The 106,425-nt window shown below is 39.7% G+C and overlaps 3 protein-coding genes across 13 annotated transcripts; all 3 read right to left on the bottom strand.

Annotated features, from left to right (window-relative positions):
• Positions 1–7,035: 7,035 nt before the first annotated feature.
• Positions 7,036–29,780, bottom strand: DYNC1LI2 (dynein cytoplasmic 1 light intermediate chain 2). The gene is made up of 13 exons (XM_023637134.2): positions 29,607–29,780; positions 29,392–29,465; positions 27,242–27,358; positions 23,365–23,595; positions 18,874–19,043; positions 17,906–17,999; positions 16,531–16,666; positions 14,310–14,421; positions 13,703–13,762; positions 12,889–12,930; positions 12,372–12,489; positions 11,403–11,519; positions 7,036–10,004 (listed from the first exon to the last, which is right to left on the bottom strand). The coding sequence occupies exons 1-13, from the start codon at positions 29,711–29,713 to the stop codon at positions 9,904–9,906; spliced, it is 1,479 nt and encodes a 492-aa protein (XP_023492902.1). The 5' UTR covers positions 29,714–29,780; the 3' UTR covers positions 7,036–9,903.
• Positions 29,781–32,502: 2,722 nt separating this feature from the next.
• On the bottom strand, positions 32,503–77,890 carry TERB1 (telomere repeat binding bouquet formation protein 1). 10 transcript variants are annotated; one of them, XM_070261915.1, is made up of 20 exons: positions 77,760–77,890; positions 77,220–77,285; positions 74,659–74,721; positions 64,565–64,675; positions 64,241–64,369; positions 62,271–62,402; positions 61,341–61,401; positions 61,130–61,245; positions 60,905–61,027; positions 55,943–56,095; positions 54,539–54,670; positions 53,454–53,579; positions 52,166–52,326; positions 44,570–44,916; positions 43,208–43,272; positions 42,806–42,901; positions 37,668–37,817; positions 37,295–37,360; positions 34,553–34,590; positions 33,543–34,102 (listed from the first exon to the last, which is right to left on the bottom strand). In XM_070261915.1, exons 3-19 carry the CDS (start codon positions 74,687–74,689, stop codon positions 34,553–34,555), a joined length of 2,037 nt encoding a protein of 678 aa, XP_070118016.1. In that variant the 5' UTR covers positions 74,690–74,721; positions 77,220–77,285; positions 77,760–77,890; the 3' UTR covers positions 33,543–34,102. The 10 variants fall into 10 exon arrangements, with proteins under 10 accessions (XP_023492903.2, XP_014593789.3, XP_023492904.2 ...); XM_023637139.2 differs by having other exon boundaries at positions 33,549–34,215; XM_023637135.2 differs by lacking the exon at positions 34,553–34,590 and having other exon boundaries at positions 32,503–34,215.
• Positions 77,891–78,427: 537 nt separating this feature from the next.
• NAE1 (NEDD8 activating enzyme E1 subunit 1) lies at positions 78,428–99,749 on the bottom strand. 2 transcript variants are annotated; one of them, XM_005608315.4, is made up of 21 exons: positions 99,564–99,708; positions 98,557–98,621; positions 96,847–96,950; positions 96,692–96,752; positions 94,783–94,813; positions 93,990–94,061; positions 93,682–93,761; positions 92,989–93,098; positions 91,259–91,368; positions 89,604–89,666; positions 89,124–89,187; positions 88,726–88,817; positions 86,563–86,622; positions 86,340–86,473; positions 84,475–84,550; positions 84,154–84,193; positions 82,766–82,852; positions 82,211–82,303; positions 79,923–80,037; positions 79,789–79,838; positions 78,428–78,749 (listed from the first exon to the last, which is right to left on the bottom strand). In XM_005608315.4, the coding sequence occupies exons 6-21, from the start codon at positions 94,041–94,043 to the stop codon at positions 78,640–78,642; spliced, it is 1,338 nt and encodes a 445-aa protein (XP_005608372.1). In that variant the 5' UTR covers positions 94,044–94,061; positions 94,783–94,813; positions 96,692–96,752; positions 96,847–96,950; positions 98,557–98,621; positions 99,564–99,708; the 3' UTR covers positions 78,428–78,639. The 2 variants fall into 2 exon arrangements, with proteins under 2 accessions (XP_005608372.1, XP_023492912.1); XM_023637144.2 differs by lacking the exon at positions 98,557–98,621 and having other exon boundaries at positions 99,564–99,749.
• Positions 99,750–106,425: the final 6,676 nt, after the last annotated feature.

The following is a 106,425-nucleotide window of genomic DNA, read 5'->3' on the forward strand; positions in this document are numbered from 1 at the left end:
ACACTTTTGAAGATTACAGCCAATTATATTACAGAATGTCCCTCAATTTGGCTTTGTCTGATGTTTCCTCATGATTAGATTCAGCTTATACATTTTTGGCAGAAATACCCTAGAAATGATGTTGTGTTCTTCTTGGTACAGCCTATCAGGAAGCAGAAGATCTCTATCTGTCCTATTACTAATGATTCATTTGATCAGTTGATTAGGCTTGTGTCTACCAGGCTTCTCCACTGTTATTCTTTTTTCCTCTTGTAATAAACCTGGGACAATTTGAGCATCCAAATACATACTGATCATAATGGATTACAACCCAGCAAATAAATCATATAAACTGAAATTTTGATGAGGAATGGAATGCTGTTTCTCATTAAACTGTCAATTAATCAATTTTTATCAATATAGATTCACGACTTCCTATTTTCTTCAGTGGGTTATAATCCATGACAACTGTTACTTTTTTGATGCTCAACTTGTCTCTGATTTGGCCAGTGGGCTCCTGTGTTTTTTTGATGTTTCCATTGTTCTTTGAGTCCTCTCTTACTTTCTGGCACAGATGTCCCAAGCTCACTTATACTTTCCCTGTTCCAGCCCTGGAATCAGCCATTTCTCCAAGGGGTCCTGATTTATTTTATTGGAGAAGGGTATTTGGAAACTGAGATCTAGGCATGAGCTGTGCTCACTGGGCTGTTGCCACTCCCAAGCCCTCTCAAGGCAAACAGCTAGGCAATATATGAATGTATATAAACACACACATACAGATGCACATATTTACATGTATATTTTTATATCTATGTGTATATGTAATGAAAACCATGAGTTTCCACTGATACCTCCAACTTCAATCCAACATTCTAGTCTTCTCTTTCCATTATGTCTAACTCCCTTCTCTTACAGTAAGAAACCTGGCTATTACTTCTCATACGTTAACTTACTTGATCAATGCCCCTTACACTGAGGCTCTCTCCCATCCCCACCTTCACCCCCATCCTTGCACAGATCCCCTCCTACTACATGACCCCTCGTTGGGCCACCCCTCTCACATGGAGGTTCACTTCACCCAACTCAGGTTCTGACAACCCATGCGGATGCCCTGTTCACCCCACACTGATACCGAGTCAAGCCAGCTCCCCATGGGACGCCACTTGGGCTCTGACACGGTCCCTCCCCACTGCGCCCCCACCCTGCCAGCAGGAAGATGCACCCTTCACCCCGCTCTGGCTAACACTCCATGCCAGGCCATCCTCACCCAGAGGGACACTCTCTTCACCCTGCTCAGATTCCAAAAACAGGATCTGGGTCACCACAGCTCCCCACCCCTGCCCCAGGCACAGACACCTACTGTTCTACCCACTTAAAGGTTTTAGAGCCAAATCCGTGGGGAAGAGGAAGAGCACCACAAAGATTTCGGTTTTTATTGTCAGCAGAGAAGCTGACTGTGATATTAGAGACATTAGTTGGCTTGTCTGTTGCTCCCGGAGACCGTTAGCCCTGTAGGGGCAGGGCCCACCTTGTTTACCTATCACCAGCATCTCAAGTGTCACCCACTCATGCCCACGGTTCCTCAGAAGATGGCAATGGAAGCTGAGGAAAGGCAGGGAGGAGGCCCAGGAAGCCATATACCTCAACCACGTATTGGGATGCCCACACATGCAGATGGCAAAGAGCTGCCTTGCCCAAGAAATCAGGCAGTTGCCCAGGTGATAGAATTTATGGTTTGCTGAAGGCTTGTCTGCCTTAAAATAGCTCTCTTGCTCACAGTCTAAACTAGCAATTTATCTCTTTGGATTTAAGACCTGGTGTTCAGCACTGCCTGCGTGGGGACTATGCAGATTGGGTAGAGGAAGGCATGAGGCAGCAGCAATGACACTGGATTCTCAGTCCCAATTCTGCTCCCTTCTGTGTGACTTTGACAAGTAATTTCCCTCCCTGGCCTTATTTCCCCATCTTGAATGTGGTCATTTCTAAGGCCCTTTCAAGAACTAAGGTCTATCTCCCACACAATTAGTTCAGGCTGGTTCTGTTGCAGGACCGTTTGCATGCTTGGCACTGTACTAGGCACTCATCTTAATGCATCCAGCCTCCTAGGAGGTAGGTGAGATTCCCCCCACCACTTTCTAGATAAGGAAGCTGACATTTAAAGAGGTTAAGTGACTGACTTATCTATAAACTGTTAAGTTGTGGAGCCAATACTCAAACTCAAGTCCACCTGACTTGGGGTTCCCACCTGAGACAGCCCAGGTGTCAGGGCTGGAGCTGTGGGAAAGTCTTCTTTTTATGTCAGAGCAATTCCAGTTCAGCTCACTGCCAGAAAAACTTATGTTTCTGAGCATGGCTGAGAACCATCTGGCAGAGTGGCTGGTTTGAGGACTTGAGTCCCTTGAGGACTGGAGCCAGCAGCAGGGAGGTGTTTGCTGGACTCCTCCTGGTGCCTAGGACCATGCTGCCCATGGGAGTCACAGGAGAAACCTGCTACCAGGGGGCAAACCTCCGAGGGGTCCTTGTTATGGCAAACCCATCAATTTACAGATGCTGATTTCCCCTGGGGCAGGCAAATGAGAGGGAAGAGAAGGTGGGAGGAAACTGAGAGGCCACATGGAAAGATCGCCAGAGTCCAAATTCCAAGAATCATGGACTTTGACCAATCCTTGAAAACCCTGAGTGTGAATGTTCTCAAAGGGCACTCTGTGGAACCCAGAGGATGTCCACTCACAGTGGGCTGGGAAAGCACACACTTGAGCCCTTCTGAAGAGTTCCACCTACCTAGTCATCCATATCACAAATCAAAACAAAAATCTGCTTAATTTAGTTTAAGCTTGAGTCTTCCATTCCTACTTGACCACCTATAACGTGGTATGCCCAGAACACAGTCTGGGAAACCTAGGTTTAGGCTTTCACAAATGGGAAGAGGATCGTCAGGAGCGAGACTGCCAGCGAGAGGCAGATCAAAGGGGAGACCGCCAGTGAGAGGCAGAGCCCGCACCAGAACCTGGGGCGTTCCTGTGCAGTTGTTGCAGCGCAAGGCAAATCCTTGCTGTTTGCGCGCCTCCTGTGGGCCTGCTGAGAGAGAACATATCCTCTCAGATGGGTTTTCAGGGTGCAAACTCACCTACCATTAACTGGAACCTCTGAAACACCTTCTCAACATGCACATCTTATCTGTATAACAAAGCTTAAACAATTACAATGTTTATTTTCCTATATACTCCAAAGTTTAATTCCAGGCTAGCATTTGTTAGATGATTCTGAGTAGGTCAAAAATGGATTCACAGTAAAATGGTGCCAAATATTTTAAATATCAAGGACAGATGTAACATGCCACAGGCTGCTGACAGATGTACCAAGGCACCCCCACTCTTTAAAATAAATTACTGCCTTAAAAAGGGACATAGTTTTCAATTGTTGAATTCTTCCCCAAACAAAAATTAAGATGCTTATAATCTGAAGTTAACATCTTGTTTGCCCTTACTAAAACTTTAAACAGATAGTTCTTTAGAGAAGCTGATTGGGTGAGGTAAGTTTGAGGGGAGGCAGGGTGCGGAAGATGGAGGAGTCTGCTGATCATTTAGGAATGTTAATTCAGTTCTACACAAGAAATAAGTTCCATTAAATGTTCTAGAAAAACATCATACATGAAAATATCTCAACGTTCTTGTAGATTTATCTTGAGTTGCTTGATGAAAACAATCAAGACAGAACACAAAGTTGAAATGTTAACAGTACTGGAAAAAATTTTAACTTTACCCACATAGGAATTTCTTAACAAGATTAGAAGTACTTGAAAGCTTAGGCTCCTCCTGTTTGAAATTGCTGCCCAAGGATGAGGAAAGGCTTTCATGACCTTTCAACCCTCCCACACAGAACCCTGGTCCCCACTGATCTGGTACCCCACCCTCTCAAACCCCTGCTATCTCAGCACAGTGTCTCCTCTCCCTTCAAGCTGTAAGATTCCCTCAGAATCAGAGCCTGGTGAGAGACTCCCAGGGTATGTCTCACCTGTGGCCGGGCTCACTGCACCAGCAGGGTGTACTGTTCATCCACAGTGGGAGTTGTGCCTTCTTCCTTCTTCTTGTTCCCAATAACACTGCTACAGGCCTGTCATCTCTGTCTCCTCCTAGTGAGAACACACCATCTGTGCCTCATCAAGCAAGCGAGAGAGAACATCAAGACAGGACTTTGCATCCTTGCGGCTATCCGCAGGCCTTGCAGGGTAAGGAATACAGTACTTAATAGCGCTGTCCTTGCCTCCAGAACCCCAGACTCAGGTCTGGCATGGGAACTGCAGTGAGTTAATAATTTCCACAACTGCTGATAGGTGTGCAAAATATTATAACCATTATGGAAGGAATTTTGTTAATACCTAGCATTTACCTTTTGACTAGGTAGTGCCACGGCTAGGAATTTACCCTGAAGATACATCTCCACAAATAAAAACATACACCCAAGGTTATCCATTGCAGTATTATACATAAAAACAAAATGTCCATCTGTAGGACACCGATTGAGTAAGTTATACTACATCCACATAACTAAGTACTATGAGGCCATAAACAAGAATAAAGACAACTGATATAAACCAATTTTTAGGTAACGTTAAGTGAAAAAAGTACATATGGCATGTCCATTGAAAGGGCCTAGATGTAATAGGCAATAGTAACATTCAGCATGCCTACAGTCCAGAGCTTGTTTTCTAAATACCAATCCCCAGTAAAAGGAAACAGGACTCCTTGGAAAAATGACTGATTCCAGGTCAGAGGCAGGGAAAATGCAAGGTGAGCCTGGAACATCTCTTTGTGCCAGAAAGTAAGGAAATGCTCCAAGACCAATGGGAGCACATCAAAAGGACACAGCTATATCTGATAAGAGTCTAGTATCCAGAATATATAAAGAACTCTTACAACTTGACAATGAAAAAACCAAATAATTTAAAAATGGGCAAAGGATTTGAATAAACAATTCTCCAAACAAGATATACAAATGGCTAATAAGCACATGAAAAGATGCCCAAAATCATTAGTCATTAAGATTCCACTTTATACTCACTGGCTATAATTAAAACAAACAAAAAAAACCACCACAAAATAACAAATGTTGACCAAGATGTGGAGAAATTAGAACCCTAACACATTGCTAGTAGGAATGTAAAATGGTTCAGCTGCCGCGAGAAACAGTTTGGCAATTCTTCAAACTGTTAAAACAGAGTCATCATACAACCCAGCACTTCCACTCCTAGGTAAATGCCCTAAAGAACGTATGTTTACACAAAAACTTGCATATAAGTGTTCACAGCAATATTATTCATAATTACCAACAAGTGGAAACAACCCAAGTGTGCATCAACTGATGAATGGATAAACAAAATGTGGTTTATCCACACAATGGGACATTATCCAGCCATAAAAAGGAATGAAGTTCTGTTACATGCTACAACATGGATGAACCTGGAAAACATTATGCTAAATGAAAGAAGCCAGACACAAAAAGGCCACATATTGTATGATTCTACTTATGTAAAATATCCAGAATAGGCAAATCCACAAAGATGGAAAGATTTCTAGTTGCCAGGGAATGGGGGGAGGGAGAATTGGGACTAACTGCTAATAGGTATGGGTTGCTTTTTGGGGTGATGGAAATATTCTAGAATTTGACTGTGGCAATGGTTGCAAAATATAGTGAATATACTAAAAATCTCTGAATTAAACATTTTAAAACGATGAATTTTATGTTGTCAATTGTATCTCAATAAAAAGGAAAAAGGACACAGCTGGTTGAAGGAGCTCCCACTCATCATATTTGGGGCAATTTGAACATCAAAAAGAATGAGCTATTAGATTATAACACTTAGAGTTAAAAAAAAACAAAACTTTAAATTCATAGTAAAAACATCCACCCAAAAAAGGACAAAGGGAAGAAAACTCTTCTTTATGGATGAATGCCAGCTAATACATTTAAAAGGAATGACAGGATAAGAAAATTACCATTTAAGAACCCCTAATGTGATATCAGATTTAAGCCAGGATCATCAGTAGATGCTATAAGCAATATGTAAAAGGTGGCTGAAGACCAAGATATTCAGTGGTATCACCCCCCCCCCGACAAGTTTACTTGAGAGATCTGAGGGAAACCACCTTAACCAAGGAATCAAACCCAGCATCACCAGTACAGGGACAACTTGATGTGACATACTGGAAAATATACAACCTCACTTAGGTAGCATTCTTGCAAAAACTGTGAATCTGAATTGAATCATGAGGAAACAGTATGACAAGTCCAGAATGCGGGACTTCCTACGAAACACCTGGCCTGGACCCACCTAATATATTCAGGGGTGAAATGCTCTGATGTTTACAACTTATTTTAAATGACTCAGGGGAAAAACCGTGTGTCTCTGTGTGTGTATTGAGAGAGATATGGAGGGAGGTGGGAGAGAAAGAGAAAGCAAATGTAGCAAAAAGTTAGTAACTGGTGAATCCATGTAAACAAACGGGTATTCAACATACCCCTCTTTCAACTTTTCTGTAGGTTTATAACTTTTCAAAATAAAAGCAGGAGAGAAAATTTCTATGATAAATCAGCTTTAAAGAACAAAAAACTCAACATGCTTAAAGTAAGCGCAATAATGAGAAATGTAATGCATCTCTAATATAAAGAATCTGATCTTCTTGAATATAATTTACCGTGCCCCATTTAACTAGATGAAAAGCATTATGGTACAGTTGCTCTCATATTCCTCTATGAATCCTCAAGACTTCTAAATTAGTTAAGTGAAAATCAGTGAGCCCAATTCAGACAATCAAAAATGTATCTAAGAGGCAAGAAAACATATTGAACTCACAAACCCACTGCACTTTACCCACAGCTTGGACACCACAAACCTCAAAATGTGGCTTTAAAATGTTTTTCTCTAACAGAATTTTTGATAATTTCAAGTGAGAGAGGTATATATTTTTAGCTACATAGTCAGATACCTCATATAATTAGCAGACAATTCAATGTATCCCCAGTGGGATGATTTATCAGAAAGAAAGTCACCAAAACTTGTAAGCAGTCTGGATTCGTGTTTATTGAAGCCAGTAATTAGAGACATCTTCTTTTCCAGCACTAGAAAGCAAGGTCCACATGACTGCATACTGCATCCAGATAGAGCCACACCCCTGGACTAAGGCTGGTGGGGGAATAATCTGCAGTCCTAATTTTAAGTTAAAAACACCGATAAACTTAGTATAGAGACGACAGTGAACTTTCACTTACAGCATCAACATTGTTAAGGTCATGATGTACAGAGCAGTCACTTTCAACTTTGTTAAACTAATAAAACAGGACAACGTCTTCAGTGTAAATACTGATTTTAAAATGCCAATCAAAAAAAAGTGCAAACAAAATTAAATAATTCTAGCAGCATACCCGTTGCATTTTTAAGAAAGACCAATTCACGGCCTTTGTCGTGGCCACTTCTTCAAGGTTGGGCTTATTTCTTTGATTTTTCCATTTTAAAGACAAACAGTAGATGTAATCACTATAGTGTATATAAATAGTTATAAAATTGTCTTTAACAGTCTACCATACAAGTGTATTCTGCAAATAAAATGAATTTTACTTTAAAAAGTAAAGGCTGTTTATTGTTTGGCCTTTGGTTCCAATGCTTGAAAACCCCAAAATAACAAAAAATATCTTCCCTCCTCCCACCCCCTAAAAAGAACCCTGCAGCTCCCCAAAGTTGGTAGACTTTGGCAATCACTGAGCACATGACAGTATGCATCAGTTTCTTCTGATACTAGGAGCATCCAATTGTCATGAAAAACTAAAAGTGATCTCCAAGAAACCTTCCTTCACAAGACAGGTGTCTTAGCATTTGATCGTTTTTAGTACATTTTATATTGACACAAAAAGTGCTTATCAGTTTAAATGACAAAAAAACAAAAAGTAAAATTTTGCATTAAAATTTAAAATCACACTGTATCCCTCTTAGGCATGTGCCTTTGCAAGAATTCTTTCTTGTTTCTGAAGTCATTCATTTTGCCCCCCCGCCCCCAGCTGCTATAGTGGGACTAAGTGACCCCACCATTAGTGTGGCCACAAGCGGTTTGGCATCTATTGGTCACTACACCACAACTATCATTCCACAGTCAGTTTACTGTCATTACCTGGACAATCTGGTAATTGGAAGCCACAATACATTTTTTTAAAAAATAACAATTAAAAAAGGGGAAAAAAATGTATTTTCAACAACAAACTGGCACAAGAAACATCTTTTTATGTTTGTCAGAAAGGCAAGTAAATACTCAGCTTTCTCCTTAACAGTGTTTAGACCTTTACAAAAAAGCAATTCAAGACAGCCTAAGAGTCTTGTTATATAACATAAGATATTAAGTTATGCCCAGTACTATGTTAGTGGTCAGTCAAATCTGGTATGTAAAAGTAATGACATTAGGGAAGTTATGCTAGACACAGTACAACAAACATTCATATAAAAAAAGTAAACTCCACATAAATGAACCGTGGTTTTTTTCCCTTGGTTTGACAACAAATGTTTTATACATTAAATTAACGGTAGTGTTTGCATTTAAATGTTCTGTGTCTTGTATAAAATTAAAAGTGCCATTTCAAATCCACAAAAGTCATTTCCAGAATGGTGGTGTGACATGACAATGTGCATGAATTTGCCCTAAATGGAGACACCTGAAGCTCTATTTCCATAAGAAAAAAATGCTATGTTTTATGAAAAACACAAAATGAGAAATGTATCATCACCATTTTCAATATAAAACATTCACACTTTTTGTCCATCTGATAGCACTGATCAGACCAGGAAGCTAGGACAAGACCCTTCTGCATCAATGGAACTCTGTGAAGGTTTCCACAGACTAAGGCAGGGATTGGTGCAAGCCAATTAATCAGAGTGCAATTACATTAAAAACCTCCCTCAAACTGTCTGAAGCACAATGCATTATAGTAAAATGAGAGGTTGGTCACCCATTCTCTATTAGTAGGCCAGCCTGTGATAGTAAAAAAAAAAAAAAAAAAAAAAAAAAATTTTAATTTAAAAAACAAAGCGGGAGCTATTTAGAAAAATACAATTCAAAGTAAACTAATTTTGTAACTGCTGACTTTATAAACACCCCAGTGACTGCCCCACAATGCACAAGTGTGCAGCCCAGCACCTCCCACATGGCATGGCCTGGGCCAAGCACGGGAGTCCTGGGCAGCTGCCATCTTCCCCACCCCTGTGTCAGCTCCACCTGACTCAGGCACCCCCACACTTAGCACATCTTTCATAAGTTAATGATGTATTCAGAACAAGTCTAATTCCCATTTTGCTTAGTGTTTAGTTTGGAAATGCTTCTAAGTCTTAAAAATGATTATTTGACTTCTACTGAACACACAGTATTTACTAACACTGCTCATCTCCTCCTCCTTCCACCTCCTTCAACATTCAGCTTCCCCACCATCACTTTTCACATTCCTCCTTTCAGTCGTTCTTTTTCCTGGACTTTCTGTTACTTAATCTGCTTCCCAAGAACAAGTGAATTTGCTAACATGCAACTGGTCAGACTAACCACCATCTGATCAACGATTTCCTGGTCTCACTTGCTCCACCCTGAAAGAAAGTGGGCCCTCTTTCTCTTGATCTACCTTCCCCTCCACAAGAAGCCCAGCTGCACTTGCTTCCCACGAGAGCACCACATGCCTGAGAGTCCAAGGGTGATCCTTAACAAAAGGGTCTGACACATAACCTTCTACATGTGCATTTCACACTCGGACAAGCCAATCAAAGTATTTTTTTTTAAGTTCATCTCCCCTGCCCCAAAAAACTGATAGCATGTGCCATATCAGAAAAATCCTGGTCTTAGCAGATCAATATACATAGTTATTTGGTCATTTTACATATGCACTTTTTAAGGAGGATCAGGCTTCATTTTCTGTTGAAGAGTTTGTTACCATGGAGTCTGGCTTTCGAGTCATTCTATCCAGTTCTTCCTGAACATTTGTCAACACAGTCTTTTGTCCTTAAAAAAAAAAACAACAAAAAGTAGTGATGGGAAACCAGAAAAGAATTCTTAAAAAGGAACATTTAAAATTAAAATTACACAGACTTCTGTAATCATTTGTGGCGGTGATAACCTCAATGAGAATGAGGAAAGCCTTTTTTCACTGCAATGATTATGAGGAGACAGATCCCAATTCAGCATTTCTTAATGGCAAATGTCACAGGTCTCTGCTCCCCCGACTATGTGACTGCCCCCTGCCTGAGGATGCCTTTGAGCCAAACTCAAGGGCCTTTCTGAAAACCCTCTCACCACCCAACCCCAACCCCTATGCACTCTCATTGCCATCTTCCTAAAGGTGGTATCTGAGTTTCTGGCATGCAGCCTCAGGCGGAACAGGTGTTTAGGTTTTGTTTCTAATTACAACACTCTAGACTGACTCATACGGATAACCTGGAAACACCCTATTTCAATAAGAATATAAGACTAAGGCTAGACGTTTCAATCTTGCACAAGTTGGTGCTCATATTTTTTTGTTGTCAAATACTAACTGAGGCCTGGAAATTACCCCTATTTCCTGCCAGGGAATACCAGCTCACAGCCTGGGCCACTACACCAGACTCTGAGTCTCCAAGAACTCAGGAGCCCCTGAAAGTCCAGGTTAACCTGAGGATGGAGTGATTTCCAGAGGGTCCCCTTTGATCTGAAAACACCAATTAGGAAAAATGTTATATTAACATACCTTGTAGCCAATGGAAAATTAAAAGCAAAGATCCTTTAAAATGTCCTCAAGTTTCCTGGGAAAATGTGTAATTCCCAAGGAATGTGATGATTTTTGTTTCAGAGTTCTCCAAGACACAGACTTGCCCTACTGGCCCACATGCAAGGACAGATGGGTGGGCTGCCAGAGAGGTGTTATGTGTGACAGGTGGGGGGAGCATCACGGAGGATGAAATGATGACCTGCCAGTGAGACAGTGAGGGTTCACAGGCTTTGGCTCATGGCAAGACTAGGGGCAGTGGAGTAAACAAAAATCTTTATAAAGCACCACAGAAAATTAAATAGAATAAACAAAATGTCGATGGTACACCCTAGACAGTGACCTCCAATGGCCAGAGCTTTACACCAGGGCCATGTGTATGGTCTAGGATCTACCTCAACTCACCCAATAGTCAGTTCCTGAGAACCTGAATGTACTAAGACACACCTTAAATGTGCCAACGAAACCTGTATGGCAGTTAAGGTAATCCTACTATAAAGTATACTGCTCAGCATAAGGTGAAGATGTGGTTCCTTGCTTGGCTGTTGAGAACACCAAGGGTCCGCAGGTCAAGTGAAAGCAAACAATCCTGTCCGCCTCCCCACCTTCCAGCATCCCACAACCACAAGGGTCCTCAGACTCCAAGGGCCCTTTGGTACCTGACTTCTTGGCTGTGCTCTGCACCCCACCAGCACCAGGACTTCCAGGAGAACCTGTTTTTTTACTCAACAGACTGTTGAAGAAGCTGGCCAACACCCCTTCACTTGCTGCATTATCTAAGGAAACATTAAGAAAAAAAGGCATCACACAAACTGGATGACTCAATTAAACAAACAAAAACACTAGTTTTCAGCTTAGAATTACCAATTTGTGGCTATCATCTTCTTACAATACTGAGCTCATTTGGTTACTCTGATACCTTATATATTGCCACTGCTGAGGCTAATTACATGTTAGCATGATTAATAACAAGAAATCTGTTTAGATTTCCCACCTGTTTCGGGGCCCAAAAGATAACCTGACCTGTGCTCCACATCATCTCCCTGTCCATCAGGCAATGTTTTTTAATTTTCTAAGCCCATAACACTCCAAAGCTGCTGTGAAAAGCTCTCAATCGGAATAGAAGACAGTCAGCGAACACAGAAGAATTAAATAAAATTTTGTTTTGACCATTTTATTGCAGCCAACCCCTTCAGGTATTACTAAGTCACTGTGATGAGGGGTACTAAAACTACTAAGTAATTGAGCTTGACAAGAGAAGTGAAGGGGAAAGCAATCCCACAATTTATAAATGGCAATAATACAAACATAATGAGAAACAAAACAAAGGACTCAAAATGCATATTTTAAAGTGTCTTCTTATGTTCTATTCCTCTCTGAAGGAATCCGCACAGCCTAACCGAGGTCTACACAAAACCAGGTGTAAGGGCCACTGATTCCAACAAAGGAACAGGCTTTGGTCTCTAGTGACCACGAGCCCCCTCCCTGAGAGGGGAAGTAGAAAGCAGCCCTTTTTGGGGAAGAAAGCGGCCCAGCTGCCATGAGTCTCCACCTTTCAAACCCGGACATGCAGCCCCTGCAGGGCTCAGGCCTAGGACTAAACCCCTTTCCAGAGACGGGATACATACTTTTGATGTTTGGGTCCGGCTTCTTTACTGACGTGCCTGGGGAGGCGCTAGGCACGCTGGCTGGCCCTCCCCGGCCCTGGGTTCTTGGAGAGCCAGAGGGTCCTCTCGCAGGAGATTCCTAAGTGCAAAACCAACTCAAATCACACACAGGCATAAAAATAACAAAAAATACATCTTCTAAAAATGAAGACATGCTTCTGCAGGGTATTTTTCAGTCTAGGGAGAAGGGTGGCAGGACTGGGAGTTTGCTCCCAGCTCTGTCCCTTTCTTGACCTCAGTTTCTCCTGAGAGGAGAGATATCAAGATAACAAAGCCTCTTCACTCTAATTCCCAGGGCTGTACTCCTTCATCAGACATTTTCTGATTTCCTACTATGTTTCTGGCCCTGGGCCTTTAGGGGAACCAAATTCCCTCTGAAAATACAAAAGCCCACACAAGCTCTCACAAACAATGGTATAAAGTTTGAAGATACCCATGACACTGGACCTTGACCCTCTGTTTAGTTTAAGGTACTCACGGAGGCTCTTGTGGGCGTGGCTGGCTGCTTGGCAAGGAGTGACTGCAAAGAGAGGGACACACTGGCCATTAATCAAGGCCTGCAGAGTGCACTGTAGGTCTGGAAAACACTTCCAAGTATTCCACTAGAGGGCACCATTAACAACAACCAAGTCACAGGTTTTATACTAAAATCAAAAGATTTAAATTGAGCAGTTTGGTATATGGTGTAAACAATACTATAAGTAACCAGTTTTGAAGCTAAGGAAGCAGGGAGAGCAGAGAAGGGAGAATAGTTAGCAAAAAGAACCATCAACATCCCCCCCGCTGACCTGCCTATACCATCAGGAAGATCCATGACACTCTAACAACAGTCTGAGTGAAACAGAAAAGTGAGACTGGATTTGCATTCTGCACTTTCAGCCTGGGGAAGTTACTCTCCTTGCCTACAAAATGGGTGTTATCAGCTCACCCGCCTTCATGCACAGGGCTGTGTGGGGCTCTGTGAAATAATGGAAGTGAGGTCAGGGCACTTGGTAAATTGTTGATACAGAAAGTATTATGCCAGAAAACCAACATTTCCAGAGAGAAAGGGTACTTAACAAGACACTAAGCCTATCACTGTAGGAGAATCTGCAAAGCTGGAAGACGATCCCCTCAGGCAGGTGGTTTAACCCCTACCCTGTATCAATCCTAGAAATGGGAGGGAACAAGGAGGAGACCTGGTCACAAACCCTGTAAGGCTGGCAGCTCTCTGTGATACCCCAACCTTGCCCCAGGAGACTGGCCTTTCACTCATGAGAAAGCCTCTGCTCTGGCCTCACTGGTCTTCTCACCTGCTGCTTCATTAGGAACACCTGCTCATCCTCCGCTGCCAACTCTTTGTCGTGAACCAGCTGTGAAGTGAAACGACACACTTGTTTGTGGTCACAGACCAAGAACACTCGAACTACTGTCAAAATTCACGCTGAACGGAGAAGCCTGTGCTCAAGTCCCAACATGGGTCTGGAGAGAGTTTCTGCTGAGACAGCAGAGTATATTTTTCTAGCCTGGCACAGACCCTGTTCCAAGACCAGCCTTGGCATGTGGCCAAGTGAAATTTTAAAATCTGGCAGGTTCTAAATAACACCTTCCAGATTGGGTCTGAGGAGACTATAGAAGCAAGAGGATCTACTAACAGTAATCCAGAGGTGGTGGTGGCAGTGTCAGGACTTAATGGGAAACTTCGATCCAAATCCATGTGGGTACTCCAACACTCATGCCCCACCCCCCGGAGCCATTTACATAACACCAGACTTCATCTAAAGACTTTTTTAAAAGACCCTTGGATTACCCTTTTTTTTTCTTTTTCCCCAAACAGTTCATTATGTAAGACCTGTTTCTTTACAGGTTTTTTCCCCCATAAAAAACACTTACGACTCTTAAAATGATTGATTTGGGTACCTTTCTCACAGGAGGTTTCACAATAAAGTCTTCATACACATCTTCTGGCTTCACAGTTGTGAAATTTTCATGTAAAATAGCTATTTTCTTTTCATTGTCCCAACCTGCAGGTCTAAAGGCAAAGAGGGATTGACTCGCTTTTCCTGGACTGCCCTACAGCATACTCAGAGCACGTTTCTGGTTAGAGGACTCCTGGGTGAGATCCTTTCCCACAAGATCTGGTCTGTAGTTGCCGGGGCTGGCTTATAGCTTTCAGCAGACAAGCCAAAATTTACTGCAGATACAACCCATCAGATCAACATCACAGCTCCTGCTCCATACTGAGCTCATGGGATCCAACGCCTAAGGAGCCAGAATGAGATCTTACTGACTACACATGCTCACCCACAGGAAGTGCTCATTGCTTCCCACAACTCCACCCAGAAGAGCAAGGACACAATGGGGCCCTGTTCCAACAGAGTGGAGAATGCAGAAAGCAGCTCAGAAAAAAAAGCTCAGGACGGGACTGTTCTCTTGGGCTTTGGCATGGAGGCACCCCTCCCATGAGCTGTTTCTCTGAGAACTCTTCTTTCTGACAACAGTTTTCTTGTGGATTGGTCCATTAATTTTGCTAGTGTGAGAAGATGTACCCTAGAGCCAAGGGGGGTACTAGAACCTGCACTATCCTGCGCCCCAAACCAGAGGGACACAAGGAGTCCTTGAGACTCCTACATGGGTGCTGCCCAGTTCGACATCACCAGGCAGGATGGCACCCACATTCCATTAAGTTAAACTGCAGCCTACAGTTCCCACTAAACTCTCCGAAAGGAGTAATTGTAAAATGCCCTACATGACATACTTTTGAACTCTAGAACATCTAAAAGATGGTGACTGACTATTCTCACGGGCCTCCCATTCTCTATCCAACTCCTGCTCCAAAGATCTATAACCCAGAGGGTGCTTAGCCAGGGCACTCCACCCAAATGGCTTTGCTGACCTCACTAGCTCCCAAAGAGGCAACTACCAAGAGCACCAAAGGTGCAAAGGGACAGGGCGTGGTCAAGACATCACCAAGACCATGCAGCTCTGAGAAGCTGCAAAATGCTTCTCCACTCCAGGCCAGCCCCAAACCCAACCAGTCTCCCTGCTCCTCCTGCTCTTCAGGATCACATATGATTTGGGCACCGGGTGACTCCAAAAACATATCACTCGCGGAGCTTGTGTCTTTGGTGCCTGCCTGACTTCTCTGGACGATTGTCTAAAATGAGTCCAAGTAGCAGATCTGCGAGCAGCCTGAGTGAGGCTCTCCCTGAAGGTCTGGGAGACAACCTATTCAGTCCCCTGAGAGCTCTTGGCTTTCACACCTTCAGTCTTCTCACAGACTGTCCCCCTGCCCTTCCATTCCTTCTGGCCTGCCTGGCATACACCACTCATTCTTCCAGCATCACTCTCTCTTCCTTCCCTGCCACACTGCCTCGACTCCCCCATTACTGTCCTACCCCTCCTCAGCTGTATGTGTGTGTGTCCCCTACAGTGCTGTGTGCAGGGACCACATCTCAATCATTTCTGTGTCCTCAGCATAGAACCTAGGAGGTGCCCAGTATTTGCTTAGGTAAAGGGATACCTAAGCCTAAAAACATCGACCTACTAGGACAAGTCTTCTCAGAGACCATAGCTTACACATGTATTTATGCATCCACAAGAGCTATCATTCTCCAGTGAGCTCCCAAAATGTGAAATGTCAGAAACACAATAAGGATGCAGTATAGCCAAGGCCCATGTTGATGGGGACGCCAGCCAGGGCGCTCGCAATCACCCCAGCCAATGGGCAGAGAAACCAGATGCTTCAACAGAAACCATTCAGGATCCCCAAAGCGCCAATCCCCTACACTTCAACTCCCTCCCCCAGCCAGTATTTTACCAGAGTTGAGAATAAGTGGCAAAAATGGCTGGCTTAAATTTTGGTAACTTGCTTTTAATGAATAAAGGCAACACCCCTGACTTCACTCCACCCACTTCCCTCAGACTGGAGGCAGAATGGCAAGTAATCTGGAAAGGAGCAGAGAGAAAGCTGGGTTTATCTATCACCTCTGAGGTCCAGCCCCAGCACTTTGGCCCAAGGCAGCAGAAAGCTGGCTGCATAAGACAGAGACAGAAGGCACCTTACTTGGAGGGGTAAAATATAAAAAGCGAATGTATTATAAAGAGAAGAGTTTAAAAGCATCACTTATAAAGAACTCACATAAAAACTGCATCCTTTTCCACAACTAAGGCAGGTGTGGTAAAGTGGAAACCGTACGTTTTATGAACGATGTACTTATACAACAAGTCGAGGTTTTTCTCTTCCTTCACTGATGTGTAAATCAAGGCAGCTCCATCTGATCAACCTGCTTAAGGAAAACCAATTCACTGCAGGAGGAGACAAAGCAAACACACACAAGCACAATCCTCACAGTACTACTCACAGGTTGATCAGTTTTGGATCAACAGAAAGTGCTAAAATTTTAAAAACTAAAAAGGTAATAGTAGCAGATAAATGAGGTCAAAAGCATACAGCATGTTCATGCTAACGGGTTATGCAGTTCATTTTTTAACATCAAAACTGTTGTCTTTTGGCCCATCAGGCTGCTTCCCAAGAAGTCAAGTTAACAGCTCGGGGGCTAGCCCAGGAAAACACCCTCAGCATATCCAAGATACAGAGATTCTTTCCCAGGCAGATGCTCACATGCAATCAATTTATCATTAAGCACACCTTTTATGAGAGATGGGTACCTACTCATATTGGCACCCTCCACTGAGCTGGACAAGGAAAAGAGTCCAAAGGAAGTGGTAGGAACACATCCCTTGCTCTCACTCCAAGATGTGGGACTATGGTACTAACCACTATTGGATTTTTACAGAAACAAAATCCAAAAGACTGCTGACACAGCATCCCTTTCATGGACAGCACAAAACACAAACATATGGGAAACAGTTGTAGCATCTAAAACAATATTGTGTTGAGTAACCTTTTCTGCATAAAGCAAAGTTTAAAAAGATTTCCAAGATATGATAAAAGTAACCTGGTAATAAAATTATCACATATCAGCCTTCTTCTTAATATGAAAGCCTATCAAATATACCGCATTAAAAATATAAAGTGGGCCGACCCTGTGGCCAAGGGGTTAAGTTTGCACATTCTGCTTCAATGGCCCAGGGTTTCACTGGTTTGGATCCTGGGCATGGACATGGCACCACTCATCAGGCCATGCTGAGGTGGCATCCCACGTGGCACAACCAGAAGCACCTACAACTAGAACATACAACTATCTACTGGAGGGCTTTGGGGAGAAGGAAAAAAAAAAAAAACACTGGCAACAGATGTTAGCTCAGGTGCCAATCTTTAAAAAAAAGTTTTTTAATTTAAAAAAATAAAATAAAAAGTGATCAAAGATAGGCACAAATTAGTAAGTCTCAAATTTCAACACAGTAAAATACAAAACTAGCAAAAAGACGTATATAATTTCTCCCTGGCAAAAGACTATTTTGGATTCAGGGAGAATTTTCTCTCTTTGAAGATGCCCCATTTGGAGGGAAGCCTGAATTAGCATGGGCCCAGCACCACGCCCCAAGGATACACTGGAGGCAAAACCTCCGTAGGTGTGACTGGATGAAGTCAAAGTGCTCGTCCCTGTAATCATGCTCCTTCTCCAGGACACTCACCGCATCACACTGCAGGGAAGACAGAAAGAGAAAGGAGTCATCTTTTCGCCTCTCTGCCTGCTGAGGATGGGAACAGCATCTTCAGAAATAAATTATCATAGTTCCAAAGAAGACAGCCATAGCCAAAGGCCCAAGCATTAAGAGACAAGAGTGGAAAAGCAAATGGAGATTTTTCTCCTTCGTTCTGGGCCTCAGTTTCCATAGCTGTAAAATGGGGATATAATAGCCTCCATCACCTCACAGTTGTTCTAAGAATCAAACAAGGTGACATCAGGAAACAGGCCCACTGGACATGGCTGTGCACTGCACACTCCTTTGGGCTCCATTCTCACAGAATACGATGCGAATGGTATACCCGTAGCTGGGCAACACAGTGGCTCTGACTAGGAATAAAGTAGTTTTGAAACTCAAAATGTTTTCAAAGCTACTTCTTTTTCTTTTTAAGAGACAACTTTATTTCTCTATGAGTGAACTTAATTTCTATTCCCACCTCATCCTTCTAAAAGAATTCCCACCTCATCATTTTATAACTTTCTTCTACAAGAAAAAACTCAGACCTTGAGTGCCCTTCCTTCTTTTGCTAGAGTTATTATGTTCCTTTCCGAAAATCACCTCAAGTACAACAGACTTTAGAGACCAAAGCCCAAAAGAATTCTGCTGTTCCATATTATGTTTCCACCATTAGTTTGGGCTAGATAAACTGGTGTAAACAGCCTTAAGAAAACTGCTTTTAGCTCTGACATATTCAATGTAACTTAATAAATCCTGAATTAGCCCAACTCTCCCTTGGGAAGACACCTAATTAAAGCTTCTCAAAGTTTCTTTCAGATGGTGACTGTCCACTGGCCAAACTCAGCCAAGTTTACAATTCCCTGGTACACACCTTTGTGCACACTACCAACACTGGGATTCCCAGATTATGAGTCAGTACGTTGTCACCAAGAGGCAGGGCAACATTTTCTTCATCAGGACCCGAGGTCAGAGGCCCTCTTCTCTGTGGGGAACCTTGACAACCTTCTTCAGGCTCGATATAGTCTTGAAAATCTTTCACAACTACAGGTGAAAAAGGAAAAGAAAATTACACACACACACTCAAATAAAAATACACATGTCTGCTTTAGAAAACTTAAAAAGGTAGTAACAAGCACAAAACATAAAGAATTGTGACAAACTTCCTAACTGCATCCTACTGCACTATTAGGGATTTGGGGATGGTGATGCAAAATGCCAATTCTGACAAATTCAGTCTGAGCATTATAACTTCAGAGCAGCAAAGACAGTCCCCAGGACATCTTCAATTGTATCCAACTCTTAAATAGGTTTTATATTCTAAACTTCAATAGTTTTTACTATGAAAAAAGCCCACTTTTCTTATATATCTTACATTTTCAAAACATCAGAATAGTTGAACTGTGTTACTTCAACAGAGGCGACCACTAGAAGGAGCTTATAACTTCTAAAACTCAAGTCCTCATTAGAAATAGTAAAAAAATCTAAATTCCACAAGAACATGCTGCTCCTATACAGATGAGGCATGTCCACACTAAACAGCAAGGCTGGACTTGGCCAGCACCATCTGCATCTCTTCATCATCCTCACTCTTGGAGACTCAGTCTCACCTTTAGGCGATCCTGAGACATGTGCAGGGTTCATGGACCTGTTCTTGCCTAACATAAGAACAAGTCAGTGGTACAACATCCAGTTCTTGGCACATATAGTCAATACTTTGGCCAAGGGTGCAACCCCACAGGAGGGCCTTTAAGCTAGTCCATGGCTGTGGTTAAGCCAAGTAAACACAAAGCCCACAGACTAGCACCTTTTTATGGGCGCTTCAAGGCTCCCATGTGAGGCCAGAGAACAAGGACATGACGATCAAAGCTACTTCGAGCCAGAGGAGCAAAGAGACAGCTCTACCCTTCTACACCCAACAGGACTGAAGGACCAAAAGGCCATTTACTCTCATCCACAACAAGCTCATTAAGAAAATGCAAATACCTGGATTAAAAAGAACCTAGAGAAAGGTGCATGCACTCCTATTCACCCACAGAACAGGCTTGAAACACTTTAAAACAATGGGTTTAAATTTACAAAGATTTTAGGTTACCATTATATAACCTTCTGGAATTATCTGGGAACATAGTCTTCCATATAATACTGGGCAAACTGAAAACAAGTGACTACACCCTAAAGTGCAGATATGGTAACATTTCATCTTTAAAACTTCTCTTTAATTAAGCTCATTCATATAATGTCATTGCCACTGTAAACAATCTACTTAAGAGAACTTTACTGCATTTTGGACAAAAACAGAGAAGGGTTTTCTGATGAACTGAATCAAGGGTTCTGACATTTTCTCTTTAAAAGCCTTTTAATAAATCTTCAAATCAATGAAAAATACAATGGCTTAACTGTCTAGGTAATATCTATAACTGCCCAAGATCATATGAGGCACTCAACCAAGGCTTCCAAGACAGTGAGCACGGCAGAGCCTGGACCGGGTCACAGGCGAGCTAAGTTACTGTGGGAACTGAGGCAGGGGCAGGGCAGCTCCAGCAGTCTGCCCCATGACCCTCCATTAACTACTGTGTTGCACAAACTCTGCGGTATTCTACATGTGCCATGATGTAAAAATGGTTGGGAAGCTCTGGGTTAGACAATTCACTCTCTAAAGGCATGACTTAATTATGGCTGTCCAACAAGAGTAGGAAATGCACATGAGTTTTTAATAACTCAGAATTTTAGAAAATAAGTTGGAAGGCAGAGCAAATGTTGTAACAGAGGTTGGTGAAAAGGGAGGATAAAAACACTAAGCACTGTCCTGGGAGGCTACCCTTTACCATCAGATGGGAGTGGGTATGGGAAGGCGATCACAGAGTGCTCTACCATAGCTGCTGCCACCTCTTTCTCATCTTTTCCCTCCTATCTCATTGGTCACTCATTGGTTTCACAGTCCTGAGAAGACCCCACAGATAGCACCCAATCTTTTTCCTCTACTTGATAAGCAAGGGGAGCCCCAGATATAAAGCAGGAAAGACAAGACTAATCTATACACAAGCACCACCTTCTGGTGGCTCTGGGGTTGCTCTGCCCTCCCCCTCACCCAGAGCCTGCAGCCAAACAGCTGGCACAGATTCAGGACCACTGGGGAATCGAATCCTGAAAGAGTGGCCTGCCATGCAGCAGCTTTCCAAACTCTGCAGACTGTAGACTGGTGATGGATTGGAAACTACACTGAGTGACAGCCCTTCACTCATTCAATATAATACCTAGAGTCCAATTAATCTGGAAAGCGGGACTCCTCTGAGCAAGAGGATGGCTAAATGCTTTATTAAAATGCAACCTGAAACCAGCACTAAGAAAGGCACTCCTTTAACATGCGACATGAAGGCGTGACTACCATTCCAAACATCTCAGAGGAGGGGCAGTGAAAACAATGGAGGCCCTCAGAAGGTTAACCAGTCATGAGGCATGGAGGCGGTTCCAGCAATTGCTAGTTGCCCTCCAGCGTCCTCTCCTCTTCCTCCTCATAACCAAACCACCCTGATACTTGGAACACACAGGCCACACAGACTACATTTCCCAGCCTCCTTAGAAAGACAGCAGGCACACGCCCCTCAGCCCTTCTTTCCTCTTCCTCCATCCTGCTGCCTGGAACACGGATGTGAAGGCTAGAGTTCTAGTTATCAAGAGGAAGAGAACCACACCCTAGAGATGACAAAGTAGTCAGCAGGAAGGAGCCAGGGTCCTTGACCTGTCTTCTCATAGCTGCTCCAGGCCTGAATTGCCTACCTCTGGACTTCATTTACAGGAAAGAGAACTAAACCTCAGTCTTGTTTAAGCCACTGTTATTTTGGGTTTTGTGTCACATGAGGCTGAACTAATCCTAAGTGACACAGATATCAATGACTAAGACCACAAAATAAATTCAGTGTGTCATGGGAACACAAGCTTCCCAGGAGCAGGCATCTAGTCTGCTGTATGAGTCCCCATTGCCTAGAAGAGAACTGGTGCGAGGCAGATACTTTCCCTATCTGGGGAAGAGCAACAGCCTTGGCTCAATCTCCTTTTTCTCTGTTTTAACAAATCTTTACAAGGCTCTAACTCTAAGAAAACAGGTTCAGAAAAATCTCCAGTGCATTAACCCACTAATCTGGGTACGATGCTAAATGTGCAAAGGAAAACAGCTCTTCAGCCTCAGAGCTATCCTGAGAAGTTGTCTTTAAGGTCTCTATTTCAGGAGAAAAAGAGGCATTATCTAGAAAGGTCAGTGGTTGAAGACAGACGAGCTGAGCTGCATAACAATCACTGCAGCACACATGTGGGTGACCGGGGAAACAGACACGCACACAGCAAACCAAAGAATTAGACGTTAAACTCCCTGTTTCAGCTAATGTGGAACAGGAGTAAGACGAAGTTATGACAGGAAGACACACAGCAGAAATCTGATTTGAAAAGCACATCAAAATTCTGACCCCTTCTGCCAATAAGTGTGAAGATCCCGTGTGCCATGCCCCAGCAGCCCTCATTAATTCACTAAAGGGAATGATGTCATCCTGTGGAAGTGAGCCAGACTGAGCCAAGCCTGCCCTGGCCAAGACTGCTGCTGCCGCCACTGCCACAGCTCCAGCCCCTGCCCCTCCCATTTCCCTGGCAAGTGGACAGAAACTGATGTAACTGCACAGAAGCAAGGGAAAGGGAAAACAAGCTTCTGAACCACATTAAGAACAAAAAACAAAACAAACTTCCTTTAATTTGAAAGTTCTTTGTTCTCAAAAGGACTTGGACGTCCTTAGTCTTAAAATAAGCTTTCATTTTAATGACAAAAGAATGACCTTGCTATTTCTAGCTAAAACCATATTTGCTGGATCCCAAAACGAACTAAGGTAACGAGCTGAAAGAGTTGTCTTTTGTAGGGCTTCCTTTAAACCTGCCAACAAGAGGGTCCACAGGGCCTCAATGGAGTGCCAGGGCAACGGACTTAGGCTGCAGAGACCACAGTAAGTGTCCACACCCACTGACGCTGCCTCAGCAGACAGACAGTAACAGAAAAGCCAGAAGACCCACAAAACTGATCACATTTTGGGGGGGGGGGGGGAGGGTGAGAGAAGAACTCTTATTTTAAAAGAGAACCAATGAAGATAATAAGGAATATTGGTTCATTTATGTTCTTCCACTGTGACACGAGATAAAGACTGCTTTGAAAACTTTTTGACTACTGAATTTACAAGAGCAACTCTGCAATAAATGGTACAAACAAAACACAGACACTCTGTAAGGGAAGCTTTGCAGCCTCTTGACACTGAAAAAGAAGGTGATCAGAACCATCCAAAGAGACTAATGAATTTTTCCATTAAGAAAATACTATTTTACTTACACTTCCTTTCCAGCTCCCTCATTTCTTCTGGTGGAATTTTCATTTTATCAATGTGCTCACGTAAAACACTAGCCCATTTCTGTAGAGATTCCATCACAGTCCAAGGCCTAGACATGTCTGCAACAAAAATGACCAGGGTCTCTGGCAAGGATTCAGCAGAAACTGCAAACTTCAGCAGGCCTTTGTGGTACAGGTCTCCATCCAGAATCCACACATTGCAGCGCGTGTGATCTAAGGAAAGAAGGGAAGCTAAGTTACTACCTGACAATGACCATGAGCACAGCTGAAAGAAGAGCCACATCAGGAAGAACTTGAAGGCGACAGCCACAGAAGTCCCTACAGAATACAAATGGAAATCCGAACCAGAAAAGGACTCAAGTGCTCAGTGGACTGCAATCCTTGGTCAAGGTGGCTGATGAATTTGTCTAAATGAATTGTCTAAACTGTAAAATTTTTTAACTACCATAATATATTTTGCCCACATCTAAAAAAATTCCAGCAATGTCTGAGGAGTAAAGCATGAAGGACATTTTAGCTTTCAATAAGAATCAAAAGATACTAATAAAAGCTACAAATGTTCACTGATCAACTGTGCCATAGTCTAAATAACCCATTCTCCTAAGGCACCAGCAATCTGTGAGGCAGCAAGCTGAGCTGAAGAGCCGGCGGTTAAACAAGCTCCTCTCGTGCCAGTCACTCAGCAGTGCATTCACATACTACGAAGGGCGCCAAAGAGACTGGACCTTTGTATTTAAATCCCAAGATAAAAACATTACTTATATAAATTGATATATGAACTACTGGGTGCCCGATGATACTAAGGAATTATAGTTATTTTTCGTATGACAATAATATGGTTATGTTTTTAAAAATCCTTATCTTTTAGACACACATACGGAAGTACTCACAGATGAAATGATATAACATCTGAAATGTGCTTCAAAATAATCCAGTGTGAAGTGAAAAGAGAAGAGGGTGAAAGTACAGTTGAAATAAAATTGATCAAGAACTGGTAACTGTTGAAGGCAGGTGACAGATACACTGGGGTTCATGAGACTAGTCTACGTTGCATGTATTTTTTGTTTTCCATAATAAAGTTAAAAACACATACACACATATACGCAAGTGCTGACATTTAATGAAGCATGTGGTTCCAAAATCACACCCGGATGATCAAAGAATAGAAGATAATTCTCCAAAATGATAATAAAAATTTTGAGATATGATTTTTGAGAAATATTTTTTTACAAAAGTGCCTTCAAGGAGAACTCCTATCATCAAAAACACTATTTCATTAACTTCTTTCCCAATAAATTCCAACATACACTTTAAAAACCTGTCTTCCATTAGCTACCTTTATTGCAAAATCAATTCATTAAGATGCTGTAAAAAAATTTATATTCATGACTTTATTCCAACAGAATAATAAGTTACCTACATCTAGCTGCACTTTCAAAACTCTAATACATTTTAGATAGTGGTTTTGGTTGGGTTCAATGAATGCCTTCAAAAATATTGCTCTGTATCTGAAGCCCAGAGATTTTAATGCCTGCCCCTCACCAGGCCTGGTTCCTTTTTTTCAGTCTCTCTTCTCACTGCCCACTACACAGAACCCACCCACGTGCACGCAGATCACACACACCACATGTGGCATTAAATGGATGCCCCCAACCCTGGAGGCAGTGGTCCTTTGACCTGTCATGCCCCACCACAAACCAAAGACAAGCCAGAGACCATTTTCTCTAGCTGGGTGATCGCCAGCAAAATGTATATTTATAACACCATCACGCCACATGATAAAAAAGACTACAGCTGAAAGATATATAATTAACCACAGCTAAGGGCAACTCTTCCATCAAAGAGGAACTTGCAAGTAGGTGGCCTAAAAAAATCCCATAAATGCAGAGACCAAGAAGTTCTTAAGGCAACCTTAAGGAATCTGAAATAAAAGTTAACATGTACTTCATCTCAAAGGCAAGTGGATATGGTTAATATGATGCTTTGGCATGAAATATGTAACAAGCAGCTAGAGATTCACAAAATACCTATACTATGTTTTATACTTTGAAAAGGGTACTAGAACTACCACTTTGTCTCAAGCATTTGACTACACCTGTCACACGCCAACTCTCATTCTGTCAACCTACAAAATAGGTACCGTTACCCAATTCTAGAAATGAGGAAACAGAGGTGCAGAGTGGTTCAGTCAGTCACAACTAGTGATTACAGGAGTGGGATTCTAAACCAGTTCTACCTGGCTCCAAAGCCCAAGTTCTTTCCACCATAAGAATGCTGCCAACAAAGACAGGAAGCAAAAGACTCAAATGAGGCCCTCTAGGCCTGGCTCAGTGGCCCCTAAGTCCCAGCCCTACTCACACAGATTCCAGTAGGCCTAGATGGCACCTGAATGCCTTTGTCCTCCTTACACAAGGTCAGCCCTCAGCACTGGGTCTATCTCCTACCTTTCTTTCACATCTTTCACGGAATGTTCAGCATGGCAAAGGAAGCTGAGGGAGGAGGAGCAGGAATAAAGTCCCCGGGGTTCAAAGAGGACCACTAAGTTAACGTTAATACAACTCAGGTCTCCAAGCTTTCACAAGAGATCCTTACCTATGCCCTCTATCACATGACTCTTAGAGATTGAAGAATCTCAGTGCTGGAAAGGACCTGGGTCCAGCTTCTTCATTTTAGCAATAAGGACATGAAGGACCAGAGGTGGTGGGATTTGCCTACTTATATAATCACTCTTACATCATGATCCTTACTGTTTAAATGGGTAAAGACAAATACAAAGAAAGTAATGAAGATATTTCATCCTTAGGCTGCAGATATCTTTCCTACAAATAAAAAGATCTAGGCATCAATAACTGTTTATTTTACAGCCATTCAAGACCTAACATAAAGCCTAAAGTTTTTTTGTTTTATGGGTTTTTGTTTTTGAGGAAGATTAGCCCTTAGCTAATATCTGCCGCCAATCCTCCTCTTTTTTTGGCTGAGGAAGACTGGTCCTGAGCTAACATCCAAGCCCATTTTCCTCTACTTTATATGTGGGATGCCTGCCACAGCATGGCTTGCCAAGTAGTGTGTAGGTCTGCACCTGGGATCTGAACCAGCGAACTCCGGGCCACCCAAGTGGAACGTGCGAACTTAACTGCTGTGCCATCGGGCCGGCCCCAAACCTAAAGTTTTTAAAGGAAGCATTACTGACTAGTGGTAACCAAAAATCATTATTCCAATCCAACTCATACTTATAAGAAAGAATTTTAAAATGATATCTAATCCTTTTAAGAGTGCTTACCATGTACTTTTAATCCTAACTACCCTGTAGGTAGAAACAATTACCATCCAGATCCTGGAGATGAGGAATGAAAACAGAACACTATCACTTCTGAGCCTCTATTCCCTCCACTGAAAGGGACACAAGAAATTACCATTTCTAAACTGTCACAAAGAGACTCAGAAAACTCTCCTGTGATGCTGTGAACCACACCAATTTCAGATTCTCCCCTAGAACCATGCAGAGTAACAGTGGTGCCCAGATCAGTCTGCCAAGCGCTGTTTTCATAGAAAAGTCCAAAGCTTTTAAAAACATCTTTCTTACTACAGTTGGGTGCACCTGAAATTTTACCTTCAGTATCTCCTTTCAAGTGGGGGCTACCCAGAGCAGCAGCTAACAGCCCCATTCCCTATTTTTGCTAACATACTCTACAAAGGAAAGTGAGTAAAGTCTTGCAAAGACATACACTTCATCTATCCCCCCGTTTCTAATTCTCTTAGAACTAAGAAAATTGAGACTGCCTGGCCATGTTGCAGGAGCCAGAACCAAGTAGTCAGAGACCTGCACACACCCCTTATCATGGATCAATGCGTCACTCACCATCTCGGTCCTCGTCATGGACACTGAGGTAGAGATACTCCAGGCCTCTCCCTTTTTTGCCATGCTCGGCTCCTTGTAGTTTAGTCATGAGGGTTGTTTTACCAGAACCATCTTCACCTACAAATGACGGATGTAAGAAAGACAAATGTACTGTTCATTCTAAGCTAGGATGGGGAGTCTTGACATTCACTCAACAAAGAACAACTAGGAATTTCATGCAGAGCCTGCTCTTGTCTCATCTGCATTCATAAACACAGCGGGCTTTGCTGTAAGAGTGGCTGAGGCGGGGAGGAGTGACAAAGGCGGTAAGTTCTAAGATCTAAAATGATATTCTACTGCAGTTAACCTTCCTTCATGAGGGATGGAATAAGGCAGGTCCACAGGCCCTACCTACAGTTTACAAGTCATGCATCTGGAGAAGTGAAAGTAAACAGTGGGGCTAGTTTCTCATAAAATAAACTTCTACCACAAGAAAAGCAAGAAATCTTCAAAATATAATTAACCTTAAAGCCCAGAAACTCTGAACTAAAAAAGTCTGATCCTGCCTCACAATCATGAGGAATGGAAGCTATGATTTACTTTTGATTTTAGTACATCTCTTTCATAAGCATCCTGAAGGGTAGGAAACTGATGAAAATAATTACAGACTTAAGCAAAACTCTTAAGCATAATCTCAATAATTATCAAGCGCCTCCTCATCCCCCTCCACCCAACTAACAACCCCGCCCCCCCCACAAAGAAACCTTAAACATCAAGAACTACCACCAAGAAACACCACTAGGCACCCCTGGGACTTCATAATATGGAATTACAGCACATGAGAACTGCAAGGCATTCCACAGATCAAAAGCCTCCCCGCCATCCCAACACCACTCCCTTATTCCGGGCCTCCACATCCCATCTGGACCAGGGGAGCACCTGTCAGCCGGACTTCAGCACCTGCTCATTTTGAGCCACCTGCCAGAGTTCTCTGCCTAAAACATGGATCTGGTGACCTTGATTCCCCACTTCTAGTAGATCTCTAGGGATCTTCTATTACTTACTGCTGTGGCTATCACCTCAAGACCACATGCTTCCCTGAAAAACAGTGGGAAAACGGCCCTCGAAGTGATTCCCATGAGGATTAGGGGATGGAAGTGAAATAAAAGGTCCTGGAGAATCAGGGGCCTTCAGGAAAAAGCATCAACTCTCCAGGCTTCCACAATGTGCCCCCAACTTACCTCATCAGTCACCTTCCACAAGGAGCTTCTGGCAACTTCCAACCCCCACCTTCTTGTCACCTCTCTGTTCCTGCAAACACTTACCCTCTGTGGCCCTGCATGTTGACACACCCTTCAAAACACCTGACCTCCAAATTACCCTCTTCCAAACAGCACCAAGCAACGTGATGATCCCACAGTAATCTACCCATTCCTAGCACGGTGTAGCACAATCACCAACACATCTCTCTCTCACTAGACTGAGATTCTTGTGTGGTGTCTGAGGGATGTCTGTGCTGTCCCAGTGCCCAGTCTACAGGACCCACCCAACAAATGGATTTGCTGTATGAATGAACCCAGTCAAACTCCTTCATTTGTATGAAGAAATTGAGACCAGAGATGTTAAGGGACCTGACCCAGGTAACCCGGCAGTGAGGACCGCAACAACGCGAAGTCGTCCCTGGTGAGGATTCCAAGCCCTGCTGTCCTTTGCAGAGCCCCTCTGACTGTGCACTGCTCATGATGATTGAAGAATGGCTCTTGCAGCATCTCTCCCGAGCCTAGATCCCAAGTCACTTGTTCTCCGGCCTCCTCCACCTAACCTTGTCATCTATTCACTCCCCTCTCCAGGTCCACCATTCAGTGAACTTCGAGACTATGAGCGGACGGAGTCAGGGACATTTAAAGCAAGGCTGATGTTGCGGCCAAACGCCTAAGGAATGTGCCGACAATCCCATGCCAGCACCACGGGCTCTCCAAAAGGGACAGCATCCCAACCCCAGACGCGGTGGACTTGGCCACTCTCCGGCTGTCCAGCCGGGGTCTCCAGGCCCTCCCGGACGAGGAGGGCTGCGGGCAGGCGGCAAGGGAGAGGAAGGCTGGGACCTGTGAGAGGGGCGCCCGCCTCGCCCACCCCAGCTCCCCGGGCAACGCCCTGCCGCCGGTGCTCACCAAAGACCAGGATGTTCTTGCCGGAAGGCAGTTTAGACCTGGCGCGAGTGGACACCTCGCTCAGGATCGAGGACCTGTAGGGACAACGGCAGAACGGTCAGCGCCGGGGCCAGCACGGACCTCAACCGCCCGCGACCGGCTGTCAGTCTGTCCGACGGCCCGGCGCCCCGCCCGGCTCCCCGCCCGGCCCCCCGCCCGGCCCCTCGCGATCTCACCATAGGCTCTGGCCCTCCTCCTCCTCGCTAGTCAGGTCGCCGGCGGCCGCCACCGCGGGCCCGTTGGGGCCCAGCAGCAGCTTCTTCTCCACCCCCACCGGCGCCATCTTGCCAACTGCAGCCACAAAGAGGGCCCTCCCCCGGGCCCGCCGAGGACCCGCGAGGACCCCAGCTGGGGCGCCCGCCGCCCGCCACCCCCGCGCCGCCCGCCCCGCAGGGCCAGCGCCGCCCACCGCGCTCTGCCGGGCCCGTGATGTCCTCCGGCTCCCGCAAGTCCGTGAGGCCGCCGAGGTGGCGGGAGGTGGGTGGCGGTCAGGCGGCCGCCGGGGCAGCTATGCGCAGGGAGGCGGTGGCGGGAGCGGGAGCCGCCCGGACGGAGGGCACGCTGGCGGCCTCTGCCGGCCGAGGGGCGCTGCGGCACTCCGCCCCGGGTCCTCGCCCGCTCGCCGGTCCCGCGGCGCCGTCGGGGCCGAGGCAACCAGGTTGCCTGACGGCAAAAGCTCAGGCTTTGGAATGAGAATAATAGACGATAGCGCCGTTGGCCTAGCGCTGACCGTGTGCCGGAGTCACACATTATCTCACTGAATTCTGTCTAACCCTTTTACAGATGAGAAACCTGAAGCTCAGACAGCCTAAGAAACCTGTCCAAGGACCCAATGCTAGAAGAGAGCACCCCAGTACTTCCAATCTCATTCACCGATCTTAACCTATTATGTCATGAATTTTGCCTAATCCTAATGATGCCCCGCATTGAAACACTGGCCTTATGCCAGTCCCCCAGATCCTCATCAAGATCTTGCTTTTCACCTCCTCCTTCCTTGACTCTATTTAAGATGGTGAGGTAGTGATCTTTACCGCAGTGAACAAATACGCTTGAGTTTAATAAGTTTTTTTAATGATATTTTCAGGGAACCACTATTTGACACCAGAAATAGGAGGCTTTAATTTCCTTTCCTCAGGGGAAAAAAAAAGGAAAGGAAAAGGAAGAGATGTGAAAAGGGAAGGGACAGGGAAAAGAAAAGGGAAGGAAGAGGGTAATGGCAGAAAAGGAAAGAAAAAACTCATTTCACCTATCAAGCTTAACTTCAGGTGTGGCCTCTACCTGACGGCTCTTGCTATCCTCTGTGGAAACAGGCTCACCTTACAAGGCATTTCTAAATATCACAAGAAAGTGGGATATGGCAGAAAATCAATCACCTCTGTGGGTTTCAGATTAGGATTCTCATCCTGGCTCTGCCAAAATGTTCACAGCATGAATTACAGGCTCCAATGAATGGGCATATCACCTGCCAACCTGAATGTAAGATTCAAACAAGACAATGGGAGTGAAAACCCATTAAGAGTTACACTCCTGGAAGTCTGGGAAGAGCAGGCAAAGTGTTGTAAATCATAAAAGGGCAAGCAGTGTCTGAATTTTCATAAGACAGAAGATGAAGTTAAAAAATACAGGTCAGTGAACTTCATCACCTAGGTGAAATTCTCTAATGTAACCAGTTAAAAAAGGAAAAGATAGCACCAGATTTATAGTTTCTTTCTTTTTTGCAGGAATACCAGGTAGGAGGATGCCGCAAGACAGAGCAAATGCAGATTTCAACAGGGCATTTGACAATTCACATCATAGACAAGCAAGTGAAATGTAGGCTGGACGATAGCATTGAGGCTTGTTAAAGACCAGGCCCAGAGGGGGCTGACGAGCAGGGACCACAAGAGGAGGCTGCGAGGGGCCTGCTCTAATCTCCCACCCTGGCCCAGCCAATTCAGGGTGCCAGTAGTGACTTGGTGAGAATGCAACAGCACACTCATAGAAGTGTGGATGACCTGAAGCAGAAAGAGATGCCCAATATTCTGGATGACAAACTGAGTACAGACTAAATCTAACAAGATGAAATTTAACAGGGACTACTAAAGTCCTATATAGTGGGGTTTAAAATAAATGCACAAGAACAAGATAGGAATGAATAAAAATTATAATCTGTAAGTCTTAACTATATTAACTATAATCAGTTGGTCATGTAGAATGCCAAGAAGCATCTTAGGCAAGGTCCATAAAACCTTACTGGACCTAGCAAAGAAGCTGATCCCCTACTCTGCCAGTCAGGCTACATTTCCTTCTGGGCAGTTTATAAACAAAGAGTTGTCCAGTGGTCAGGGACTAAGCTCATAGGGGACATGACACTATCTGCTGAAGTGTGAAGTAGCTGGCGCTCATCAGCATGAAGGATAAAGGATATAGAGGAAAAAGACAGGGAAGTGATAGACACCTATCTTTAACTCTCTCAAGGGCTGGCATGTGGAAAAGGGATTCAACTTTTGTGGTCCTGCAAAAGGTGCTACAGGAAGCTGCATTTCATTTTAGCATAAGGAAGACCTGACCACCAGTTATCACCCTGTGAAGTAGTAAATTTCATGTTTCTGCAGATTTTTGCAAAATTAAAGACAGCCAGTAATGTCCAGATTGTTGTACAGTAGTTCATGCCTCTGTCAGGGAACTATAACTGAAGCCAGTTCCAACTCCAAGGGTCTGTCATTAAAATCATTTTTTATTCCCTGTTGATTTGGTGAGGTCTGAATTCCTAAAGCCATATAGTCCTCTAATATGTCATCATTCTTTGGCTTTCTTTTTGATATGTCTTCATTTACTTTATTACCAAATATCTCCATTTGAGGGGAGAAAAGGAGCTCATCTTAACCAAAAGTTAGCCAAGGGTTAGGATAAAAGTTCAAGGTTTCAGAAGGCAGTATAGGTTATTTTAAATATAGTGACTCACACAAAACAGTGTCTAAGCTACAGTATGTCATACTCTTGGGGATGCTTCTGTAAGCAGTGTTTGATTTTTCTATTACATAACATAACTTCCAATCAATAAAAGAACTGTTACCTAAGACCCACTTAAAGTGGAAAAATGTGTTTAATTCATATCAGAACAATGATAAAGGGCCAGCCCCATGGCCAAATGTTTAAGTTTGTGTGCTCCACGTCAGCAGCCCAGGGTTTTGCCAGTTCGGATCCTGGGTGCGGATCTCGCACAGCTCATCAAGCCATGCTAAGGCGGTGTCCCACATAGCAGAGCCAGAAGGACCTACAGCTAGAATATACAACTCTGTACTGGGGGACTTTGGGGAGAAGAAAAAAAAAAGATTGGCAACAGATGTTAGCCTTGGTGCCACTCTTTTAAAAAAAAAAGTGATGAGACAACTTCTGATTAACAAGCTAATAAGGCTGAGGATTATCTAACTTATAAGACAAAATGTTTTCCCCTTTGACCTAAAATAACTTTCATAAATTCTGAGAAATAAAAATCAACATAACCCAGCAGACTATTTAAATCATCCCCACAGTGCTTAGGAAATACTGACAGATAATGAACTAGATTCATTCACACTTTAAATGCTTCAAGGAATTTTCCAAATTGTAAATCATTCTTTTGCCTAAAGGAAACCTTGGATTTAAACAGAAAATTTTCTGCTTATTGACCCTCTGGAATTTCATTGTGGATCAGAAAATAAGAAATTTAATAAAAATTCTGCTTTATCTAAGAAATAGTCATGATCTGAAAAGGTCAAAAAATACATGCTTATAGGGAAATATCCTTTGGGACTGAAGAATCTACTAGAATGACATGAAGCAGTGAGCCAATGGGTACAGAAGCACAGCCAAGCTTTCAGACCCTGATACTTGATCATTTTGCCACAGCAACAGCATTTTAAGTACAATGGAGGCTGCAACAGCATCTTTTGGGGATGGTGATGGAATATAAAAAGAGTAAGAAAAATAGAAAACTGGGACCTAATGGTTTTCCACCAGAATAAAACTAACTTGAAAACAAACAATAAAAAAATTGTTTTAAACTTTTAAAAAGCAAACACAAATAAACATACACCAAAAAGAAGTGAACCTGACCATAGTACTTGGGAATATTCAAAGCAACTGCACAATTAGCCTTTATAAGAGGAAACATTTTAATTAACAAAATTTCAAACATTGATTTAGTATGTGCAAACCTCCCTTGAACAGCTTGGGAAACTATTCTGTCTTTCCAGTGAAGGACTTTCACTGGGTAAGATACTAAAATCCAAATGTCTCACATAGTATTCATTGCAATATAATGTCAAATAATGTTTAAAGGCTGACAATTTTTTTTCTCTTACCTATATTCTTTGAGCTTAAAGAAAAGTATGTTCCTAAACAAATGTTTTACTTTATAAAGGAATTTTGTCTTACTAATCTACACATTGAAAATTTGTCTTATAAATTATTTTAATAATTTGATGAGCTACAGCATCACAAAAGTAGTTAATTAAAACAGTATCTCTGCTTCCACATTCCCTATCTCATGAGAGTTTAGAAGAATATTTTAAATTTTGTATATTCAAGGCATTGTATCTTAAGAGTTCAAACTAAAAACCAACAAGTCTTCCAATCAAGAAGCTGCACACTTGGGGCCTTTGGTCAGTTTATGGTACTTGTGAGCAAGGTCCACAGCCTTCCGTCCTTGCTGAAAGGGGAAAGACCACAAAATTAAATTCCAGTGATTTCCCATTTTCTTAACTCCACTGAAAAGGTAATTTACTTCTTCTTTGGTAAAGTTTTTACGAATTCTTCTTTTTTCTGTAATTAAGGAGAATTGTAGAATATATTAGTACTTACTGAAAAAATGGATCTTCTTGAGACCCAAATAAGTGCTTAACTTATTCTAAGGATATGAACTATACAGTGAGAAAATGTCATTCCTGGGTTACTCATCATATAGAAATCCACTTCAATTTTTAAAAGTTGAGGGCCTACTATTAAGCTAGATGCTATCACCGTGACTTCTTCAATAATTGTAATTTAATCCTATTGCAATAATATTTGTAACACTTTCCAATCAAGAAACACAAGTTTATAAACATGTTATTTTTAATTCTCTCAACATTCCTGTGAGGACAGTTAACAAACAGCTTACCTATCTTATAGATACAGTCTTCCCAAAGGGCTCCATAACTTCATAGAATAGAAAAGAATATCAATACTTGTTACTTTAATTATCAGGCTTGATTAATAATTTTAAAGAATAAGGGTCTTTTGAAATTCATTTTAAAAAACATGTTCACTACCTATATAGGTGCTCACCTTGATTAAAACAAACAAACAAAAAATAGGCTGCACAAGAAAGAAGGAAGTTTTTAACTATTTGTTTGTTAGGGATACTTTCTACAACAGAAAGAATGCAGTTATTATCTGTAAACATAAATATCTTCTGGTGATGATTACTAGGAAATAGTTTTCTTTTAAGCTTTTTCATTCACTGTTAATTCACCTTATCATTGTAGGTGGATGCTGATGAGGAGGAGTTTTTTTTATTTCCACTTAAGGCTGCTATTTACTTTAGCAGGACCTGGAATAGTTGTGCTGGGACACCCTTAGAAAATCTTGCCCTTGCAGGTCAAGACTGTTAGCCATTTTTCCACCTCTCCTAGGACAACAGCCACAGTTCAGATCTTTTAAAACAGAAGATAAAATCTTGCCAGCAGAAGGCTGAGAAATCAATGAAAATAATGTCTGATTATTACTTAATGGTATTACTTAAAATGCAAGCTCCAGGAAGACAGGAATTTTTATCTGTTTTGCCTACCACTGTATCCCCAATTGCCTAAGACAGTATCTGACACCTAGTAGGTGATCAACAAATATTTGTTGGAAAAGGAAAGTTAGTATTGGTAAAAAACTGTTTCAAAACTTATCAGTGAAGTTACTCCTTACTTTTGGGTCTACTGGAAAACTGTAGTTATCCAAGAAACAGACTATTTCAATTTCACTTGCTAATTGATTTGAACTCATTACAATCAGGATTGGATGCGTTACTATAACATTCAGGATACTGGGGTCCTGGAGGTGTTCGTGTAAAGCCAATCCAAACTTTTCCGTTGCAGCTGCCATCTCATTAACATCTGTGCCCAGTTCCTCAAAGGTTACTGCAGCAGAGTAGTGGGCAGCCTAGGAGGAGGAGGCAACTCTCTACACCCAAAACTCCCTATGGCTTCTTTAGTGCCCCTCTTAACATTGATTGGGCATTAGGAAAGAGGAGGGAAAAATAGGCAAGAAGGCTCAGTTCTAGAGACTCTTATTTTTCAAACCCTCTCAAGATACCAATCCATCTTAAAAGAGACCCTTGTCCCCAAGGCTCTTTAAATGCTTAGATGCTGCAACGGTCGCTTCTCAAAAGAATAGTCTCAAATTTGAATGTAACCTATAAATGAATGGTGATGAATGTCTCTAATACAAAAGGGAAATTTATCAAGAAGGGGAAAAATGGCAATATATCAAATATTCCTGGCCTGCTTGTGAAAGAGATATAAGACCAACCTAATCACTACCTCCTCAAGACGCCTTTCTAAAGTCTAAAAAAGCAAGCCAAATTATTAACTATTTGGTTTTAGCTAAAGCAATTCTAACCTACAAAAAACAATGTATTTATAAGCTGCATGTCACTTAACAGTATTTAGGATCCCTCTGTATAATCAATAGATAACCATAATTATGTACATTTCATAAGGCTCTGCAAGTGATTTTACCATGTAAAATGATTATAAAATATTTTTAGTTGTTACAAATTTTCCTTTAAGACATGTTACTGAAAAAAAATCTTCTATTAATTTGATGCCAACTCCTTGCCAAAAACAAGATTTCCAAATGCAACATGTTTCTATGGAAAAACATCCATTTTCTAACAGTTTCTACAAAAAATATTATTTTAAAAGTGGGCTACCCTATAGTGGTACTGAATTTAATTTGCATGCAGAACTTTTAACCTAGAAAAAGATCCAGATATAAAAAGTAAATTTGAAGTTTCTTTAAAGGTTTAAGAAGCGAACATGGCCAAATAAAACTATGTGGCAAAATGTTTCCTGGATGTACCAAGTCCACAGGTCTTTGCAATAAATAACAGAATGGCTCTACAGATGACACTAATTTCCAGGTTATTTTGACAAGTAATGTACTCAACTGCTTATTCTTACTCGCAGGTACTAATTCCATATGAATAGAAGAAAACGGTAATGTTCTTTAAGTCTCTGTGATAAATTTGGAATGGTGATAAACCTGAAATGTTAACCCCGTAGTTAAATAAAAATTCCCATAAATTAACTCATCATTTAAGAAGTATTTTGATTTTCAAGCATGGCTTTAAGGTTTATACTGTTTGTCTCTTCAATTTTGATTGTTTGAAGTGCTATAGTTACAAACCAAAACCTTCTGCAAAATCTCTCGGAAGCACTTATGCAAAGGAGAATAATTTTGTTCTTAAAATAGAAAAGTGATCCAGAGGATAGAACAGGAGCTTCTGGTGAAAGACAGGTTTGCATATGAATTTAAGTTCCGCCATTTGCCTGAAACTGGGAATAAAATAATACTTACTTTACAATGTCATTATGAGAACTAGAGGATATAATATCTGTAAAACATCTAACACATAGTAGGTGTTTAATAAATATTAGTTTCCTCCTGTTCCTCCCCAGCTGGCAAGTAATGGATGGGGAAGCCACATGAGGAAGGGAAGAAGGAAGCCTCTTTACTTAGGGAGTATGACCCTCATCAGAGCCAAGGGTTATTTAAGAGCCCTTAATGATGACATTGAGAACAATCATTCAGCTGTTCTTTCTCAGGAATATATGAAATTTAGGTTTATTTAAAAATTAAATATATTCACTTATTCCTCCAAGGGTAGTAGATTCGTTACTGAGTTGTCGTCTTCTACGTGGGGTCAGCAGAATTTCTGAAAAACATGGAAAACATTTAGCATGCTTAGAATATCAATCTGAGTAATAGCACATCAATTCCATTGGCATGCTATTTCCTTTTTCCCCCCTTCTAACAGGAATCCTTAGGTGGATTAGGAAGAATTTTTTAACCACCAGAAACTAAATCTACTCCCTGGGTACATCTTAAATCACTGGTTGCTCAGAGACAGATTTTCTTTTCAACATTATTTTACCCTCTAGTTTTTAAGATACTTCATGTTCTAGATTATAGTTCAGAAGGTATAGTCATAATTACAGTTTTAAAGCTGCTGAATTAATTACTTTTGTTACAGATAAGTGATTTCCTTAGTTCACTTTTATATCTGTCTTCAGCTTCCACAATGACTTTGTGACGATCACATTGGTATGGGCAAGAGTGCAAGAGCTTGCTAAAATTTCGGCTATTCAGAGATTTTCCTACTGCTATGCAACCTAAAAGAAAACAAATCAAAGTGATGTATAGATGTTACAAAATATCTAGTAACAAATCTATGAAAGCAAATATCTTTATGATGGCAACTGAAGTGAAATCAAGAACTTAATTACAAATACATCAAGAAGCTCAAAGTCATGTGAGAGAGTAAAGACAACAAATACAATACAGTGAAATAAATGTTGCAATAAAGGCATGAACAGAGTTATGCTGATATAGAAAAGGAGCATCTACTCTGGTCTGGTCCTGAGCAGAAGCCACTGTTAGGAAAGATATACAAAAGAAGTGACCCTTATGCCCAGTCACCTTCCCCACCCCTCCCCCCTGCAATGTTTTATTATAGAAAACTTATGAAACACAAGAGTAAAGGGAAAAGTATGATGAGCCTCCATGTATCCATTATCCAAATTCAATAATTATTAACTCATGGCCAGTCATATTTTATCTACACCTCACATACTCTGCTTTGCCCTCCATCTATGCACTGGATTATGAAGCCTAGAATTTGCATTAAAGTATCATTTCATCTGTAAATACTTTGTATGTATCCCTAAGAGATAAGGACTTTAAAAAAAAAAACACAAAACCATTATCACACCTAAGAAAATTATGCTTAATATAATCTAATATCCATTCAGTGTTCAAATTTCCCCATAATGGGAGCCGGCCTGGTGGTGTAGTGGTTAAGTTCACACGCTCTGCTTCAGAAGCCTGGGGTTTGCCAGTTCAGGTTCTGGGCGCAGACCTACACACAGCTTACCAAGCCATGCTGTGGTGGCATCCCACATAGAAAAGCTAGAAGGACTTACAACTAGGATAGACAACTATGTACTGGGGCTTTGAGGTGGGGGCGGGGGGAAGAGGAAGATTGGCAACAGACGTTAGCTCAGGGCCAATCTTCCTCACCAAAGAGCAAAGCTTAAAAAACAAAAAAATTCCCCATCATTTCAAAGATTTCTTTTTTTTTTTTTTTAAAGATTTTATTTTTTCCTTTTTCTCCCCAAAGCCCCCCGGTACATAGTTGTGTATTCTTCGTTGTGGGTCCTTCTAGTTGTGGCATGTGGGACGCTGCCTCAGCATGGTCTGATGAGCAGTGCCATGTCCGCGCCCAGGATTCGAACTAACGAAACACTGGGCCGCCTGCAGCGGAGCGCGCGAACTTAACCACTCGGCCACAGGGCCAGCCCCTCAAAGCTTTCTTTTTATAGTTGGCTTTGTTTGAATCATGATCCAAACAAGGTCTACCCTTACATTCAGTTGATATGTCCCTTGAATTTCTTTGAATCTCTAAATTCCTCTCTCTTCCCCCTTATCATTTACTTGTTGTAGACAGTGGGTCATTTGTACTACAGAGTTTCCCAAAGGCTAGATTTTGCTGATTACATCCTAGGTGCACTCTTTAAAATATTCCTGTGTGCCCAATAAACTAGTAATTAGATGTAGATGATTGATCAGATTCAGATTCAATTGTTTTTAGTAGAATTCTTCACAGGGAGTATTGTATACTTCTTACTGCATCATATTAAAAGGCACATCAAGTCTGACTATCTCTTTTTTTAATGTGAAGATGGATCAGGAGGTTCAGGTAATGTTACCCACATGCATCTGTAAAAAAGTTCTCCATCTGCCTGTCACCTAATGGTATTAGGGGCCTATGCCTAAAGGATTAGGAGAAGTTAGCCAGGCAGAAAGTTGGCTGGGATGAGGACATTTTGAGTACAATGAACATGTGCAAAAGCAGAGAAGAGTGAAAAAGCAAAGTGTATTCAAAGAATCATAGATACTTTGGTGTGGCTGCAGTATAAGGTATGAGAGAAGTGTGGGAGAAAAGTTGAGGCTGGTGAGGGTTTCAAGGCGCCAGATCAAGAAGGGTCTTAAAAGCTATGCTAAGGATTTTTAACTATCTTCAAGTCAATGGGGAGGAACTGAAGGATATTTATGAAGCAGGGAAATGACATAATTTCATTTGGTTTACAGAAAGTTCAGCTGAAGGTAAGAGGTTCAGTTAAGGGGTTACTTCAACAGTCTGGAAAATAAAGGAAGGGATTCTAAAACACAGCATTTATAGGGAGAATGCAAAGATTTCTGAGGTTAAATTGGTGAATAATGAGCTGTTGGGGTAAGGAGGAAGTTTAGGATAATTCTCAAGTAATTTGGTAGTTGACTGAATGGCAAAGTTTGGAATAAGCATGGAATATTTCTGGCAGACTTAAAGAGAACAAATGTGCAGTAAAATTTAATAAGTGGAGGCAGGACAAAATTCCAGAAAATTTTGAAAGCCAGGCAGAGAGTCTGAGTCAGTGAGTTACTGAGGGTTCTTTGGTATGGTGACATGATAAAAAGCATATATTATGAAGAGAAGTTAACAGCAATACATACATTACAGTTGGCGGTTGCTGAGACTTGAGACTGAAAAACTGCTACAAATTTGCTGGAGTAATTTAGACACGAAACAAAAAGGGTCTATGTGGGAAAGAAAAAAAGAACCAACTTTGATAGACTAAAAATACGGGATGTAAAAAGAAAAAATAGTTACAGATGTTTCAAGGTTTGAAACCTGGGAGGCCAGAAGAATAGTGGCAACACTAATAGAATGGAGTGATTGGAGGGAGGGAAATTTAAGAGGGTAAAGATGCTGTGTTTTGAATATATTAAGTTTGAACTAACAGTAAGATATTGAAGTGAGCATGTTCTGGATACAGTTAGAAATGGAAGAGTCAGGCTATAACCACTTAGAACCAAGTGTAACCACTAAGTAACCACTTAGAAGCCAAGTGTAGAGAGATACAGATTTGAAAATCATCAGTAAACGATAGTTGATGCCACAAAAGTAAACATTGCAAAAGAGTGGAGTAAGTTCTACAGACTGTCTTGGGGGGGAATAACTGTAACAATTTGGCAGGAACAGAAAGATAAAGCAATAAAGATGATAAAATGGAGTGGTTTTTAGAATGTAAATTTTTTTCTTTTTTTTTGAGGAAGATCAGCCCTGAGCTAACATCTGCTGCCAGCCCTCCTCTTTTTGCTGAGGAAGACTGTCCCTGAGCTAACATCCGTGCCCATCCTCCTCCACTTTATACATGGGACGCCTGCCACAGGATGGCTTGGTAAGCGGTGCATAGGTCCACACCCAGGATCCGAACTGGTGAATCCAGGGCTACCCGTGCAGAGCATGCAAACTTAACCACTACACCACCAGACCAGCCCCTAGAATGTAAACTTCTTGAGGTGAGAACTGAGTTCTATGCATCTTTGATCCCAGTGCCTGCCATAAAATAGGCACTCCCTAAGTGTCTATGAAATGAGTGAGTCGTCACGGAGGGAAGAAAGGAATTAGGAAAGAACCGTCTCAAACGAAGGGATGAAAAGGAGTTAACAGTTACAGAGTGTCCACTCTGCCAACTGGAATACCTTTTGACCAGAGGTCCCCAAACTTTCTCGCTTCACGGCACCCTTAAGATCTTGGTGATTTTTTACCCAACCTCTACGTCAAAAGAAATACCAACCATTGTGTTAGCACACAAATACTTAAATTGTTTGGACCTAACAACTTCATAGCCATTTGAAAAAGTAACACACCTAAATTAAAAGAAAACATTTGCATTTCATTCTTATTAATTACATTTACTTCCTACTGGGATACATGTACCTAGAGCACAACTTCTCAAATCTTGGAATCAGACTGAACACTGCCACCCTCACTCCCTCCACGTTGATTTTCATGTGATGCATGCTTTCTATCACAACTACTGAAAACCCATCTCCACAAAGACGTGACATTATCAAAAGGAATACAATGCAATTTAATGTTGAAACTGAACAAAATATGTTGAGTATTTTGTGTTTCACTTATAAAACTGAAAATATTATGTAGTGCCTTTGTGAGTGCACTGCAGAGCCCCAGGGAGCCTGAATGGACAGTTTGGGGACTGTGGCTTTAAACTACTGAAAAGAAAGGATTTCAAGGCATGGTAGTCAATAGCGCAGAGATACTAAAGAGGATAAGAATTTTTTAGAAAGTCATTGGATTTTGGGGGAGGAAAAAAAAGAGGCTTCAGGTAACCTTTAACATTAAAGTTTAACAAATGGCAATAAAAGAAGCCAGATTGCAGGGAGTTAAGAAGGGAAGGAATACACTGAAAGAGACAGAAGTAAGAGGGGGAATCTGGTAATAAACGGTGGAAGAAAGAGTAGATGAGTACTTGAATGGATAGCAGATCACACAAAGTGTTTGGATTTTTTTAAGACAAGGAGAAATGAACATAGTTTACAATGGGACAAAAGGAGTTAATGGCTAGAAAGATTAAAAAGGGGAGGAAAAAAGACATGAGATTCAGATTATAGCTAGATATCAATTTTAGAGTAATAGAGATAAACTCTTCATCCAAGACAGACAAATAGTGATATTCTGAGCCTACTGTGGAATAGCCTCAATTTTCTCTATAGAGCAGAGTGTGACAGTAAGTGTAAACAAAGAGGAAATACCAGGGTATGAAGGAGAAGAAGAGGTGGAACAGGCACTGTAGAACATTTACAAGGGCCCGACAGAAAAAATAAATAATAGGGCATGGAACATTAGAAACATTTATATATTAACTATAAACATAAAAATAGATATTGTTTAATACTTAATGCCCATATTTAGAGCATAATCCAGAATACATATTTATTTATTGACCCTTTGAAAATATAAAAAATGTTTACCTTACTCAGTAAAGTTAAACTTATAGCTGGTATTGTGACAAAAAGAGAAGAATAAAGTAATAGAAAAAAGTATAAGCTATGTTGATTCATATAAACAAATACTGGGAACACAGGCTAATGAAGATAGATGGTATTAATTTGAATGTTTTATGATACTCCAGCTGTTTCTCTCTCCAAAGGAAATGAAGTTTAAATCACATAGGTAGAACTATTACAAATTCTAGTTAACTAACATCATATAAAACTTTAATTATGAAACAACTGAAATTAAAAAAATATTTACCTGAGCATCTATACTTTAACATTTTGGAACAACTGTTGGTTGCTAGAAAACTGATAACTTCTTTATTTATTATATCGGAACATAATGTAAATGGATCTAGAAAAAAACAGCAAAATGGAGGAATTTTTTGATTAATGGAAAGGACGTGACATTTACAAGATTTATTAATTCTCAAGATTTTCATAAACTTAGCCCAGTCCTACACATCCAATCATCCTGGTGGATAAACAGAAAGGTTCTGGGTTTCAATAAAAGGTGACTGAAACACTTAGACCAGAAAGAGAGTCAAAGGCATGGCTTATATGTTAGAGGGCAGATATACCAATGTACATTTTTAGCTATATTAGTCACCTAAATATTTGTTTTCTTGAAAAATCAAAGAAGAAACATTTTTAATCATACCTGTTACTGGTAACTGCTGCTTTCTATTTTTGACAATGGGAGTTGGATGTTTAAAAACATGGTCGCTAAAAGAAAATAGACACCAGATTACTAAAAGTAAATATTCTGTTCAGTTTGTGGACACATGTTTCTGTAAGCAGAGGTGTGATTTTGGGAGTTTGGCAGGCAGAAGGAAATGGAGTCAGGATCTAGCAAAATCTACCAAATTCTGCCAAAGTAGGGTCTGCACCGGTTATAGCCTTGTTTCTAATAAGGGTAATAATATTGATGCTCGCAGAAACATGGGATAAAAAGTTGTAAAAAAGGAAAACAGAAACGAATGAGGGCAAAAAAAGGAAAGAAGAAAATCAGAGGGCCAGAGGGTAAGAAGGCTGGCCCAAGAACATATCTCACTGCTTCCCAATTCCACATCCTTGAGAATCAAGCTAAAATTAACATCAAGAATGGTTTTAAAAAGGAAAAATGGGGTGGTGATGATGCAATCCATTTTCCCAATACTTAGTTTACTCTACAACCTTCCCAGAACATAGCAGCATCCTCTTCAGTTTCCCTCCTAGCACAGTAACCATTTAGAAGAGTATAACACAGGAAAGGGTCTAAGAAGAAAAGCTACAACAACAAACACATAGCAACAGAGACTGGATTAGTGGTTACCAGAGGGGAAAGAGGGAGGGAGGGAGGTGAAAGGGGTGATTAAGCACATGTGTGTGGGAATGGATTGTAATTAGTCTTTGGGTGGTAAACATGATGTAATCTACACAGAATTCGAAATATATTACAATATATACCTGAAATTTATATAATTCTATAAACCAATATTACTGCAAGAAAATAAATAAATAATAACAACAAATAATAAAATAAAATAAAAAAAGAAGAAGAAGAAAAGCTGCAATCCCAGGTCTAGCCCCACAGGCTACCTGGCGGGGAGAAAGGACACGTGCTGGAGGGGAGGTGTAGGGAACAGCTGAAAAGGCAAGCCTAAACCAGATTTTCATCACACCCTACTCTCTTTTATCATGTTAAATTTACAGATTGGTTTTTGCTACATTGCTGATGGATTATCAATGCATGCATTGTTTCTTCAGGTATAGGATTTCAGTTTAAGTTTTCTAAGTATCCTTTCTAAAATTCAAATCTGATCATTTCACTCAATTTAAAATTGTCATTGGCTCCCTATACCCTCTAAGTTAAAACAGAAAATCCTGAGTGTGAAATGCAAGGTCCTAGACGAACTGGCCCATACCTCCCCATCCAAACTCCTTTCCCAACATTTGCTACTTTAGGCTCCTCTCAAGACCATGTTTTATCATTTCTATATCCAAGTGCTTAACAGTGTGGCACATAGTTATTAAACCGTACCTTGACTGAGAAACAAAATTCTTTTTTTCAAAAGTTGTTTCTTCATGTAAGTTTTGACTGCAGCTTGAATTGGCTTTACATAAAGTCTTATTTTTCCCACTCTCCCTATAACAAGCATTAACTGGATTTGTACTCTTTAACAAGGTCTTCATTTGGTCATCATTTGTACACGCTTGAGACATGACTCCATGGGATTTATAACTCTTAAGCTTTCTAGACTGGCTCTTATCCTTATCTGCTTTGGGACCTCCACCAATACTCTCGGCATGGAGGTATTTCAATGTATTTTGAATATTTATGTTCAGAGATGAAACATGATCCTTATATTTTTCTCTTCGTATTTCTTCCTAGAATGTAAAAATGACAAGTAAATAATTTCAAGATAATCTATTTGCTTCATGATCCAATTTACACTCCCTTTAAGTAATGCAGAAAAAGTTTATGATTGCCAGTAGAATATACATGATAAAAGGGCAATTTACATTAGGAAGAAAAGGGAGTTTATTCAATAAATGATTTTGGGACAATTGGGTAGCCATCTGGGGAAAAAAATAAATTGCATCTGTATCTCACAATTTACACAAAAAACTCAAAATGAATGAAATATTAGAAGTTGAAATTATATATGTTCTAAAATAAACCATGATATTTTAATATTCTCAAGGAAGGAAGGCCTTTCCAAGTATTACATAAAGATCAATAAATCATAAAAGAAAAAAGCTAATATACTTTACCAGATAAAATTCTGCTAGAGACCAAGAACAATATGGGGGGGAAGGACTAAGAGGCAGAAAGGGACAGAAGCAAAACCAAATGATAAAACACCTAGAAAAAATATGTATAAGTGATATCTTGGGCCACAGTACAATTTTTCTAATAATGTTTATAAAAAGCTACAACAAAGAAATATGAGAAAGATCAACAATAGTACAGAAAGACAGACAAAGGAGATGAACAGTCCATAGGAAAGGAAATACAAATAGCTCTTAAACATAGTAAAAATGCTCCATGCCACTTGTAATAAGAGAAATCAGTAAGATAATCTTTCCTCATCTATGACACTGGCAAAGATCAAAAGGGTAGAAGGGAAACACTCTCATATACTATGAGTGGGAGTGTAAACTGATACAACCTCTATGGAGAAAAAATTTGACACTATCTTTCATAATAAAAATTGTGCATATCTTTTTTAAAAATCCTACAGATATACTTTCACAAGTGCAAAATGCTACTAACTGCAGCATTGTTTCTAATCTCTAAAGGTTAGAAATAACCTGAATGCTCATCAGAAAAGGAGCTAGCACATCCACATAATGGAATACTCTGCAATTGAGAAAAAGAAAAAAAAAAGAATAAAGAGGACTTCCAGATAAAGATGATGAATTTAACATCCATATTTATTCTTGGTTATTTTTTTTTTTGAGGGAGATTAGCCCTGAGCTAACATCTGCTGCCAATCCTCCTCTTTTTGCTGACGAAGACTGGCCCTGAGCTAACATCCATGCCCATCTTCCTCCACTTTATATGTGAGACGCCTGCCACAGGATGGCTTGCCAGATGCACCAGGGATCCGAACTGGCAAACCCCGGGCTGCCAAAGTGGAATGTGCACACTTAACTGCTGCGCCATCAGGTGGAGTCCTATTTTTGGTTCTTTAACAAAAAACAACTAGAACAGTTTTTAAAAAGGCATAAACCCATAACTACAAGGAGAAATGGAAGAAGAAATAAAAGCAACAAAATTTTGGAAACTGGAAAGCAGATAGGTGAATGATAATCTACTTAGCCGACTTGGTACAGCTGAATCCAAAGCTGACAATGGGAAAAGTCAAGAAACTACCTAAGATACGCTACCAAATTCTCAAAAGCCTTAGAAATTGGCTAGGAACCGCTAGACGGTGAGGTGAAGGTGGGATTAAAAATAGGAAGAATGAGGGGCCGGCCCCATGGCCAAGTGGTTAAGTTCACACACTTGGCTTTGTTGGCCCAGGGTTTCACGGGTCCAGATCCAACATGGCACTGCTCATCAGGCCATGCTGAGGCGGCATCCCACATAGCACAACCAGAAGGACCCACAACTAGAATATACAACTTTGTACTGGGGGGCTTTGGGGAGAAGAAGAAGAAGAAAAAAAAAGACTGGCAACAGATGTTAGCTCAGGTGCCAATCTTTAAAAAAAAAAAAAGAAATGTTGCCCCATTACTCAGCTCATTCTGATCTTTCCCTTCACACAGTTTCTTTGGTAGTTATAATCAACCTTAATTTAAAAAAAAACAGGAAGAATGGATGAAAGTCTGTTTAAGAAGTAGTTGGATTACTGAATCCCAACTCCCACATCACACACTTATCAGGCAGTTGAATGACACCAGAAGGGTTTCTCCTTCCCCAAGGCTAGAAGTTCAATCTCTGAAGGGGATAAAATAGTCTGCCCTGAAGGACGCCAAGCAAAGGTGAACGGAGAATACTATCAAGAAACAAAGACTAAGCACGTATTTATATACCAGATACTAAGACCTCCAACTCTCTTCCCCTCTGTTTGATTCCAGAACACTGGTTGACAATCTCTAGGCAGATCAGACATTGGAGGTTCTCAAAAAAGTGACCCACCCAATTCACCCTATGAGAATCCACAGTCAACAAATTTCCAAGGAGATTTTCAGTGTCTGACTCTTAAATATGAGCAGCAACCAATGACCACCAGAAATCTGAAGAAAGCTAGAGGTCAAGAAAGAAAGAAAGAAAGAAAGAAAAACAAAACTCAGAGGAGAAGGACAGGGTAAAAAGAAAAAAACTTTTTTTTTCTTTTTTTAAAGATTGGCACCTGAGCTAACAACTGTTGCCAATCTTTTTTCTTTTTCCTGCTTTTTTTCCCCCCAATGCCCCTGAGACCGTTGTATATCTCCAGTTGTGGGTCCTTCTAGTTGTGGCATGTGGGATGCTGCCTCAACATGGCCTAAAGAACGGTGCCATGTCCACGCCCAGGATCTGAACCCTGGGCCGCCAAAGCAGAGCGCGCGAACCCAACCACTCAGCCACGGGGCCGGCCCCGAAAAGAACTTTAAAAATGAAAACTATCATCTTATATTTAAGAGAAGAATGCCAATGAAGTCTTAAGTCCATGAAATAAGAGTAAGATAATTTAAAGGGAGTGAAAAAGAGGCCTTGGTAACTAAAAACAACAGAAGTGAAAAACGCAATAGATTTGTTTTAAAAGTACCTATGAGCACATTTCCCAGAATGTAGAACAAAAAAGACAGAGGAAGATAAGAGAGAAATGATAAAGAGGAGGACCAGCTCCAAGAAGTCAACAAAAAAATAATAAGAGTTTCAGAAAAGGAATAAAGAGAAAACAGAGAAGCAATCAGCACAGCACAATGCAAGAAACATTCCTGGCACTGAAGGATACGAAGTTACCAGCGTGAAAGGACCCACTAAGCTTATGTACAACATAATGGATAAAAAGAGACTGACACCAAAATACCTCACTGTGAAATTTCAAAACATTGGGAATAGGGGGTCACCCTGATGGCATAGTTGGTTAAGTTTGTGCCCTCCAATTTTGGCAGCCCGTGGTTCGTGGGCTCGGCCCTGGCGTGGACCTACATACTGCTCATCAAGCCATGCTGAGGTGGTGTCCCACATACAAAACAGAGGAAGATTGGCACAGATGTTAGCTTGGGACCAGTCTTCCTCACCAAAAACAAAACAAAATGAAAACATTGGGAATAAAGATTACTCAAGCTTCCAAAGAGAGAAAACAGGGCACACCAAAGGATCAGAATGACTTTGGACCTCAAGAGTAACACTGGAAGCTATAAGACTGTGAAGCAACACATCCAATATACTGAGGGAAGGTGATTTCCAATCTAGAATACTTTGTCTAATCAAACTATCAGCTAATTCTGAAGGTAAAATAAAAATATTTTCATATTTTTAACGTCTCAAAAAAATTTATATCCTATGTATCCTTTCTCAGAAAGCTACAGAAGAATGTACTCTACCAAAATGAGGGACTAAAGCAAAAAACAGAGGATGACATGGGATCCAGGAAACAAGGAATCAAACAAGGAAGGATACCAAGAGAATCTATAAGATGACAGTAAAGGAGTAGCCCAGGGTAACAGTTAAGTACCTGCCATAAAGGGTGTACTAGTTATTAATTTATTGCCCCTCAACTCCAAACCCATCCTTTTTTGCCCTGCATTGTAAAACTGAAACTATACTCTATGGACTACTATTCTATAGCTGGCTTGATGTTAGCCTCTGCCATTAGAAAGTGCTAGAGGATGAGGCCGGCCCCGTGGCCAAGTGGTTGGGTTCACATGCTCTGCTTTGGTGGTCAGGGGTTTCACAGGTTCACATCCTGGGTGAGGACCTGGCACTGCTCGTCAGACCATGCTGAGGTGGCATCCCACATTGTGGAGCCAGAAGGACCTACAAGTAGAATCACAACTATGTACTGCTGGGTTTTGGGGAAAAGAAGGAAAAGAAAAGAAGGTTGGCAACAGATGTTAGCTCAGGTGCCAATCTTTAAAGTGCTACAAGGATAATACAAGGCTGGAAGAGAAAGAAGGAATTTTATCTTCTTTTGGTGTTCTGCTGTTTTGAGTGGTGGCAAATGAATAGGCAGACCTGCACTATAACACATGTTAAAAGAGGCTCATAATTTCTCTAAAGCATAACTTCCCAGTGATACCACTCCTAGGTATTCACCCAAGAGAAATGAAAATGTACACTTCACACAAAGAAGTGTACACCAATGTTCATAGCAACATTATTCACAGTAGTCAAGATCTAGAAGCAATCCAAACAACCATCAACTGGCGAATGGATAAACGATTTACAGTATGTCCATACTATAGAGTATTAATCAGCAGTAAAAAGGAACAAAATATTAATAAAACATTGGTGAATTTCAAAAACATTATGTTAAGTGAAATAAGTTAAATACAAAAGATTATGTAATATATGATTCCATTTATGTAAAATTATAGAAAAGGAAAACTAGTAACAGAAAGCAGATCAGTGATTTCCTGGCCTTGAGGATGGGGAATGTGACTGTCTGCAAAGGCATACAAGAAAACATTTCAGGGTGAGTAAACTGTTCTATCGCTTGATTGTCTTGTTAGTTACACCACTGTATAAAATTATCATAACTCATCATGCTGTATACTTAAAATGTGTGATTATTAATGGATGTAAATAATAGCTTAATAAAAATTAAAATATTTCAGAAAAAAATAATTTTTTTTTAAAAGATTTTTTTATTGTTTTCCTTTTTCTCCCCAAAGCCCCCCAGTACGTAGTTGTATATTCTTCGTTGTGGGTCCTTCTAGTTGTGGCATGTGGGACGCTGCCTCAGTGTGGTTTGATGAGCAGTGCCATGTCCGCGCCCAGGATTCGAACCAACAAAACAATGGGCCGCCTGCAGCAGAGCGTGTGAACTTAACCACTCGGCCACGGGGCCAGCCCCAAGATAATTATTTAAAGCAAAAATAATAACATTACTGGGCAGTTTACAACAAATGTAGCCTTAAAATGTATGGCAACAATGGCACAAAATAAAAGGGACATGTAAGCATTTTATTGTAAGGGTCTTACAACATACAAGAAGTGGAATAATATTATTTGAATATAGACCATGATAAGTTAAAGACACATATTATAAACTTTAAAGCAATCACTAAAAAAAACAAGAATGTTTAGCCAATAAACTGAGATATAATATTTTAAAATAATATAAAAGAAGGCAGGAGAGTAGGAAAAAAGGACAAAGAACAAATGTGACAAATAGGAAACAAATAGCAATATGGTAGCCTTAAACCCAAACACACCAATAATTACACTAAATGTAAACGGAGTGATCACATCAATTAAAAGGCAGAAATTGTTGGAGGGGACAAAAAAGACCAAACTAGATGCTGTCTACAAGAAACCAATGCTAACTATAAAGACACAGGTTACAAGTAAAAGAATCAAGTGATGGAGCAATAAAATATCATACATCCATATAACGGAAAATTATTTGGCTATAAAAAGGAATGGAGTACTAATACATGCTAAAACATGGATAAGCCTTGAAAATATTACGCTAAGTGAAAGAAGCCAGTCACAAAAGAACCACATATTACATGATTCCATTCCTATGAAATGTCCAGAATAGGCAAGTCTATAGAGAGCTGATTAGTGGTTACTTATGGTTGGGGGTGAGAGGTACAGGGAAATATCTAAAGGGGATAGGGCTTCTTTTTGAGGCAATGAATATATTCTAAAATTGACTGTGGTGATGGTTGGACATAGCTGTGAATATACTAAATGCTACTGAAATGTACACTTTAAATGGAGGAACTGTATATATGTGAATTACATCTCAGTAAGGCTATTTTTTAAAAAAGGAACGAAGTGCTGATATATAGTACAACATGAACGAACTCGGAAAACATTATGCTAAATGAAAGAAGCCAATCACAAAAGACATTATATTTCAATTTATATAAAATGTCCAGAATAAGTAAACATATAGACAGAAAATAGATTAGTGGTTGCCTAGGCTGAAGGGAGGCTGGATGAGGGGAATATGGAGGGTGACTGCTAAAGGGTATGAGGTTTCTTTTTGGGGTGATGAAAATCTTCTACAATTGATTGTTACATAATGGTTGCACAATTCTGTGCATATACTAAAAACCAATGAAACATATACTTTAATTGGGTGAATTGAATGGTATGTGAATTATACATCAATAAAGCTGTTATGACAAAAATATACATATACACGTAGCAGGATATTTCCTCTAGAGTTGTTTACACTGGTGAGAAATGGAATATAATGTAAATATCCAACAGTAAAGGACTAGTTAAATCAATTATGGTACATCTATGATATTGAATACTACTTAGTTATCTAAAAGAATGAAATTACTATACTATACTAAGTTGGACACTATGTTTTTATTTTTAAAAATACATGCACATATGAAGACACAAAGCATACATATATAGAAAAAATATGGAAACGTGTGTATGTGTATATACATATTTACATAGGAGGAGAGAGAGAGAAAGAGAGAGATTATTGCTTCTCCATCCTTTCCCTTTCTGGTACGCTTATTATACAGATATTAGATCTCCTGGCTCTATCTTCTATACCTCTTATTTTTTTCAGTCATCATTTCCACTTTTTAAAAATCTTTTTTTCTATGTTCAAGGATGATTCCTCAAGTATTACTACTGAATTTTAAAACCATTAAAATAAAAATAAATAACTTGGCAAGAAAACTTTTTACCCTCAAACTTTATTGTTAAAAAATATTTGAAAAAAGTTCTATATTCTTTTGGGGGTTTTTTGGAGGAAGATTAGCCCTGAGCTAACTACTGCCGATACTGCCAACCTTCCTCTTTTTGCTGAGGAAGACTGCCTCTGAGCTAACATCCATTCCCATCTTCCTCTATTTTATACGAGGGCTTTTGCCAAGCAGTGCCATGTCTGCACCTGGGATCCAAACTGGCGAACCCCAGGCTGCCAAGCAGCAGAACGTGCAAACTTAACCACTGCGCCACCGGGCTGACCCCTATATTCTTTGAAACAAAGAAGCCAACCTCATTTCCTTCTCTTTCAAGCTCTTCTATTCTGTGTAGAATTTCCTTTGCTTTCTTCCAACGCTCTTCAAGATTCTTCTCTTTCACATTTATGTCTTCAAATTGTTCTGCTTCATTTTCATCAAAAGAATGTTCTCCTAGACTTAGAGATAATTTCTCAGCTTTACAATAATGGGAAAAAATAGTGAGTTATCCATTACTAGAAATGCTATTTTAACATTTTAAATAAGAACAACCTCATACCTCATACCCCCCTCTCTAAATTTTGCCCAGCTAGACTATCTTAAGTGCCTAAATGGTACGGAAAATAAGTGGAAAGCAAGTGCTTGGCAAAGGCCCAGGACCCAAACAGTCATAGATTTAGACCTTACTCTTCAGAGTTATATGAAAAAGAATAGCATGAAAATATGTTATGCCAGGTACATTAAATACCCTCAGGTGTATGGATACTGGTTTTAAAACAAAAACAGTTTTCATAAAGCAGTTCCTTCCTATAATCTTTTAAATTCTCTTTTCACATATTGTGGCAGCAATTTTTCTTCCACAAAGACCAGAATGCTTTTCATGGCTACTGCTCTCTGTGCTCCAGCCATACTGGCCATCAATTCCTTAAATGCATCAGGCTGCCCCCTATCACAGGGCCTTTGTGCCTCACTGTTGCTTATACCTGAGACACTTGCCCATAACAAATTCCCTTCTTTTCACCTAATTAACTCTAAACAATCAGATCTGAGGCTTAAGAATCACTTCCTCCCCAAGCCTTTTCTGTTCCAAGTCTAGGTCAGATTCCTTTGTTATAGGCTAAGATCTGTGCTCCATCTCTTCATAATTCTTATATTTAACTTATACATTCATTTTTGAGATTATTCAATTACTGTCTATTTCTTTAGTTAAACTAAGCTCTAAGAGTGCAAAGACTGTTGTTTCTTATCACTGTATCCCTAAATGCCTAGCACAGAGCCTGGCAAATAATAGGCATTCAGACATTTTTTAAATAAATGAACATACTTTATGATTTAATCATAAATCACCTTTAGCCCTGAAATTTAAGTCCTACAACTAAATTTGTCCACACTGCATAAAATAAGTGAATTATTTCTACTGTTGCTCTCTTTCATGTAGGTTTTTTATATGCTGAAATACTCTAGCTGTCATGTCCAAATTATATATTCTGCTTTTCAAATGTAAAAAGAGCCTGGGAGCTAAAGGGGCTTGGCTCATCAAAGCAGATATAAATTACCCTTCATAAACTTTGGTTGGTATTTTCTTAAAGTAACAGAAAACTTACTAATTTTCTTGCAGTTGTGAAGCACAAAAGTGGCAGCTTTGTTTAGTTCCTCATTCTGAGATTCAGTTAAGGCTTGTATCATGAGCGGAAGCCCATTGTTTTTAAAAAGGTCATACTGATTTTCCTCTGGAAAACATCAAAAATTAAAGACAGTTATTTTATCATAAACTATCTGCATGAGGTCAAAATTCTTCCTTGTGATAATTATCAACATAGTTCAGGTTTTAAAAATGGAGAAAAACATAAATAGTTTCAAAGAATTTTCAATTTAGAAAAAAATCCACTTATATAAAATACCTAAGTCTCAAAAGTGATGGTCTCTGAAATATAGCCACAGAATAGTATCATGCCTCATAAAAGTAAACAAATTGCCCTCACTTGTTTTTTAAAAAGGTATAGTAAATTCTAAATTATACAAAGGTTAAGAAAAAGAATAGAGAAACTGATAGAGGGAGTGGAAAATGAGGGAAAGAAGAGAGCAGAGAGGAGAGTAGAAAAATGGGAGGGGAGGAAGAGAAGAGGGAGGAGATTCAAAGAAGAGAGAATGGGAGAGAGAGGAAAGAGGAGGGGTCAGAGAGGAGGAGGCAAGAGGGCAAAGAGAGAGTGGGAGGAGATTGGAGAGAGAAGAAAATAGAACAGGAAGAGAAAAAAGAGAGAGGAGAGAATGATAGCTAGAGAAGGAAAGATAGAACTTTTAAAAGGTCTTCAGCAAGGGAGAACAGGATCAGATCTGTGCAGCAATATGAAGAGTGGATTGAAAAACTGAGTCAGAAGAGAACACAGGCAGGAAGCTACTGCAATAACATTGGTGAAAGATGTTAAGAAGCTGAGGGTCTAAGTTGCAAACGTAGCACTGGAATTAGGCAGAAAGGGATAGGGAGGGGTAAACAGAAATAGAATCACAGGTCTTAATGACTGACTGCATGGAATGGATGAAGAAGGAAGGGGAGCAAAACGATTGGTTTAGTGCCTGAAGGACTGGGAGAAAGGGAGTAACGGCCTTCCATATGACTAAGGGGAAAAAAACAAAAGCATATTTCTACTCCACTATTTTAATAAGCACATTAAATAAATCCAGTACTTACCACAATCCTCTGTGCAATGACCAAGAGTAAGCATGATGCTAAATTTTTCTCCTGAATCCAGACTTTCATGAAGCAGTAATGCTAGAAGTTTTGAAACAATGTGGTATTTGGCTAGTACTACCCCAAAAGTAGCTATTGGTATAAAATAGATTAAAAAAAAGATAGTAAGTACAAACTTAAAACTTATAACTATACATATACTACTTTTCAGATTTTATCCTGGGAGAATGATATTATATATCTATATAAGATCTAATATTCATATCTCATATAACATCTAATGTGTATGTGTATATATATGTGTGAATATAAATAAATGCATTGGAATAAGATGGTGGCCTATATGGCCCTCATTAATCCCTCTTCCCATACTAAAGACATTTTACTAAAGTAAGTTTTTTGAAGAATGGTTTCTTCTTAATTGTCCTGCATAATGTTGTGAATATGAAGTAATGATATTACCTACTAAAGTTGTATATGCTAAATCTCACCTTACACGCCTCTTCTTATCTAGATTGGACAGTAAAGACCTTGCTAAGTAACCAGTTCCTGCCTGTCACTGAAATACACTATCCACTGGCTATGGTTCTACTGATGTGAATGATGTAATGAAGCATACCTGAAGCTACGCTGAGATGTCACAAAATTCAAGAAGTCCACCATGTAAGCTATACTTCTCCTCATGAGGCTTTTAAAGGAGTTTATCCAGAGTCTAACAATATTGATTTCAATAATAAACTTGTGAATTCCTTAAGGGACTATATCTTAATCATTTTGGTATCTCTACAGCTCACATAGAGCCAAACACATAACAGGCCCTCAATAACTGATTTTTTTTTAAATTATCTGCTTTTTTTCAGTTATTTGCGAATGTCAAGAGTTGCTTGTTACCAAGATTCACAGACTATCATTCCTCATTGTTTGTGCGTGTGAGAAGCAGCCATGGGTTCAAGTGTGGTTCTGCGACTCACTAGTTATGGTGCATTGGGTAAATTAAACCTCATACTTATCAGAAAGAGGCATACCTTAATTCTTTATATAATCCTAAAAGATCTGTAAATTGGGCTTTCCATTCCTTATGTTTCCAAAACGTCCCTTGATTTCTCATCTAAACGTTTTAATTTAATGTTGCTTTTTAAGCGAAACAAAGGTTTGGGAATGATAGAATCTTATCTTGATTCTATCATTAGACAAACTCAGAAGACCTAGATTTGAACCCCTGGGGAAGTCATAATCTCCATGGGAAAATAAAGGGTTGGACTAGATAATTTCTAAGATTCCCTCCCACTCGTGAGAAACTGGAAGTCCAAGCCACGTTAGGGTTCAATCTACCATTTCAACTCTCACCATGCTAAATTCAAACAAAACGCAATTGTAGAAAAATTACTAAGCATTTTCACTCACGATTATCAGCAATGCACGCATCCACTGTCTTTGTCACCACCACTGCAAGCTTAGCACTGGAAAGAGTCTTGTGTGAATCAGATTCCAGTTGCACAAGAACTTGAGACAATACATCCAGTCCACCCACAGATATAAAGTGTTTCTGAACATATGCTTAAGGAATAAAGTAGCAAAACTATGAATATCTCAAATAGGACAGGTGTATGGTCTCATTCAATTAATTCACACTAAGTATAACATTAACTTGACTTTTTCAAATGGTAAAAATCTCAAAATTACAGAATTAAAAATCTAATCTTTACCTGTGCATATACATAGACATAACATAGATTATTTATGTAAGAAACTCACTTTGACATAGTACAAGTACATGTATAATACAGTATTTCTTTCCTGTGTTTTAGGCATCTTTTTTGTTTCATTTAGTGAGAACTGGTATATTTTGTAAAAATGACATTATTAACTCAAGTCTTTCAATAGAGCTATAAAGAACAGATTCATTCATTCAGTTTGGTATTGCAATTAGCAAGCTGCCTATTTCTGAATCCCAACATAACTCATTCCTCAGATTGCTTGAATCTACAAAGGGCAAAGTAATTTGTTCCAAAAGAACACATATTTCATCCATCTTATTTAAGCCTAATTATTTTACTTCTTGGAGCATAAAATTATAACATATTATTGAGTTCCAACAATTATTCCAAGGAAAGATTCAATGACAGATAAACTTTTTTAAAATCTAAAGCCTTTTGTTCTCCTGTTGAAAATGATTCTGATGGGAAAGCATCCCTTGGGTCTGTGCATTCAATAGTCTCCACAGCCCCTATCCAGCAATGGGCTAATAACAAATGAATATATGGACTAGTGATTATAATTATGCCACAAACCTCTTCCCAGTCTATCCTAGTACCATAAATTGAGCCAAGATGATTTAAACACCAATACTACTTTTCGTATTGTTCAATAAAACACAAAGATCTTAATCTAAAAAAATAATCATGTTCAGAATTTTCTGCTTCTGGGAAAAGAACTGCTAGGAAGTGATATTTAAGGACAAGCAAATATTTTCAATATTATGCAGATTCCAAAATTGGCTTCTTTACTACAAAGTATTTTCATTAAAAAAAAAAAATGCTGGGCCTGGCCCCATGGCCAAGTGGTTAAAGTTTTGCAAGGTCCACTTCAGCGGCCAGGATTCATGGGTTCGGATCCTAGGCATGGACCCACTCCGCTCACCAGCCATGCTGTAGCGGCATCCCACACGCAAAAAAATAGAGGAGGATTGACAGAGATGTTAGCTCAGGGCTAATCTTCCTCAAACAAAAAAAAGAGGACAATTGGCAATGGATGTTAGCTCAGGCAAATCTTCCTCAGCCAAAAAAAAAAAAAAAACAAAAAATCCTGAATAAAGGAAGTATTTTTAAGCACTTAGACGAAAATGGCATTGTTACCACAAAGAATTTTAGTTACAGCCTATGTAATGAAAATTCAGACTTATAAGTAGAATATCCTAGTCTACACCTGTACACTGAATATTTCAAATTTCCTCTAATCTATATTTCATACCAGTTTGCTAAGAGTATTGAGGTCCTATGACTATTACTCTTCCAAGTTGGCTTTTGGAGAAAGAGGAAATATGAAAGCATCATGGAAATAGACTCCAATTTTTCAAATTAGAGAGATATGTTCCTTTGCATATAAAACATGACTATTGGTTTTAAACACCTGAATATAGATAGACACCAGCAATGTATGAGAAAGTTCTAGTTGCCCCACATTCTCATCAAATATTTAATATAGCCTTTTTGCTTTTAGCCACGCTAGTGGGTATACAGTAGCATCTCCTTGGGATTTTCGTTAGGATTTCTCTGATGACTAATGATTTTGAGTATATTTTCAAGTGCTTATTTAATATTCATATCTTCTTTGTTGAAGTATCTGTCCAAATCTTGCCTATTTTTTCTAATCATTAGGTTGTTTTCTGTCTTATTGATTTGTAAGAATTCTTTATTATTCTGAGTACAAGTTCTTTATCAGACGTATATTTCACAAATATTTTTCTCCCAGTCTATGACTTGCCTTTTCATCTTCTTAGCAAGATCCCTGAAGAGCAAAACATTTTAATTTCAGGGAAGTCTATAATTTTTTCTTTAGTGGCCCATGCTTTTTGTGTCCTAAGAAATCTTTGTCTACTCCTAAGTTATGAAGATTTGCTCCTATGTTTTTGTCTGGAAGCTTTATAGTTTTAGTTCTTACATTTAGGTCTATGGATCATTTCAAGTTAATTTTTGTATACTGTGTAAGATAAGGATTGAGATTCATATTTTGCATATATATACCCACTTTTTCCAGCACCATCTGTTAAAAAAGACTATCTTTCCCCACATGGAATTATTGTGGTACTTCCGCAGAAAATCAACAACTATATATGTATGAGCCTATTTCTGGGATCTACTATGTCCATCGATCTCATATGTCTAGATTCACACCAACGCCACACTTTCTTTCTTCTTTTTTTAAAGATTGGCACCTGAGCTAACAACTCTTGCCAATCCTTTTTTTTCCCCTCCTTTTTCTCCCCAAATCCTCCCAGTACATAGTTGTATATTTTAGTTGTGGGTCCTTCTAGTTGTGGCATGTGGGACGCCACCTCAACGTGGCCTGATGAGCAGTGCCATATCTGCGCCCAGGATCCGAACCAGCGAAACCCTGGGCCACCAAAGTGGATTGCGTGAACTTAACCACTCGGTCATGGGACCAGCCCCCCACACTTTCTTGATTATAGTATAGTAAGTATTGAAATCAGGTAATATAAATCCTACACTTCTTGTCTTTTTTCAAAACAGTTTTTACTATCCTAGCCCCTTTGCATTTCCCATGTAAATTTTAGAATCAGCTTGTCAATTTCTACAAAAAGCCTGCTGGGATTTTGAGAGGGAATGCCATGAATCTAGAGATGAATCTGAGAACTGAGATTCTAACAATATTGAGTCTTACAATCCATGAGTATATCGCCCCATTAATTTAGGTGTTATCTCAGAAATGTTTTATAGTTTTCAGCATATAGACATTGCACATATTTCATTAAATTTATCCCTAAGTATCTAGTTTTTTTGATATTATTGTAAATGATAGTTTCCTTAAGTTCCCAATTGTTTGTGGCTAGTATATAGAAATACAATTGACTTCTGTATATGACTTTGTATCACGCAATCTTGCTAAAATTACTTATTAGTTGTAGTAGCTTTTTTGTAGACTCTTGGGATTTTCTACAGACAACCACATCCTATACAAATAAATACTGTTTTTCCTTCTTCCTTTTCGATCTCTATACCTTTCATTTCATTTTCTTGCCTTATTGCACAGGCTTGGACCATCTAGTAAAATGTTAAAGTAGTGACAGTGGCCATCCTTGGCTTTTTTTCAATCTTAGGGGGAAAGCATCAAGTCTTTCACCATTAAGTATGTTGGCTGCAGTATTTTATAGAGGCCCTTTATCATACTGAGAAAGTTCCCTTTTATTCCTAGTTTGCCAAAAGCTCTTGTCACAAATGTATATTGAATTATGTGAAAAGCTTTTCCTGCATATTTTGAGATTATTGTGTAATTTTCCTTTTCTAGTCTGTGAATATGGTGAATTTTCTAATGTTAAATCAAACTCACATTTCTAGGATAAATGCCACTTGGTCATAACGTATTATCCTTTCTATATATTGCTTCATTTGATTTGTTAACATATTACTACGGGTTTCTGCATCTATGATCATACAGGACTTTGGCCTATAGTTTTCTTGTATTGCCTTTTTCTAGTTGTAGTCTGGGAGTAATGCTTATAAAACGTGTTGGGAAGTGTTTCTTGCACTTCTATTTCCTGGAATAATTAATGGAGAGTTTTATTTTTTTCTCCTTAAATGTTTGGTAGAATTCACCAGTGAAGCCATAAGAGCCTGGAATTTCCTCTGTGTTAAGGTTTTAAACTACAAATTTGATTTCTTTAATAATACAGGAACATTCAGGTAATCTATTTCTTCTTGAATGAGATTTGATAGTTTGTGTCTTTCAAAGCATCTGCCCAATTCAGATGAGTTGTCAAATTTAGTGGCATAAAGTTTTCTACTATTCCTTTATTATCCTTTTAATATCTGTTAAGATCTATAGTGATGTCACCTCTCATTCCCAATGTTGGTAATTTAGGTCTTCTCTATTTTGTGATTAGTCTGGTTGAAGGATCCATTTTATTGACCTTTTTAAAGAACTAGCTTTTGGTTTCATTGAATTTTCTCTATTCTGTTCTTTTTCTATTTCATTTTTTCTTTTTCTGATCTCTTTATTATTTCCTTTCTTATGTTTACTTTGAGTTCAAATTGCTTTGTTTTCTAGTTTCTTAGGTGGAAACTAACATAACTGATTTGAGAGCTTTCTTCTTTTCTTAAGCAAGCCTTAATGCTATAAATTTCCCTATAAACACTGCTTTTGGAGCATTCCACAGTTTTTTTAAGTTGTATTTTCATTATCATTCAGTAAAAATATTTCTAATTTCCTTTATGATTTATTCTTTGACTGACAGGTTTGTATTTTTTTGTTTTAGCTTGCTTTCTTTAGTACTGGCCTGTTTAATTTCCAGATATTTAGGGCTTTTATAGATGTTTTATTTTTACTTATTTCTAATTTAATTCCATGTAGTCAAAGAACACAATCTGTGGGTTTTCAGTTTGCTTATCCAGCTATTCTGTTTTGTGAGGGTATCTGGGGAAATTCAAAACTATGCTGCCACCATCTTCCCACTATCTTCCTAACAATATCTACTTTTAAGATTTTCCTATCTGCAATAGTCCAAATGCATCCAAAATGACCCAAGTCACTGTAATAAAATCAATCCATTAATTTAATTAATTCAACAAGTTTTGTTATGCTTTGAAATATTTTTCTTCAAGTATAACCTAGAGAATAATAAATACTTACTGTTATTTGCAAGAGTAAGTCCAATAAATGAGCAAATAGGGCGAATTATCTCAGGTTTCATGCAATTGATTAGCCAGTCATTAGCATGTGGGAAAAGTGAACAGCAAAGCATTTGATTCTCATCTGAAAGTAGACAAAGTCAATCATGCCTTAATATATTTGGAAAATGTCAGCTTTCATTTGTTTTTGTCTTTATTTTTACCTTTAAATATTTGAGATAATTACCATTTTGAGGATTGTTGACACAGACACATAGAGTACTACACACTGAAGACCACAACTGATAACTCTGGAAAACATTTTTATCTGACAAATTCAATTCATATTTTGAAAGAGCTGTCCTATTAGATTAAAAAGAAAAGGAAGCAAATTAATACAAATGTGTTAAGGTCTTAAGTAATAAATAATTAATAACAAGAAATTTATATTTGCTTACCTGAACAACTGTGACAGAATTGTTATACAACCTGTTTCTCTCACAAGCATTTGTCCAGTCCCTTAAAAAAATAGTCATACTTTACATGAATATGATTTTTATTTAGAAATAATTTTGCAAAAATGGAAAATGACATTTAAGTAGTATTTTCAATAAGTAACTTTTAAATTGCTTTAAAGCATTACAAAGTATAAGAATTATAGTGGATAAAAATCTGTCATCAAGATTATTACGGAAAATACATTTACCTATGTTTATAAAATGATAGTATTAAAATTTCCTCTAAAAATTATAAAACACTTGTTTTGCATGGTTCTGTGTTGCAATACCAAAGTATGCTCCAAAACAGAAAAACATAAATTCAAAATAGAAAAATAAAATCTAGACGTGTTTTAAATGCTTATAAAATCTTTAACAATTTGAAGACATAAATAAAGCAACGTTTAAAAATAAACTTTGCCTGGGCAATAGGTATACAGGAACACTCTGTACTCTCTTTGCAACTTTTCTGTAAATCTAAAATTATTCCAAACTAAAAGCTAAAAAAAAAAAAACCCAAATCTAGCTAAGAGCTATATGAAATTTAAAGCTATTGCTGGCTGATACAGTAAACACTGTAACTAACTGGCCAATTCACTGGAAAAATCAACCAAATTAATTCATTAAATGACTCTCTTTTGCTTTAAAGCTGTTCCTTTTCAATGTTAATTAAATAGTACATATCACTTTACTATTTCCTAAAATTAACAAATTTCAATCAAACAATTAAATGTATGCTATTAATTCTCTTTTCTTTAAAGCTAGTAGTTCTCAGAAATTAGTAACATTAAAAAAGACACTGATATAAAGCTTAGAATAAAAGGATTAATATTGACTGTTCCAGTTTATTATTTTTTAAAATGTTTTTACAACATAAGAAAATGTACTTACTATTATTTGAAACTAGAACCAAAATAACATAAACAGACATTCTTTTCAAATTTGTGTTTGAATCATTATCAGATAAGAACCAAGCTAAGTCTTCAAACAATTCTGAAGTGCACAAAGTCTGCTGACAGTAAACTGAAATATAAAAATATAATTTTAATTTCTATGTATTAGCACAAACAAGTTTTACGATATGCTGAACAAAATATAAAGTTGCCAGACAGAATGGTTCTTAACCAGATCTCATTTCATTTGACATTTATTAGCCATACAACAAAATTTCTGACAAATTGATGTGTGCTTAGTAAATTAGTAGACGAAAGAAGCAATATCTTAAGCAGTACTCAATCTAGGCTCTAAAACATGTATCACAATCTCATGGAATTTCCAATAAAAACCTAACAAAAAATAAAATATAACAAAAAAATTTGAAGAGAATAGGTTAGTAACAAAACACAGCAAGAGAAAAATTCAAGAAAAGTCATAAAACTGCTTTAGAAAACAGATACAAATGATAACTGTCCTATTGTTTTAAGACTTTTCTACAGATAAAGATACGTTTTCAAAAAGCAAAAATGATACCTGACAGTGGGGTTTTTTGTGTGTGATAATCATGCAATAAACAGAATTTTTTTTCAAGTAATTTGAATATAGGGATATAATTACCATTTTATCCAGTGTGCAGAACCAGCTATTAGATATTAGACTCTCTCTCAAAGGGAAGGACTACATCTTACTTATTACCAATGCCTAGCACAGAGCTTGGTTCTTAACAAATGATGAAGATATATTTAATGGATGAAAAGATAAGAATATAAAGTTGTTTGACAAACAATGGTTTAGATTCAATCTCATTTCAGGTATACTACAGAAAATATTTTTGCCAACAACAATTTCTATACCCAGAATATATTTACCCACACACAAGATGGTTGTAAGTTATCTTTATCTTTTGATTTAATTACCTGGATATAGAGACAATGAACAGAATTAAAAAACCAGAGGTACACCACCACATATTAAAATTCATTAAGTGATAATGGCAGTATCTCAAATCAATGTGAAACAAACCTACTTTTTAATAAGCGTAAGAACAGGAAACAACTAATGCATATCAACATAATAAATATAACAGAAAAATAAATTAAAAAGAAGTGTTAGGATAGTCGGATTACCATATAAAAAAAGATAGAAGTGGAGCCATTCATCATACCATAACCCAGGAAAGTTCAAAAAGGACAGGAAATGTAAAACTAAATCATAAAACCATACAAGTACCAAAAGAAAAGGTGGGTGGATTGCCTATAACCTGAGAGTATGGAAAACTTTCCTATGACTCAAAATCCAGAAGCAAAAAGGGGAAAGATTGATGAATTTTATTTTCATAAAAATAAAAAAACTTTTGCATGGCAAAAAGAAAAATGGTTAAGCATAGTAAAAGATAAAATTAAAAAAACATTTCCAATTAATAGCAAGAAAAATTGTGAAAGATTTTGAAATGGATGAAAATGATTACTAAACGTCCTGTGTAGCACACCCTTCTAGATTATCTGGGCCTTTCACAGTCTTTGGGCTATTTTACAACTCTGTAAATTATATAAAACTGATAGTAATGCAAGTTATTCTTGTTCATAGAAATGCAAAACATTTTGGCCAGCGGAATGCAATTGATTTTTGCCCTGCAAATACTGACCAGTTATATGCCTATTTATAAATCCATTTCAGCATTCCTAAATGCCTATATTGTTTTGCCACTAATTTTGAAACAGTTGTAACATTTTACTTATTCCTTCACAAATTAATGTTAAATAAAATCTCTAGCATGCATTAATTTAAATAAATAAATAAAGTACCTGGATAAATCTATCCAGACATGTAAAAAAATGAATTTCATTCTAAAATTATTTTTTAGTAGTTTGTTAAAGTATAACACAATGTGAAGGAAAACACAAAATAAAGTTTTAGTATTTTACCATTTTGTTCTGCAACAGTTCCTAATGTATACAAGGCTGCTTCTTTTACCACGTTATGTTCACTTGACTTTGCAAGATCTTTTACAAATGTCAAACCACCAATTTCCCTAAAATAAACACCTGCATTACCTGTAGGGTGTGCAGAGAAAACAAAACAGAAATGATATTTATTTGGATTATTCTTTTATAGATAAAATAAATCACATGAACACAGTAATATAACATGTAGAGTAACTGAGTGGAAGACAAAGAACTAGGCACATTTCACATATCGCAATACTCAAGAACTAGAACCACAGATAAAAATTCATTATCATGTCTTACTGTTCTGGTGACAAATTGAATGAATAGTGACCAAAGCTTCCTTTTGTGAAAAAGGGTTGTCCATTTGATACTTTAGACACTCCAATAATAAGTTCAGGTCAGTCTTCATTTCTAAAGAACAAAAGTTTCATTATTTTAAACTGAATGTTTTCTTTCAAAAACTAACCACTTAAATTTCACTTTCTAAATACATATCTTTGTAAAGTTTTCTTTTCAAATAATAAGTGTATATTACTTTTATAATCTAACAAACAATAAAGATATATAAAAGAAACACGTTCTTTAAATAAAAGAACTTATAATTACTTGGTTTTCCCCTTGCATGAAATATATGAATAGAAAAAGCCAAATATTATTCTCTTTAAATAAAGCTACACTGGTTTAAATATCTGCCATTTAGAAATGAACTGAATGAAATGAAAATACAACATGTCAGAATTTGTGGAATGCTATTAAAGCAGTATTTAGGAGAGAATTTATAACATTAAACGTCTAAATTAGAAAAGAATTAAGGTCTCAAAAACAATGACCTCAGCTTCCACCTTAAGAAACTAGAAAAGGGGTAAATTAAACCTGAAGTAAGTAGAAGAAAGAGAATTATAAAGATCAAGGCTGAAATCAGTGAGATAGAAAACAAAAAAACAACAGGCTGTCTCATTGAGAAGATCAATAAAACCAATAAACCTCTAGTGAAACTAATCAGGAAAAAAGGAGCAAAGATACATATTACCAATATCAGAATGAGAGAGATGGCATCACCACAGATTCTATAGATATTCAAAAGACAATAATGGTTATGTACATACCTACTTTATGTTACGTACTTCATACCTACAGATTCAATGACTTAGGTGAAATGGAGAAATTGCTTGAAAGACAGAAATTACCAAAACTCACTCAAGAAGAAACAGATAACCTGAATAGTCCTATATCTATGAAAGAAATTGAAATCCAGAGAATCTTCCTGCAAAGAAAACTTCAGATTCAAATGACTTCATTTGTAAATTCTTCCAAACACTTAAGGAAGAAATAGTATCAGTTCTACAGAAACTGATCCCAAAGTTTGGAGAGAAGGAATACTTCCCAACTTATTCAATGAGGTTGGCATAATCGTTATACTAAAACCAAAGCCATTAGAAAGAAAAAAAGAAAACTACAGACCAATATCCCTCATGAATATACATGCAAAAAGTCTAAACAATGTTAGCAAATTGAATCCCAGGATATATTAAAATAACAGTACATCACGACCTAGACGGTTTATCCCAGGAACGCAGAGTTGGCTTAAGATTTGAAAAATCAGTCACTGTAATGCTACAAATTAAAAAGGAAAATCATATGGTCATCTCAATAGATGTAGAAAAAGCAATTGATTAAAATCCAACATTCATTTCTGATCCAAAAAAAAAAATTCAGCAAACTTATAATAGAAGGGAATCTCCTCAACCTGACAAAGTATACCTACAAAAAAAAGAAAAAACCTACACTGAACATTATACTTAACAGGGAAAAACTGAATTCTTTCTCCCTAAGATCAGGAACAAAGAAATGCTTAACATTGTATTGGAGAACCTAGCCAGTGCCATCGGTTAAGAAAAAAGAAATAAAAGTCATCCAAGTTGGAAAGAAAACAGGAAAACTATCTGCATTCACATGTGACATGATCTTCTGCGTAGATATCTGATGGAATCTACAAAAGAGCTACTAGAACTAATAAGCGAGTATAGTAAAATTTTAGCATATCCATTTAACATACAAAAATCAGTAATATATTAGCAATAAACAATTGGAAATTGAAATTTAAAAACAATGTCATTTACAATAGCATCAAAAATATGAAATACTTAGGGATAAATCTGACAAATGATATGAACAACATGTACACTGAAAACTAAAAAATACTGCTGAGAGGGGCCGGCCGGGGGGTGCAGCCGTTAAGTGTGCACGTTCCACTTTGGCGGCCCAGGGTTCACTGGTTGGGATCCCAGGTACAGATATGGCACCGCTTGGCAAGCCATGCTGTGGCAGGCATCCCACATATAAAGTAGAGGAAGATGGGAATGGATGTTAGCTCAGGGCCAGTCTTCCTCAGCAAAAAGAGGAGGATTGGCAGCAGAAGTTAGCTCAGGGCTAAGCGTCCTCAAAAAAAAAAAAATACTGCTGAGAGATATTAAAGAAGATTGAAATAAAGGGAAATAATGGGTTGGAAGACTAATTGTTAAGATGTCAATTCTTGGGGCCGGCACTGTGGCTGAGTGGTTAAGTTTGCACACTCCGCTTTGGCAGCCCGGGGTTTCATCGGTTGGGATCCTGGACGTAGACATGGCACCATTCATCAAGCCATGCTGAGGCAGCATCCCACATGCCACAACTAGAAGGACTCACAACTAAAAGTATACAACTATGTACCAGGAGGCTTTGGGGAGAAAAAGGAAAAATAAAATCTTAAAAAAAAAAAAAAAGACGTCAATTCTCCCCAAATTGATCTCTAGATTCAATGAAAACACAACAGGCTTTTTTGGTAGAAATTGATAAGGTGATTCCAAAATTCATATGGAAATACAAAGGACCTAGAATAGCCAAACAATTCTGAAAAAGAATAAAGCTGGAAGACTAACACTACCTGAACTGAAGGCTTATTATAAAGCTATAGTAATCAAAAGAGCATAATATTGGCATCAACATAGACAAATAGATCAGTGAAACAGAATACAGTCCAAAAATAAACCCATACATATACGAATAGCTGATCTTTTACAAAGGTAAAAAGGCAATGCAGAGGGAAAAGAATAGTCTTTTCAACAAATGGTGCTAGAAAAACTACATATCCGTATTCAGAAACATAATAAAACAAAATTTGAATCCATACTTCACGCTAGACAAAAATTAACTCAAAATGGATTGCAAACCTAAATGTAAAATCTAAAACTATAAAATTTTTAAATGATAACACAGGAGAACATCTTTGCAACCTTGGGTTAGGTGAAGATTTCTTGGACACAACACTAATAGCACAATCTGTAGGGGGAAAAAAAGAATAAATTGGACTTCATCAAAATTTAAAACTTCATTCTCTTAATAGTATTTTCTGAAGTGTATAAAAGACAAGCCACAAACTGAGAGAAAATCTCTGCAAAGCACATGTACATGCAGAAAATATATAGGCCTCTCAAAACTCAACAATAAGAGGACAAACTACTCAATAAAACAATGGGCAAAAGATTTGAACAGATACTTCAACAAAAAAGATATACAGATAGCAAATAAGCACACAAAAAGCTGCTTAACATCATTAATCATTAGGGAAATGCAGATTTTAATCATAAGGGGATACCATTACATTCCCACTAGAATGACTAAAATTTAAAAGACTGACCATAACAAATGTTGGCGAGGATATAAAGGAATTGGAACTCTCATATACTGCTGGTGGAAAGATAAAATGGTAGAACCACTTTGAAAGTTCAGCAGTTTCATAAGTTGTTAAACATATACCTACCATTTGATCTAGCCATTCCACTCCTAAGCATTTACCCAAAAGAAACAAGATATATGTCCATACAAAGACTCATACACAAATGTTCATGGCAGCATTCTACGTAATAGCCAAAAACTGTAAACAACTAAAAGGTCCATCAACAGATGAATGAATAAAGAAATTGTGGTATAACCATACAATGGAATAGTACTTAGCAATAAAAAAGAATTACCTATTGATATATGCCACAACATGGATTAATCCCAAAATAATTATGCTGAGTGAAAGAAACCAAACAAAAAGGGAGTACATACTATGTGATTCCATATACTGAAAAAATGCAAAGTAGACTATAGTAACAGAAGGCAGATCAGTGGTTGCTTGGGGAAGGGGAGTCCGGAAAGGGATAGGAGAGAGGTATTAAAAAAGAGCATGAGGATATGTTCATACCTTGATTGTGCCAGTGTTTGCATAGGTATAGACATATGTCAAAACTTATCAAAATATAAACTTTAAATACTTATTTGCAGCTAAAAAGGAAAACAATAGATGGTCATTTTCCTATAAAATTCTTTACCAGAGACTTTAAAAAATTTCTTATCTTGCTTTTAAGGATTTAAATAAAATTGTATATAGACTTTGACATATGCATGAATTAACATTTAAAGTTCTCATAGATACAGGATGAAGGGAGGACATAAAAATATAGAGGAGCACACTAAAAAAACTAAAATCTATTATCAATCAATAGTCTTCCTCTTGAAAGAAATTCAACTGGCAATGAAATAATTCATGACTCAATTTGTTAGTGAAAAACCATAGTACAAAGGTTATCATTAAGTTGTCTCGGAGCAACAGCAAACACTTATTGGTCATGTTCTACATTAATAGAAACCGTAAAGTTTGACTGTATGGATATCAATAAGCCACTCATCATCAATAACATGCCAAAGAGGATTTTTGATGGGGCATGGTGATTTCCAATTCTAGGCACAAGTGCAGAGTGCAAGAAACGTCCCTACATACTCCTCTTATTTCCTTCTGTACACCCCTCTCGTACTTTGACATTTCCTATCATAATCCCTCCCTTCCCAGCTAAAGCACCCACTGACATCTACAACTCGGTTTTATCTTCTCCAGGCTATGCAACTTAGTCCCTTAAATAATTCCTTAAGAAAATAAGCAAGCCAGCAAAAACTGAAGTATACCATAAAAGCACAAGCAATAAAAAATGAATAAATTGGACTTAAAACTGAAAATTTTTGAGCTTCAAAAAATATCATCAAGCATGTGAAAAGAAAACTCACAGACTGGAAGAAAATATCTGCAAATCAGATATCCAGTAAGGCATTGTGTTCAGAAAGAACTCTTAAAACTCAATAATAAAAAAAATCCAATTAAAAATCACACACATCCTCTGCAACACTTGTAGTTTCCTGTCTTGTTAATTATAGCCATTCTAATGGGAGTGAAGTGATAGCTCATTGTAGTTTTGATTTGCATTTCCCTGATAGTTCATGATATTGAACATCTTTTCATGTGCCTGCTGGCCATCCGTATATCTTCTTTGGCGAAATGTCTGTTCAGATCTTTTGCTCATTTTTTAATTCGGTTTTTAGTTTTTTTGTTGTTGAGATGTATGAGTTCTTTATATATTTTGGATATTAACCCCTCATCAGCTGTATGGTTTGCAAATATTTTCTCCCAATTGTGAGGTCGTCTTTTCATTCTGTTGATGGTTTCCTTTGCTATGCAGAAGCTTTTTAGTGTCATGTAGGAGATATCGCCTCACTCCCATCAGAATGGCTATGGTTAACAAGACAGGAAATAAGTGTTGGAGAGGATGTGGAGAGAAGGGAACTCCCATACACTGCTGGTGTGAGTGCAAACTGGTGCAGCGACTATGGAAAACAGTATGGAGATTCCTCAAAAATTAAGACTAATTACCATACGATCCAGCTATTCCACTGCTGGGTATTCATCCAAAGAATACGAAAACACGAATACGTAAAGATACATGCACCCCTATGTTCACTGAAGCATTATTCACAATAGCTAAGTCTTGGAAGCAAGCTAGGTGCCCATCAAGGGATGAAGGGATAAAGAATATGTGGTATATACACACAATGGAACACTACTCAGCAATAAGACACGATGAAATCTGGCCATTTGTGACAACATAAATGGATCTCGAGAGTATTATGCTAAGTAAAATAAGGTAGAGGGAGAAAGTCAAATACCATATGATCTCACTCATAAGTAGATGATAAAAACAACAACAAACAATCACATAGAGACAGCGATTGCATTGGTGGTTACCAGAGGGGAAGGAGGGAGGAGGAAGGGCAAAAGGGGTGATTAGGCATATGTGTGTGGTGATGGAGTGTAACTAGTCTTTGGGTGGTGAACATGATGTAATCTACACAGAAATCGAAATATAATGATGTACATCTGAAATTTATATAATGTTATAAACATTATTATAAACAATGTTACCTCAATTAAAAAAAAATCTGAGCACATGAACACCAAAATACATCCATAAGTATGTTCATAAAAGCATTTTCTACAATAGGCCCAAACTGGAAACAATCCAAACGTCCACCAACATTAGAATTGGCTTTTTTAGGTGTGATTTAGTATACAATGGAGCACTACTATAGAGTAATGAAAATGAATGAACTCAACTACATGCCATGACATGGACAAAGCTCATAAACAACAACATTGAGCAAAAGAGGCAAGAAACAACAAAATTCATAAAGTATGATTCCATTCAAACAGAGTTCACAACAGAAAAATATTTTATTTAGAAACGTACCCACAGATGGTAAAATTTTTTAAATGCAAGGAAATTATTATAAAAAAAGTCAGGATAGAGTTACTTCTAGTAGGTAGCAATAAGGCTGTAATTGAGTAGGAGTCCACTGGAGGCCTTTGGGTGGTAGCAATGTTCTATTTCTTAACCTGGGCTTTATCTAAATGGGGTGAGTGTGTGTGTGTGTGTGTGTGTGCATGTACTTTATGTATGTTATATAGCACAATAAAGACAAAAGAAATTTTAAATGTAAATAAAAAAACCACACAAGGGATTTAAATAGACATTTCCCCAAAGAAGATATACAAATGGTCAGTAAGTATAAGAAAAGATGCTCAGCATCATTAGTCATTAGGGAAATACAAACCCGAACCACAATTAGATAGCACTTCACATCCACTAGGATGGCTACAATCAAAAAGACAATCTATAACAAGTGTTGACCAAGGATTTTGAGAAAGTAGAGCCCTTATACATTGTCGTAGGAATGTACAATAGTACAGCCACTTTGGCAAACAGTCTAGCAGTTCCTCAAAAGGTTAAGCATAAATTTACCATCGACTCAGCAATTCCACTCCTAGGTACATACCTAAGAGAAATGAAAACATATGTCCATACAAAAACTTATACATGAACGTTCATAGCAGGATTATTCATAATGGCCAAACAGTGGAAACTCAAATGTCCATCAACTCTTGAATGGATAAATAAAATGATATTTCCATTCAATGAAATATTACTCAGTGACAAAAAGGAATGAAAATACTGATACAAGATAGATGATCCTTAAAAACATTATGCTAAGTGAAAGAAGTCAGTCACAAAAGCCCACATATTATATGATTTCATTTGTATGAAATGTCCAGAATAGGCAAATCTAGAGACAGAAAATAGATTAGTGTGCCTAGGGTTGCAGGGGGGTGGGGGGAGGGGGGAGGGGTGCGGGGGGTGGTGACTGCTAAAGAGAATGGAGTTCCTTGGGGGGTGATGAAAATGTTCCAAAATTGATTGTAGTGATGGTTGCACAATACTGTGAATACACTAAAAACAAGTGAATTATATATTTTAAATGGGCAAATTGTGTGGTATGTTAATTATATCTTAATAAAGTTATTATATATAAAAAACCAAATTACTAGTATGCTTTGCAGTTGACCAAATGACCAAAGCAGCCCCTATCACAGTTCTTTTGGGTGACTGACATGGATGTCGGGAAACAGAGAGTCCCTTTCCTTTCCAAATTTCAAAATGTACGTAAATTTGGCTAGTCACTTCCAAGGCCAAACTTTGGACCCTTGTCATTAGTCAAAAACAGCTCTATCACTGATATTTTCAACTCTATTATTTTACTTTTTGAATATTTCCCCTAATTCTTTCAATTGTCTTACTTCCTTATTCTTATATTTACTCCTTGACCCCTAAGATCTCTAATTCCTTTAAGTTCTCCAAGACTTCTCATTTCACTTCCTTCCCTATTCATCCCAGATGCCAGGATTCATCACCTCACCAATTATCTTGCTAGGATTCTTTTGACTCCTAGTCTTTCCAATAAACATATCTTATAATCTTAATCAAGACTCAGAAACACTTTCCTTTCTTTGTTTTTTCAGCTCAAATTTGGGCACTGTTAAAGGAAAAAAAAATTTAAGCAGTTATACCTTACAAATATCTTGTATGCATTCCAAGTTACAGCCCCTGACTCTACTTAGTAATCCCATCCAAGGTCAGCTCTATCTCCCACTCCCTTCTGCTTTGCCTCCCATTTTCCTCAAAGGCTATTCTAAATCTTCAGCTCTCTTCAAACCTCCAACCCCAGCCCCACATCTCACTCTCTTCCATTTTATGTTTTAATTTGGGTTTCTCCAGAAGTAGACCACGAGACAGGGACTTGAGCACAAGCACTTTTTTAAGAAGGTAAAATAGGAAAGGGAAGACAGACAAAAGAAAGTTATTATTATGGGTAACTAGAGCTTAATCCTACTGGGAAACTCTAGAAGCCAGGGTAGAGCCATGTGTCTCAGAGTCATCCCTGCCAGAAGGTGAAGAGTATTTATCCATCAACTCCCATCGGTCATTTGCTTAGGGCTGCTCCCAGGGAAAGGGTCATTAATTACCTGGCATCTCTGGCTTGCCTTGCTCTCTGGGCAAAGCAGATTACAAACACCAGAATAAACCCTCAGTCAAAAAGACACAGATTAGTTAGGCCTGACAGAATTCCCGAAACACTTTCTACAGTACAGACTTCCTACAAAATATCTACAGCCACACCCATTCTTATCTCTTCCTCTGCAATATCAGAACAGGTATCCAGCTCCCTTCCTGTTCATGGTTAATCCATTCACCCGTGTTCTGGGACCCTTTAGTGACTACAACTACTATAGTTTGGTGGGGGTTTTTCCTGTCCAGAATGATTTCCCTCCTCCTTGCGGTTTCTTTGGAGAACTCTTCCTCACAACTCTGTTTCCCAGCTGTAAGAACTGATACATTTCCTTTTTTGCTTGAACTGGTTTGAGTTGGATTTCTCTCACAGGCAACTCAAAAGACACTATTATAGGCTCATGACCTCCTTAAAACTCTATTCTTTTGACAAATCTTTACTGAATGCCTACTACGCATCCACTCTGTACCCGACAGGATTCTGATTCCAAGAACTCATAATCTGGTGATGGAGACAGAGAAGGATGTAGGTAATTTCCGTAGTGCGATAAATGGTCTGAGAGGGGCGTCTACGATTATCCTCTCTCTAGTTTCTTCATCTTCTTCTCCAGAATGCCCATTCACTCTTCATATATTCCCTTGTCTCTATGCCCCTTATAAGAACCTGTTAACATTACAACCTCCCTCTAGCTACTGCCGTATATCTTCAGTCAAGCTTTTAAGACGAGTAAGCTATTTCATATTGTCTTCAGATTCTTATTTCCCAACCATACCTCAACATACTGCAATCTGGCTGAAGTTTATTAAATGTACTGTTAATAAAACAAATGACCTCCTAAATGCAAAATCCAGTGGATAACTCAGTCATCATCTGTGGACATTTGACACTAATGCTCTCAAGCAATCTTTCTGATGAAGCATTCTTAAGGCTAATTCCCAAAATATCACATTCCTGACTCTCCATTCACCTTTCTGAATTTTTCTGTCTTTTGAGGGCCCTCTTCCTCAGCCAAACCCTTATGTAACGGTATGCATTAAAGAACACTATTCCCTATCCTTTCCTTTTTATATATTTCCTGTCTGGTTAATCTCCATGCCCATGGATTTAATTTCCATCTTTCTAATGACAACTCTGAAATCTGTACTTCCAGGTATACTTTGATAGTGGTTCTCTCAAGTTCTCACTGTTCTTGTACATACCTCCAATAAACCAGTTATCATATGGTATTCTAATTATCAGCACGCCTTTTTCTATTAGAATGTCAGCTTTCTGAAGTCAGTGTGACAGGCACAGTGTACGTACACAAAAAATATTTATATAAATTGCTGAATGATTCTTTCATTTCCTGGATCCTGTCAGATAATCTGCAGTATATCCCACAAATATATTATAAAACTAATTCCAGATACAGTTATATGTCACTTAGCGACGGGGATATATCTGAAAAATGCATCATTAGGCGATGTCATTGCTGTGCAAACATCATAGAGTGAACTTACACAAACCTAGACAGTATAGCCTACTACACACCTGGGCTACATGGTACGAATCTTATGGGACCACTGTCATATATGTGGTCTGCAGTTGCCCGAAACGTTGTTAAGCAGTGCATGACTGTTTATGATCCATGAATTTCTCACCTTGTATTTTCTTTGTGTCCTCACTTTCCATGCTTGTCTGTATTCTTTCTCCTTATATTTCATCTATAAGATAAAGTGCTTTCTCAATTTAAATCAATGTTTGAGAATTTCAGCATTATAAATGCAAAAGGGTAGGGAAAGAATAGTTTTCCTGAAACCAGACGAACAGGGATTGAATCTACAACTTACTGGATGTGTGATACAGGGCGTGCTTAAGTTCTCTGAGGCTCAGATTCCTCAAATGTAAAGTAGACGGTTCCTACTTCATTGAGTTGTTACAGGAATTAAATTTGAAAACATACATGAGCGCATCCGGTTTTCTTAAGCACCACAGGCATTCAACACATTAAATAAACACATGGATGATTGGTTGACTGAATCTGACTGATCTTCTTCTGGTCCTACTTCCTTATTTTCTTTCCCATAAATTTTCATCCCACTGTTTCAGATTGGGCACCCCTCCAAAAATCAGAATCAGAAGTTGAACACACACTTTGGAATAGCATTTCTCTTAACAAGCTAAGTTTAATACTAAAAATTTTTCTAACAATCCATGGTTCTTTCAACACAGTATTCCACTATTGAGCTTAAATCTTTGTTTATATATCATTTGTTAGAAGAATTTTAAAAATAACTGGCAACGCTGAAATGGCTTCTCATATCCTTTAAAATGCTAAACCGATGTTTTAGAAAAATGTAACAGATTCCAATTAACTTCTTAGAACAATAAATTAGGACTCACAGAACTCCAAAATTATTATTTACTCCAACACTATGTGGTTCAAGGGAGATACCTAACTATCCTTTCTATTTTTAATTCTCACTCTCAAAATGAAAACAAAAATTCCCACTCTCAAAATGAAAACAAAAATTCCCAAACAAAAAATTTTTAATAGTAAATGTGAGAATTTTTTATAAAGTAATGTACAAATACATACTAGCTTTGCCATTTTTAAACCTAAATATTTCATTAAAAGAAGACTGGTTAGGTACATTATAGTACATCCACAGGATACGGTTACAAGAACCTTGATGTTTACTCTAAATGTTTAATAGCAAGGAAAAATGCTTCTGTTACAATGTTAATCAAAAAGAGCAAGACAAAAATTTTATCTACAGCATGATCCCAATGATGTAGAGGCAAACATAAAAACTAGTTGAAAGACAGGGACATGCTGACACTTGCATTCTTTAGCTGGTGGCTCTATGGTGTTTTATTCCACTGTTTTCTATTTTTCACAATTTTTACAATAATAAAAGCTTCTGACTTTCCGCAAGTCCTATCATAGGCCAGGCTCTGTTCTATAAACCTTACAAACATTATCTTTTTAATCTTTACAGCAACCCTACGGGGAAGCAATAAGGATAAAGTCAGATGATGAGAGGGTAAACAATTTGCCCAAGTTCAAACAGCTAGCAAGTGCCAGAGCTGCCAAGAAAACCTGAGGCCGGGCCCTACACTCTTACGCCCCAGTATACTGTCTCCCATATGTAAACATGCATTACCTTCAGGCAAATGGGTAAAGATTTGGAAAAGGAAGACTAAATTAAAAAACAGACTGCTAAAAAAATGGACTACTGTATCACACGTGGAGGTTTTTGCTTTGTGAAGGAATTTAAGGACTATTCTCTTAGTTTTAATCAGTCAATCTATTCTGCTTTTTAATACAATTTTATTTTTAAAGAGGGATATAATTTTTAAATATAAATGTCTTGAAATCGAAACTGACAAAACACACTACCGTCTATTCCCCTTTGTCTTTCTTATACCGTTTTCTAATAAATGGTTACTTTGCACAGTAAATTTAAAGTTTGCCAAGTACCTAGTAGAGTTACACAAGTCATATACTTTCTAGCTAAGTGCTTAAAACCATCCACAGCAAAGGACAGTAACTTTCAAGGGACTGATAATTTAAAAATTATACTTAAAATTATAAAATACAGTCTATTCCCAAGAACAAAACCATCTGCCCGATAAAGCAGAGTATTATTTTCAGTAATTTAGTGAAGATGCAAATTGTAATGAACGACAAGATTCCAAAATGATTTACTGTATTTTCACAGGAAAAAAAAAGATTTTTCCAGGTAACAGGAAGAAACTACCCCATTTACAGGATCCACTCAATCTACTTCCAAAAATAGTACTGTTTAACTCAAATCCAAATTTAAGCAAGAAAACTAGCTGAACTCTTTTACTTGGCTTAGAAAACGTTAACATGAAAAGCTTCAGAAATCTAAATATCCCCCCAAATACCTGAAGGATAAATGCTATCTTTCTGTGTAAGGCTGGGGGGGGCTGAAAATCCTACTAACTGCCATGACTACATTGTCGACATTGAGAAATAAGCGTCAATCGGACCAGGAAACAAGACGGGGGCGCCCGGAGCGGGTTCACGCCGCCACACGAGCGCCTTGGGCCGCGGTAGGCTGGCGCCGCCGTTCCGCGCCCACACTCGTCACCCCGCCCCAGCGTCCACGGAACCCGGCGCACGAGCTTTCTGAGGCGGCGAGGCCCCTCCGCCGCTTCCTCATCCGCGCTCATCCTCGCACGGCCCGCTCACCTAAAGGGCTGGAAGAACTCCTTCCGCAGCGGCCCCTCAGGCTCCTCCGAGAGCGTTCCCCAGCCCCTGTGAGGACCGCGCCGGTTAAACGCGCCGTCGGGCCCCACCGCAGGCGACTCTTCGGTAGCGGGAGGGCCCGAAAGGCAGCCCAGGTACCGCGCCCTTCCCTCAGGGGCCGCCTCGACCCGAGAACCGATGTCCCCGTGGCTCCCACCCTTGCCTACATCAGAATCAGCTGGGGAGGCCCGGGTATGCTCAAGCACAATCGGGTCGGAAACCGCCAGCCCCCAGAGGCCTAAGTGGTAAGTGACAATCGCTTTGCCAGAGGCTGCGGGGACTGCGGCCTCCTCAGGAAGGCCCCTCGCCCCTGCTCAACCCATCCCCTCACGTAGGCCAGTTAAGAAGGGAACAGCGGGGCGACCCGCATCCTGGCCGCTATGAGGGCCACCCCGGCCTGCGGCCGCCTGCCACGACGGAACGGTCCCAAGGCGGGCCTGGGCAGGCCCCGAAGGCGCAGGGAGCAGAGGCCGTGGCCTTTACCCTCAAGTCACAGCGCTTGAACTCCCCCGCTTTCTCCCTTGCTGCCTTCCTATGACGACGCCACCTGACCCGTTTTCCCGCCGACCCGGCCACACGCACTTCCGCAGGGCGGGACTTCCGGCCGCCCGCCCCGCCCCCACGCGGCATCTCTGGGTCGGCTTCTCTTCCACGACGTTCCCACGGGCAGGCGAGAAGCAAGGGTGTGGATGTGGGGTCTTTAGCAGTGGGGAGTCACTACTTGAAGGAGAAATCATCTAATCTCACCACCCCCTGTTTTTAGGGCTTCCATTGTCCAGACGGGCATTCACCCGAGTTAGGAGAGCCAGCTCGGGCTCTGGGACGGTGGGCACGGGGCTCGCGTGGCAGCACGTGCCCAGGCCTGGGGGGCGGGGAGGCCCGCCCGGCCCTCAGTCCTCGCGCACAACCTTCCCTCCGCGTTGTATCCGGTCCTTGTTTTCTGATAAAACTATGTATCTGAAATACCTGTCTTTTAAAATTCCATTACTTTTACCAACCGGTGATGGTCGTAAGATGTCCGTAGCTAAAATCTGCACATAGCTTAAATTCATGATTTAAGACTTATGTAAGAAAACTATTTTAAGCTATTTCTAATGAAACACAAAAGACTTCTAAGATAACTTTGAAATAGCAAGCCAGAAATAATGAACTCAATTAGAAATGGGTAGCTTTTATTCTCTGAGAAAATGACTGCTTCCTTTCCCCTCCCCTCCAAACAACAAGACTGCATTATTACAAATGAGAATAATGTTTATTAAAGAAACAATTTAACAGTTCTCCCTTAGCAGAACTTGACAGACTAGAGCACAACCTGAAGGCAATTACAATTTCAATCACTAACAAACTACACAGGGTGCTTATTCTACAACTGGAAAGTTGCTGACGTTTGTGACATGCCACTGTAAATGTAAGTATTATTAAAAATTACAAATTGTTTGGTGATTATTTTGATAACCTCTTGAGCAGCAGCTCCTGCAAGGAAAAAGGAGAAAAGCAAATCTTTGAAAAAGGTAAATTTCAAGAGTTATGTAAAAATACTCAATTTTGTAAAGAAAACCTTTCCTTTTTAAAAGCAAAGGTGTTTAAAAGTAATTCAAAACAGACATAGCTTACTGAGTCATATCAAAGCAAAAAACAATTTTTCTAACTGTTATTAAAGGAAATAAAAGTTTGTCCTATACATTCACACCTTGGAATAGTATGCCACAGTTTAAAAGAATGAGGTATTTTTAATTAGGGTGGTATAGAAAGATTGGCAAGATATATTAAGTAAAAAAAGTCAAAACAGTAGTATAGCTGATTGCACTTTTTTAAAGGATACATATAAGCAGAAAAGATTCTCAAAGGACACCCTTCTGTTGCATTTGAATTTTACCTTGTGCCCGTTTTACTTTTATAATAAAAAGGGAGTAAAGGTATATTTGTTCTAAATACATTTACAATTTGGAAAGAATCTATATTAAATACTGACAGACTGCTCTAACTACTCAGAACAGAACAAAGAATAGAAAAAACAAAAAACTACCAAGAAAAAGAATTCTTCCTCTTTTATAATCTGAAGCTTCATCTTTCACAGACATTCACTGATTCAATAAAATTTGAGACTCTGCTACATACCAGATACTGTTCTAGGCATTGGGGTACAGAAGGGATCCACAGACAAAAACCCTTGCCCTCATGGATCTTACTTTTTAGTAGCAAGGGAGAGATAAGTAAGTAAAATGTATAGTATGTCAAATGCCCCTTAAGTGCTAATGAAAAAAAGCAAGGAAGCGGGGATCCCAGTGTAAGAGGAGGGACTCAGTTTTAAATCAGGGAGTCAGAGAAGGCCTCACAGGGAAGGTAAGATTTAAACAAAGACCTGAAAGAAGTGAGGGCACATAATAGCATTGTGCCACTTAATAAAACATCCTGCTTCACTGACCTCCCTAGTTAAAATAGCTAAGAAAACAAAAGTTCGTAACTGTAGTCTATGACAACAGATGACAGTCTTCTCATCTATGGAACTCACCCCCTAAGAACGCAGCAATGGTGTGTGGCTCAGCAGCTCCGTATCGGCAACTACAGGAAAGGATGGAGACAGGAACTTAGATTAGCTTACGACAGGACAGGTATTGTCTCTCATATGCCCTAAAAAATACTCACAATTCGTGGACATAATCATCTTTCACCATTACAGATAATCCATATTCCTGAAGGAAGCCAGTGAGACAAGACTTCAACTTTCCTATATCTTCTTCAACTTGATAGTTAGATACCCCTAAAAATATATAGGTAAATTAGTTTTCATTAAAATAAATAAGGAATTCAAAATTAATGGCTACCACCTTTATTTAATCCAGTTTCAGGTGTTCTAGTCAAAACAGTAAGGTGTGAAACTAAAGTAAAAACAAAAATAATGGCAAGTATGAGACCAGTATTTGCAAATATCACAAACCTGTAACAAAGAAACTATCTAAAACCTATTAAAAATTTGAATTTGATAAGTCTGCTTTATTCACTGCTCCATACCCAGTATCTAGAGGAGGATCTGGCACACACTTGGTACTCAATAATTATTTGATAGAACTGAATGAATGAGCAAGTAATGTCCTATTTATACCCTTTGTAAAAATTGTGGTGTTTATTATCTATTTCCAGAAGATTAAATGACACTGAGGACATAAAGCTATAATAGGTAACATTTGTTCTAAGTACCATATATATTAATTGATTTAATCCTCACAACAACCCTATGAAGTCATTACTATTATTATCCCCATTTCACAAATGAGAAAACTGAGGCACAGACAGATTAAGTTATTTGCCTGAGTTATTAGCTCATGTATAGCAAAACTGAGATATAAGCCCAGGGAGTTCTTCATGATTAAACTATAATGTCTCCAAAGGTGAGCTATTATTATTATTACTACTGGAAGGAAAAATATAATTCCTGTAACATTCAGGTACTATAAATAAATCAAGATTTTTTAACCCCTCTGGTTTAAAAACTATCATCACTACTCTTCCTCGTAACAGTAATACCTCCTCTTTATTGAATACTTACCAGGTGCTAGACAATGTGTTAAGTGATCTTCATACATCACATACTTCACCCTTACAATCTAAGAGTAGATACTATTATCACCATTGCATAAATGAGAAACTGAGACTTGGAAGGAAATAGTGACCCACCCAAGGCCAAGAGATAATAAGTGATAGAGCTTGGATTTGAACCTAGGTTTAACTCCAAAGCCTGTGCTCTATCTGGTAGCTAGTCTCCCAAGATGGCTCCCCAATGAACACCCCTTCCTGCCCTCGTGTAGTCCCCTCCCACTCTTAATCTAAGCTGGCCCTGTGAAACCAACAGAACATGACATAAGCAATGCTGTGTGACTTCCAAGGCTAAGTCATAAAAAGCCCTACAACTTCCACTTGGATATTTTGGCACGTTAACTCTGGGGAAGCCAGCCACCATGCAAGAAGTCTACCCTAGGACTGCCATGCTAAAAGGAAGCCCTAGCTAGCCATGTGGAGAGAAATGCCTGACCAGCCCCCAGCAGTTCCAACTATCCTGACTCAAGTGCCAGACACACGAGTGAAAAGGTCTTCTTGCATGTCTAAGTCAGTCAAGCCTTCAGGATGACTCCAGCCCCAGGCGTCATGCAACTCCACGAGATCCCCTCTTCCCAGTGAGAACTGCCTAACTGAGCCAAACCAATCCTCAAAATCACAACATAACAATTTATTGTTTTAAGCTACTAAATTTTGGGATGGTTTGTTATATAAGAGATAACCAAAAATATGTTCTAACCAAATAATACAAATAAAGCAATATACATTTGTTGTTTATTCCTCTTCTTTCTTCTGGTAAGCTTGCTCATTAAGACTATACCTTGGTAGGCATACTACATCAGTAGGGGCAGGCGGTTTTATGATATACCTAGACTATACTGCTATGCAATAATCCTGCTCAATTAAAATTAACATCTTAAAAGTATTCTGGGCAACTGAAGATCTTTGAGATTATGCCAATTCCCCAAGTACTACATTTACAGATAACATAAAATAGATACTGAACAAAGAAATCCCTACATCTTCAGAGTTCTGACTTCAGAAGTCACTAGCATACTTCTTGTGGCTTTCCTATTCCACTGAATTGAACTCAGTGGGAGTCTTAAAGGTAAATTATGGAAACTGACAGAATAAAAAGTTTTCTTCTACATGCATTCAACCAACATTCCCGTTATACTTTAGAATCAAAAACTATTTGCAAATAGTTACACTTAAAAGAACAAATGGTAATTCCTCCCTGAGATGAACTAAACTGTTTATAATGTAAAATTCAAGCATCACTATTGTAAACACCCCGAGAACACTTTAAGTTTTAACTCAATTTAAATTGTGTTCATTCCAGATTTTATTATATTTGATAATTCAATTGCTATTCTTACCTGGATATCTACCATGTTGTTTATGAAACCTATCAACAGCCCGTAACATTAAGTATAATACTATCTCATTATCTGGATTGTCCATGCTGGAAACTGAAAGGAAAAAAAAATTTTAGTGTAATATGGGTAATTTACAACATAAAAACAATGCAGGACTGAATTTACTTATTTACTCAAGTTTCAGGACACAAGGCAATTTTATCACAAAATTTTGTGACAATAAAGTAGAAAATGATAAATAATAGTAAAATAAAGGGAGCTACATTAAGATAAAACCCAGTGGTCTTACAGACTGTTACCTAGTCACATAATCTCTACTAAAGTAGTAACATGCTGACTTTTGCTCTTCTACATATCATGCAACTTAGTGACCTAAATATGGGTTTATGTATACACTAAGTTTTATATTTTGAAATAGGACTACTTGGATAGATTTATAGAATAACATTTAAAGTATAAATATTTCTGTTATCACCAAACACTCAATACTATTATACACAAAATATTTATATCTTTAAAATTAATAAACTAGCATCAAAAGGTTATTATACTTACTAATTTCATCCTTGTTAACTGTATCCAAGCCATATTCTTCAGCTAAGGATCGACATCTTACTACGCGAAGAAATGCAGAATTGCTGCCTGAACACAGGAAAGACATAAGTATACGGTCAAGACACGTGAATACTCTAAACCACAGGTCACTTTACGAGCAGAAAATTGTGTGTACATTCTTCACAGACATGGAAATGTAAAGATGTCTTCTGTTTGGCTCTAATGGTAGCAGAGAAGACACTAGAACATAAGTCATCTAATATTCATGTCCTTGGCGCTACAACCAGTTCAGCACTGAATAAGTACATGATGGCATCCCTCTGAGCCTCAGATCATCCCTATTTATAAAATGGAGACAATACTGTTCACCTCTGAGTTGTTCTGTGGATCCAGTGTGCAACTGTGTAAAGTGCACACCTAGCACAATGCCTGATAGGGCTCAATGAATAGTAGTTTTTATCATTATTATCATCATCATCATAATTATCATTATTATTAGAATAAGTAGACCTAAAGGAGAGTGTCCTGTATATTGTGCTCTTGGTATATGCAAGACTTTTTTTTTTAAACTTTGTATTATGGAAATTTTTAAACATACCCCAAAGTAGAGAGAACAGAATAATAAACCCTCAAATACCCAACATCCAGCTTTTAATCTAGTCTCATACAGTCTTGTAGAACAAACACTAGTGCAGAAACAAGGTACAAGATTAGTAGTGGAACAAACATTAAAATTAAGCCTAAACAAACATTGTGGAAGAATCACAAAATGGAGAACTGGGATAAATATATTTCAAGGCTGGGAAGCACGCAAAATACAGACTTTTGCAGAAACTAGGGGCAGGAGCTACAGGGAAAAATCTTCAAACAGCATATGAAACAGATTGTATTCCTCTTTAACTCTTAAATAAGAGAACACTTCGGGCCTACTGAGCAGTTATCGAGAAGACCCCAGGAGCCTAGCTGCTCCGAAACAAGATGGCAAAATTCTTAATTCCATTATAGTCATTTAACACAGATCAAAACGAGTATTTAAACCAATACTGTCAATGTACATGTGGCTCAAGACTTCACACCCAAAGTCTTCAGATAAAACCTTCCCAAATTATTTAAAATTAATAAACTGAAAATTATTCTATATTAATGACAATTTTCAATTAATTGAGCTTCATGTCTTTTTAGCATTGCCATAGATGGAAATGCTCTACCTCTGACTCAGTCTCCCTCTCCATTTATTATATTATGAGAAAAAAAAAACCTTTACCCAATTATCTCTATCATTAGGACCATGGAAAATTTAAAATTTCAACTATTTATAATTCCTGGGAACATTTCCTATGGCACATTTTTATCAAGCAAAATAAGGAAACTAATTCAAGGGGACTTACAGAGTAATTTTAATTCTTTCTCTGAAATGGACTCTGGTGCCTGTAAAGAGATAAACGCAGGTTTTGCCACAGGATAATAGACAAGGTTAACAGAGGGTGCAGCACAAAGTCAATCACTGTGAGACAGAGAGGCTTTCTCCAAGTGCTGAGAGAGCACTGTAAAAACACCTTCTTTCCTGATGGCAGGCTTTCTCATTAGGCAGGCAAGTGAGAGATCCTTCTAAAGCAGCACAGAGCCAGTGCCACTGTTGGCTGGAGTTACGCACTCAGGCCTATAGGGAGCCACACTGTCCATCACAAGCAGTGTGCCCAGCAGCTTACCTGGCCGATAGACTGCAGCAATTTGGCAACATGATTACCCACAGCAGCAGCATCTTTCTTTGCTTTTTCACGGTAACTGGAAAAGAACACCACAAAGTTACTATTAGCAAATTTTAAAATTAGCAAAATTTAAATATCACCATGAAGCAAACAAAAAATTTTTCTTTTTCATGAAAAAACACTGGTCTGGCAACATACAAAATGTGAAAATGCCACAGAAATGCTGCCAGCAGCACCTGTTAGCGGTTGGGGATCATCCCAGCATTGGTGATGGACTCTTGGAATCCACCGATACCTGGGCTCCCTCTACAATTAACAGCACCCAACTTAAAAACGGCACTCTTAGAGGGGTCCATGATCCATGCCTCTCTGACACAGAACCTAACAAAATATGTTACTCAAGAACATGATTTGTCTCTTGAAGTCAAGTCCAAGGAAAGTTAAATACTTCAGAACTGTCAACAAATTCATGTAAAACTTTTAAGTCTATTTACATTTTCACCCTCTAAAAATGATCAGTGTTAAGCTGACTACCACCAATGTGAGGTCATACTTGTTTCTATCCTCAGTTGACTTTTCCCAAGTTTTAAGCAGTTGAACTTTTAGGCTAGGACAACAAAGATTTGTTAGACACTGACTGAGATGAAGAGTATAATCTGTCTAGGGGAACAGAGATCTTCTTTGTGTGACATTATCTGGCCCTTGAGGAAACCAAGCCAGCAGCCCTGGATTCATCAGCACCATGCCCGAACTCCACAAGGGTAATATCCATTGAGACCCATCCTTATGACAGTCTATCTGGGTTCCGGCTAGTGATACCTGGATAGGAGGTGTCTGTCTATAGTCATGAACTCTTTAAATTATGAAACATTAATGATAAAAAGTTCATCCAAAGACTTCAAAGTTTTAAGTTACAGATAAAAGGCAGAATAGAGCCATGGTTAAGAATATGGAGGGGCTGGCCCCGTGGCTGAGTGGTTCAGTTCGTGTGCTCTGCTTCGGTGGCCCAGGGTTTCACCAGTTCGAACCCTGGGCACGGATATTGCACTGCTCATCAAGCCATGCTGAGGTGGCATCCCACATGCCACAACTGGAAGGACCCACAACTAAAAATACACAACTATGTACTGGGAGCCTTTGGGGAGAAAAAGGAAAAAAATCTTTAAAAAAAAAAAGAATATGGAGCTGGGTTTCATGGATTCAAATCCTGGTTCTACCATTTACCAGCTGTATTCATCCATAAAACTGGGACAATAATAGTATCTCTTTCATAGGGATATTGTAAATATTAAATTAGTTAATACAGAACAGTTCATAGCACAGTTAAGTACCCAAATGTTAGGTTTTATCATGAAATATGTAAGAAAAAATCTGCCCCCTAGGGGGTATATGGGAACTCTCTGCACTTTCTGCTGAATTTTCCTGTGAACCTAAAACTAATATTTTAAAAAATAAAACCTATTAAGAAAAAAATCTGCCTCCTAAGTTCTTTAGCTTACTTTTTTTTTTTGAGGAAGATTAGCCTTGAGCTAACTATACTGCCAGTCCTCCTCTTTTTTTGCTGAGGAAGCCTGGCCCTGAGCTAACATCCGTGCCCATCTTCCTCTACTTTATACGTGGGATGCCTACCACAGCGTGGCTTGACAAGCGGTGCCATGTCCACACCCGGGATCCAAACCAGTGAACCCCGGGCCGCTGAAGCAGAACATGCACACTTAACCACTGGGCCAGCCCTTTAGCTTACTTTTAAAGCAATGAGATTATAACAGACTTTCATTTGATTTCTGATAGACTGGTAAAATATGTTCATCTCTAATATAAACAGATTAATTTTTCTGTTACAAAGTTTGAAAACAGTGACTTACACATTTTGCAGTTTTATATATTTGCCTGAATCGGCGATCATATCAGGAATTGTGCCTCGAACAGGTAAATTTCCTTGACCCTCTTTGGCCACAAATTCTTTTAAAGCACGAGCTAAAATCCAAAATGATGGAGTCTAAAAGAATAAGAAAAAAAATATTAAGTGGCATTTGAATTTGACCTTAAGGTTTAAGGAGCACAATTTTTATTTGTTGCTGTTGTTACCTGTTTGGTGATATTTATGCAGCGATCATCATTAAATATATCTTCAATACTGCTTGGGATCTAACAAAGGAACAAACATTTACTTAGGTGAAGAATTTGCCCACCTGGATTTTCACTACTATTCCTTCAAACAAGTTCTTTGAATTCTCAAATTGTAATCAAATACAAACTTCTGATTCGCTTAGACTTTTATTTAGAATCAGTACTAGATGGAGATTTGATGGAGAAAGAGAGATAGAACAAAGTCCCCTCCTGCCCACTCGTGTTAGCATTAAAGATTGACCTGTTCTCGTACATCATAAATGGAGTAAAGGAGGAGCCAAAGTAAATCTTTTTATATAGTTACAGTTGAAGATATAACAAAGATTATAGACATTAATACCAAGCTAGATCTGTAGTCCTTTATGTTTTTCCATCTTGTCAAAAACTGAAACCTTTACACCCTAATTAGGGATGTCAAAAGAGACAACCACTCTGACAAAAACCAGATAGTTAAATTAAGGACTTTTAATACGTCAACAAAAACTTTAGAAACTGTAGTGTTTGGTTCTACTGTTGTGTGGAAAAAAGAAATTTCTTACTGGTAACCTCCTAACTGGTGTCTCTGCTCCCACGCCCAGTCCCCCACAGTCTGTTCTCTCCACAAGAGCCAGAATGATTTTTTAGAAATATAAATCAGGTCGCTCCACTCCCTTGCTCAAAACGCTTCAATGGCCTGCAAGGCCATTATGCTCTGGCCTTTTCTCCCTCCCCAAACTGAAATCCCTCCCATCACTTTCCCCCTTCTTTACTTCACTCCAGTCACACTGGCTTCCTTACTGACTCATGAACAAATGCCAAGCTTCATCCCACTTCTGGGCCTTTGCACATGTGCTTCCTCAGCCTGCAAAGCCCTTCCATCAGATCCCTGCACATCACTTCACTCAGGCTTCTGCTTACTCTTTGAGGGTCTCCCCGGCTCGGCCCAATCCCAGACCCCCCTCCCCCATCATGCTCTACCCCTGTGTTCTGCTCTAATTTTGTTCACAGCACCTGTGTTCTGTTCTAATTTTATCTGTTTGCTTAGTTCACTGTCCCCCAGCCATGAGAACCTTGTTTGTTTTTTTTAATTGGGGTAAATTGTACATTCAGTGAAAGGCACAGATTTCAAATGTACAATTTGATGTGTTTTGATAATTATACACATACTTTTAACCATCACCTCAATTAAGACATAGACAATTTTCATCACCCCAGAAAACTGATTCACAAAGCACACACTTTTAGTCACTCAGCAGTACTACCCCACTGTCTCCAAAAAGTTTGTAATGACAGCTTAAGTCCTTTCCTAACTTGAAAGGCAGCATTTTTTGATGGGTTTTTTTCTTTTTTTCTTTTTTGAGGAAGATTAGCCCTGAGCTAACATCTGCTGCCAATCCTCCTCTTTCTGCTGAGGAAGACTGGCCCTGAGCTAACATCTGTGCCCATCTTCCTCTACTTTATATGTGGGACGCCTACCATAACATGGCTTTTGCCAAGCGGTGCCATATCCACACCTGGAATCAGAAGCAGCGAACCCTGGGCCGCCGAGAAATGGAACGTGCGAACTTAACTGCTATGCCATCAGGCCGGCCCCTTAACTGTTTTAAATTATAACAAAATTCTAACTTAAACTATCAGCTGTGTTACTCCAAAGTTTCCCAAAAAACTCACTGGCCAGACTTCAACAACAAAACAAGGGGCATCTAAACTGGGTTATCTTCCAAATAATTTTTAAGTCATTCAACGTCATTAAGAATATCCTCTATTACATCCAAATAATTACTGTCGAAAGCAAATGCAGGGTAAGATTAACTTTTCAGGGAAAACTATTTTGGACTAGTAAAATACCACCTTTATTACATAATTCCTACCCCCAAACTGTTACTATTCACAAATCATGTACTTTAAATAATTTATATAAATCATTGCATCACTGATATATGCTGAAGCACTGACATCCATTTTAACAAGGACAATAGAGAATCTTATTAAGACAAAATTCAATCTGTATTATAGATATTAATTTCTAACCAACCATACAATTTAGAAAATATTATCTTAAATTTAAAATCAACTATTTCACATACGAGGACCCCAGAAAGCACCTTTCTTATATGACTTCCTCAGCAACTCTTTTAATACCTGAGTTGTATTTAGTGCTGTGTTCACATTTTTAATAGCTTCTTCAAAATTCTCTTCATCTTCTGGAGCCCCATTTTCATTCTTCAGAATTCCTATTTACAAAGAAATTGGTTTGCAAACAATAGCCCTTTCCTTCTCACTCCTTCTCTCCCCCCAACACTATGGAAATAACCTTGTCATAGTCTGAAATGAAGATTGGATGTTGAAAATTAGGAAGAAATATGGCTTATCATTAGTTATTCTTAAAACTACAAGTGGTTCCTAATCCTCCTCTGAGGAAAAATAAAAGCTCAAGATGGCATCATCTGACAAAGGTGTTGACTGAAATCCAATAAACATTACCTTCAAGCAGTTTGCTTTTCAAACTTTATAGATTTAGTCACATCCCATAATCTTACCTTGTCTAATCAAATCTCTGAAGTCTTCTTTTTCTTTATACGTTTTAGGTATTCGTCCATTTGTCTAAATTGGTTAAAAAATTTTAAAATCTAGTTATAAAAAATCAAAATGGAAATTGAGAGTCCAAAGTTTCCCCATTCTCCCATCTATATGCGATTTTATCAGCAAACATATACCTCACTAAAATCAGAGGGTGACTTGATAGAAAACAGAAACTCTGGGCCATTTCTCTACATTCATTCCCCACAGCCAGTTTCAGAATAACATTTAAATATCACAATAACATTCAAATATCATTTTGTCAATAAAAATATTAGTATCAAAAGAAGAACTGCTAGATTTAAACTGAAAAGCACCCGCCTGCCCTATGACCATGTAAAGAAAACAATTAATCTCCCACCCCCCTCCAGTGAAATCCTTTATAAATAATTGAAAATACAGTCACATATGGAATTTCTTTTTTTAAAGGAAGGACATACTTCACTATACCACTGTGCTAAATATTTAGCTACGATCACAATCCACGGAGTGTGGCTATGGTCCTAAAAATGAGAAAAATAAAAGAAAATGTTGGTATTAGTTAACATTAATTAGTTAACACTATTCTTCACTACACCATCTCATTTTCAACAAATTCAACAATATTTATGATCATCTCCCTGTATATGTGGAAGAATAAATGGAGAAAAGTGAACTGGGTTAATAAAAATTGCCTTACAAATTTTTTTAGAGGCAGTGTCTTTTTTTTTTTGAGAAAGATTAGCCCTGAGCTAACATCTGCCGCCAATCCTCCTCTTTTTGCTGAGGAAGACTGGCCCTGAGCTAACTAACATCCATGCCCATCTTCCTCTACTTTATACGTGGGATGCCTACCACAGCATGGCTTGACAAGCAGTGCCATGTCCACACCTGGGATCCGAACCGGCGAACCCCGGGCCACCGAAGCAGAACGTGCGCACTTAACCGCTGTGCCACTGGGCCGGCCCCAAGGCAGTGTCCATTTTAATCCTAAAATGCCAGGTATGTACTATGATTGTCCCCATTTCATCATTAAGAAACAGTCTCAGAGACTGCCACCCGAAAATAAAGCTCAAATCTCTTGATTTCAGATACGAATCCAAGACTAAGAAAAGAGGATCTTCTCCGTGCCTTCTGATGAACCAAATACCTGCATTTTAATTAATACGTAGGTAGGAAAAAATAAATACACTCCTTAAATTATATAGTCTGTTATAAATATAATTATTATTATAATGAACTATGCAGTTGCCTTGGTAATTCTCAAACACTAAAACTAAATTTTACGAGGAATCAATTTCAACAAACATCCATGCCAAATTCAAGCTAATTTTATTTTATTTATTTATTTTTTTGAGGAAGACTAGCCCTGAGCTAACATCTGCCAATCCTCCTCTTTTTGCTGAGGAAGGCTGGCCCTGAGCTAACATCCGTGCCCATCTTCCTCTACTTTATATGTGGGACGCCTAGCACAGCATGGCTTGCCAAGCAGTGCCATGTCCACACCCGGGATTCGAACCAGTGAACCCCAGGCCACTGAAGCGGAACATGTGCGCTTAACCACTGCGCCACCGGGCCGGCCCCTTAACTAATTTTATTTTATTTGTTTGGTGAGGAAGATTGGCCCTGAGCAATCTGTGCCAATCTTCCTGTATTTTGTATGTGGGATGCCACCACAGCATGGCTTGATGAGCGGTGTGTAGGTCCACACCTGGGATCCCAATCTGTGAACCCCAGGCCACCAAAGTGGGGCACGCAAACTTAACCATTATGCCACCAGGTCAGCCCTCAAACTATTTTAAAAAGCACATCTATTTGTTTAGGAAAGGGCCATCAAGAGGGCTTCTGGGATATGTTAACGTCCAATTTCTTGACCTGGGTGTTGATTATACAGATATGTTCAGTTAATGAACTTTTCATCAATAAAAAATTTTTTCGTCATTTTAGGGAAAAACAGATTTATTTAAAACAAATTAGGTACAATATTATTATGTAATCTGGATGACAGGAATATGGAGGTTTACAGTATCTTCTCATTTTGGTGTAATCTGAAAATCTTATGTTAAAAAAATGCTTTAAGTCTGTCTGTAAATGGAAGGTCACAAACACTACCAACCTTTTTTTCCATATGCTCCAAATCATAAGACTGAAAATGTTCTCTCAGCTCAGGAAATGGCTTATCCAGCCGTAGATCCTCTAATGCATTGTCTGGATGAGATTCGATTACTGTGAAACAAATGAGTGCAAAAGATAAACTTACTTCTTTATTGATATTGCTGACAACACAATACATTATAGGAACTTAGGAAATCTATAATTTTTAAGTGAGTATAGGGCCTACAGGGTTTTTTCACTGTTTTGTTTATTTTTTAAGGTAAATTTTTTTTGAGGTAAGTTTACATATACATTTACATTTTATGAAACGCATAAATCGTAAGTGGACTATAATTTTAATAAAAGTAAAACCAAGATTCTTTTAGAGCAGAATTTCATTATAACTGGAAAAGATCAAAACTGATCAAATGTGTGTTCAGATAGTACCTAACAACCTACCCTTCTTCCCCCTCTGGTCTTCAACAGACGGCATCACCATCTACCTAGACCTCTTCCCTAGAAACCTGATGGTCACCCTCGACTTCTTGCTTTCTTGGCCCAGCATCAGCACTCCCCACATCCTGATGTCACTTCGTACACAGCCTCCACATAGAAGAGTTCTAGGCTCAACTCTGTCACTTGCTAGCTGCGTAACCTTAGGCAAATAACTTAATCTCTCTATGCTGCATCCTAACCTGTAGAAAATAGGTAAAAAATAGATAGTATCTACCTTATAAGGATTTTGGAAAGACTAAATGAAATAATCCACATAAATGCAGACACACAATTAACAATATTAACCTTCGTTATTATCTACCCCTCTTTCCTATCCTTGTAACATCTGCTCTCAGTCAGGGACCCTCTCTCCCTTGCGCTCTCTCTCTCACCTAGACCACTCCTAACAGCAACCCTTGCCTCCAATCTTTGCCCCTTCAAATCCATTTGTTCTCCACGCAGCTTCAGAGTGACCCATTTAAAACAAAGTTTTTACCCTGTCACTCTCCCACTTACAACTCTTAAATGGCCCAGCACCACCGGCCAGAAGCTTATCCTCACAACTCACTCCCTAACTGCCCAAGCAGATACTACTCCTCAGTGATGCTACTAATGCCAAGGGCTTTCACTGCACTAGCAGAGCACCTGGCTCAGAGCAATGAATGAGTACTGAATGAAATTTTCCTGATGACTTAAGATTAAAATTTTGTAAGTGAAGGTTAATATAAGCCTTGAGCTGATGCAAGACTGCCTATGAATGACTTCGGTCTCCTATAATACTGTTTCCTTGGAACAGTAGTTAGGTGAATGCCTTGCTTGTTGTGTGCAATTGTACCTGAACTGGAGAAGCCTAAGGCCGGTATGAGAATGGAATGCAAGATTGGTGGAGGAAAAGGTGAAGTGACCTCTATCTGTCAGTGTGACCTACAATACCTTGGCCCTTGCCTATGGCAGCCCATACATGCCCTATGTGGGTTAGGAGGCAAAAACAAGCTAGGTATTTGCATAGCTGCGGGGCCTCCTCATAGGATGAAGAAGCTGTACCTGTTGTATCTCCTGCTTTGTATCCTTCTATAATGCTAAGTAAAGGAAATATTAGATTAAAGCCTATTGATTTTGATCGCCACTTTGAACCTATAACTGGAGTTGCTGCTACAAATCTGCTTTGTAATTTAAAATTGACTTTCTAAATTATCAGGTTTCCAAAATTATAGCTACAGCAACCAACAGCAAGCCCCATATGTGCAACAATCTTACCTGGATGTTCTTTTATAATGATCCTCATATAACCAACTAGTCCATATGTCCTACAGACCAAAAGAGGGATTTGGGAATTCCACAGGACATCTGCTAAACGTAGTAATGTACTGTAAAGGAAAGCACAATAAATAAGAACATAAGCAAATGAATATATGCCAAACATGAAAATGCCTTAAAATAAAGCAACTTTCTTACTAAATAATAAATGCAAAGATACATCTATTGCATTTACATAAGAGGGTCAAAGACACAATGAAAAGCAAGCAATTCCACAAGGTTGCAGTCTCAAAGAAAGTCTATCTTTTGGACGAGAGGGATATGAAAGCCTCATCTTTTGCATTAGGGAGAATGTTACTGAAAGACACTTCCTAACAATTCCATGATAAAGAGGAAAATATTTATAAAACCCTTGTACACACGCCTATGCACTCCCGACAATTAATTCCAACCAGTTTTTTTCACTAAAAAATAACTAATGTTCAATTTAACTGCTCTAAATATATCAAAAAGTTTCACATCTCAATATTTTTCTCTTCTCTATCTTTTTGATGCTAGAGATTTGTAAGTGCTTTCAATTAAAGGTTTCTATGGAGTTTAAGAATGTTAGAAACCATAGACTCTGCAGAGAAAACAAAACTATGCAAATCTAATAAGAGAGTAAAATAAAAACATATTAACATAAAAATTTACCTTTCAGGAAGCTGAGTTGCAACCACAATGGTAAACCTACAGAAAAATGAAGGATCATTGTCTAGAAGGTTTTCTGGACTCTAAATAGGACAGAGGAAAAAAATCCAACAATTTCACAATCATATTAAACATGGCAGAAACAGTTAAGCTATTTAGAACAAATGAGGCAACGTGCTAGACACCAATGTTAAAGTAATTCAACTATCAACTAAACATAAATGATACAAAGTTCAAAATTCTAAATTCCTAGGGCTTTGAATGATTAAAAAATTACATTACTACACAGAAATAATAACGTATACACATACCTCTTCCACAAAACTTCCAGAGACATCATTATTCAATTCTTGTAAAAATTCCATGGCAGCTTGAGCTCGGTTCTTTTTAAAAATAAAGCATTTAACTTGAATTAGAAAAAATCTGGTTAATATGTAACCTCTCGATTTACAGGTCAGGCAAACACCATATAAAACTATCCAAATTTCACGCATAGGTATGACAACTTTCTTTTCATAGTATTCAAACTGAGACTCAACCAGAATATTACTTAAAACAGAGCTAAACAGAGTTCTTAAATGACTACATTATTTGCACTCTACTTTTCTGATCAGGCAAATGACCAAAAACCCTGGGCAGCAGGCGGGGATATCCTGGATCAAGCTCAGATTTACTCTAACCTCCCACATTTACAATCATATACAGGAGAGGTCCATCATTAAAGACAGTCATTTCCATTCAGAATACTGTACTAAGTTAACTAACATGACTTTGTAAGATTTTTAATTGAAATACAAAAATGAAGGATTTGCTGGCTAACTCTTAGTTAAAAATTTGGTTAACCAGAATATTCTATCCTCTAAACAGTAACATCACTCAACATTTAGCTTTAATGCACGATACAGTGTAAAATACAGACACTACTTCTAAGTTCTTAAACTACCAAGCATATAAAGATTTACAAGATCAGAAAAAAATTAGCTTTTTTCTCAGAGAAACAATAAGCTCTTTTAAAGTAAAAGTTTTTCAAGCAATCAAAACATAATGGCATCGTTAGATGCCCATGCACAACTATATTTATTCTATAACAAACTGTTTGTTTACCTTGCCAATACTGCTTCTTTGAAGGAAAAAACTAAAATAGAATAATAAAAAAAAATTAATGGCTTCTTAGACTATAAAGGAAATATTATTTGTAATTCCAGGCGTATTTCATTCATAGTATGAAACAAACTATATTTTGACTACAGATTGTAACAGCCTTCCTGGAGGAAGAAAACTGGACGAAACTTGTAATCAAAGATAGGCTAATAAATCAATGTTTTCCAAAGTGTGTACCACAGAATATGAATTTCACGAAATGCTCTGAGAGAAAAGGGTTCCCTGGCTTGAAAACACCATATGTTATATTTCCCTCTTGAAAATTCATAACCTACATAATACACACGTCCTTTTTTTTTTTTTTTTTTTAAAGATTGGCACCCGGGCTAACAACTGTTGCCAATCTTTTTTTTTTTTTTTCCTCTCTGCTTTATCTCCCCAACCCCCCCGCCCCCTGCCGGTACACAGTTGTATACCTTAGTTGCAGGTCCTTCTAGTTGGGGTACACATGATCTTGAAGTCTTATATTAAAAAATGTTGGGGGGTGGGCTAAATGGGTGAAGGGAGTCTAAAGGTACAAACTTCCAGCTACAAAATAAATGTCATGGGATGTAATGTACATTAATGACGACTATAATTAGTAACACTGTATTGCATATTTGAAAGTTGCTAAGAGAGTAGATCTTAAAAGTTCTCATCACAAGACAAAAAAATTCTATAACTATGTATGGTGACGGATGTTAACTAGATTTATCGTGGTGATCATTTCACTATACAAAAGTCAAATCATTATGTTGTATACCTGAGACTAATATAATGTTATATGTTAATTATATCTCAATAAAAATAAATAAAATATATCACCGTAAAAAAAATGTTTAACTTCATTTGACCCATTTCCAAAACTCATGTGTCCAGGGAATTCATTTGCCCATTTAGCAGTTAGTAACAGTCCCAGAAGCAGTGTTCCACAGACCACACTTGGGAAATGCTATCCTGAACCGTTTGCTTCTGCAGATAACTATAACAGATTTATTCAGGTTTCTTCCCATGCATGCCCTCAACAGGTCTCAAGGCCCAGATCTAAGGTTGCTAATCAGAGTCGGGGTGCCCTTTTGTACCACAAGCTCAGTGGCTCCATAAGAAAAAGAAACTTTATTCTTATCACAGCCTGCTCTAACTAAACAAGTAAGCAAAGATAACAGGACTTTTTCTTTACAGATACCAATAAAAGGGTTGTGTTGTGGATACACTATCATCCAAAGAAAAGATATCCAAGCTCTGCATGAACCAAATTCTGATTTTCCTTGTATTTACTCATTGTTGTATTCTGACCAACATAACGAGAGCTCCCCAACTCCAAGTCCCTGAAAAGGCAAGCTTGAAATCCAGATTTGGGAATGCTCTCAAAGTCTAAACATGATCATGTTTAAAGAATGATATACAGGCCATCTTTAAAATAGCATTTTTATAGAGACAGTATAGTGTAGAGAGAGATACCTGGACTAAGCTTAAAAGACACCACAAATAAAAGGTGGTTTTCATTATTCTTGTCATCCAAAAATACTGTTATTGTTAGTTATATACTAACATGTAGGAATCAATGCAAGGACTTAGGAAGTGTCCAGAGTTCACAAATAAAGGAATAATGACTACTCCTTTGCATTAACAATGACAATAAAGACAGTAATGATGGGTGCCTTTTATTAATGGCCTATTTGCCAGACACCGTGCTAGCATTTTACCTATATTAACTCACTTCACCCTTGCCATAATCCCAAACACAGGGATTATTTCCACTTGGGAGTCAAGGCACCCTGATTGAGAAGGTAAAGCTGGGATTTAGGCCTCTCTCCTGTGACAGTGCACTGCGTTCCCTAACATGCATATATTTGAAAAGAATAAAACATACTTATTTCCAGCATCTTCTCCGCTGACCTGATTTCCATCAATAATTGTAAACGAACCAATACCTGGGAGACAAAAACAGAGTCAGTCAAGAATATATATTTCTAGTTCAAAACCTTAAAGAAGTAAATTGAGAACACAACCACCAAACTACATTACCTGGTAGTACCAAGTTTTTAAGAATTTCAGTTCCTGTTGCTGTCGCATTTATTAGGCAAACATGAGCGGACTCTAAAGCCTCTTGCCCATGATCACCCCACAACCTACAAAACAAGACACAAATTCAACACTTAAAAAACTTTCATGAAAATACAACTGTCTTGTTTGAGTGGTGATCTTCGATCTTTAAAGTGCTCTTGCACAGAATAACCGACAGGATAACCCTGGCAAATGTGAGGCAGGAACAGCAGGAGCTGTTCTGGGGTTTATGTAGCTGAGTAACCTACAACTCAGACAGGCTGATCCCTTGCATGGGGGGCGGTCAACTCAGAACTAGAAACTTTGTCTTGCAGCTCCTTGTCCCTCACTCTTTTAGATAACTTAGAGAACAGAAAGTCTTTAGATATACTCATTAAAATTAAAGAAGTACCTTGGATTTAAAACATATTCTGTTCTCTATCTCATTTCTCCTTAAGTTACATGGATCTAGTGTATTTAAGATTGTGACATTGGATTTATCACTGTGACATCTGCAAGAGTAAGCAAGAGCCTTACCAAGAAAACTGAATTATCATCTGAAAAGCCTCATATCGACTTTTACAGGAGTGCTTTAAAATATAATACCAGATGAACATTCTAATAGCATGATTAATAAATGTATACATTAACAAACAAAAAGATGTAATAAGGATTAGAAATATATGCTAAAACCTGATTCACACCGGCATATCATTAACAGGGCAAGGTAGATGATCACACATGTATCTTGACACCTGAGCTAACCTGGTCACTTCCACCCAGAAAACCTATTAACCAGATCATCTTTTCTTGTCAGTATAGGAAGCACAGAGGGGGCCCAAATCATTAGAAAAATGCCATAGCCTGGAGGACTGACAGACTTTAACGTGCCTTCCCTGTCACCTGATCTAAAGCAGATTCTCTCTTACTGTGTATGCAGCCCCGATATCCTCCAGAGCATATCACAAGTTTAACTGCCTCATTTGATTTCTTTATTTGCTGAACATCTCTCTCTCCATTCCACTCTAAGCTCCAGTAGGGCCCAGACCACTCCCTATATCCACCACTGGAGCCCCAATGCCTGGCACAATGCCTTGCCCAAAGTAAGTGATCACTGAACAGCTGTCAAATGAATGGAAGAATAGCCTAAAAGAACCAGACAGACTTGAAACACTTGTTTCTCTATGGAAGTAGGGCACACAGAAGACACCTGACATATTTGGTTGATGGATTCTTGGGTAGTTGGAGAGCGAGCCTAAGAGAATACTGATGAAGCTCTAGGTAACATGTTTCAAGAAAGGGCCCAACAAGAAACCAATCCTCTCTACTCTTGCTGGCCTAATGAAAGAAAGCAGGGCCTTCTCGTCTGTTTGCTGGCTGCACAACTTTGCTTTCAACTGCTTCCCTCTGACACTTCAAAACTAATAATCAGTTCTCACTATAAAAGGTAAAGTTTGGTCCTTAAATGGATTGGACTTAGCAAAAACTCTTTTTTACAGTTACTCAGTAACCTAAAATATCTTCTCAGCTCTATCATGTACGATTACACCCACATTCTAAACACAAGGAACTCGAAGAATTTACAAGAGAACACAAGTTGGTTACAAAGGCTCTACCACCTTGCTTCTTTCCCCAGAAGCTAGAGAGCAGTGATGTGATTGGGTACCAGCTCTGAGAAGCCTCCTGGCTTACCTTCTGGCTCAAACAGAGACACTCCGGGCAAGCTATCTAACTTCTCCAAGACTCAGTGTCCCCATCTATAAAACAGAGAATGTCTGCCTTCAAGGCTGCTCTCAGAATTGAGCCCCTAAAGCCCCTGTATACAGCACTAGGCTGTAGACGCAAAGGTGAGTTCCAGCCCCCTAGGGACATACTGTAACTTCTCCTGGTTTGGGGGCTCCAGAAAGGAGGGAAGAGACAAGCGTTTTTGTTACTACCACCGCCTTAACACACAGAAGATGCTCAATAAATAAGGAAGGAGGAGTGTAAGGAGAAAAAGCAAGGGAGAAGAAGTAGCCAAGAAGGTGCCTGAGACCTGCAGTGTCCATTGGCCATTAGCCACATGTGGCTACTGTGCACCACAAATGAGGCTAGTGCGAATTGAGATGTGTAAAACGCCGGATAACGAAGACAGTATGAAAAAAAAGTAAAATATCCCTAATAACTTTTTTATATTGATTACGTGTTGAAACGGTAATATTTTGGATATATGGGGTTAAACAAACTGTATGATTAAAATTAATTTCACCCGATTCCTTTTCTGTTCAATGTGGCTACTAGATAATGTATAATTACACAGGCTATGCTATGAGACGAGCGTGCTATTTCCACCGCTGGCTTAGAACAACACCTAACGCTCTCACGGCCGGGACGGGGTAGTTCCGATCCCCCCATTCTGCAAAACCAGCAGCCCGAGCGCGGCGAGGCGGGGCCTGCAGCCGCCCTGGCGACCCGGCGGACCCGGGGACACCGCGCCTCCAACCGCGCACCACGTGGCGGGGGGCGCGCGCCCCCTGGGGGAGGAGGGTCCGGCCCGCGAGGAGCACCCCCGGCCCCAAGCCGGAGCCCCGAGCCCCGCACGCCCGGCCGGCCCGGCGGGAGGCCTGGGGGAGGCCCGACCGCGCCGCCCGCTCACTTAGGCCCGGCCCGGACGCACAGGAGCCGGCTGGGCCGCCCGCGCGGCTTGGTGAGGCCCTCACCTCAGCTGCCGGTCGTACTTCTGCTCCTTCAGCAGCTTCCCCGGTTGCGCCATGGCCGCGCCCGCCGCGCGAATAACAGCCGAGGCCCCGCCGGGCACCGCCAACACCTCCACGAGCGCGCAGGCGCACTGAGGGCCCTCTCGCCACCGCTGCCCCCTGCGCGCCGCCTGCAGGGGGCGCCGCCACTGCACTGCGCACGCGTCGCCGGTTTTCCCGCGTGTACCCGGCCCGCAGTCGCGATCCGGACTGCGGCTGGTGGTCCAGCCTTCCCTGATAGACCAGCCCCGCTAGTCTACCAGTCGGTGACTTTGTACGTGCAGTCATTGTGGGGGACTCGGGCTTTGGAATAAAGCAGATTTGGATTTTAACCACTCACTGGTTGTGAGATTTGCTCTTTACCTCGCAAATCCCCAGTTTGCTCACCTGTGCAATGGGGATAAATGTGTCTCCATCACAGGGTTCTATTAGCCTTGAATGAGATTTTGAATACACAGAGCCAAACTCACAAAAAATCCTGTCTGGGTAATAATTTTCATTATTATGATCATTATTGTTCACTCATTTCTTCCATCTTCTCATGCAAAAAGCCCACAGTGAAAGTCTGTTTCAAACCACAAAGCCAGCAGATGCAAAGACAAATAAGTCTGGGGTCCTGTTCTTTGGGGGTTCCAGCTCCATGAGGGGAGAAGGAGGAGAACAAGTACTTACTAGACAATGTGGGCCTCCTACAGAGAGAGGGAAGCTGGGGTGTTGGGAGGCACACAGAGAAACCCCACCCACTCCCCCCTCCAGGAATGTTTCAGGGGGTGTGGGCAAGGAATAATGTTAATTTAGGCAGGAGGAACAGCAGGTGTCATCTCTGGGAGACAAAGACGGCACGGCAGGCTGGAGGCACTGAAGAAAGTTTGGTGTGGTGGGGAGTTAGGTAAAGGGTAGGCAGCCCTCAGGGAAGGTTGAGAGACAGCAGGGGCCACCTTGTGAGGACTGCGAACATAAAAGCAAGGAGGAATTTAAAGCCGTCTACTTTCTGAAAAGAACCATTTTTTAGGAAGAGGATGGCTACCCTGTGGGGATGAGTGCCAAGGAAGGAGGTTACCCCATGAGGCAGGGGAAGAAGGAAGAAAGAAGGAGCTGGAGGCCAGGAAACCAACAAGGAGGGAGGTGAGGTTCCTTCCCCTCTATCTCCCAGACACTACAGGCACCTTCAGGTTAATAATTGCCTGAAATAAGGTGGAAATGAGCAGAGATCCCAACCCCCAACCCACTCTTGGACAGGGACAAGGGAGGGGACAGGGAAGAGAGGGAAGTTTGACAGTAATGATGCAGTGATGATGGATGCAGTTGCCCCTGGGTGCTGTCTCTAGGATCAGGATGGGGGCACACCCTCTCATGACTTCCCTAGTCCCTCCCAGCACCCATGGAACACAACCGGTGGGAAACAGAGACATGAGGCTCTCCCAGCTCGTCGTGTGCTTATGCTGTCACATTTCCTTCTCCAGTTGGACGGGTGAAATATAAGGGATAATAAAATACGCCCAGGGAATGTGGGAAGGTCAAAAGGCAACAAGTGAGAGTTCACTGCTCAGCCTCTCACGCTCAGTGCAGTCATGGACTGCATGAAAGGAAACATCCCCAAACTTGGTGGGGGGAGTTATATGCCTATGAAAAAACGTATGATTTTGAAAAGGTTTGCATTGGTGGCATCTGTAAAAAAATTAAAAACCTCAGTGTATTAGTTTCCTAGGACTGCCATAACAAGGTACCACAAACTGGGTGGCTTGAAACTCCAGAAATTGATTGTCACACAGTTCTGAAAGCTAGAAGTCTGAAACAAAGATGAGAGTAGTATGCTCCCTCTGAAGCCTGTGGGAAGCATCCTTTCTTGCCTTCCTAGCTTCTGGTGGCTTGCTAGCAATCCTTGGCTTCCAGCTGTAGCACTTCAATCTCTGCCTCCACTGTCACATTGCATTCTCCCCTCCTGTCTCTATCTGTATCTCTTCTCTTCTTGTAAGGACACCAGTCGCAATTGATCAGGGCCCACCCTAATGACCTCATCTTAACTTGATTACACCTGCAAAAACCCTATTTCCAAATAATATCACATTCACAGGTACTGGGGGTTAGGACTTCAACAACTCTTTGAAGGATACTATTCAACCCATGATAGCAGGTAAAGGTGTCTGTGCTGGGGCTGTGGGGGTTGATCTGAAACAAACCCTGCTATCTAGAAACTCAGGGCCCACTGATGAGTTTTTCCTATTGTAGAGGACAGGAAATCGGGTATCAGATCAGGAAATCATGCCTGTATTCATTTAAGCCATTGGTTTTCAGAGTGTGGGCCTGGACCAGTAGCATCAACATCACCTGAGAACTTGTTAGAAATGCAAATTCTCAGGCCCCATCACAGACTGGATGAATCAGAAACTCTGGGATGAGGCCCAGGAAACTATTTTTTGGTTTTTCTCTTTTTTAAAGATTGGCACCTGAGCTAAGAACTGTTGCCAATCTTCTTTTTTTCTTCTTCTTCTCCTTCTTCTTCTTCTTCTTCTTCTCCCCAAAGCCCCCTAGTACATAGTTATATAATCTAGTTGTGAGTGCCTCTGATTGTACCATGTGGGATGCTGCCTCAGCATGGCCTGATGAGAGGTGCCATGTCTGAGCCCAGGATCCAAACTGGTGAAACCCTGGGCCGCCATAGTGGAGCACGTTAACTTAACCACTGAGCCACACGGCCGGCTCCATCCCAGGAAACTGTTTTAACAAGCCTTCCAGGCAATTCTGATGTGAGCTCAAGTTTGAGACCCACTGACCTAGGTCAAGCTCCCACTGAACAGGTGGGAAAACTGAGCCCCATAACCCCAATGCTAGTCCTGTTTACTGAGCACTTATATGCCAGGCAGACCCCTGATGTGCATCACCTCATTTTGTGTTCATTTGTTCCCACTCAATGCAATAGATACTGCTGCTCACCCCACTTTATAGAGAAGAGAGCAGGGGTTTGGAGACATGAGTAAAACTCCAAAGTCTCTCAGCTATTAAAAGATGGTACATGGATTAGAAACAAACACCCCAACAGGTCTGGCAAGACCCTGGCTCAGGTCTATTATGTTACCCATCCTGGTTGGTCTCAGCTGGAGGAGACTGGATCCTTGGGCTCCCCGGAAGTTTGGGGCTGGTTCTGCCCTGGGAGAGCTTATAGTCTGTGGGAAACCAGCTGGGAAGAATGAGTCACAACTGAGTTCACCCTCCCAGCCCTCAGCCACTAGCCCTCCCTGCCTGCCCTTGCCCATCCTAGCCCTTGTCACCCTGATGCTCACTGGCCACTCCCTTGTCTCTCTCCCCCAACCCTCCCCTGAGGCAGCTGTGGGTCTGTAACGCTCACAGTTATATCACCTATGCCTGGCCCAGCACTTGGCATTGAATAAGACTTGAGTAAACGTTTGTTGAATGAAAGAAAACATTTCTGAAATTACTTCCACCATACTTTTTATATTTTAAAATGCCCTCCCTACTGCGGCCGGCCCTGTAGCCAAGTGGTTAAGTTTGCATGCTCCGCTTCGGCAGCCCAGTGTTTCACCAGTTCAAATCCTGGGCGCAGACACGGCACCACTCATCAGGCCATGCTGGGGCTGCGTCCCTCACAGCACAACCAGAGGCACTCACAACTCACAACTCACAATATACAACTATGCACTGGGGAGCTTTGGGGAGGAGGAGAAAGAAAAAAAAAAAGATTGGCAACAGATGTTAGCTCAGGTGCCAATCTTTAAAAAAATAAATAAATAAAATGTCCTACTGGCAATACGTATATCATCTGATTTGGCAATTCCACTTCTAGCAGTTTATCCCAAGGAAATCATCAGACACACACACAAAGATGTATCAGTATGGATGTTCACTGCAGTGCTATTTACAACAGTGAAAGCCAGAAATAACCCATACACTAGAGCATTGTGCAGTTATTAAGTGTCAAGTTCTCCAAGGCTGGTCAAGCAGGAAAACGCTAACCATAGGGCTTAGGTGGAAAAAAAACTGGTCACAAAGCTATACATATGATTCTTATTGTTTTTTAAGTACTACGAATACATATCGAAAGAGCCTGGCAGGATGGTCACAAAATGTTAACGGTGGTGATTCTTGGGTCACATGACCAGTAGTTTTAATTTTCTCGTATGCGCTTTTCTGATTCTTCCAAATTTTCTACAATGAATATGTGCCACTACTATAATTGGAAAAGGAATGTTTGGGGTTTTAAATGTGCCCAAGAAGGTGAGGAAAAGGGGAAAGAACAGAGGTCCTAGGTCTGAGGAGTACAGGAGTACCAGGAGTCTCACAGCTATAGCCTCACCTGACCATCGTATTAGCCCTCTAGACTCTATTCCCATCTTATAAATGAGAAAACAGGCTCAGAGAGGTGAAGCAACTTGCCCCAAGTCACATAGCCAGTGATGCTGGAAGTCAAGCCCAGGTCTGTCTAGGTCCACAGCCCAGGCCCATTCCATCTCACTGTGTGCACATATACGTACACATATTTCGAGTGGAAATGTTTTTAAAAAAAATACAAGGAACTGTAATTTTGATCTTAGAGTCTCCAGGCCACAGGGCTTTTAGCCTGGCCCATTGTCTCAGTGCATAACATACAGTGAGAGCAGGCATGATTCTGCCTGTTGGTTCAGCATTGGACATCTGTTGTCTCCAACAATGGTCACAAGGATCCCTATGAGGTAGGCAGGGCAGGAACTATGCCCCCATCGCCTCACTGTAGACCAAAGACACTGCATCTTCAAAAGGGGAAGTGAGATCTGATCAAGTCGCTTGATGAACGAGGTGTGGCTGTGCAAGCTGCTCCTGCACTCCTCCCCCAGCCCTTCATCACAGCCCTCACATCCTGTTCTCCCCCTCTCCCAGAAACAGAGAAATCCAGGAGCCACTGACGCCAGTGAGACCAAAGAGTAAACTCCAGAGCAGTAAAATCAATTCAGCTTTAAAGACAGCACATACTTGAGACAGGAGGAGCCTGAATGGGGGCACAGGCTTTCCTAAGTTGACCTGACTGGGCTACAGGGTCAGCTGGAGCTTCACCTAAGACAGGCAGACTCCATTGACCCCTGTCACCTGCCTGAGTTCCCAGCACTCCAGTGCCTGCCCGCCCGGAGGAAACTGCTGAAGACAGGCTGCAGGAAGGAAAGAATTGGATCAACTTTTATTTGGTTGTTAAAGGGATAATACGCACTTTAACTCTTTCAAAAGGTACAAAGGAATGAGCAGTAAAGAGTGTCCCTCCCACCCCCATTCTGCACCCTCCTCCACCCTTCCAGTCTCCCAGTCTTCTCCCCGGAGGGCGACACTCTCCCCAGCTTCTCTTAAGTCCTTCCAGAGACAGTCTTGCATATATACACAAATGACAACCAAATTTAAAATCCACTTCTTCACCATCCCTGCAATTTTAGACAGGTTGAATAAGGGCCTCAGCAGCCCTGGATTTTCAGCCTTGCTCTGTCACTTACTGTGCACCCTAACTCAACTTCTCTGAGCCTTGCTTTCCCCCCCTGTAAAATGGGGTAAAAATCCCCACCCCACCCCCAGCCCAGGGTTGCTGTGCAGATGAAGCTGAATTCAAAACTATATAAGTAATTCCAATTTTTTTTAATACTATGAATAAATATGGGAAAGTCCTGGGTTGCTTTAGGGGGAAGTGGCTCAGTGAAGTACACATTTGGGCCTGTCCCCAGACCCAGAGATTGTTGCAACTCCCCCAGGAGAAGGGTGACTGGCTCCTCGGGGAAATGGACAGAGGCTGCAGGCCTCATTCCAAAGTGAGCCTTTGTCTTCTTGGTCTGAAGATGACATTTCTGGGACCCTGACAACATTGCGTTCTCTGTCACATGCTGGTCTTGGGGGCCACCCCCTGTGTCTCTATCATGAGTTCCCTGACCCCACCTGAGGGTCAGAATTATACTAATGGCCCTTCCAGCTCCTGGGTCAGAGAGGGGCAACTAGGCAGGGCTGGGAAGTCACTGACTGACCTTGGCCCAGCCAATCAGTTGTCAATTAATCTCCACAACTCCACCTGGGGAACTGGTGTCCAGGGCCTAGGAGAGGGAAACTGAGAGAGTGACAGAGATGTAGGAGAGCCAGGCAGACAAGATGGCAGATTCCTTCACAGGGCCTGCGACAGTCTCCTCTGCTCAAGAGCACACCATCGGGCATTCTACAAATGACCCTTCAACTCCTGTTCAGTACATTCCCCTGGGTAGGATCATTTGTCTGTACTTCCATCCACTCATCTGTTTGTCTTCCCAAAACTGCCTGCTGAGCCCCAGCTAGAGACAAGCCCTAGCCTTGGCACAAGGCCACATCCTAAGATGAATCAGATTGGACTGGCTGGAGCCAGTGGGTGGAAGACAGAGGACATACCAGCTGGAGGGCACAGCAAGGACCAGGGCTCGTGGGTGGGAAAATGTTGGGTCAAGGCTGGCACTGAGATTGAGTGCAGGGTGGAGGTCCCAGCAGGTGTGCCGAAGGTCATGGGGAGACAAGGAAAGGAGGGATGAGCAGCAGGCTGTAAAGGGACAGGCCAAGAGTCCTCGATGGAAGGAGGAAGGAATGAAGAGGATGAGGATGGGAGGCGGGGCCTGAGACTTGCTTCCATGGGGAAGGCAGCTGGTGTCTGTGGGTCTGTCTGTCTTCATGCTCACCCGCTGATGCCACCCCTCCCCACCCCCCACTTTGAGGCTCTTGTTCTGTCTGGGCCAGGGATTTGGATTGCCGGTCCTGTCCTCCTCCTACCCCAGGGCTCCTAGACACCTACAGCCACAGGACCCCCTGCCCCTAGCCCTAAGGGGAAGTGGCAAAGAGCAGT

The sequence above is a fragment of the Equus caballus genome, chromosome 3 (genome assembly GCF_041296265.1).
Source record: "Equus caballus isolate H_3958 breed thoroughbred chromosome 3, TB-T2T, whole genome shotgun sequence".
Lineage (NCBI taxonomy): Eukaryota > Metazoa > Chordata > Mammalia > Perissodactyla > Equidae > Equus > Equus caballus.

Bases quoted from the DNA above. Each gene is read 5' to 3' on its own strand.
- DYNC1LI2 (XM_023637134.2), bottom strand. From the start codon at position 29,713: ATGGCGCCGGTGGGGGTGGAGAAGAAGCTGCTGCTGGGCCCCAACGGG. The intron at 19,044-23,364 runs GTAAGTAAAATA...TTTCACCTGTAG, and splicing joins GAGGGAGCTGGAAAGGAAGT to TTGTGAAAGATTTTCAAGAC. The intron at 14,422-16,530 runs GTGAGTTCTTTA...CTTTGCCTTTAG, and splicing joins GAAAAGGATGCAGTTTTTAT to ACCTGCAGGTTGGGACAATG.
- TERB1 (XM_023637135.2), bottom strand. From the start codon at position 74,689: ATGGAAAGTGAGGACACAAAGAAAATACAAG. The intron at 43,273-44,569 runs GTACGGTTTAAT...ATTTTCTTTTAG, and splicing joins AATTTTGTTTCTCAGTCAAG to CGACCATGTTTTTAAACATC. The intron at 37,818-42,805 runs GTAAATATTTTT...GTTTTCTTTTAG, and splicing joins GTTAAAGTATAGATGCTCAG to GTTGCATAGCAGTAGGAAAA.
- NAE1 (XM_023637144.2), bottom strand. From the start codon at position 99,616: ATGGCGCAACCGGGGAAGCTGCTGAAGGAGCAGAAGTACGACCGGCAG. The intron at 94,814-96,691 runs GTATGTTTTATT...ATTCTATTTTAG, and splicing joins GGAGAAGATGCTGGAAATAA to TTTTTTCCTTCAAAGAAGCA. The intron at 78,750-79,788 runs GTGAGTTCCATA...TTTTCCTTGCAG, and splicing joins CATTGCTGCGTTCTTAGGGG to GAGCTGCTGCTCAAGAGGTT.